Source organism: Lissotriton vulgaris, chromosome 3_1 (genome assembly GCF_964263255.1).
Source record: "Lissotriton vulgaris chromosome 3_1, aLisVul1.2, whole genome shotgun sequence".
In the NCBI taxonomy this organism is placed as follows: domain Eukaryota; kingdom Metazoa; phylum Chordata; class Amphibia; order Caudata; family Salamandridae; genus Lissotriton; species Lissotriton vulgaris.
Window position 1 is genome coordinate 1,555,429,953 of NC_141689.1, and position 144,179 is coordinate 1,555,574,131.

Sequence of the window (144,179 nt, forward strand, 5' to 3'; positions counted from 1 at the left end):
GCCCAAAGAATCACATAAATATAATGAATAGAGCGGAGGACAACTTCCAAGCCAGTATCACCGTACTATGTATTGAATCCAAAAAGTTATTATAGAAATTGATCAGGACCAAATCACTCCCTCCTTAATAGTAAGCCACATCAGCTGGGAATGTGGTCCGACCAATAGACGTCTATAAGCAATTACAGGGAGCCTATTAGAGATTAAAATCCGTAAACCTCCTTTGGCCCACTCAGCACAGGAGGGTAATGCTCCTAGGAAATGTGAGTAAAAACCCACAACATGTGTACACACTCCCTGTTTCCTGTAAGCAAAGGGCATCAAAGGCAGATATAATACGTACTTACTCAAGACTTCCTATTTTGTTTGATAACCCTTTCACATTTCATGATGCAAAATGATAATAACCTTCCCTGCCCTTATTGGTGGTCTTAATTGCTAGGACAGTACAGGACAAGCACCTAAGGCTAAGGTTATCAACATATTTAATATTAGTAACAGTGGTATTGCTATCAGTGGGCCTGTGGGTTCCACTAATATTGTGTTACCCCTTCACAAACAACCCAAGAATGGATTTATGGGCTCCAATGGCACTACAATGATCTCTCCCAGGCAGTTCAATGGTGGGCATATCTATCCCAGCATTAGTTACATTGCCTCGCTCAGGACCTTCCCTACCTGACATCACAGTAAACTACTTTCCATGAGTTAGTCATTATCATGAGAGAGCTCAGCACGTGGAACCCATAGGACATAGTCAAAGGGGAAAATAGACATGCACCTTGACCAGGCCCTCCTTATTTGTGTTCTATCGGAAGGCCTAAATGCCGATAAAAAATGCCCATTGGGGATAGAGCCATAGTTCTGACAAACAGGGAGGGCAAAGGCCATTTAGCCAAAATATCTCTGGCATAGCTGGGATGGCAAACATTAATCGTAATAATAATGGTCCACTGAAGCGTCGTCAGCCCCATTGAGTTGCCCACAGGAGATTACTGTCTCCTCTCGTGGAAGGCGCCTTAAGTGGAGCAAGATTATGTGTAACACTGACAAACTATCCACCATAGATGAAGTGGTCAAAGGCACACAAGACGAAATTGGCTCCATCGATTTAACTAAGGCAGCAGACAAGGTTACTACTATTTTTGAAGTAGCCATAAAAACTATAGGGGACCTTTTTTGGGCACAAGGGTCTGTAGGGAAACCCAAACGCTTATCCAAACCTAAAGGCAGGCATGACTGGTACTCGGCATCATGCAGAAAGGCCAAATCATGCTTAATTGAGGCAGTCAAAGGGAAGTCCCCCCTATCAATTCAAACAGCCAGAAGAGAACATAAAAAGGCCCTGCGGCTAGCTAAAAGGGAGTGGGAAGATGCCTACTGGCTAACCCTTAAAGAAGCAAGCATGAAAAAAGACTCCAAATGCTTTTGGGACACTATAAGGGCACGCAACAGACCAGATAGTGACCTGATAACTTGTAACATTCCGAGTCAGGCGTGGGAGGCTCACTTTTTCAAACTTTACTCCTGTCACAACGAACCAAATGGGAGAGGGCTTGTTTTATCCTCTCTTTACACTAACTATATGCTTTGCCCCAGCGACTCTGATTTCACACTAAAGGAAGTGGAATATGCAATAAACTCTATTATTCCACAAAAAGCTGCTGAACCAGATGGCATTCCCGGGGATCTGCTAAAATCTGATAGTGCTAAATGGGGTAAACTGATTCACTCCCTCCTTGTTGCCATCTGCAGGGGTGCCCCCATTCCTTCATCATGGAAGGGGGCGGAGGTGGTCCCCATCCATAAGAAAGGTCCAAGGGATGATCCATCTAACTATAGGCCGATCAGCTTGCTAGATATCGGCCAAAAAGTTGTCGGTAAAGTTCTCTTACTCAGAATCCTCAACTGGGTAGAAGAAAATAAAATTCTTACCGACTTCCAGGCTGGTTTCAGAGTAGGCACTGGAACGATTGAGCAAGCATTTAGGCTCATGATGGTTTATTGGAAGGTTGTAGTGATAGGCAAGGGCAGTCTTTATCTCGCATTCATCGATTTAAAGACTGCCTTTGACCTTGTCCCTAGGGACTTATTATGGAAAGTTCTGGCTGACATGGGGCTGCCACACTATCTACTATCCCTATTGGTCAGGCTACACCAGGACAGCTTTGCCCAAGTTAGGTGGGGCCCTGGAGGGGAGAAAACGGGCAGTATTCCGGTCGAGAGAGGGGTCCGCCAGGGATGTGTTCTGGCTCCCACCCTTTTCTCTCTGTACATCAATGGGGTGGTCGAGCATCTTCTCAAATTTCCATCTGACGAACCATCCCTGGCTGGTGAACGCATACCGACCCTCCTCTTCGCGGATGATACGCTTTTAATCTCCAAAACCCCAATGGGACTCCAGAGGCTCTTGGACAATTTCCAATCATTTTGTACTGACCGAGGCCTGGTAATAAATACCAACAAAACGAAGTACCTTGTCCTCAATCCTCCAAAACAGCATGTGCGTTCCCCCACCCTAAACACTGAGTTCCTAGAAAGGGTAAAAGTTTTTGATTACCTCGGGATACGCCTCTCAGACAAAATGGATTGGACGCCTCATTTAGATAAAATGCTGCTGAGCCATAAAAGGATCACAGGTGCCCTTCTGAGGGAGCAACGTTCCAGCTCAACAAAACCAATAGGAACAGTCCTGGAGATCTACGCAGCTAAAGGTGTCAGCTCTGCCCTTTATGGAGCAGAACTCTGGGGCTTTTCATCTACTGACGCTCTGCAAAGATCTGAGAACACATTTTGCAGACAATTAATGTCCCTTTCACAAAGCACCCCAATACTTCCTTTATCTATGGACCTTGGCTGTACCCAGATTGGCGAAATCGCGAAATTTCGTCCGTTGCTATTATGGGCCCGTATTTGGCGGGTAGAAGAACTCAGCGGATATGCCAGAGGCCTTAAAGAAATTATGTCATCACCGAACTGGGACAAAATCAAATGGTTGAAAGACATGAAAACTCTGCTAATCAAGTTGGGCCTACTAGAATCTTGGCTAAGTAGAACCTCTCCCCCAAAGCAAATACTTAAAAAGCTCTATCGGGACTGGATTTGCTCCCAAAGACATTCCAGCACGTCTCTTGGCAAGCTAACAGAGGAGTTCCTGATGTTTAAAGACTGCCCCAGGCGGGAACCTTATCTGGACACAATTGGGAAACCCTTTGCTCAGGCCCTGTACTTTAGATTTAGAACAGGTACTTTACCACTGAACACCTTTACCAAAAGATGGAAATCCTGTATAGGCAAATCCGATTTATGTCCATCGTGCCTTGTCAAACCAGAGACATTAGCGCATTTCCTGTTTGTCTGTGACGAATATGCTAATCCAAGAAGGGTGTGGCTGAAAAACCTATGCCGCCAGCTAGGAACTAGGAGCCATGATGTGGCAATCAGGATACTTGTTTCGGACAGTTATGTACCCTATGCTTGTGCCCTAGCCAAATTTTTATCCTGGGCTTGGGCTATCCGAGCCAAAAAGCTAAAACAATCTGTTTAATTCTTTTTTAGAAAAAATACTCTGGCAATGTCTTAATTGTTCACCTTTTTAAAACCAACTGGCTACGCAATACTGAGCAAATAATCCCTGAAACTATTGCTTGAACCAGAGATATAGAATTTCTCTTTTTAAAAAGTAAAACTCAAATTGTAATTTTTTATATACATATATTGTTCTGCTTTTATGATAATGAACTTTTATCGAAATAAAGCTTTTTGACTTTGACTTTGACTTCGTAATAATACAATCCCCTTTAAGACTTTTTCAGAGTGGTCCAACCCACCCCACTCTCCTAACTAGCAAAATTTGATATTCACGCTCCATAGAGAATTGAAGGTTCCTATTTAACAAGTGCAGAACTTTGTTATTCAAGGTTGCAGTAGATTCCCGTTGTTCTGGGTTCAGAGGGGGTACCTTGACCAAGACGGCCACATATGGGCGGCATGCAGGTGTCAAGTTAATTATTGTGTGGTCACAAGGGAATGATTTATCATTAGAGGCAACAGAGCTCACCCTTAAGTTAGGCAGGTTCAGCAAGTTCAGCTGCTGATGGTCTGAGCGGAGAGGATAATTCCCATGTTGATTAATTATGGCTGTTGACTGCACAAGTGTGGGGTCAGAAGTAGGGGGAATAGAAGTAGAAGAAGCTCCCAATACACACCCCACCCAGTTCCAGACACACTCACAGCAGACCAAGAAGAACCACCACCCCTAGAGGATACCCCAACAGGTTGCATGGTAGAGATAGAGTTAGTGTCAGAGCAGTTCTCGCCTAGGGTTGTAGGTTGGTATATATCTCTACATTAGTGCTGGACTGTTATCACGTTTCTCTTCCAGATGCTCCAATTTCTCTGTTAGTGGTAGAACCGAATTCCTAATGATGGTGACATAGTTACGCAGGGCAGGCCAACAGCAAGATTCATCCATAAAGGTGAAATGTCATTGGTCTTGACACAAGTGTGTAAAATCGAAACAGTAGTATTTGGACTGGCAACCACCAACATTTTAGTCTTTCTCTTTCATTTTGCTATCACCACTGGACCACAGAAACATGCGCCAATGGGGGAGAAAATAATTCTACCACTATAAGCGGCTCCTATAAAATAGTACATACCATTGCCTCATAACTAGCAAATGGTCCAGTTATGGATGGTACACCAATCAAATCAGGCTCTCAAGTAGTTTCTGCTTGGCCCTTGGCCCAGCTATACCCAAGGATAAACGGCGTTCAGCCAGGTCAATCTCTTTCGAAATAACTCCCACAGCTCAGTCTAAGGAGTCGATAGTGGTATGTTTTGTGTCCACTTCATCCTTGGACCCTCCAGCCTTGCGCTTCCCCATGTTGTCAATGGTAAATGCAGTTAAGTTCACTTGATTCCCTTGACACCCTTAATTAAAAGGACCTGCATTTGCTTCTAAGTAAAGAAAGCAAAACAAATGATTTTAACGCATACTTCAAAACCATTTGGTTTTCCATTTTTTACTTTGAAAGGCCCGGTAGTACGACCCTGACCAGGGCCCGTGGCTGCAGCAGCAAGCAAAGTTCCTCTGAGGGTCCCACGCTGCGGGACTCCTCTAGAAGATTTATGGCGCTCTGGCACTTTCAGTCACCACTGCAGCACCCGCAAACAGGCAACCAGGGTCCGAGGCTGCAGCAGCAGCAAGCAAAGTTCCTGTGAGGGTATATATATTACTAGATATCCTGAAAAGTATTTCCATATGCCCTCAACTAAGAGAGGTCTTTTAAAACAACTAAAAAAAGTCAATTGGTGATGATGATGTAACTAAATCCAAGAATTGAACTGAAAACGAAATGCCTACTTAAATACCGGCTACTTAGGACTTCTTTGTAATACATCTGCCAAACGCAAGTCTAAAAGAAGCGCGCCCTTAGGACCCGGCCCCCAGCCCCGCCCCCAGTCACGTGGTCAGTGGTGGCCGGTTTTCCCAATGGGCAATGGGGCGCCAATTACTTCCGGGTCGGGATGACGTATTTCCAGAGTGGCAGAGGGCGGAGACCTTTGGCCTATTTAGGGTCAAGTCCCCGTGGCCTTGGTCTCTTTTCCCTCTGCCACTCCAGCCGGCTGATCTCACGTCGTGTGCTCTCACCCCCCCCCCCCTCCTAGAGTCCTGTTTTAACTCCCACCCACCCGTCCCTTTGCTTAGTGGTTAGAGGGGGCGTGTTGCAGTAAAGAGGCCTGCGAACAGTGACATTGACTAACACAATGGACGGGAGTCCGCCTTGCGTACTCCCTAGGCCAGCACTGAGGGGGGTGACTGTAAGCTCTCTGCTGGGAAAAAGTGGCCACCGGCTGGGGAGGCTAGGGCGACAGATTAGGAGCCTCCTGGGTCCCTGGGCAGCCTGGTGGTCAGGGGGTGGGCCCTGGAAATGGCGGACAAGGATCAGAGGTTGGGGCCCACCACTCTAGGGCACAGGTGCGCGGCACCTTGCGTGGGATGCTCAGTTTGCGAGATGCGAGCCAGAGGGCCCCTTGGTGCTGGGGGGATGATAATAATCTTGCAATCATGAAGGTCAATATTAAAAGTGTGTTGTAGATATTAATGATGCATGTTATATGCTTTTGTCATGTTTATGAAATGTTGTGATTAAACGTGGCCATTTTTAACCCACTCAAACCTCTCTTGGTGATTTAAATGTGGGGTTGCATGCCAGCTTAGGGGGAGGCGGGGACTATGCTGGGGGATCCGGGTCCTAAAGAGAAAACCTTTTTACTCCGAAGTACCACTGAACATTCAATTCAATTCAATAATGACTTTATTCGGTAGTTTAAAAAGAAACACCATAAAAGTTCACAATAAGCAAATTACAAAGTTTACAAAGTTTAAAAACCGGTATAAAAATGCAATTGTTAAAAAGAGCAGTTAAAAAAAACGTCTCAGTTTATATATTTTGACCTTATCATAACGTACAATTTTCCTATTCCTAACATACTTTCATTTACACAAGGCTAATATATGTTCCATACTCAAAGGTTCGTCCGATGACGTATACAGAATTTAAGAAAACATACAATCGCTTTAGCAAAATTTTCATTTTCAAGATACTGGAGTGCCAGATATGCAGGGCGGCACTGTCGAAGTCCCCAGATTTTCAGAATAGGGAGTATCCAACGTTTGCGTGGTTCAGTAAAATATTTACAGAATAGCGTTGTATGTATTGTTGTTTGTAGAGACACTAAGTCACACGGACACATGTGGGGTGTGGATGTCCAGACATTTTGCTTTGGAAAAGCAACCAGTAAATGGAACAAATCAAATCTAAAACGGGTAAGCAGCATTTTTTCATATTGTGTTAGACTGGAGTTCAACTAGGGTTCAATGGTAAAAACAGTCTGCGCTAATAGCACTGAACATTCATATGTGATTGGATAAGGAGACATGATAATCGTGGTAGAAGCGTTGTTTATAGATATTTTGCTTGCTTCTATCACACGGATCACTCACATGCATCAAAATGTGTGCTAAAGCCATGTTAGTAATAGAATACGCCCTTCAGAAATCCACACGCATGTGTGAGATTTTAGCAAAATGTAGCAAAAGCATACTTTCCTCCCTACTAACAATGTAAGGGACATTACCTCGAATAAATCTGTCTTTAAAATGTTCATGCCAGAGAGTGATTAATGAATTTGCCATATCTGTAATACCCAACGCTAAGGGACAGCTAGCAAAAAAGTTTCCTTTCTCGCATATGAAGAACGGCTTCCAAGAATTCTCATGTGCCAATCAGAAAATCTGTCTGTCTAGACAGTGCTTTCAAAAATGCATTAAATCTGCTTTATCTCTGGTTCCTCTTGGGGGCATTCCTTTGTGTGTGACAGAATTCTGAAGGAAGGTCCCCTGGGATAGCACTGCCTTGTTAAGTTCTTCGACACAAGTGCCTGTTTTCTCCTGGGTGCTCTGTTTTATGGAAAGAAATGTAATGGCAACAGGCAGCCCACGTACTAATATTTATTCAAAGAAGAAATTGGAAAATACATATTTGGTTTGTCTTTTGGCTAAAAACTAAATGGAAATTCTGGTCAGTGTTAAAATGCTAGGCAAGATTGCAGGAATGATTATAACTGACATTTTAAAGGACACAAGTACAAACGTTAGTCTTAAAATGTTGAAGAATAAATCACTTTTTTTTTTAAAGTAGATGGACATTGTTTAAAGCTTCTCGAGGTTACTCCGTTTGAGCACAAACGAGGAGGCTCTATTGTCCTCCCCTTTAGGTCTGCGCCAGCACTTTAAAGCTGTCACTCACTTTATCTTAGAACCATCATTACTACGGCGTCAAGTTAGTACATAGTTGTAATGGGGCAAATTACAATAGTAGGGATGAAAACAAATTTGGTCAAGAAAATGGAGCTGGGCAAAATATGTAAAACTTAATGTTGCCCAAGAAAATTATTTTTAACAAATCAGCATCATGAAAGTAGCACCTAGACTCACTAACAGCTGTGGCTGCTGCAGATGCTATGCTAAGTGGGTTGGGAATACCAGTCTAGGTACCACTTCCTACTTAACTATTATACCTAAAAGGAACTCTCTCCAAGGCGTTAGATTAGTACATGCCAATCTGACAGAAGAACAGAATCTCAAGTGTTGGCAGACTGGGAAATCTGGCATCTGCTTTCCCATTGGAAATGTATAGTCAAGCACATCCTTGTTTCTGCATTGTGAGATGAAGATACTTTGAGCATGTCTATTGGTGAGGCAAGCCTGCGACTGAGAGAGCCACACTTTGTCCCAAAGTTTGTCTCGTGTTTCATCCCAAACCTTACCATAAGCTAGGATGTCAAATGGGTAGGAAAGGACTTACTAAACTTATAATGAATAACCTTTGATATGCCGGCTTTACCACTTGTGCTTCAAGTACGTCCAACATTGTAAAAGGTAGATTATATTCCTCATTTCATATCTCAAGCCGATTTTAGGATGATGGGAACGAAACTTTCAGCAAGCAATGGACCACCACAATCTCTAGCAGCAAAATTATGTAGGAGAGTGGCCATGGTTTCTGATAGTGCTGGTGCCAAGTGCCAATCATTAAAACTTACTCGTACTGAAAACTGCAAGGCCATTAAGGGCTTTCGAAAAACCAAGCGACAACAAAGCATGGGTATTAGCGTGCAAAATTCCTATAATATGCATTTGCTGAGTTATGCTAAATTTGGGGAAAATATGCATAATTACTTGAAATGTAAAACGGTCACTTGCCTCTGTTTTAGCGCAAAATGTGTCCTTGCCTCTGTATTGGACGGTTGAACAAGTCACACAAAAAAATCAAAGAGCAAACAGCACTTCATTCATTATGCCAGTTCACCCTGTTATGGTGAACAAAAACTTAGCCACATGCAGTGCATAATTTTAGGATGTGCTTTATTTTGGAAAAATTGCATAAGCGTAATAAGAAATTAGGACACATGATGCCGGCATAGCACTAATCTCACCGAGGCCCATTTCTAATCTAGCGGTGCACCAGCTGCCATGAAGCAGGCATTTGTACTTGATCACGCCATATGTGTAACATCAACCATCACACTGTCATGAAAACACAATATAAAACGTACATATGTGACGGCGAGGAAGGGAGGGAGTAATATATATCAAGAATTATTGCCAAAAGAGTGGTGACTTTGCGTAGGAAAGAACAAGGGCAATGAAATAAAAGTTGACATTGGGGGAAGGAGCAAGGTGACTTACAATCAAAGAGCTGATTAACCCACATAACACCTCTTAACCTCTAAGTGTTCTAAAACATGGGACTATTGTGTAGGAGAATAAGTGAATTATGCCAGATAGGAGCATCTAAGAAAGATTAACGGGTAATAGTAGAAGGGTGAACCAGTGGTGATAAAAGGTATTTCTGAATAAGGGAAGTGAAGTATAGGAAGTTTTGGTGGAGAAACGTATAACTTCATTGAAGGAGAAGGGTTACAATAGTTTTTGTTCGATGGAGAGCCAAAGGAGAGTAAGGGGAGAAGGTTCTGATGTAAGACACTTTGTAGCCTGACTTAATGAGAAAGATTTATGGTAGAGATGAAAATCTGGGAAATTGACTCCACCATTAGGTTTGGCCTTTCGAAGAGATGATAAAGCGATTCTGGATTTTTTGTTTTTCCAAAGAAATCTTGAGAGGGACGAAGCTTTACGTTTGAAGTGAATAGCAGGAATGTGAACAGGAAGCATGGAGAAGATATATATTGTTGTTGTTGTAATAATTTATTCGATAAATATATATCATAAAAGTACAGACATAAAAAATACATAGGACTATTTACCAAGTATTACTACAATTTCATTTAAAATCATCAGTACAAACAATTTAAAAGGGAAATAGAGGGGGGTTTACACAGAATTTAAAATACATTCTTAAAGTGGATCTTGTCAGACATTGGATAGCAGCCTTGACCGGATAAACCAAGCGCTAGCCAAATACTTAGCGACCCCACAAACAATGTACATAGAGGTAGTATTGGTTAAAATAATGCGCAGAGCTGATCTATAATCCCTAACTCCCTACTCCCTACACACTGGTTTCAACCATTTTGCTCTAACCTGCTTGTAGGCATTACATGCAAACAAAAAATGGCCAAGGGATTCTTCCGGACATGAACAACCTGGGCAATTTAAGTCTTGCACCCTCCTGATCTTCCACCCTTCCATACATTTTTTGAGGGGGAGGGTACCATATCTTAGTTTCAGGAACAATGTTCTGTCTCGAGGAGTCTGGATGAAGTCCAGGAATGGTTCTAACTTCCTAGTAGGTTTATGTTCAAGAAAGTTATTCGTCAAAGGTCCCCAGCTTGTGTTGTTGAGGTCCTTGGCCTCTACCCAATCCCAGTATAATTTTAAAACAATTTGTTTAGTGGGAGGGGACTGTGAAGCCCAAGACTCAGCCAAACCTATAGCTCTGCCAGCTTCTTTTGATTATTAAGCCACTTTGCTTTGTTGGATACATTTAAAATAATTAGCTCATCCAACACTAGAGCATATTTTGCTAGTTCAGGCGTCCTTCTAAGGCGCACCCAGAATAGCAAAGGGCGAAGTTGAACTATTTCTGAAATTGATCTTTTACCCATGTCTAGGAATAGTGGTTTCAGAGGGGTCGAGGGAGGAAGCGAGACTTAGGCCCAGATGTAGGTAAAATAGATTTACCGATTTTTAATTACCGAATTCTACCGATTCGGTAATTAAAAATCGGTAAATCTAAGGGGTGGATATGTAGGAACATCCAGATGTTCCTTTTACCGAATCGGTAAATATCTGTATTTACCGATTCGGTAAATACCGACCGGTAATGCCCCATTCATTCCTATGGGCTTTGAAGCCCATAGGAATGAATGGGGCATTACCGATCGGTATTTACCGAATCGGTAAATACCGATTTTGACAAGGGTGCAGGGGGTGTCACTTTGACACCCTCTAGCACCCCCAAAAAAGATTCGGGGGCCATGTGGCAGGCATACCTGCCCTAAGGGCAGGTCTGCCTGTCATATGGCACAGGTGTGCATGCACACATGTGCATGCACACCGGAATCGGTATTTTACCATGAAGTTGGATTTCATGGTAAAATACCGATTCTGTAAGGCTTGTGGGACTCAGAAGAGTCCCACCTACATCTCATTGTTACCGAATCGGTAAAAATACCGATTCGGTATTTTACAGATTCGGTAAATTTACCGATCGGTAAATTTACCGAATCTGTAAAATATGTGGCCCTACATCCCATTTTGTGAATCTCGGTCGGTAACGGCCGAAAATACCGATTTTCGGCCGTTACCGACCGACCTACATCCGGCCCTAAGTCTCTCACAAACTTGTTCTCTGCGGTTACTAATGCCTTGGTATTCTCGGCACCCCACAGTTCAGAGCCATAAACTGCTGAGGCTAAAGCTTTCCCCTCGGAAACTACCAGGGCAGGGGCTACCGGTCTACTGATAGAGAGACGCTGGTTCTTTAATATGGCTCCAGAGACCCTTTTAAGATTTGGGACCATTTTTGATATATGGGAGTCCCATCTCATGTTATTAGAGAGCCTCACCCCAAGGTAGTCAAATTCGTCCACCACCTCTAGGGAGGTCCCATTCAGGGAGAGATGGGCTTTCCTAAGATTTCATTTAGCGGATAATACCATCAGCTTCGTTTTCCTGGTGTTAAACGATAACCCACGGGCTTTAGAAAAAACGCTGAAGCGGTCGAGCAATTTTTGGAGACCCTTGGGGGTCTTGGACATCAGGAGGGTGTCATCCGCAAAGAGGAGTGTGGGGGTTTTCTCCCCGGCAAGGACAGGGGCATCCGAAGGGTCCACCCGCAAATGGTCCACCACCCCATTTATAAAGAGGGAGAACAATGTCAGAGCCATCACACATCCCTGCCGCATCCCTATATTTACTGGTACCCTCCATGTCAATTGGCCCTGGCTCCCCCACCGAATTTTAGCATAATTATCTTCGTGGAGCTTGATGAAAAAATGCAACAAATAACTAGGGAAACCCATGTCCAATAGGACCTCCCAGAGTTTGGCACGTGGGATAACATCAAATGCTGTTTTCAAGTCTATGAAAGCCAAGTACAGGCTACCCTTAATGATGGATACTGACTTCCAATAGACTGCACAAAACCGAAATACCTGATCCATCGTGCCAACATTACGCCTAAACCCCGCCTGGAAGTGAGTCAGAATGCTATCATCTTTTAGCCATGTCTCTATTCGATTAATAATGACCCTGCCAACTACCTTTTGAATGGTATTGATTAAACTTATTGGTCTGTAGTTGGCAGGGTCCTCTCTATCACCTTTCTTGTATATAGTGATAACCTCCGCACCCTTCCAGGATTCTGGAACAGGGTGGCCGTGCTGGATTAGGTTCATTAAACAGGCTATAAGATCTGCCCATATTTTGGGGTCATGCAGTAATAGATCCCCCGGCAGGCCATCTGGGCCAGCCGCCTTCCCTGGTAATATTTTTAAAATAGCATCTTGGACTTCCCGCGGGGAGAATGGCTCTTCCTTGCTTCCTATCTCCATACTAGGCTCGGTCTGAATTTCCATAGCTGGTGATATTAATTGACCTTGGACACTATCCTCGTAGTACAATTTTAAAAATGGGAATACCATTGGTGTTCATTTATGTGATTTAAAATCGGCTCTGCCCCCCTTCCATCAAGGGCATTGATCAATTTCCAAAATAAAATAGAGTTTTTCCCACAGGCTGCAGCCTTGAGCTGCTGCCAATGCTCCTCCTCCCAATCCTTCTTGGCTGAGATTATGCTTCTGTGAAACTCCTTTCTGCCTAATCTCACTGCTATGGGGTCCTTGCTTTTTATAGCTAACGTAATGGCCTTCCTCTTTCCTCTATAATTTGCCGTATACCAGGGGTTACCTTTAAGGGTTTTTTGATTTGACATGGAGATCCCCTGTGATCTCTTAAGGAAGCACTCTCCTATTTTGTCCGTTAGGTTCTTGTATAAGACTGGCACATTTGATACAGGAGGATTAGGCGCTGCTAAATCAACGGCTGCAAAGCTACAAGTTTCAGCTAAAACGAACTCTTTGATACTATTAAGTTTCCCCTCATCACACCTAATCACATTCCGTTTTAGCTTCCGATTACAATTGGAAGGATAGACCTCTTTAGTAATCATCTCTATACCTCCACTCTTGGCAATTCCATTTACCCAGAGGATTTCCATACATAATGGGTTGTGATCACTGTCCGAGGATTTCCTAACCTCCATGTCAACTAGACTTGCCCAAGATGGAATGTCCAGGAAAATATAAGCAATTCGAGACGGGCAACCTATCCTATTATAAGTCATTGCCCCGTCTCGATCTGAGACAGTCCGCCCATTAAGAGCCCGTAAATTATGTTCTAGGACCAGAGCATTCAGCTGGATGGCTCTGGCTGTCCATTTCTTAATAGGAGCAAGAGCTAAGGGAGGTATAGTCTGCCTCCAGTCCTCTGAACTACAACCTAATACCTCTTCATCGTCCAGGGGTTCAAATGTACAATTGAAATCCCCCCCCCACTAGTACTTTAGACCTAGTTGGAAGATCTGATAACCACACATCTAGCAGCTCTATTGTGGGCGAGATTAAGCCACCCTGCAAGCCTCTTGCATAGACACAAACGAGTTCGAAAATGATACCCCCAGAAGGGTTTTTAGGGAGATATGCAAAATGTCGTTGGAATGGGCTTTGTGAGTGATAACAACACAGTTCAGGTCCACCTTGACCCAAATATGCAGGCCACCTGAAGGGCGACCTTTGCCCACCGTAACGGCTGGAATAAAATAGGTGGAGTACCTATTTTTATATTGGGGGGTCAGGCACCAGGTTTCTTGGAACACACATATGTGGAATGTATTAATAAAGTCGTTCCAATCAGGGTTAGAAAGATTTTTTTTAGCCCTGCTATGTTCCAGGACAGAATGTTAATGGAGGTATGAGCTACTGGTAATTCCTTGATTGTAGCTGGAGTACTAGGTTCCTTTTCTCCTAGGCTAGGACTAATAATTCCCAAACTGGCTGTGCCGTCCCTGTCAATTTCAATTCTATCCCCTTGGGCAGCTGCCACCTCCCTCTTTCCAATTTGCCTGAGTGACTGATTTAAGAGTCAGTCGACTGTTTCCAATCCACTATAACGGTTGTAGCAGGGGATTATGGGATAATTGAGCTGTGGACCATGCCATTCCCTATTATACTGGTTGCCACCTGGAGTAAACCTCCCTGCTCTTCTACGTACTATGTTCCAACCTCCCTCATCGTCCCCACCCCAGTTGAGTGTATTCTGCACCCTCATAGCCTCACACCTCATCCCCCCCTCACATGATTGGAGGCCCTCAACCAACTCCACCTATTGTCATGGTGTTCAGTAGGCATGTAGAAATATGACAGGGGTTTAACCATAATCGTGGAGCTGTTGTCACATGGGGGCCCAGAGCAAATGTGCTCCACCAGTCGCGGGTCCTCAAATGTGACCACAACACAGTCCCCCTTTAGGCTTTTCTTACTCTCACCCACCCACGGTGCTCTCTCCACCATAAGTATTTTGCTGTTAATGTTAGGGGGAGGAAGAATAGTTCTGTTTAACCAATGACACACTTTGTTTTTGAGTGCCCAGAAGGATTCAAGTGTTGCAGGGGCAAGCTCAGGGACACCTGTTAAAACTAACACATAGGGACAGGCGTCAGGAGGTAGGCTGATGTTCCGACGTATCTTTGATTCCTCGGGATGGGGAAAAGAGGTTTTGGGGACTGGAGTAATAGGACCAGCTACATTCTGTGGTTTAATGTGCGCGTTAGTGGTTGGCTGGTTAGCGCAGATTTATTACCCTTAGGAGTAGGAATTTTAGGGGGGCGGGTCTTAGGGGAAGGGTTTATCCCTACAGATTGGTTCTTGGTCGTGGGCGGGAGGCTACGAGCAGGAGCCAATACATTAGATACCCTTTGGACGTGGTTACTATTTGGGGATTTTAATTCATGGTGAAGAGCCTGGAGCTCTGTTCTATGTCCTGGAGTCTAGTCTCCAAGGGCAAAAGTAGAGACTTGATGAGATCAGATAGAGTACTTATGAGTGAACTAGTCTTATCCTCTAGATCCTCTGAAGTTTCATCAAGGCTACTATCATCAAGAATACTAACCAAACTGCTAATAGAGGCTGTATCATCTGGAATACCCATTGGTAAAGGGTGGGATACATGCTGTGCCTCTTCTCTCCCTGTGTTGTCACCCAAGTGGTTCTTCCCCTCCTCAGTGCTACCACTGGCGCTAGCCACATCACTAGGGCATCCTACCGAATCTTGTTTGGCTGTATTGTCACCATTGACCTTAGTGATTATTCGTTTAGATTTGGGAATGGCACCTTCCAATATACCCCTTTGGGTATAGGTGTTATCATGATGAACAACAGCTTGTAGGGATGCTAAATTATTATTCGAGAAGGTCGATATTAAAGAGGTCGAGGGGGGTGGGTCCAAGAGAACTGTATGGGTACCGGAAGTAGTGTGAATCACAGCATTGATCTGCGTAGGATAGGATTCAGAAATGCTTGAAGTTTTAATTGGGGTGCGCGCAGAGGCTATATTACCCAATGACGACCTTTTAGCTTGCGCGAGGTCCTGAGACACCTTTCTCTCCATGAGTACTATTCCCTGGCCAATTAGGGAATTAGTACGGAGGATAAAATTATCCAGTGTACCTGTTAATTTTAAGGCACCCACCGCAGCCTTGCTTCGGGTCTCACGAGTAGACATGGCCTTTACCAGAAGCAGGCAAAATCCAGGGTTCCAAATCAGCAGGCTGAACACACCCACAAGGCGAGAGCAGCAACACCTCTCTGCTACAATGGCAAATCCATATATATTAGAATAGGGGCTATCATCATCTTGATCGAGTCCAGCCGACCCCACCAAGAAAAAAAAAGAGTATCCCACGTAGAGAACGACTTTTCAGTTCGAGATAGGAATGCAGACATATTTAATTTGATTGAGGAAGCAATGGAATTCGAGAACCAAATACCTATATAATACATTTTCAAGCTATTCCAAGCAAACCCAGTGGAGGAGAAGGAATGGGGAAGACAGAATTTAGTAAGAGGAAGAGTTTCAGTCTTATCTGAATTAATTTTGTATCCAGAAACCTGTGAAAAGTAATTAAATGCAGATAATAAAGGAGGAATAGATGATTCTGGATCGTAGATGAATTGAAGAATATCATCTGCATACGCAGAAAGCTTCAAATGATTATCACCATAAGGAAAACCGAAAATTGAGTCATTATTGGGGATAGAAGTAAAAAAAGGTTAAAGGGCCAAAACAAAAAGAAGAGGGGACAAGGGGCAACCTTGCCAAACTCCTCATTGAAGAGGAAAGTAAGAGGAAACATGACCATTGACTAAGACCGAAGCTTTAGGGGCAAAATACAGCAGGGATAGAAGAGATAAGAAATTAGGACCAAAACCATGCCACCGTAATGAAGCAAACAAAAAAGACCAATCAACTCTATCAAAAGCTTTCTCTGCATCAACAGAGATAGCAGCTAGTGGAATAGAAAGGGATGAAGCTTTATTTAGAACATTGAGGAAAAGAGGAGAGTTATCAAAGGTAAGCCTACCTTTAACAAAACCACATTGCTCTTTACCAATGAGATAGGGCGTAAAATAATCCAGACGTATATATTACACCCTCCCTTCCTCACCTTCACCTATTGCCCAAAATCCTCTTCTGAAAATACTTCTTGCCTTTCCTAAAGCTTCTCTCATCTATAAATTCTCCCAATCCAGATCGGGTTAAGTCTAAACTGGAACTCTCTTGGGAAGCGGATTTAGGATGTGTTTGGTCTGTCACTCTTTGGGATAAACTGTGGTCCAGATCTTTAAAAGTCTCTCGTTCTGCTTCTCTTACCCAATCATTATTCTTTCTATATCAAAGACGTTATCTTTCTCTGATTTCCTTATCACGTTTCTCTGTCTCCTCTGAATCTAACTGCTGGACTTACAGCTCTCCTAATGCTGATATTCTTCATCTCTTCTTTCTCTGTCCTTCAGTTTCTCAATGGGCTAAGACCTGGCTTTATAGCACTCGTATATTTTCAATTTCCATTCCTTCCTCTATACCTCTTCTGTTTTTAGGAAGTCTTTCGGATTCTTTAGACTTTTCCCCACACTCCCACGGCCTATTTGACCTCATGCTTGCCCTTGCATTCCAACACATCTCCTTTAACTGGAAATCTCTTACAAATATCTCCATACAATGTTGGTGGAAAACTCTCTGTCATTTTCATAGACTCAATGTTGCCTTTGCTTCCTCTTGCAAACCAGCTCATAACAGAGATCTGTTCTGTTCTGGTTGCCACTTACTACATACTTGGACCGGATGGCCCTTAAGAAACTTCCACATATCAATTTAGGAAATTTAAAACCCCTTTGAAGGATATAGACTCTGTCCTTCCTTTTTCTCTCTCTACATGCTTTTAATATTATATTACTCTCTATGCTGTACAATATGCATTGCTTTAGTTACAGTATTTGTTGGTATGCCATATTCGGTAGCTTGTGATATTGCAGTGTTAATGTAGCTTTGAAATTTGAGGTCAAATTGTATTGGGCTCAACATGTGCAACATTGTTTGCTGGGCAAGCCTGGGCATTGTGAAGCTGGATGGTTTTAAATGCGGTAGACATCTATGTGTCATTATACTGTTTTAATATTAACCTCCAAACATACTGGTAGAATAGAGCTTGGTACAGTGTGCTTGAAGGTATGTTAGGATGACTTCTAGAGCATTCCTGCACCCAAACGTCACTGGACATAATTCAAGAGCATAGGCTTGGGTACTGGGAATTTAGGTGCTGGGTGTAACAGCAAAAAAGAAAAACACAAAATCAATTACAAAACACATGGGTCTGTTACATTATATGAGTTCAACATTCTATAAAAGTCTGCTGCAGAATGCTTAGTGCCCTTTTACGAGTTTGGCGGTCCATAGGACTGCCAAACTTGTAGGAGAGGTGGGGTGGCGGTCCAGTGCTCTGACCTACGTGTTATGAGGATGGTGGCAGGATTGCAAGATGACCCCCACAACTGCCTGTGATCCGCGATCCCTGGCGGTGGTGGAGCGGTCTGATGGCCGCAATATGCTGGCATTGCTGCTGCAGCACCACCAAGCATATTTTAAGTTTCCTCACATCCAACCTTTCATGGTAGTGAGCCCGCCATGAAAAGGGTAGTGTTGAGGAAACCTAGGGGGCCCTTCTCGGGTCCAAGGAATGCATGCAGGGGGGACATGGTGTGACTCTCTATCTGCATGAAACCCCTTTCCTGCACAGCATGGACTTTATAGTCAATGCTGTGCAGGAAAGGGCTTTGGCACTCCTATTGCGGTGCCTTTTTAATAGGCACTGTCGTGGGAACACCAAAGAGCCGCCCGCCATAGCATGAGATAACTCATAATCTAATGGCTGGATGCTCAGCGGTGAGGTTTGGTGGTGTGGGAGCAGGACGGTGGCTTGGCACCCCTCTCCCACACCACCACCAAACTTATAATCAGACCAACATCCATTTCTGCCAAAGACAGCCTCTTATTGTAATGGCCATAACATTTTATTCACTGTTATGGGGTTAGGCTAGTGATTGTCTGGTTTTTGGTGTGAAAACGAATTTCCAAAAGAGGTACATTACTTGTCTTTCATGCAGCTTGGAGTTTCAGTCTTCAAATGTCTCCCCTCCAAGCTCCCATTTTCCCTGATGAAACTAGCCTACTCAGATTCTACTTTCCTTCTTGGAGGGTGAGTCATCAGCTTTAATGGTAAATCTCTTTAGCCCAGCGCCGGCTTCCATTGCCTATATTATCGCCCTCTCCAATTGATTTAATTTCCCATGATGATGGGCACAACAGCCACAGAGCTTTTTGTTTTCATGTGAACTGTGGCTGGCATTCCCTGCTCCTGCTCACTCTCTCCAACAGCTTGTAGACTCCCCTTGAAGGAGACTGTACCTAGTGGCAATCACTTTGCAAGTGGAGCATGCCACTGGCCCTGGAGGCACTGTGATCCTTCTGTGAGCAAACACTGCAACACCAGTCTGAGAGCAGAGGAACTTCTCTCCCCCAATTTGCTGCATAGCTCTATGCAGATCGTCCACAGTTTGGCAACATTTGTCATCCAACTCCCTTGTGGAGAAATGTTAACAAGCACCTCTTCATGGGGTGAGCTGCTTTGAAGGGAAACTGTTCTCGACCACATGACATGAAAGCAATTTTTCTGTCCTTCCATTTTCCTTTTCCCTCAACTGAGACATTGTGGCCAGTCAGACTTCCACCACTGGGCTTCTGAGGCTAGACTCAATAGATCTTAAAAGTAGGCCAGGCAAACATTTTTTGGTCTTAAGTTTACCAAAACGTAAGTTTAACTGAAACATAATCCTAACTTTACGACTTTCGGTACTCACAAAGGGCATTTAGGAGTAGTAAAGTTAGAATTCCTCACTTTACTACTCCTAAATACACTTTGTGAATACCAAAAGTGTTAAAGTTAGGATTTTGTCTCAGATTACTTTTTTGAATCGGGCCCATTAGGTCCTTCCTATTGTGGGGCTACCTTAAATAGCTATTATCTTAATAATTAATTGCATCAGGAATCTATAGGATGCATTACTGTGGAAACTTTGGCAAATTGTACTTTTGTGAATATCCTTGGCTTCAGCATCTCTGCGGCGTTTAGCGCTGATTGGCTGCCCAAGTGCCAATCAGACGCGACGGGAGGTGCCCGTTGTTGCCCACCGGCTATTTAAATTCCATCTAATGTGTATGTGCAGCCGGCGCGCCCAAGGCAAGCCCGTCTGCACCCATCCACGGCAGGCCGCTGCCAGCAGCCTTCTCAGAATCGAGACGAAAGGTTTGTCTATACTCGCTCGGAGCTGCTATCCTTTGATACTGTGTGTTTGAGTTGTTTAAACCATGCCTGGGTCTTGCCTCTGGAATCCTTTCAGTGTGATTATTGTGGCTTAGCGTTTAAAACGATTGGCAGTGAAATCTCTTCTCTTGAGTCAACCAGGGTCAGATTTTTTAGCTTAAACTGCCGGTCCCTTGTCAAACATCATGCCGAGATATGTGACCTTTTAATGGAGGAATGGCCGGATGGCCTGTTCTTAACTGAGACGTGGTTAACTCAGGACTCTGGTGCAGTGTCCTGGTTGGCGCTCCCGGCGGGCTACACTATGTTTCAACTTAATCGCCCTATGAATCGAGGTGGCGGCATTGCTATAATTCTTAAAGAGCCGTTTACATGTAGCTTCAGGAGGGAGGAGATTCCGGACTGTGAAAGTGCCTGTTTTAAAAATCACCCTGAGCTGTAAGTTTACAATTTACGGTTTGCTCATCTACCGCCCTCCAGGGCCATCAAAAACATGGAGGGAAGCCCTACTGAATAAGGTTTCCATACTTGCGTGTAAATCAGCAAACTTTACCATTTTGGCCAATCTAAACCTCCATTTAGAAGACAGCGATAAATCTGATATTGCCGCTTTTCTGGCTGATTTGGAGGTCTGTCTATTGACAAAACGGGTGGTAGACAGTACACATATCGCTGGGCATTTGCTGGACCCTATTTTTTCCAACTTGGACACCATAACTGTGTCTCCATCGGTCCCTTTGGTCTGGACAGACCATTTTCTGGGCTTCTTTTCCCTTTGTTGCCGGGGAAATTTGTCTCAATTCCTGCACGGACTATGAAGAAATGTCCATGGCATAAATGGGATGCCAGTTTATTCTCTGATATGTTGTTAAAATCCAAGCCACAATTTTCTTCGAATTTAGTAGCATCGGACTCCCTTTTCCGGGATTGGCTGCTACATGCCCTAGACACATGTATTCCAGAAAAATGTTCTAGGAAAAAACTGGGCCCTTCAAACCCATGTTTAATGAAACCCTGGTCAATGCAAAAAGGGCTTGTAAGCAATTAGAGCGATTGTGGAGGCGTACTTACGACACTGAGGCCAAAATCAAATATCGGGCCTCTATTAAATCATATCACTGATTGATCCAGAATGCCAGAGCATATTATATTGCGACTAAAATCTTGGAGAGTAACAACCCTCCCAAAATGATTTTCTCCCTGCTAAAAAAGATGCATCACTCCAACGAGAAAGCTGATTCCCCGATCTCTTCCAACAATCAGTGTGATGAGCTAGCTAATTTTTTTGTGCGGAAGGTCAAGATCATTTATAACAACTTGTCAACTGTCTCCCCTCCAGTAGTTGGCTCGCCTAGCAATCCCCCTGTTGAGTGTGAGAACAGGCCAAATGTCCCTATAACAACTTTGTGCTCCTTTGCCCTACTTTGGCTTCCTGAGATTGAAGTTCTGTGCCTTAAAATTAAATCGGGCTATCCAGCAGACCCGCTGAGACCAGATCAACGTCGTCAAGTTCTTAACTAAACCTCTCCAGCCATAAGGGAATGTGTTAATCCGTCTCTGTCCTCTGCGTTACTTCGGGCAACCTGGAAGCATAAAAAAGTGGTACCTCTTTTAAAGAAGCCATCCTTGGAGCAATTTTCGGCCAATCTCCCATCTCCCTTTCTTAGCGAAGGTTACTGAGCTATAAGTCAACACGGTTGTGGTGGAATTGATGGAGCACAATAATAAGCTGGATCCCTCGCAAAATGGGTTCCGTCCACGTCATTGTACGGGATCATTATTGTTGGCAGTGATGGAGGATATCCGTAGCTGGCTAGATGTCGGGAACTCGAAGGCCTTGATTCTGTTATGATTTAAGTGCCGCCTTCGACACTATCTTCCCCGCGACATTCTTCTAGGTCGGCTACACAATATCGGAGTCATGGGGCTGGCTTTGGCGTGGTGCCAGTCCTTCTTGGAAGGCAGAACTTTTCAAGTGGTGGCACCACCTTTCCACTCTCAGGAGCATGTCATCAAGCATGGTGTTCCCCAGGGCTCAATATTGAGCCCGGCGCTCTTTGACATCTACGTGCAACCCCCTAGCTTTGTTAGCAAAAAGTAGAGGGTTGTCATTGGTCTCTTATGCTGATGACACCCAGCTAGTTGTTGTTTTCTCTAAAGAGTGTCAACCCAATCTCTTGAAATTCGGGGAGAGGACCTTCTAGCTATTTCGGACTGGATGACGGCAAACTGCTTACAGCTGAATGCCGCCAAGTCTGAAATTTTGGTGATGGGTAGAGACAGGGCCCTCTGGCCGGAAAAGTGGTGGCCTGATAAATTAAAACCCACACCCTTGTTACAGAAGGCAGTAAAGAACTTGACGTACAATCAAAAGCCTTAGGGGGTTCATGTTTCGGTCTCTTGAGATGGCTGAAACCGCTTCTTGGTTACTTCTCCCCTAAGGTGCGTCAAACTATTCTTCAAGCTACAATTCTATTGAGACTGGATTATGGGAACTTGCTTTTTTTAGGTGCCAACAAATCCTGTATTTCTGTCCAAAAAGAAACCAGAATGTGGCAGCCCGTGCTCTGTTTCCTTTGCACAAATCTTGTTCAGTTACGAACCTCCTGCCTCAACTCCACTGGCTGCCGATAGCTAAAAGAATCCACTTTAAGACGGTGTGCGTAGCCCATAAAATCTTGACACATAAAGGTCCACCAATCCTAGCGGATCTTCTGGTCCGATATGTGCCAAATTGCCCTTTGCGCTCGGCCAACTCTGGCTCAGAGCGGGTGGCCGCTCGTTTAAGGTTGAGGCGGCGCATTTGTGGAATTCTCTTCCTATGTCTATCAGAAGCCTTCAGAACCATCTTGCATTTTGAAAGGTCATAAAGACCTGGCTTTTTTCTGCTTAGGCTGCTCTCTTGGGTTGGAGTGGTCCAGTGTCATTTGTTGGGGTAACGCTGGGACACCTCGTCACTGAGGCAGCTATGCGCTTTATAAAATTCAAAAATAAATAAAATAAATAACTGTAGTCACAGTTCAAAAAGATTGCTAGGGTGAAAGGATCCATTCCTGAATATGTAGGGAGTGGAGGAAAATACAGAAGCAGGAAGCAGCCGGTAAAATGGATATAGATGTGCATACCATGTTACCAATGAAAGGGGGGAAAGCATGTATTAAGAGACAGTTTTCAGATGGTGGGCCCACTATTCCCCTTTCTAGGTGCAGTAACTAGTAATCACCCAAATGTAGGTGGGGGGAGGGATACAGGCCGGAATCAGAGGCACTGCTCCCCCAATGTCATGGCACCTCAATTCGAGGAACTTGTACTAAGCACCACAAAGTGCACTAAAGGACATCATTTTCACTAAATGTGTTGATGGGGTAAAAAAATGTTTTTCTTGAAATAAAAAAAATATATAGAACACAAAGGATATATTTTTTTCAATATAACATTTTTCACTCATCCTTAGTGTTAGTACTGTAAACGTGACACTGCTTAAGTTCGGGCAGTCACAGGTTATTATTTACCAAACAAACAGTATCATACTGAATGAAACCAGGAGTCTTTGATATTAAATGTTGTTTTTTAATATGACCCAAACAGGAAGGGTAAAGCTGGATACTGTGTATATGTTTGTTGGGGGTTGTTCCTGAACAAGCATTGGTGAAGCCAATATGTGTGGGTTTTTGTTAGGATAGCATTTGGTAAAAGCTGGTCAACATTGTGTGTGATGCCGACAGCTGTACTAGAAACACAATCCTATAAGGAAGTAACATTTTTGGCTACAACACTATGAAAGCTGATCTACTGACCAAACTGCATTCAGTCCATCAATTGTTGTTGTTGTTGTTTTTGTTACCCCGAGTGGGACGGGTATGCCGAGGCGTGGGTCCCATGCTCTCCATGCCACTGGATGCATTCTGTCCATCAATTGTTGTTTTTGCATTTTTCACCCTGAGTGGGACAGAGATGCCCAGATGTGGGTCCTGGGCTCTCCATGCCACTGGAATGCATTCTGTCAATCAATTGTTGTTTTTGAAAACTGCCTGCATTAACAGAATTATTGCCTGCATTAACAGAATTACACTCTAGCTTCACAGAAGAGTGTTCTGAAAAGGAGTAAAAAAATAAAGCCTGCATTGTAAGTACAGCAATCAAAAGAGAGTCAGCTTTGGATCATGTGGTGAGAGCTCACTTGTTCCAGGAGAAAAAACATTTATCTTAAAAGGAACTCTCAATCGGACGGACCCCAGAACAATACGATTATGGGCACAGCCTAGGCAATTGACCATCACTCCATTTGGATCCCACACACTTTTCCTTAAAAAGTACTCCCTGATAAGGAAAAAGGTCATAGCATTTCCCGACCCTCAGCGGATCAGGTAGACCTCGATGATGAGGCATGTCACTGAATAGCTTTCAGTGAGAGAGAGTTCCTTTTAAGAAAAATATTTTTCTCCTAGAGCAAGTGGTCTCCCTTCACATAATCCAAGGTTGACTCTCTTGTGATTGCTACACTATATAGAGGAGGGTGAGTCTCAACCTCCTGTTACTCTCTTTCCTTTCTCGCTTAATCTTTATATGAACCTAAAAGACATACATATCAAAATAATCCACAGTAGATTTCATTTATACAATGCCAGTATTTTTTGATGGAATTATAAAAAAGCTTATGCGGGCATTTATTTACTTTCACATCACCAGCCACCTGAAGGACCTCCACTTACTCCTAGTCAACAAAAGAATCACCTTCAAGCTCCTCACGTATGCTTACAAAGCCCTACAAGACGTGGGACCAGCGTACCTCAACCACTGCCTCACATTCCACGTGCCCACCAGAGACCTACACTGCACACTACTCGCCCTGGTCACCATTCCACTTATCTGCAAGACCGCGGCTGGAGGAACATCCTTCTCCTTCCATGCAGCAAGGACCTGGAACACTCTGCCTCTCCAACTCAGGCAATCACAGTCACTGCATCAATTCAGTAATGCCCGCAAGACCTGGCTTTTCGGCTGAACCACAGTGAATCGACAGATCAGTAGTCCAACCCCCCCCCCCCAGTGCTTTGAAACCCTTATGTGTGAGTAGTCTCACTTTAATGAATGATTGATTGATTTTCTGAACAAAAGAGATGTAAATCCAGCATGTTATCTTGAGAGTACAGAAAAACAAAGTATTCTGCAAAGATGATCAGTAAATAGCACTATATCTTCATCACAGACTGAGGCATCCAAACAGCAAACACTTACTAAACAAACAAGTCATAATCTAGCAATTCAAATGTCAGTGTGACAGAAAAGTAAATATATCAAAAACACAAATTGGCTCTGGTTCAACAAAAGGTCTACTTGTGCCCCCATCACCAAAACCTAGTGGGAAGAGAATACAAAGGACACAAAGTAAAAACCCTTGGAATACCAAAACATGATGGACAGTCATTCCAAGCTGCATATTACCAAGGCAGGCGAAATGAAATTATCGCCGCTTTTGCGGCTGTTTTTAGCCGCAAAGCGGCGATAATTTCATCGCCCTATTAGCAAGCTGTTGCTAACATCAGTTAGCGACAGCTTTTAGGTGATAGCGAGCGGTTTGGGGCCCGCTTTCCATGTCAGCGATATTTATCGCTAATGACATGCAAAGTGGGCGTACCCAAACTGTCAGCGACTGAAAGCAGTCGCTAACATCGCTATCGCCTATTATCAATGCTGGCGTAGCGATTAAAATATTCTTGCTAAGCGCGAATATCGCCAAATCCTAACGCCTGCTCAGACCACTTCTTAGCCGGTATATCCAATGGGAGGTGGGTATTGAGGTAATATGAATTTTTATGGTCAATTGTGTCCCCTATCGTAGACCCCAACGGCTCCATGTACATGCTTTTAGTACATGTAAGTCCCTCCACAACCAGCTATGAAGACGCAAATACATTTGCGTCCAACGTTAACATGTCCTCTTTCAGATCTACCATGAATGGGTCCGATATTCAGTTCCTAAGTGTGCCTTGCCAACGTCTTTACATGGTGCACTTTCACGTTTTTCTGGCCCTGGCGAGTTGGGCCTTGTTTTCTGCCATTCAAGCTTTCTCCTGCCTTCTGTCTCTGGAAGCTGCAGCCTGGATCTGCATCTGTATCCATGACCTTTCACTCACTCCCTGCGCGGCTAGCGGTGCCTGGCTCAGCCTGCCGGCCTGCCAAGACTGTATTCAGCCTTCAAGTTATCTGCTCCGCTCCTCGAAAAATACATTCCTGTCTAATAGTTTAGGTAAACATCCTTTCCAGCTGCAGAGCAAAGGGCCCGGCTTTTCTGTCTCCATGCAAGTAATTCATAGCTTCCGTTACCATGGTAGGCCCATTGCCCCTCACATCTCTTGTAGACACGTAGTCGCATATGCGCGCCCTAGCAGTCAGTATAGAATAGCCTCTGCCCGAGAAACCTTTCCTTCTAGATAATACAGTTCCTCAAACACAAGATATTAGATATGATTTGGGATTAGGTTGTTCTGACACTCCAGACTTCTGTCTCCACATGTAGGGCTAAATGTCAAGTCCCCTTCACCCTCCAGTTCCATGTCATTCATACGTCATGCTGCTGCGCGCGCATCTCTGCCACATGTTTTTGCTGACTCTGCAGGATCCTTCTAGGGATCCACCCACTTATGACATCCTTATGTGACGTTTCTTGCACACACCTCCGTGTACGCCCTAGTGCACGCCTCTTGTTACGTATTTCTGCTCTTATCTCGTTTCTCTCAGCTGTTACGCCTTCTGCATTCAATGTTACTGTATGAAATGACTATATATATGATTACTTGTTAATAAATCATTGTACATGTCCATTGCAATTCCCACTCAGAACCCTCGTGGCGATGAGTCATGCTACCTGGTTCGAACCAATTCCTTTTTAAGGAATAAAACCCCTTTTAAACCTCAGATACCACGGATTCTGCCACTTCATTTTAATTGAGTTATTCTTATTGAACTTTACCGCATAAATTCCGTATAGGTAATTAAAATTTACCACATAATTTGGCACCCGAATAGGGACCCCTCCCCCACCCCACGCGCCGGCGGTGCGTTGCAGGCCCGGTCCCCTGCCACAGCGCTGACGGACAACTACGCGTACCCGCAGGATTTCCTGTATCTCCCTCAGGCCAACGGAGGTGACTGAGGCTGCGATCAACACCCAGACGAGGCGGTGAGGAGTGCGGAGGATCCCGACCAGAGCCTAGCTGAGAGAGCAAAGTCCGAGGTATCCGGAGGCCCACCAGTTCCGAAGTTCCGAAGTGCTTACGTCACGAGTCGAGTCCAGTCGAGTCCAGTCCAGTGTCGAGTTTCCGAGGCCTTCTGTTCCGTGCTTCCCGGTGAGTACCGTTGCTGGGGACGCATCTAGACGAGCGCATTAATTTGTGCCGGTCAAGACGGGTTTGGGTACGCAGACCCGGTCTGCACTGTTTAGCGGTGTATCTGTACTGTTTAGCAGTATATCCAGTATGAAATTAGCTAGTGTTATTCTAATCATTATTGTTCGCTCTGAAATGTTTTAGTATGTTTTAATGTCGTGGTATGAGTGATTGTTCGATCTGCATTATTGTGTTTACTGTATTAGTTGTGTCCAAGTTCGAGTAAATATCAAGCTCAGAATAGTACGATTGAAACATGCCACTGTCCTCCAAACTAAGACAGATAGGAACTAGAAAAGGGATTCTAGAAGAAGCAGTGCCTGTTCCACCTAGGGACACCCCAGGACACTTTATGTACCACAAACACGGCCTAGATGCTGTATTATATCTCGATTTGTGGGTAGACTATACTAAAGATTTAGCAGAGAATCAGAGATGGCCCGCTACTGGGACATGGGATGCCGAGTGCATCATGAGAGTAGAGGAAGCGTTACGGAAAAAGAAAGCCAGACAGTCACAGAAAGACGCCATTGAACTATGGCGTAAAGAATCACACAGACGGACAGAGAAAGCACTCAGAAAAGCAGAGAAACATAAAGAGGATTCAGACAAAGCCCAAGAAAAAGTATTAGTTGAGGAGGGGATACGAGTAAAAGCAGAACAAGTAGACCGACAACGAAACACTCTTATGAATGGTATGTATCCTTTACTGGCCGAGGGTTTACCTAAGGCCACTCCGGAAATACCGAAGGATCTGCCCCCTCCCTTGCTCCCGACTAAAGTACATCACAAGATCACAAAGGACATATTCCTTTCTTCCTATCTAGACGACGTAGCTCCTGCATATACAAATCCACATGCTCAACCACTACCCGCTGATGGTACTCCACCCCGAAATCATCTACTCCCACCTCCGCAACGAACTCCTTCTCCCGTTCCACCCCCTGCACCTGTTCCCCCAACCTTTCCTGCACCTATTCTTCCGATCATACACCCATCAAATCCTTTTGGTCCTGGCATCCCGGGAGGTGCGACAGGTTTTCAAACACCGCCACCAGCACACCGATTGACTTATAGGGATTTAGCACAAGAACGTACACCTAAATCGGCCGATTATGACATACTTAAAGAACGTCTCTCAGACTGTAGATATGATCCAGTGCCTGGTAAAGATGACAGAATGATGCTCGCATCAGTACGATTACGACGAGTTACAAACTTTTTATTGTTACTACCAGGAATGGTTGATCATCTAGACAGAATATATCATTTTGTTCAAACGGGGGAAGGCCCTGAAAGTATTGGCGAGGCCATGGCTTACCAGAAAGTTGACATTCAAGGCAAGATATTACGGTTTTTCATAAACTGCCTAATAAGAGAACAAGATAGGCCGGGTGTAGACCCGGAAGAAATGAAAGCACTTAACAAATGGGGTCAGAATATAGCAGACGGAAAACATGATAAACAGAGTTGTATAGAAAACATGTACCGAAGGATCAGAAATGCAGTAATAAAAATACATGAAAGAAGACAGCCAGAACCAGAAATAGATTCAGACAAGGTCGAATCCTCAGGGGAGGAGGAAACACCAGAAACGGCAACAGGACAATCACAATTACCAGTTAGAGAAATGATAGCATATGTAGGTAAGGGAAGACCTTATAATAATTCAATACGTCCGGTACGTCCGGAAAGTAAAAGAATTTTTCAAGCTGCCATGACAAATCCAAGGACCCCCGAACATCTATTCCAGACCACTGATAGAATACTACAAGAACGAATGGGGTACCATGTACTCAATTTCATGGATGAACAAGAACTGGCCAGGTCAGCCGTACAATGGACTGACGATTCTGATAAATATAGTGATGATGGTTTAGTGCAGACCTTTTTAAACCTTTCCCCTGATGAACAGAAATTAGCTGGTATATATATGGTTCAGCATCTCATTACATTATTCAAAGGCCAACATTCTGATCCAGGTCCCTTGCCTGATATATTAATAGAACTACTCTCGCCACAATGGAGAGGTCTAGGTACTGACTTGATTAAAGTAATTCTAGAACATCGACACAGGTATAATACTTTCCTGAATACACGGTTTGTTCCAGCTCCAGCCGTAGAAAGAAAAATGTATTACATAGACAGACAGAACCCCTTGCGAGAAGTGCATCCAGTTCAGAATGCTGATAATACCTTTAGACGCGTGTTTGTGTACACGCCCATAACGAAAATGGAACTGTTAGAAATGAAGAAATTAGTGCCCTGTCACGATAAAGACCCAGCAGGTTTCCACCGCAAAATCAAAGACATGTTACTCATGGGGGATTATACTTACCCCAACATTATGAAAATATTAAAAGTGTTAATGCCTACTGGTATTTACGAGAAACTCAAAGAAAAAGATTGGGAGGTAGGAGACCAAAAGATTGATTGGGCTGCATTAGAAGATGAAGAAAAGATTTGTACCCCAGGAACAGGGCTTGGGGACAAATCTAAAGCATTACCAGGATTGTTGGTGCAAGTATTGCCACGTTTATTAGCCACTAAAAAGGAGGACTGGGATGCAATCTCAGCCTGTAAACAGAAACCTGATGAAGACACTAGTGATTTTTATTCCCGATTTGAGAAATGTTTTGGTATTAATAGTGGCCTGAAAGCAAGTAGCGAGTCATATCCACATCTTTTCGTAACAAAGTTAGTCGAAAATTCCCTGCCCCAAGTTAAGAATCGTGTTCAGAAAGTCGAGAGCACATGGCAAGCAAATACACCTTCACAAATGTTACAAATGTTACAGTACCACCAGAACAGAATTAGAGAGGAACATGAACACGAACAGAGACGCATGAAAGACACGAAAATGAAAATGTTAGTTGCTCAGTCAGTTCCAGCTGACGGTCAGAAAAAGGGCACGACACAGTCAAATAATGCAACAGCTCCTGTTAAGGGGACATGCAACTATTGTAAACAGCCAGTTCACTATATAAACGATTGTGCAGTTTTGAAACATAATATACTTACTGGAAAAACTAAAGAGAGACCGCGTCCTCCTAGACAGGACCAGGTCCAACAACAAGTACCACAGAATATCCAGTCTATGCAAGCCTCACAACAGACAGCACAGACAGTAGCGGTACCACAACCCCAACCGATTGCTGCAACTCAACATGCATCACAGCAGATGTACCAGTATGCCCAGACTGATTATCCTGATTATCAGCGATACACATGAAACAGCCTAGAGAGGGAAGTTGGCTTGCCTCTTATTGAGGTTCCTGTAGATCAAGAGGGTCCTTATGTACACAGTCAAGTATTAGGGAAAGACAGGAAGTTTTTAATTGATACAGGGGCAAGCCGAACAACGATAAGTCATGACGAGGTCCCAGGGGCACCCCTCTCAGGCTCCCAGAATGTTTCCCTTGGTTTTTCAGGCAAGCCTATTATTAATGAAGTATCACAACCACTTCCCCTTGCAGTTGGTCCCTTAACACGTACTACAGATTTGCTGCTCACCAAGTCATGTCCAGAAAACTTGTTAGGTATCAAGACTCTGAAAGCTCTGGGAGCTGTTATTTGCTGTTCTCCGGAAGGAGTACGGTTGTTTCTACGTGACTTTAAAGGTCACTATGTGTTGAGAGATATTGATCCCCGATTACAGTATGTACCTGCACATTTATGGGCGCAAGGCCCCACTGATGTAGGTTGTATGCACATTACACCGTATCGAGTCACACTCAAGCCAGGTGTTGTTTTACCACGAATTCGACAATACAAGTTACCCCCCGATGCTGTAGTGGCTTTACTGAAAATCATTGAAGAGCTCATTGCACAAGGAGTGGTTGTAGAAACCAACTCGAATTTATGTAATTCTCCTATCATTCCAATTCTTAAACGTACAGATCCCAATGCACCACCAGTTTACCGATTGGTTATTGATTTGCGCGAATTGAATAAATGCATTGTACCGCAGTACCCTGTGGTCCCCGATATCTCATCTCTATTGACGGCTATTGATTCTGAAGCAACGTTCTTTACTGTTATCGATCTTAAGAACGCCTTCTTTAGTGTCCCAATTGATCCGGAAAGCCAATACCTTTTCGGATTTTGTTTAAATGGACGAAGCTTCAAATTTGCACGCGCACCTCAAGGATTCACAGAAAGCCCCAGCATCTATAGCCAAGCACTGAAAAGACAACTCGACAGTATACACATGCCTGAAAACACTGCCCTACTCCAGTATGTCGATGATCTACTGATCACCGCCCGAAGCGAGCCTGAATGTGAACTAGCGTCACTGACGGTTTTACATTTCTTGGCTGACAAGGGGCACAAGGTATCCCCTTCGAAGCTGCAATTCTGTGTTCAGCAAGTTGTGTACCTAGGTCACTTGCTGTCCAAATGGGGGAGACAGCTAACGCCCGATCGCATCCAGTTAATTGCCGGTATGTTACCACCCAGGACACAAAAGGAGGTGCGGGCTTTTATAGGCCTCACTTCTTACTGCAGACAATGGATCCCTCAGTATGCATTTCTAGCAAAGCCACTCATTCAGTTAACAACTCAGGAGGCAGCGTCTTCGACTGTCCTCCCTTGGACCCAGGAACATGCACAAGCTTTTGACGACTTAAAGAAAGCCTTATGTCAAGCACCAGTTTTAGCAACACCATGTTACAGTAAGCCTTTTACACTTTTTGTCACAGAACGTGAAGGTACTGCATTGTCGGTACTCACGCAGGATCAAGCAGGTTCACACAAACCGTGTGCTTACTTCTCTAGTACATTGGATCCAGTAGCCCAGGCTCTGCCTGCGTGCTTGAAATCAGTTGCAGCAACTGCTCTAGCAATCAGACAAAGCGATTCAATAGTGTTAGGACATCCATTGACAGTACAAGTTCCACACTCCGTGGAAGTTCTTTTAAATCGAACACAGACTCAACACTTGACTATAGCAAGATTGACAGGTTATGAATTGACATTATTTCAGCCCCACATAGAAATCAGACGCTGTAATACGTTGAATCCTGCTACACTTTTGCCATTAACTGAAACAGACCCATTGGCACATGATTGTATTGAAGTCATTACTATCACGACGAAACCCAGACAAGACTTGACAGACACTCCATTACCAGATCCAGACCTGACACTTTACGTGGATGGTTCATGCATGAGAACAAGTACAGGAGGATTAGTGGCCGCCTACGCAGTCACAACAGAAACTGAAGTCATAGAAACAAATTGTATTGACACCCTTTCAGCACAAGCAGCAGAGCTCATCGCTCTGACCCAAGCCTGTATTCAAGCCAAGAACAAGAGAGTTAACATATACACAGATTCCCGTTATGCATTCGGAGTTGTTCACGACTTCGGTGTCCTCTGGCGAGAGAGAGGTTTTTTGACTTCTCACGGTGCCAAAATTCAACATGGTCCCCTCATTCAAACTCTATTAGATGCAATACATCTGCCTACAGCAATATCCATCATGAAATGTAAGGCACATACAAAAGTTATAGATACTATTTCCCAGGGTAATGACCTGGCAGACCGAACCGCAAAACATACAGCTCAGAATCAGATTCACGCCACTGATCCGACAAAGACAATAGTCGCGACACAGACACATTGCATGACAGTTAAGGATCCCGCCCTAGATGTAATTGACATACAGACACATGCTACATCAGATGAAATCAAGAAATGGATTGAACTAGGAGGGACCCAGACAGATCAAGGATGGATGACGAAAGGGAAATCCACATGGTTTCTCCCCGACTCTATGGTTCAAGTCATCATTAATACCGTACACAGTCCAGCACATTTAGGAGAAAAAGCCATGTTGGACAGTATTCAACATCTCTGGTTCAATAAACACTTACGAGCAGCAGCCAAACAGAAAGTGCGTACTTGCATGATTTGTTGTCAGTTTAACCCAGGTAAAGGCGTTCCCGTAGAGCAAGGTGGTTTTCATCCTCCCGATCACCCTTTTGAAGTCCTCCAGATGGATTATATTCAGATGGAACGTTGTCGAGGATTCAAATATGTCCTTGTAGTTGTATGTGCACTCTCCCGTTGGACCGAAGCATATCCAGTCCCAGATTACACTGCTCCGACCACTGCCAAACAGCTGGTTCGTGAATTCTTTCCTCGATATGGTTTGCCCCGTGTCGTATACTCAGACAACGGTCAGCCATTCTCGTCCGAGCTTATGAAGCAGGTATCACTCCTGCTAGGCTACCAATGGAAGTTCCACTGTGTCCGACATCCTGAAGCAGCAGGTCTCGTAGAGAGACACAATCAGACCCTGAAAACTCGTCTTGCAAAAATCTGTAAGGAGAAGGGTGTCGACTGGATCGTAGCTTTGCCGGTCGCCCTTTTTTTCATGAGAATGGTCGCCCACTCCAGAACAGGGCTATCCCCGTATGAGGTGGTCTTTGGTAGACTGCCGAATATGTGGGGGACGCCTTTGCCTAGAAAAATTACTGATGTCGATTGTAACATGTTGACAGATTACCTTGCCTCCTTGATGTCTGCACTACAATCATGTCGTTCACAGGTCGCTGCAGCCTTTCCCGACAACACTGAGGCGAAGCAGCATGATGTTGTTCCAGGAGACATCGTACTTGTAAGAAATTTCGACAGGAAAAGTCCGCTGGAGCCGAGGTGGCAGGCGCCGAAGTTGGTACTTCTCACCACGAGGACTGCAATCAAGGTCGAGGGCCGAAAAGGGTGGCTGCACTCGAGTCACGTGAAGAAATTTCGTGCATTGCCAGAGACTGACTCACCCTCCCCCTCTAAGGACTGTCCAGATTCTAGTGACTCTAAACTTCCCCTGATAGAGAAAACTCCACAGCAGGAGTATAAAGAAAAATTGAGGTCTAGCAAGTCAGACAGTTTAATTGTTTAAGTCCTCCCCTAGGTGAATCGGTTAGACGTGTTTTCTGACATGTATCCCCTAGACCCCAACAGAGAGAGAGATAGACAGAACCAGCTCAAGAAACGTGAATATTGCAAATCTCTTTCGCAGCCACTGTATTGTGACTTTATTGATTATGTTTTTTCTGAGCCTTATGATTATTGCTGCAAGTGTGCTTCTACACATATACTATCCTATATTCAAGCGTGAAAATTCTCCCTTCAACGTCACTGCCGAGCATTCTTTTAGTGAACTGCCCCCACATGAACTGTCTTACAGACTTGCGCTGCGCAACAATACATTCATTAGTATGTTACATCATTCCCATCAGACCAGCAATGCTACTAATTGTTGTATCAGAAATACAAAGGAGTTCTGCCTCTTTTTCCGTACCCGTTCACACATAATGGGTCCTGTGGTGCATGGTTTAGTTTAATAAACTCCCTAGATTCCGATTCCGTAGTCTACCAGGGTAACTGGGTATGGGGAAACCTGAACATCGTTTGCATAAAGTCTGTTTCCCTGACAAGGAGGGTCTCCCCAAAAGGACAGGAACTGATCTCGAAAATGAAGTATATGGATTAGGTAACTTTACACTTAACCTCATGATCCTGAATGTTGAATCCGAAACCGAACCAGTCTTGCCCGCCATGTCCGTACTTCCAGTCAAGGGTGAATTATGTGTCAGAAAGAATGGTTCAGTACACCTGGGTCATAGTAGATGCACTACTGTAATCGAATTCAGTGATAAGGGCAAGTCTACCTTTAAAGCCTCACGTCATTCCCACTTCATTTGTGGTCATACCGCCTATATACGCTTACCTCTAGATTGGGATGGCACCTGTTACATTGCATTCCTTCTACCACCTGTTTTCCTAGCCCCTCCTGATTATCATAGAAACACCCATCTAGTACACAATAGGCCCCAGAGAGATCTCCCGATTGTCGACTATACTGAAACGGCATGGGAACAATACACAGATTTCAATAAAGGCTTCTTTCCCTACCTAGGTGCTGTCTTTAATAGTAAGCTGATACGAAAATTAACTAGAACCCGTGAAGCTGTAGTGAATGAAACTACTTCTGCTCTAGGTAACTTAACAGAGGAGCAGTCTGCTATGCGGATTGTTGTTCTTCAAAATCGTCTCGTCCTTGACGTCATCCTGGCCGATAGGGGCGGAGCCTGTAAGGTCATCGGGTCGAGCTGCTGTGTTTTCATTCCAGAAAACGCGCCATCAGTATATAGAGCCATAACTCGCCTTCATAAGATTGCAAGTCTGATACACCAGAATCCAGGCACCTGGACTTGGTCCGGTTGGTTCTGGACAACGTTGTCAGCCTGGGGATGGAAAATCCTATCCTTCCTAGGTGTTGGCCTTCTCATAGTATTCAGTTGTTGCCTATGTCTGCAATGTGGGCCAGCGATTTGCGGCTTGTGCGCCACATCATGTGTTCCTCACTCAAGTTCTCATTCAAAACGCCATAAGAAGAAAGAAGAGCAAATGATGTTACATGAACAGATTGATAGATTAATGAGAATTGATATATCATGAAGGGTCCGTAGGGGACAAGGAGGGAATGAGGTAATATGAATTTTTATGGTCAATTGTGTCCCCTATCGTAGACCCCAACGGCTCCATGTACATGCTTTTAGTACATGTAAGTTCCCTCCACAACCAGCTATGAAGACGCAAATACATTTGCGTCCAACGTTAACATGTCCTCTTTCAGATCTACCATGAATGGGTCCGATATTCAGTTCCTAAGTGTGCCTTGCCAACGTCTTTACATGGTGCACTTTCACGTTTTTCTGGCCCTGGCGAGTTGGGCCTTGTTTTCTGCCATTCAAGCTTTCTCCTGCCTTCTGTCTCTGGAAGCTGCAGCCTGGATCTGCATCTGTATCCATGACCTTTCACTCACTCCCTGCGCGGCTAGCGGTGCCTGGCTCAGCCTGCCGGCCTGCCAAGACTGTATTCAGCCTTCAAGTTATCTGCTCCGCTCATCGAAAAATACATTCCTGTCTAATAGTTTAGGTAAACATCCTTTCCAGCTGCAGAGCAAAGGGCCCGGCTTTTCTGTCTCCATGCAAGTAATTCATAGCTTCCGTTACCATGGTAGGCCCATTGCCCCTCACATCTCTTGTAGACACGTAGTCGCATATGCGCGCCCTAGCAGTCAGTATAGAATAGCCTCTGCCCGAGAAACCTTTCCTTCTAGATAATACAGTTCCTCAAACACAAGATATTAGATATGATTTGGGATTAGGTTGTTCTGACACTCCAGACTTCTGTCTCCACATGTAGGGCTAAATGTCAAGTCCCCTTCACCCTCCAGTTCCATGTCATTCATACGTCATGCTGCTGCGCGCGCATCTCTGCCACATGTTTTTGCTGACTCTGCAGGATCCTTCTAGGGATCCACCCACTTATGACATCCTTATGTGACGTTTTTTGCACACACCTCCGTGTACGCCCTAGTGCACGCCTCTTGTTACGTATTTCTGCTCTTATCTCGTTTCTCTCAGCTGTTACGCCTTCTGCATTCAATGTTACTGTATGAAATGACTATATATATGATTACTTGTTAATAAATCATTGTACATGTCCATTGCAATTCCCACTCAGAACCCTCGTGGCGATGAGTCATGCTACCTGGTTCGAACCAATTCCTTTTTAAGGAATAAAACCCCTTTTAAACCTCAGATACCACGGATTCTGCCTCTTCATTTTAATTGAGTTATTCTTATTGAACTTTACCGCATAAATTCCGTATAGGTAATTAACATTTACCACAGTATTCAGGTTAAGTCCCTATTAGCGATAATGCCTGAATATCGCTGAATTTTCAGCGACATTCACGCATTTCGCCGCTATCGCCGGATATTTTATCGCTTTGGAGATAAACGTTGCTAATAGCACGTTATCTCTGCGATAAAATCCGGCGATACGCGGCAATAAAAATTTTTTTGCTAAGCCTATTTAGCAATGAATATCGCTAGTTGTTGTTAATAGGCCCCCAAATCCCGCTCTTGCTCGCTCTCCTATTCTTATTGCACGTTTTACAATAATTAAGGACATGAGGTAAGCCAAAAGACTAAAGCTCTCTGTAGCTAGACTTAAAAATGATGACCTTTCATTGCTCTGTCTTTATAAAGTAAACATTTTGAATTAAGGAGGTCTTGAAAACTATTCATTCTTCTCCTATTCTGCATCCGTAGCTCAATGTTATGGAGGTGTTAAACTCTAGAAAAACAATTCTCAAGCACCTCTTAATTCTATTTTACCCAAGTTCAAAGATATGCAACAAGCAGCTTCCTCGAAGCATTGTTGCTTTAACCTCGGTTAGCAATTTATGTGCCTATTGATGAAATGCATTTATTAAATGGACATTCTTGAAATTACATTATATTATTGTAAATGTGCTTGAGCATCAATCAATAAGACATGCTAAAAATAATTACTTAAATCTTGAAGTGTACAATTAATTTGTGTTATATTCCATTTGTTTTTAAGTACTAATTGTTTCGATTCAAAGAGTTTCATTCATTACATTTGTCCATTGTAATGGATAAACTGCCGTTAAACTTATGCTCAGACATGTCTGAGCAAATGTTAATAACTAGGTCATGGTCTGTCAGTATTGCAGGTGCAATGACAGTGGGACCCAGGGACCTGAGAGACAAATTGAACCCTGCTTATGCTTTATTTACTATCCCAACAGCAGTCAAAGTGGCAAATGTCCTTACTTGCAACAGGGCCTATGAAATCATTGATCCACTACGGGTCAGTAAAACTCGCATTACAGTATGACTTGTTGCCATAATCACTGCATTGCAGATGAAATGTTATCCTTAACAATATGACTTTCTGTTTGGACTGTATGTACTAAAGCAGGCATGACAAATATTTTGGGGCTTATTTATGAGAGTCCTGCATCAGTTTTGTACCACATAAAGTGGTACATGCGTGGTGCAGGGCTGTCATGTATATTTATGAAGCCACGCAAAGCTACTCAGCGTGGCTTTGACTGGGCTCATAAATCGTGAGTAAGTCATGCAGTGAGATACTATGTGACTCATGCATAAAGGCATGCTATGTGTCTCTTTCGGTGGGAAGCACAAATATGTAGCTCCATAGTAATCTAAAGGAGGCACCCTCTCAGGAAGTACCTGTTTTGAGAGCAAACATTGAGAGTTTACTTGTAGTGACATTTGCCACTATTTGTTTCGGTTTTGTTTATTTTGTTACTCTGTTCACCAACAATAGTGCATATGGGGCCATACTGTCGATTCGATAGCACCTGAACTGGGCAACACAATTTCTTCTTTTCGATGTTCCTATTTTGTATGTATTATTGATTCTCTTGCATTGCAGAAAAGCAAGCCTGGATATTAAAAAATCAGGTGATTAATTTAAGTTGAGTTGATTTTAAGTTGGAAGTGGCTGTCTGCTGCTGTGGCAAAGGAGGCATGTCTACCGCTCTGGTTAATTGCGTCTGTTACATGCAGGATTTTCTGCAACTGTGTCAGCTTTTTTCACACAGGTAAACCCCATGGCTGACAGAAATTGCCTCTGGGTAATAACCTATAGCAGGTCAGCCATCCTGTTATCCGCGGGCCCGGATGTACATGCACAACATCCTCTGGCCAGGTGTGGCCAGAGGCTTTAAATAAATGGGAGTAGACTGCTCTGGGTATCACTCTAACACAAACACCACGAGTAAGTAGTGGCTCATTAAGGGACCTACGATCAGGGCCTGTAATGGGGGAGTAACAAGGGCCATCACATCCCACCACCACACTGGTGATGAGGATGGGATGAGCCCCTGCGTACACTCCACCACGAGTACCTGTACAGGCGGTGACCAGCACCTGCAACCGCATGGATCTTGCCAAGTGGCCTCCCACGTTGCAGCATGAAGCACTGTTGCAGCAAGGTGAAGTCTGAGGCCGTCACGAGGCCGAGGACATCACGCCTGCAGCCAGCACCCTCTCTGTTCCAGTCAAATTGAGGACAAGTGATGCAACCAGGTGGAATCCAGGCCAGCACGCGGAAGAGCTGGGACACAAAACTGAAGAGCTATATGGTAAGTAGAGAGCCGGTCCAGGCCTCGCCCACCGCAAATGGACATACACTCGATCAAGCTGCTCACTGTAAGCTAGCATTGCGCTCATCCGATGCTCCACACCTCCAAAACAAGCAGTGGGGGAAAGAAAAGAGAACTGTATTTTTAAATTAATTAGAAATAGTACAGAAAACAAGCAATAGCAACTGGAAGAGAAAAAGAAGAAATAATAAACAAAAGAATCACTGACAAAATATCGAAACTACAAATATCGACATACAAAATTATTGTGTACTAAATATCGATAACAAATACATCGACATTCTATATTAAACTAATAAACTAAAAAAATATCGATTACACATTATCGATTTTAAATATATCGACAATCATAAATAAAGATAGAACCTAACAAAAACATTGATAACACAAATATCTACATCAATATTATCGCTATAAAAAATTATCGACATCACAAAAACACCTAAAATTATTATTTTGTACACACTATGAGGTCCATTATGATATCGGGCGGATTGCCTCCGCCAGGCTGGCGGTAGCCACCCCCAGCCTGGCGGAGGCAATCCGCCTGATATCATAACCAGATTTCCCCCGCCATATTAGGATGGCAGGGGGGACCACGGCGGATGGAAAGACCGTCCGTCGCTTTTCCGCCCCGGTCGCCTTGCGGCCGGGGCGGGAAAGGAATAATATGGTGGCGGTGTCTAATAGACACTGCCAGCCATATCATGATGTCTGGTTTACAGTGCCTTTCCGCGGCGGCGATGCCGCCACGGAAAGGCATGCGGTCTTTACTCTGGGGGCCCCCTGCGGGCCCCCAGAGTGACGTACAGGTGGGGGGTGCACATGGGGTGTACCTGTGGTTGTCCTTTACATTGTCATTTACAAAGCGGCAGGCACCGCACGGTAAATGACAATGTGAAAGTGCATTTTCAGCATTGTGGCGGGCGGTGCAGAGAGCAGCGCCCACCACAATGCTGAAAATACAGGATGTGCCCACCACTGTGGCGGGCACATCCTAATAGCACCCCCGGGACCCCCCCCTTATGGCAGGCGGTCCCGATTTACGATGGGATGACGGGCGGGCAAAGTCCGCCCATCATCCTAATGAGGCCCTATAATTTTTAAATATAATAAATACACACATATAATACTTGAAATACTTACCTAACACTACTTTAAATTAAAATATGCCCACATTAATCATTTAAAAATTATATATCAAATTAAACATTATAAACAAACAGAATTCAAATATACACATTTCTGAAATTATATAACACATTTTTAAATGCAAAACAACTTACAAAAACGCTTCGAAATACACGAATATAAAAAATACCTCAACATTTGTAGTTCCCATACAACTAACACATTTATTTAACTGCAAAAAATTTCAAACTAACCAATAGAAACCCTTTGAAAGTGATCTAACCAATGAAAAACAAGAAACAATTAAATACACGCTATATAAACCAAAAAACTCTAACCACTAACACCTACAAAGAAAATTCAGAAAGAAGAGACTCTACTCAATTTTCGACAAGACCACATACTACACTGAAAATAAATCTACTCCAGATTACAAAAAGTAAGTAGACACAACTTGGTAAAATAACTAGATAACTGATACCAAACTACTATGCTTAAACAATTCTAAAATACTTAACATTTCTTTCTTTTTATATCTCCACAACAGATCCAACTTTACAAATAATCTTAACATTTAAAAGTAACGAAAACTACAAACTACAAAAGCAAGTATGCACATTTATTATTCTCTACACTTAAAAAAAGCAAAATGACATGCTCACATTTTAAAAGGAGCAAAATAAGTCCATGTTATATTTCAACAATGTATAAAAATGTACAAACTTTTTTAAATAAAGGTATTAGAAAAGCTGCCTTAAAAAATCTCCAACTTTGCATTAAAGATAATACATTAAATAAAACATTCTTTCATTTCTTTCCACAGACCACCTTAAAAATTAAAAAAGCAACTAAACATCTACATTCATCTTTAAATGCATAACACTTGGTAGGTATAAAATAAATAGAAATGTAATACATTTCTAGTGAAAAATAGCATATTGTAAAATTTCACTTAGACTAAATAAATTACTTACATTCATAAAACATGTTTAAAATATTTCCTAATTAATATCACATATCCATAATGAAATGTCTTATCCTGCTAAGTGTTAAAGCAACATACATATATAAACCTTGACTAAAACATATTTAACTTTATTTCACAGAGCACTAAAAGACAAAAAAGCATCAACTGAAGAAACAAATATCTACTTTCAAAGTCAACACATCGATAGTTGGTAAGTGCATAAGTAAAGTAGAAATAGAATAAATTAATCCTATTTTATAAAAACATTTTCTAATTATGTTTAATACATCTTTCCTAGATTAAAGAAATTCACTATGATGCACAATTTGTCACTTCTCAAAAAGGGAAATTTTTGTTATGCTATATGGGGTATACTTATACCCAAGAGAAACAAAAAGACCTTAAAGTAAACTGGAAATGTACAATGTATTACTCTAACAAATGTTATGGGCAAGCAACAACTAGAGAAACTAGTGTCATAAATACAACTTAACACAACATCCACCTAACATTTCTGAAATAGAGGTTAGATCTACTCTAGAAAACATTAAAGAATTAAGTAGCACCTCTGATTTACCAACAAGTTTAATCTTAAAAGACTTACTTCCTAAAGTACCTAGAGAAGCAAGAGGTCAACTGCCAACGATTGCTTCCATAAAAAGAACAATAGCTAGAACAAAAAAATCCACAAGGCCTACAATACCAACACCTAAAACCTTTGAAGAGGTAATAATTCCATAACCCACAATGATGAACCTTTAACCTTTAATCTTCTACGACAATAATAATAAAGATAAAAGGATAATAATGTTTGCAACAGTAAACAGTATTAGAAAATTAAAAGAAAGCTTAACATGGATGATGGATGGCACATTTAGCATATGCCCTAAACCATTCTATCAACTATATATACTATACATGGACAATACCATAATACTTGCATACCTTTTATTTATTGTTTATTACCAAACAAACAAGCTTCAACATATATGCAGAAATTTTAAATAAAAGAAAAGAAAAAAACACAGACTACTTTCCCCTAAAAATAATAATCGACTTCGAATAGGCCATGATACAGTCCATCCTGAAACTATACCCTCACACATCCATACAAGGATGTTACTTTCACTTCAACCAATGTCTCTGGAGACACTTACAAAAATCAACACTAAGGGGGTCATTAGGATGTGGGCGGATTGCCTCTGCCAGGCTGGCGGTAGCCACCGCCGGCCTAACGGAGGCAGTCTGCCCGACATCCACTGCCCAATTCCCCCCGCCATATTAGGATGGCTGGGAGGACCGCGGCGGTGAAAAACAGCGCCCACCTGATTTCCGCCCCGGTCGCCTTGCGGCCGGGGCGGAAATTGTTTGATATGGTGGCGGTGTCTGTTAGACACCGCCAGCCATATTACAATGGGCAAATTGACATGCCTTTCCGTGGCGGCAATGCCGCCACAGAAAGGCAGGCGGTCTTCACTCTGGGGGCCCCCTACAGGCCCCCAGAGTGAAGGAGAATGGGGGGTGCACACAGGGGGACCTGTGGATCCCCCCTACATTTACATAATCAAAGCGGCAGGCACCGCGCTGTGCCTGCCGCTTTGGTTATGCAAATGCTGCATGTAATTTTCAGTATTGTGGCGGGCTGTGCAGAGAGCACCGCGCGCCACAATACTGAAAATACAGGATTTCCCGCCTCTGTGGCGGGCACATCCTAATTCCCCCTACGGGACCCCCGCACTTATGGCGAGCGGTCCCGTTCTCCGTTAGGGTGGCAGGCGGACAAAGTCCGCCCGACATCCTATTGACCCCCTTAGTGTTGAATATGCAACCAATATAAGATTTGCATATCAAATCAAACACATAATAGCACTAGCATACGTGCCAATAACAGACGTGGCTGAGCACTAAAACATTATAATTGAAAGTGCATACTATACTGAAAACGAACAAAAACGAGCCCCCCTTCTAGATTATTTTGAGGACAACTGGGTGGGGAGATTACACAGGTCAGGCCACAGACGACAACCTAGATTCCACATACCTTGGCGGAATGTATGTCTCCCAACATTAAATCATGAAGCCAAAAAAAACAATTCAGTTGAGGGTTGGCATAATGCCTTCCTAGCTTCAACAGGCCGTACAACTCCTACACTGCACAAGTTGCTAATGGCAATACAAAAAGAACAACGTTTTCAAGAATTGAGAATGGAGCAATCAGTCTTGCAATTAAAACCAAAAGTATCAAGACAAACATCTCAAATGTATCAATATTTACAACAACAAGTACAACTTTATCCTACAACAAAAGGATTAGAATACTTGCAAATGATTGCCAAAACACTAATCTAACAATAGAAACTCTATCCAATTAAAATTAAATACAATTTTCCTACCATATCAACAAACACATTTCCGTTACAAAATACAAGTATTTATTTTGTCTACTTATTTTTGAAAATTAAATAAATAGACAAAAAAATATATAATAAGCAACATCAGCATATAAACAGTACATTCTCCACCAACAGGAAAAATAAGATAAAACCACTTACCTTGCACTGCAATTGAAATAACAAATCCAAGTGATGGAAAATAATCCACATCCAATTAAATGTTCAATTAAAATAAAAAGCCCAAGAAAATGTAAAAATACAACTGTGCCAAATCCATCGATATTCCGTAAAAAATCGGCAAACTTGAATCCATTAAAAACCCGAAAACATGTAAAAATGTAAAAACCGCTCCAGGAAACCCGAATAATAAAGGAAGTGTATAAAAAGTTTTACTTTAAACAAGTAAAATACACTTCCTTTAGTTAAAAAACATGGAATACTTACGTAAACAAAAACGCTGTAACCAAACACCTGTAAAAGAAAAATCAACCCTCCCACCCTCACAAAATATAAACATGTACATTAGTCACTAACAATAAATATATATTTAACACTAAAACTAACAAAATATACCCAAAACAAACAACACAAACTAGGCCTAATTACGTGCAAACAACGATAACACTTAAAACGTAAATAACTAACTACAAACATCAAAACTCCTAAAACCCTAGTCCACACACCACAAATAACAAACTACTACCTTCAAAACATACTTACAAGACCTAAATTTAAAAATTAGAACTCTTACCTTCTCAGACGCAAAGTAGCTGTCAACCGCGATCTTGAATCTTCCCAAATGACCCAAAAAGACCAAGAGCGGTTACAAAATAGAACACCCAAATAATAATGACAACATAAAAATAGTTAAATAAATGACTAAATAATTTATTTAACAAAACAGAAATTAGTTAAACATTACAAAACTTGTTTTTTTTATATGTTCATTTTATTGCTTATGTATTATCAACAATATTATAATGTGTAAAAATTGTAAAATTATAAAATTAAATATTAAAATATAATATTTATTATAATTATAAATATGTTTGTAAAAAATGTTAACAAATGTATACTTTGTATGTACTTTGTATATATATATATATATTTAAACATATTAATATTAATAATACAATATTAATAATAATATTACTAGAAATAAAAGTGACATTATAATGCAATTTTTTGGGGGGAAATATTGTATACAATATTAGTATCAATATATGATGTAAATGCGATAATTTAAAAATGGATCTACATTTATAACATATCTTCCACAATAAAATATTACATTAATAATATTATAAAATGGACATTACTAAATATTTTGAAATGTGAAATATAAAACTGTTTACAACAGTATGTACAAAATATATTATGTGAAATGTGTGTTTTTTGTACTGTGTTTTTTCAATATACCTAATATTTACTTTACTCAACAACTAAAAATATTTAAAAAAATTGTGTGTGAAAATAAAAAATTTCAAAAACTTATACATTTACACTTTCATTTTTAAAAATTATCTACTTACAATTATTTATTCTCTAAATAATAATAATAAAAAACAATATGGAAAACTGTGCAGGGTGTTTTTACTTACTGTAAATTTTAAAAGATTTACCTGTTTCTCTAAATGTATTTTTTCAGAAAATAATCCCACTACATCTCTCCCCCGGATGGTCAAACACCTGGTGGCCCCCTACGCACGGAACACCACCTACACCAGCCATCACCGTCAGAAATCTAGGGGTGATTTTTGACGATAAATTAAATTTCATGACCCACTCAAATAAAATAGCAGCAACAGCCCATCAGAAACTTAGGCTGATCAAGAAAATCATGCCGTTTCTACCAACCTCAGCAGGTAAGACGCTGGTAAGCGCCCTCGTGCTGTCATCTCTTGACTATTGTAACGGCTTATTCATCAATGCCCAAGCAAGAGTGACCAACAAAATGCAGATCATCCAGAATGCTGCATCCCGCCTCTTGTCTGGAATCCCAAAGTTCTCACCAATCTCTGAGACTATAAGAGACCTGCATTGGCTCAAGATTCGAAACAGGATCAAGTTTAAAGTGCTGTGCATACTCTATAAAGCACTGCACAACTGTGGTCCACATTTCCTGAAATCCCATCTCAGATACCAGTCCTCAATAAGATCGCTCCGATCTAACAACCTTAAAATCCTTCAAATACCACGAACAAAAACAGTTAACTGGGGCGATAGACGCTTGCTTGTGGCAGCTCCCAGGATATGGAATTCACTGCCAGCTTCCATCAAAGACAGCCCATCCCTGATGCATTTCCGCAGAAAGATAAAGACCTGGCTGTTTGATCAAGAATAGTTACCGGCCTAACCTCCGGAATACATTCAAAGTTTCTAGCGCCGAGACGCCTACGGGCAATTGTATAAATCTCAAAAATAAATAAATAAATAAATAAACTACACGGTACTATAAATTCTAGTAGATGCTGGACACTGAACCTATTTAATTTACTATTCCAATTCCAATCTACACTTAATGAAGGTAGGTGCTGGACACTGAACCTATTTTATTTACTATTCCAACTCCAATCTACATTTAATGAGAGTAGGTGCTGGACAAATAACCAAATTAATTTACTATTCCAACTCCAATCTACTTATAATTAGGGTAGGTGCTGGACACTGAAATTGTTTTAATTTACTATTCCAACTCCAATCTAGATTTAATTAGGGTAGGGGCTGGACACTTAACCTAATTAATTTTCTATTCCAACTCCAATCTACATTTAATTAGGGTAGATGCTGGACAATGAACCTAATTATTTACTATTCCAACTCCAATCGACATTTAATTGGGTAGGTGGTGGACACTATAACTACTTAATGTACTATTCCAACTCCAATCTACATTTAATTAGGGTAGGTGCTGGACACTGAAACTATTTAATTTACTATTCCAACCCCAATCTACATATAACTAGGGTAGGTGCTGGACACTGAACCTAATTAATTTACTATTCCAACTCCGATTTACATTTAATTAGGATAGGTGCTGGACACTAAAACTATTTAATTTACTATTCCAACTCCAATCTACATTTATTTATAGTAGGTGCTGGACACTGAAACTATTTAATTTACTATTCCAACTCCAATCTACATTTAATTAGGGTAGGGGCTAGACACTGAAACTATTTAATTCACTTTTCCAACTCCAATCTACATTTAATTAGGGTAGGTGCTAGACACTGAACCTAATTATTTACTATTCCAGCTCCATTTTACATGTAATTAAGATAGGTGCTGGACATTAAAACTATTTATTTACTATTCCAACTTCAATATACATTTCATTATGGTAGGTGCTGGACACTGAAACTATTTAATTTACTATTCCAAATCCAATCTACATTTAATTAGGGTAGGTGCTGGACACTGAACCTAATTATTTACTATTCCAGCTCCATTTTACATGTAATTAAGATAGGTGCTGGACATTAAAACTATTTATTTACTATTCCAACTTCAATATACATTTCATTATGGTAGGTGCTGGACACTGAAACTATTTAATTTACTATTCCAAATCCAATCTACATTTAATTAGGGTAGGTGCTGGACACTGAACCTATTTAATTTACTATTCCAACTCCAATCTACATTTAATTAGGGTAGGTGCTGGACACTGAACCTAATTAATTTACTATTCCAACTCCAATTTAAATTTAATTAAGATAGGTGCTGGGCACTAAAACTATTTATTTACTATTCCAACTCCAATCTTTATTGAATTATAGTAGGTGCTGCACACTGAAACTATTTAATTTACTATTCCAACTCCAATCTACATTTAATTAGGGTAGGTGCTGGACACTGAAACTATTTAATTTACTATTCCATCTCAATCTACATTTAATTAGGGTAGGTGCTGGACACTGAACCTAATTAATTTACCATTCCAACTCCAATTTACAATTATTTAAGATAGGTGCTGGACACTGAAACTATTTAATTTACTATTCCAACTCCAATCTACATTTATTTAGGGTAGGTGCTGGACACTGAAACTATTTAATTTACTATTCCAACTCAAATCTACATTTATTAGGGTAGGTGCTGGACACTGAACCTAATTAATTTACAAGTCCAACTCCAATCTACATTTATTTAGGGTAGATGCTGGACACTGGACTTAATTAATTTACTATTCCAACTCCAATCTACATTTAATTAGGGTAGGTGCAGGACACTAAAACTATTTAATTTACTATTCCAACTCCAATCTACATTTAATTATAGTAGGTGCTGGACACTGAAATTATTTAATTTACTATTCCAACTCCAATCTACTTTTAATTAGGGTAGGGGCTGGACAATGAAACTATTTCATTCACTATTCCAACTCCAATCTACATTTAATTAGGGTAGGTGCTAGACACTGAACCTAATTATTTACTATTTCAGCTCCATTTTACATGTAATTAAGATAGGTGCTGGACATTAAAACTATTGAATTTACTATTCCAACTCCAATATACATTTCATTATGGTAGGTGCTGGACACTGAAAATATTTAATTTACAATTCCAACTCCAATCTACATTTAATTAGGGTAGGTGCTGGACACTGAACCTATTTAATTTACTATTCCAACTCCACTCTACATTTAATTAGGGTAGGTGCTGGACACTGAACCTAATTAATTTACTATTCCAACTCCAATTTAAATTTAATTAAGATAGGTGCTGGGCACTAAAACTATTTAATGTACTATTCCAACTCCAATCTACATTGAATTATAGTAGGTGCTGCACACTGAAACTATTTAATTTACTATTCCAACTCCAATCTACATTTAATTAGGGTAGGTGCTGGACACTGAAACTATTTAATTTACTATTCCATCTCAATCTACATTTAATTAGGGTAGGTGCTGGACACTGGACTTAATTAATTTACTATTCCAACTGCAATCTACATTTAATTAGGGTAGGTGCTGGACGCTAAAACTATTTAATTTACTATTCCAACTCCAATCTACATTTAATTAGGGTAGGTGCTGGACACTGAAACTATTTAATTTACTATTCCAACTCCAATCTACATTTAATTAGGGTAGGTGCTGGACACTGAAACTATTTTATTTACTATTCCAACTCAAATATACATTTATTAGAGTAGGAGCTGGACACTGAACCTAATTAATTTACTAGTCCAACTCCAATCTACATTTAATTAGGGTAGATGCTGGACACTGGACTTAATTAATTTACTATCCAAACTCCAATCTACATTTAATTAGGGTAGGTGCTAGACACTGAACCTGATTAATTTACTATTCCAGCTCCATTTTACATGTAATTAAGATAGGGGCTGCACATTAAAACTATTGAATTTACTATTCCAACTCCAATATACATTTCATTATGGTAGGTGCTGGACACTGAAACTATTTAATTTACTATTCCAACTCTAATCTACATTTAATTAGGGTAGGTGCTGGACACTGAACCTATTTAATTTACTAATCCAACTCCAATCTACATTTAGTTAGGGTAGGTGCTGGACTCTGAACCTAATTAATTTACTATTCCAACTCAAATCTACATTTATTAGGGTAGGTGCTGGACACTGAACCTAATTAATTTACTAGTCCAACTCCAATCTACATTTATTTAGGGTAGATGCTTGACACTGGACTTAATTATTTACTATTCCAACTCCAATCTACATTTAATTAGGGTAGGTGCTGGACACTAAAACTATTTAATTTATTATTCCAACTCCAATCTACATTTAATTATAGTAGGTGCTGGACACTAAAACTATTTAATTTATTATTCCAACTCCAATCTACATTTATTTAGGGTAGATGCTGGACACTGGACTTAATTAATTTACTATTCCAACTTCAATCTACATTTAATTAGGGTAGGTGCAGGACACTAAAACTATTTAATTTACTATTCCAACTCCAATCTACATTTAATTATAGTAGGTGCTGGACACTGAAATTATTTAATTTACTATTCCAACTCCAATCTACATTTAATTAGGGTAGGGGCTGGACAATGAAACTATTTCATTCACTATTCCAACTCCAATCTACATTTAATTAGGGTAGGTGCTAGACACTGAACCTAATCATTCACTATTCCAGCTCCATTTTACATGTAATTAAGATTGGTGCTGGACATTAAAACTGTTGAATTTACTATTCCAACTCCAATATACATTTCATTATGGTAGGTGCTAGACACTGAAACTATTTAATTTACTATTCCAACTCCAATCTACATTTCATTAGGGTAGGTGCTGGGCACTGAACCTAATTAATTTACTATTTCAACTCCAATTTAAATTTAATTAAGATAGGTGCTGGACACTAAAACTATTTAATGTACTATTCCAACTCCAATCTACATTGAATTATAGTAGGTGCTGCACGCTGAAACTATTTAATTTACTATTCCAACTCCAATCTACATTTAATTAGGGTAGGTGCTGGACACTGAAACTATTTAATTTACTATTCCATCTCAATCTACATTTAATTAGGGTAGGTGCTGGACACTGAACCTAATTAATTTACTATTCCAACTCCAATTTACATTTAATTAAGATGGGTGCTGGACACTGAAACTATTTAATTTACTATTCCAACTCCAATCTACATTTAATTAGGGTAGGTGCTTGACACTGAAACTATTTAATTAACTATTCCAACTCAAATCTACCTTTATTATGGTAGGTGCTGGACACTTAACCTGATTAATTTACTAGTCCAACTCCAATCTACATTTAATTAGGGTAGATGCTGGACACTTGACTTAATTAATTTACTATCCCAACTCCAATCTACATTTAATTAGGGTAGGTGCTGGACACTAAAACTATTTAATGTACTATTCCAACTCCAATCTACATTTAATTAGGGTAGGTGCTAGACACTAAAACTATTTATTTTACTATTCCAACTCCAATCTACTTTTAATTAATGTAGGTGCTGGACACTAAAACTATTTAATTTACTATTCCAACTCCCATCTACATTTAATTAGGATAGGTGCTGGACACTGAACCTATTTAATTTCTTAACCACTACCCACCCTTATCCCCTATCAAAACAAAAACTCACTTCTAAAAATGTGTATAATTTTAATGAAATATATTTCTAATTTTCTATTTACATTACACAATATTTTTATTTTAAATATATGTTTTTTTTAAATGTCATAACACGTATCCACTTTAAACACAACATAACAATATAAAATGTATTTACAAATTTTAAAAATTAAACATTTCAATCTCATTTTTACATTTAAATTCAAAATTTCCTTGTAAAAATGTTTAAAATTGTGAAACACTTATCCTCTATAAAATATAAATAACACTATTAAAATTCCTACATTTTTAAATTTTAATAATACATTTTCAAATATATGATTTTTTTTAAAAAATGTTATTAAATATTTTAAAACACTCCCCGCCCTTATCCCCTAAAACCCAACATCCCACTCCTAAAATATAATTTTAAATTTCATATTTACATTTAAAATATTTGAAAATATATTTATAAATTTCACATTTACATTTAACATTTGTAATATATATTTTTTTATTTCAAATTTCAAATTTACATTTCTAAATAATTCATTACAACAAAATGTATATTTTAAAAAATACTCCTCACCCTTATCCCCTCTTAATCTAACATCCCACTCCTAAAATTATTTACAATTTTTCTATAAAATAATTGTAAGTTTCACATTTACTTTTAAAATTTTCTAGAAGATATTTTTAAATATCATATTCACATTTACATTTTATAATAAAATGTATTTTGAAATTAAAAGTAAAATTTTCAAATTTATATTCGACTAAAGAAAATTACTATTAAATTTCTATTTTTTAAAACACTCCCCACCCTTATCTCCTATTAACCCAACATCCTGCTCCTAAAATTAATTACTATTTATGAAATTAAAATTTCATTTTCAAATTTTAATTAATATTTTATTTTACAAATTTATATTTATTAAGACATTCACATTTTTTATCTGATATGTATATTTATATTACAAAAATTACATTACAATTTACATTTTTTAAAACACTCCCCACTCTTATCCCCTATAAACCCAGCATCCTGCTCCTAAAAAATATCTAACATTTTTAAATAATTAACATTTATTCCTATTATATAAACATTTATATCTATTAAAAATAACATAAATATAATACATCATTTAACAATATTTTAACATTTCGATATTTACAACATCGATATTTCTTACTTTGACATTATTTACATCGATATTACATACAATTACACAAAACGATATTTTTTACTTCAATATGTAAAACATCGATATTACTTACCTGCGATATTTAGAACTCAATATTTCTGTACCTGGACATTAAAAACTTGATATTTTGACTGTGTACCAAACAAAAGCAATACCACCAGTTGTGGCACCTCAAAGGGCAGAGCAACCACAGATCACATGACACTTTGAGGCACAGGATAAGGACTCAACAAACCTCCTTTAGGTCCCTACTACAAGCCAGCATGGCAGACAAAGCCCAACCTCAACAGCCTACCCTCACACAACATGCCCTCACAGGGGTGCTGCTGCCATTCAGCGAACTGGCAGATCCAGCAACCACATCCCCATGATGAAAAATATGGATTGGGTGGCTGGAGAATTACTTTGTTGCCACCAGGCAGCAGATGGCATCGTCAAGAGGTCGCTACTCCTTCTTCAGCAGGAGAAGAATTGTACAAACATTTCAAACATCTACTGATACTGGACCATTCACAGACTATAACGCTGCAGTCAAGGCACTCAATGCCCATTTCGACCACCAGTTAAACCTGGATTTTGAAAGATTCAAGCTATGCCAAGCCCCCCAACGAGAGGGGGAATCTATCAACACTTTTTCCGCAAGCTTGCAAGCATCTGTACAGAGGATGATCAGCTTAAAGAAATCCAGGCCCAGCTGATACAAGGATGCCAAAATAAAAAGTTGTGGAGATTTATCCTGCGCCAACCGAACATAAGTCTCAATGACATTTTTATCCTGGCACAATCTCATGACCTGTCTGTGGCCCAAGCTCACAAAATGGACCTGGCTATCATTCAGAACCCAGAAAAGCCAGCAAACATCAAGACCAAATGAGCCAATGCAGTTCAAATGAAAAGCTGTGGTGACACGACCAAAGGAAGAAGGCCCCAGCTGGGCAAACTGAGGTGCGCGTAATGTGGCCCATAAGAACATCAAATCAGTGACTGCCTGACACAAGGCCATACCTGCTGTGATTGCAGAATCCAGAATCACTTTACATCCGTCTGCGGAAAAAAACTCAGAAATAAGGGCCCCAAATACAACTGGTCAATGTCGAAGATGGTGCACGAACTGTCCCCCACTAATACAATACGCCCAAATGAGGTGAAAGCCCCGGTGAGACAAAGTTGCTGCCAAGAAGATTTGTCCCCAGAAGAAGAGGAAATGCTCTTCATCTCATTCACAAGGGAACTGAAGCACTGCAGGAGGCCGCAACCCAAGTGCACTGTCCAAGTGGCAGGATCAGAAGTCAAAGCAATCATTGGCACCTGAGCATCATTCAATGTAATGGGGCTATAACAATACAACCGTCTCTGGCCCAAGCCCCAACTAGTACCATCCTACACCACGATCTTCGCATATGGCAGCCGGACACCTTTTCCTCTCCAGAGACGGCTGTCAGTACCTATACGATCTGAAGATCAGGAAGTCACAACCACATTTCATATCATGACTAAGAGGCCGACACACTGATCGATAGCCACACAGCAGGGAACCTTGGCCTTGGTTCTTTCACCAAGAGAGTGAGGTCGTATCAAACCGATGATCTGTTAGACCAGTTTCCTGAACTGTTCAGAGGGCTGGGTTGTCTCAAATACCCCCCGGAGAATCTACACATCGACTCCTCAATTGCACCGGTTGCACTCCGGCAGCGCTGCGTTCCATTTCACCTACGACCATTGGTGGAACAGGAGCTTGAGAGACTGGAGAGCCAAGGTGTGATAAAAAAGGTAACAGACCCCGCTCCCTGGCTTTCCCCAATGGTGATTGGGGAAAAGCCCAAGCGACTGGGGAAGATCGGGCTATGTATTGATATGTGCCTCCACAACTGTGCCATCAAACAGGAGCGACATATCAACCCCACCATGGATGAGATAATAGCAGACGTAATGGTTCCCTCTACTTCTTAAAGCTTGACCTCTACGCCGGGTACCATCAGTCACTACTGGCAGAGGAAAGCTGGTACATCACTACATTCACCACCCACTTAGAACTGTGCCGATACCATTGCCTGAACTTTGGCATCTCATCGGGCACTAAAGTATTTCAGAATGAACTAAGGGAGACTCAGGGCCAGATGTAGCAAAATCAGAAATACCGACTCTTAATTACTGAATTTTACCGATTCGGTAATTAAGAGTAGGTATTTCTAATGTAGGTACCAATTCGGTAAATTTTACCGAATCGGTAAAAAATCTGTATTTACCGATTCGGTAAATACTGAATCGGTATTTGCTATTGAATCCTATGGGCCTTGAAGCCCATAGGATTCAATATCAAATACCAATTCGGTATTTACCGAATCGGTAAATACCGAATTTTGCAAGGGTGCAGTGGGTGTCACTTTGACACCCTCTGGCACCCCTGTTTTAGGCTTTTAGGCTTAGGGCATGTATGTGTGCCACATGGCACAGGTGTACATGCACAGATGTGCATGTTCACCTGAATCTGTATTTTACCATGCAATTGTATTGCATGGTAAAATACCGATTTTCAAAGCCCTGTGTCAATGTTAAAATTGGCACCTACATACCAAACATGCATTTTCGGTAATTTTACCGACCGGTATATTTACCGATTCGGTAAAATATACAGAATCGGTAATTTTATCGATTCCGTAATTTTACCGAATCGGTAAAATTACCGAAAATGCATGTTTTTTATCCCCCTACATCTCCATGGCCATTTACCGGTCGGTAACGGCCGCATTCGGCAGTTACCGGCCGGTAAATGGCCAAAATCTCCCACCTACATCTGGCCCTCAGTCCGGTCTGCCAAGCATCTTGAATGTCAGTGATGACATTCTGATCCACTCACCCACAGCTGCCGAACATCACAGACACCTGAAGGCCACCCTCAAGCACCTCAAAGAAAACAGAGTGACGATACACAAAGACAAGTTCTCTTTCTTACAGCCATCCATCAAATTCTTTGGAATGTCTATAAATAAGACAGGATACAAGTCGACTCTTGCAAGTCACAAACGATCAAGCAAGTGCCAGCATCCACCACCATTTTAGAAATAAGAAGCTTATTAGGAATGGCCATGTACTGCAGAGGTTCCTCCCGGACCTTCCGACCCTCGCTAAACCCTTGAGGTCCCTCATGAAGACAGACTCAAAGTGGACATGGGGTCACCGGGAAGAAGACGCATTCCAGAAGATGAAGGACAATCTCCTTGACAACACCACACTCATTTACTTTGACCCCAACAAGCAAACAAAGCTGCTGGTCAGCGTCAGCCCAGTAGGACTGGGAGCCATACTAGCTCAGGTACAAGAGCTGTGTCGTGTGCTGCATAGCCATTTGCTAGCAAGGCGTTGATGCCGACAGAGACACGCTATGCCCAAATTGAGCCGGAGGCCCTCGACATCAAGTGGCCTGACAGGCATTTCCACCTAAACGTAAGTGGCCAGCCCTTCAAAGTCATCATGGATCATCAGTCCTCTCGTTCCCCTATTCTGGGGGTCAGCGCCGTGTCCACCTCCCCGGATCGAGAGGTGGGCCATCCAACTGCAGTACTACCAGATGGAGGTCGTCCACCGGCCAGGGTCCAAGAACCCCGCTGACTTCCTATCTCGCCACCCGGTGATGTCTGCTATCTCGGGCGGCCACGAAGAAGTGGAGGACTATGTCAGGATGGTTTCAAATGCAGATTGCCCCATTGCTCTATGACTAGAGGACATCAAGGAAGCCACTAAGATGGACCCTGCCATCGTGCGAGTACGAACGGTAGGGCAGAGTGGTACTTGGCAAGATTTTCTTTGTAACACCGATGAAGAAAGAGAAAGCCTGACGAAGATGTGGCGGGTGCGGGACATATTAAGCACCACTCCAGATGGACTCCTCCTACTTGGGTCTCGCATCATGATCTTGAGGGCATTAAGGCACCACGTCACGCAGCTGGTGCACAGAGGACGTCAAGGAGCCATGAAGATGAAGACAAGGATGAGGTAGAAAATATAGTTCCTTGGGTTCTAAGAGGTTACTGAAGACCTTGTTCACAAATGCCCAGTGTGCCAACTGACAGGTGCACCGGAGAGGTCAGCATCAATAATCAATGATGAGCCATGTGTGACCATGCTAAGCATGGACTTTGGGAGTCCAGGATTGGACGAACCACATTTGTCCTGGTGGATGCCTATTCGAAATATTCTATCATCAAAGTAATTGACTCACCAGCCTTTGTCCATGTCGCCCCATTCCTTGAGTAGACCTTTGCCAGTTTCGGTCTACCCACTGAAATCAAGAGTGACAATGGACCGCATTTTAATGGGGCAGAATTTGGGGACTTCCTCAGTAGACTCGGGATACCTCACAAACGCGTCACTCCCCAATGGCCACAAGCCAACGGGGAGGTTGAAAGACTTATGCGCACGATGAATAAATCCTTTTGAATCGCTACCACTGAGCAAGCAAATTCCGAGCACTGTCTACAACAATTCCTTAGGAAATACCAGAGAACTCCCTATTACACAACTCAACAAACACCCTGGACTTTGATGTTCAAAGAACCCCGTTGAGATATGATTCCCGCAAGCCACGGAAGGACACCTCTACTTCAAGACGTTCAAAGGACCCACGCATGTTGCATGCAAGGTAACAACCTCTCCAGCTGAACCCGGAGAGATAGGGCTTTATCACTCCTATCATTAAGGACTGTAACCCTGGGTGAAAGTTCAGGATACCGTTTGAACCTGGAATCTGGACCGTCACGAGAAGTGATGGAACTGTGGTGATGGTCAGCAAAGGACAAGAAATAATATCAAGGAATATATCATGGCTCAAAACGGTTGAAACTAATCCCAAACACCCCCCTCAAGGCAGTAATGAACTGAACACTGACTGGTCTGAGTATGGAGAAGACGACACAGTAGGTAACAAGCCCCGGTGTAGGGGCCTGTGGACCCCACAGAAAGCCGGCACAACGACACGCAAGTTGGTCCTTCCATCTGCGATCTGCCCACTTGTAGTAAACAACATTGTTACAACCTTCGACCCAATCCTCAGCCCAGCCAGCAACTCAGTAGACCACTCGAGGTCTCACTCTGACATGTACTCCACGAGTTAGTAGTGGCTCATTAAGGGACCCAGGTCTGGCCTACACATGGGGAGGTTCGAGGGGCCATCTCACTCCAACACCACATAACCTATCACAGAAATGCCAGTGAGCTCAGGTGGAATTGTTGAATAGCTGTCGCTGTAGTGGGTATTGAAAATGTACCCCCCACTGTGGCAGCAAACGTTGCAGCAGATTGGCTAGCTCCATTAGACAGCTGGTCCAGTACTTTTTACAGCAGCATCACAATCACACGGTGTTGTTCTCAGAGGTTCAGTCTGTAGCTGTTCCACCGTCAGGAAGGCAGTCGTTCCCGCGCTCTAAATGAGGGAGTGGAATGTGGAAGTGATCAGACAGGACTGCGCTATATTTTGGCTGCCATCCCATATCTTCCACCTCCAAACCAATTTCAGTGTCTGGATGATGCAAAAGAATACAATTATTTTTATTTATGTAATTTAATTTTCACTTTTAAAATAACGGTAAAAAAGTGAAAACACCATTTTAGTACTTCTCGTGCATGCTTTTATCAGCAAGTTTTGCTGATGATAATGTAAATCGTAAAAAAAATGTTTATTGCTTCGTTAATAAAAAACTTAACAATTTAGACATATAAAAAAAAGGAGCATGTCCCCTCAAATAAAACAAATGACACTTCTTCTAACCTTGGTCTTGCTCAGGTATGATTAGGTAATGTTTAAAAATGTACTGAAATTCCTACGTAGAGGCTTTATAAACATTTCGTCTAGTAATCAGTACAATGTGGATATGATAAGTATTCAACGAGTCTGATGAGATGCAAAATGACTGCATTTCTTTCCATTTGCATTTCCATGATGAGATGCAAAAGGAACAAATTCCTCTCCATATGCAGAAATGGAGCACATATACAGTAGTACTAATACAGCCCACTTCTACCAGTGCTACAAAGTTCTAAATGACCACATGGAATTCTTCAGCTATTGTGTTTTTCATATGCAAAGCCCATAATCTGCTACTGTATTCTAATGTATATTTCTGTACTTTGAATTAAATAGAAAAATGCTATATTTAGTTAGCTTTTTCTTTGTTTTTTGCTCCCGTATCATACATATCACAATGCATTTTCATTCATGATTATTCGTTCACTCTTTGAATTACCTGTATAGCAATGCATGCATTTTCTATTCACGCCCGCTTCCCACACACTCTCTTATTAATGAATATTTAATATTCGATATTGCATGAGATAATCTCTATACGTGAGATCAGCACGTCTGAAATTGGATTAGCATTTCTAATTTGTACGAGTTGGAATTTTAGAACCAGTTTATCCAATACTTTTGCCGTTTTCCCCTAAAAAAGCATCAATACGTCAAAAATCTCTATAATGCATCCTTCTGTCAGAGACTTTTATTAAAAACTATAGGGAAGGAGCGGTGTTGTTGAGAATAGGATGTATTAAGAGGAGCGACACTAGGGGAATGCTAAGCAGCGGCCTGTCTATATTAATGAGGGGGAAAGGCCCAAAAATAAATGAAATGCATTCAGGGCCTCATGCCGTATTCATTGGAGGATTTAGATTTCCTTTACAACAGGTTTCTTATCTAGTTCGTGCACATAGGGTGACACTTCGATTTAGAACGCGTTGTAAAACTTGAAGCCAAGTGTGGAACTGAAGGAGCAAACAATCTGAACAAACTCGAATCTCTTCAATTTCGCAACCCAGCTGTCCGAAAGCTTTTGCAATGATATGAATAGGGCCAGTGGCGTAGTGACCGTGTTGGAGGTGCTCCTGCTAGCAGGGAAAATGGCCCCCTACCCTAGGCTGGTAATAAAAGGCAGTCATAATTAGGGTCCATAGGGCCTCTCACACTCCTTGGCCCTGGTGCCACCGCACATGCTTCACTATTTGGAAACATGACTATGAAATGGGTGTCATTTAGAAGTAGCTAGTTTTCCCTTTTTGTTTCCCTGGCACTACCCCTACCACCTTTGGTGTCAAGGTGGAGAAGTGTGGCTCAATGGTTAGAGAGGCAGACCCTGATGCAGAGGTCTGGCCCGGGACCAAGGTTCAATTCCCCGCCTCCGCGGGTCTTGGGCTCAAAATTCCACGGACCTGATAATTCTCTCCTCGGTGCCTATTCCAATCATGGAGTCCCACTCTGCAACTCTGGGCAATAGCTTTCTTAATCTCCACAACGGCCCCCACAACACTAAGGATGCCTGGCCTCCACCTTGGGGGTGCCCAGGAGTGGACGCCTTACAGGGAAAGCCAGGATGGGTTCCACAGCAGTACAAGCGCCTTGAGACCCTTGCGGGTGAGTAGTGCGCTATACAAGTATCAATTTACATTTTTTACATTTACAAGGTTCATGAAGGAGGCAACACAAACAAAGATAACATGTGTCACAGAGCCTTGGTCAGTGTATATTCCGGCCACTGTTCTCAGTCACAAATAGGAGGCTGGACAGGCCTTTCCTTTTCTTCCACCAGGCATTTCCCCGGTGGGCTGGAGTTCCTGGAGGTAACTTTGAAAGCCCAGGGAGGTTCCTGGTGCTTCTATCACTTTTCCCAGCTCCCTGATGTTACGTGCAGCAGGCATGGGGGAGGGGGCTTTGGTAGAGGTGGAAAGAAAGGAAGGGAGGGGTAAGGTAAAGAGAAAGCAATCAGAGAGGGTGAAGAGAGAGGAGAGAGGGAATGGATGGTTAGATACAAAGAGATAGATTGCTGGAGTAGATGAAAGGAGCAGGGCTGGTTTGAACATTTTGTGCTAGGGTTGCTTCTGGTGCAAGAGTCATGCCCCCAAGGAGTCAGATGAGAAGATAAGGTTAGGAAAGGGTATCAACCCTCTGGTGGAATCAGCTGGTCAAAGAGCTTGTGATGTCGCTTTCCCTCTCACAGGAATTATTCATGAATTACCATCCATGGTTATTGTGAAACTTCATAAACAATTGAGTACACCAGAAAAGAATCAAGTGGTCTGGTCGAAAAATCCTAAAAGGGAGGGCGGTAGGGGTGAGAGGGAGTTTGAATATCTTAACAGAGCTTGCTGTTCAGTTTCAAGTGGGAAAGCTTCACTGTAAGATGTCTAACTGACCTTCAAGGACGCAGATTTGCATGTTGATGAGGCTGTACAATTAAAAAATAGGGTGTCTAATAAGGCACATCGTTGCCTTACTGCCACCCTTTGGCATGCAGCAAATACACGCTGTACTAATACAGTATCAAAGCAAGGATCGCAGGCATCCTGGGGCGAGGAAGGCAATTGGCCACTTTGACTTCTGTTGGGATAGTAAAATATAGCACTGTGCAGGTCCCACAGGTCCCGGTGCCACTGCAACTGCTGCACCAACTGTAGTTGTGCCACTGGACAAATATGGGCAACACATTTAAGAGACTATGCCTCTGTAAAGCAGACAGGCCTGTAGATCACATGGATAATCTAGTACTTAGCATGGCAGATAGGCTGCTGAGAATCTGGCTTTGTGAGAATAAACCGAAATGTTTTTCAGGCAGCAGTCAAGCTTTCATGATGGCATTTGAGAAATAGAATTCTTATCATCACTTTGGGACTGCACTGCCAGAGTCAACAGACGCGCTGCTGTTATCGGTTCAGGGAGTGATTGGAAGGCGTAGTACATCTGGGATAGAAGCATAATTGCAATATACGTCACAAGACCAAGACTCCAGCAATGCCCCTACAACTGCAGGCATAATGCCATGCGATTGTGAGAAACTCATACATTCGCCTGTTCTTCTGAGAGGCAGCAGACTTGCATGTCGCGTCTTCATTCCAAGCCCACCCTGTCACAACTCCTGCTGCTCGTAAGATTGCGCAGCCCAGGCTTAATGAGCCACGAATGTGACAGATTATAGTCAGGTGTGCACTTTCCATAGTCACCCGATCAATGTACTGCAATCAGCGAACTGTGTCACATACCTGATAGGCATTCACAGAACAATCAAAATAATGAATTGCTGTTATAATACACCATCAAACTCTGCTTGAAACCCATCTACTCGACAAACTATGCAACTGCCATTGACGGCCCCCAAGGGAAGTGAAGGTCGCAGACCAGTCTTCCCCCGGGGCACATTGCGCAATGGCCGGAAGAACAAGGTGGGGAGAGATTTAAAATAGTAGAGGAAGGGGCGGGAGTTGGGAGGGTTTAAAGGTGTCAGGGGAGTTGGATCCGGCCCCTTCCTGACACCTAGCACCACCAGGAGGGCAGAAGGAAAGTTAGTGGGATTTTTTCCTGTGGGCCCAGCCTATGAGTTAAAAAGTTATATGCAATGGATAGTTAGCTGAGGATCTGTGTTAGTGCGGGGAATACACTGCGTAGCATGCTTAGGGTGACCAACTGGCATGGGTGCAAATTCAGGACGGTGAGTGTAAAAATTCAGGACAAAGGGTCAAAGTTCAGGACAAAAATTCAGGACAGGAGGTCAAAATTCAGGACAAAACTTCTGGACAAAAGGTAAGTTTTACAGACACAGAGGAGGTTGTGCAATAGTATGTAAGTAAGTAAATATACAACCATTTAAGCACTAGTCAAAATAAGTTTATATTAGGTTGAAACAATAATGTACTTCACGGTTTTTCAGTATGCACACAGCTTTGATCAACTGTGCAGGTCTTTTTGTGGTATTTCATATGATAATAATCTATATATATGGTTACAGCACTGGGTTGTCCAGTCTGATACTTTGTTTACAATTCATGGTCCTGCGCAGGCATGTTTGGTGAGAGAAATGGGTGGGAAGATCTGCTCGGATAGACATTGTGAAATGTAAAGTGGAAAGCATAAGATGCAGCTAATCCAGATCCACACATATTCAACCATTTGCAAACCTATACATCATGTATCCTTCCATCCATCATTTCACTCTTCCATCCCTCCACCCACCCTTTTACTCATCCATCCATTATCCATCCATCTACCCTTTCACCCTATCTAGCCGCACACTCATCCATCCACTCTTCTTTATCCAAACGTTTGCCCATGCACCCTTTTCTTCACTCACTCATCCATCCTTACATCCACCCTTTCACACATCTGTCCATCCATTCACCCTTTCACTTATCAATTCAGAAATCCATCCAATCAATTAATCAAGGAATTTGTAGAGCGCGCTACTCACCCGTTAGGGTCTCAAGGCGCTGGGGGGGTCGCTATTGCTTGAACAGCCAGGTCTTGAGTTGTTTCCTGAATGTAAATGTATGTGTCTTGTAAATGTATGTGTCTTGTAAAGCGCACTGCTGCCCTGAGGTGTCGTGGCGCTGTAGACCGCTGGAGAACCCGTCCTGGCTATCCCTGTGAGATGGTCCCTACTGGGTATCTCCAAGGTGAAACCAGGCATCCCCGACGAATGTGGGGGGCCGTTGTAGAGATGAGGCAAGCTAATGCCCAGAGTTGCCAAGTGTGATCCCTGGTTAGAGTAGGCACCGAGGCGAGAATTATCGAGTCCGCTAACCCTGGTCCACGACCCTACCACGTCGGGAATTGAACCTTGGTCCCGGGCCGTTCTCTGCTTCCGGGTCTGCCGCCTCTAACCAGTGAGCCACACCACTCCACTGAAGGCAAGATGGTCCTGGGTCAGCCGGAGGTGGGTGGGGAGGGAGTTCCATGTCTTGGCTGCCAGATAGGAGAAGGATCTTCCTCCCGCGGTGCCTTTGCGAATACGTGGGACGGTGGCGAGGGCGAGGCTGGCGGAGCGGAGTTGGCGGGTCGGTGTGTAGAATGCGAGGCGGTTGTTGAGGTACATGGGGCCCGCGTCGTGGAGAGCCTTGTGTGCGTGGGTGAGGAGTCGGAATGTGATTCTCTTGCTGATGGGGAGCCAGTGCAGGTCCTTCAGATGGGCAGAGATGTGGCTGTGGCGGGGGATGTCCAGGATGAGTCTTGCCGAGGCGTTCTGTATGCGCTGTAGTCTTTTCTGGAGCTTGGCTGTGGTTCCGGCGTAGAGGGTGTTTCCGTAGTCCAGGCGGCTGGTGACAAGGGCCTGGGTGACCGTCTTCCTGGTTGTGGTGGGAATCCATCGGAAGATTTTTCGGAGCATGCGCAGGGTGTTGAAATAGGATGATGAGATGGCGCTGACTTGTTTGGTCACCGTGAGGGAAAAAACGAAAGGAAAAAAAGCTGGCAACTCGCCGGAGGCCCTACCTCCGTTCTCCAACCACTCTGCAAATGCACCTCCTGGTGTGCTTTTGTTTGGGGTATAAAGTCTTCTTCTCTGCTGAGGGTCCTTAGGGGCCAACAAGACCTCCTGTTACCTCCAGTAAGCTCTGCACAGTGGTATTGCTGAGAACTGGTCAAAGGCCAAGCCCCATTTCTCTACCTCTCTACAAACGTGCCTCTCGGAACACTGTGGGTGAGGGAATGAGGTCCCGTTGCCTACTGAGGGCCTCAGGACTAAAGTGAATGCTCCCCCCAAAAAGCAGTGCACCAGTATTAGTGGAAATATCAGTGTCTGTATTAGTGACTGTATTAGTGAGTGAGTTGGTATATGAGTGGCTGTATTGGTGACTAAGTAGATGTGTGTGTGTAGACCTGTCAATCAGTGAGTGGGTGTGGAAGTACTGGTATGGGTGTGTAAATGGTTTTGAGAATGGTAGTGTGGAAGCTGGAAAGGATGAAAGGTTATTTTGGGGTATGAGTGTGTAATATGTTATGTCATTTTAGATGGCCTCAGTGATGTCACTGACCATGTCATGAGTGATGTAATATGTGATGCTGAATTTCTCTGGTTTTTCACAAGTGAAACCTGAGCCTAACTCTAATGTCTCTGTAACCTGTGTTTTTTTCAGTGATATCTATATATATATTCACTGAAAAAAACCATAGGTTTCAGGGACATTACATTTGTTGGAGATTTCACTCCTACAAAACCATAGACATTTGGCCGTTATAGTTAGTAGACCTAACTACAACTCGTGCCCCCGCAATGCATTGCTAATGACATCACATATTACATCACTCATGACGTGCTCAGTAACATCACTAATGACATCACTGATGACATCTCAAATGACATCCCTGATGACATCACTGATGACATCATCCGCTGAATGTGTGTTTCAGTAAAATTAAAAAATATGTTATATATATATAGATATATATATGCCAAGGTGTATTGAAGAATGAGTAGGTGTATGAGTGTCTGAATGGATGATTTAGTAGGTGTGACTGACTGTATAAGTGAGTGATTAAATGTGTCTTACTGAATGCATGGGTTAGTGACTAAACTGTGTGAATGTCTTTATTAGTCTGTTAGTTGGTATGTAAGAGGCTGCATGGCTCGGTGAGTAGCTACATGAGTGTCTATATGGGTCATTTATTGGTTTTCTGAGTATCTGTATGGGTGCCTGAGTGTCTTTGTGGGTGGGTGTGTGACTCTGTGCATAGATATGTGAGGCGTTTTTTTTCACTGGGTGTAGGGGTTCAAGAGTGCATATGGAAACAGCTGTATGGGTGGGTGAGTGTGTGCATAGGTGTGTTGGTCAATGAATGGATGTCTCAGTGGTGCATGTGTTAGTAACTCCATGTTTTAAAACAGTATATGTGAGAGTTGGAGTATATAAATGACTATATGTGAGAGTGAGTGATTGCAAGAATATCTGTATGGATGAGGGTGTGTTTCTATGAGTGACTGTTTAAGAGAGTAAGTATGTGTTAGTATCTGTATAAATAAATGAGGTGGTGTGTGTGATAGTTTATTTGCATGACTGATCAGGTGTATGAGTAACTCTTTGGGTGAGAGGCAGTGTGTGAGTGTCTATATGGGTGTATGAGTGGATATATCAGTGGCTGTATAGATAAATGACTGTGTGTATGAGTGACTCTATGGGTTAGTGGGTGGATGTGTGTGTAGACGTATGAATCACTGAGCAGATATATACTGTCTATGGTTTCAATATTGGTGCTGCAAGGCCATGCCCCTTTTTACACCTCTCTGCAACGCACCTCTGTGACACTTACTGGAGGTACCTGGTGGGCTACTTGGCCCCCAGGAACCCTAAGTATTCAACTTACTCCTCAACTTAAAACGTGCCACAGGGTGCGTTTGCACACTTGTCACATCAGGCCACACCCCCTCCCTGCAGCACTGTTCAAACGCACCCAGTGACATGTTTTAAGTTAGGGGATCACGTCCCCTTGAGTCCTGAGGGTCCCTGGGGGCCAACTAGCCCACAAGCTACCTCCAGTAAGCATCACAGAGCTGCATCACAGAGTGGTGTACAAAGGGGGCATGGCCTTGGACTACCTCTCTGCAACGCAGTACTCTGGCGCTTACTGGAGGTACCTGGTGGTTGGCCCCCAGAGACCCTCAGGAATTATTGGGACTCAATCCTCCAACTTAAAATGCGCCAAGCGGCATGTTTGCACATGTCACATCAGGCCCTGCCCCCTCCCTTCACCACTAAGCAAACGCGCCCGCTGGCATGTTTTAAGTTGGGGGATTAAGTCCCCTTTATTCCTGAGGGTCCCTGGGATCCAACTTGCCTACCAGGTATCTCCAGTAAGCGCCACAGAGCTGTGGTGCAGAGAGGAGTTAAAAGGGGTGGGGCCTCTGACCACCTCTCTGCAACACAGCTCTGTGGCGAATACTGGAGGTACCTGGTGGGCTAGTTGGCCCCCAGGGACACCTAGTATTTAAGGGGAATTAATTTCCCAACTTACAATGCACCACAGGGTATGTTTGCAGAGTGATGCAGGGAGAGGGTCAGGCCTCCAGCGCAATGCCGTTTTTTTTCTCTTCAGATTGGAGGCTGTGTGGCCCCCCCTTCTTTTCCCATTTTTTTAAAAATAAATGGGAAGGGGTTCGCGTTGCCCCCCTTCCGAGGCCAATTTGGGCCCCGGGGACCCTATCCCCCAGGGCATGGCCATAAATGAATTTGTTTTATATTAAAAAAAAATTAGGAGGTGTGATGCGTGGCCCCCCTCCTGAGGCCTCTATTAGCCTTGGTGACCCCATCCCTCAGGACTGTGCCTCTTTTATTTTTTGTTATTCAGGGAGGGGGCCTTGTGGCCCTCCTCCCAGGCCACTCATGGCCCTAGGGACCCCATCCCCCGGGGCCTGGACTTTCCGTTGGAGACCGTGGGGGGACCCCAATTCCCCCACGGTCCTGCCAGCTCCACGCCTCCTGCGGGAGACAACATTGCTTTTCCACAGGAAACCTGCTCTCGCTTACAAACTCCAAACCAGTGTTTGCTATGACAGGGCGGGAGGCGCACAGCTCCCACCCTGCCATAGCAAACAGTAGTGTCCCGGGTTGGGCATCCCAGGACAATGCAGGAGCCGGTCTTGGGGAGTGGCGGTCCCCAGGGTCATCAAGGGCTCCAGGAGGGGGGCCACCCTCCCTTCATTTAGAAAGCCCTGTGGAGGTGGGGGTTCGTAATGGACCCCCACATTTAAATATACAGTGGTAGTCCCTGGGGCAGTGTGGGGGGTATTGGGGCCCCTTCACACATTTTTTTAAAGTTATTATTAATTTGAGCTGCATGCCCCTCCAGACCTCATAAATCTTGCCCCGGGGTGGTGGTGGTACCCGGGGCAGCATGGGGGGATTGGGGCGCAGGCCTAGAGGGTCAGGGTGTTTCAGGGTGTTTCTACCCTGCCCCCTTTTCTTGTTTTTTATCTTTGTTTCACTGTTTTCTTGTGACTCGGTTCTACCGAGTCACAAGATGGTTGCCAGCACTTCCTGGTTTGGAGTGTTGGCAGCCAATCACAGTAAAGTTTGTGCTCGGGAGAGGTCGCGACTCCACCGCATCCCTAGATATTGAAACTTTTTCTTTTTCAAATTTCTCAGGAACTACTGAACGGATTTACATCATTTAACCTCTTTGTGATAGGTCTTCCCCCGTGCTAAGCCTTTTTTGGTTACTTGAGGTAGTTTGGGCTTAGAGCACTTTAACTTTTTGACGACATAAGGTATCCACGCCAAATTTGCGCCCTTTTTTTCCAACATCTTGGGGATTCAAAAGGTACCCAAAGTTTGTGGCTTCCCCTCGAGGGGACTCAGAAAGTAGCCAAAATACAGCTACATTTCTTTTTTTTTTTTTTAAATGGGAAAAAGGAAACCAGATGAAAGCATCTGTTTTTTTCCCTGCAAGTGGTATCAAACAAGGGTTTGTGGTGCTGAAATCACCAACTTACTAGCTTTCAGGGACAAGAAGACTTTTGTCAGAAAACCAAAACTGTTTACGCAGCTTTGGCATTTTTATGGGACATAGCCTATTTTTGCAATTTTTTGTTCTTTCAACCTCCTTCAAGTTATTGGTAGAAATAGATACAAAAGCAATAATGGATCCTGGAGAGCTATACATTTAAAAAAAGTAGACAACATTCTGAATTTAGCCAGGGGTCATTTGTGTAGATCCTTCAAGTTTTCATCATATAAACTAACAGTTAAATATAGGAAAAATTGAAAATTAGTTGAGAAAAACAGCCATTTGTGTCAACGTTTTCACCTGTAGCTTCTTCTTATTATGACAGCTGTATAAAAGCAATATACCGTTACATTTGCAGGACCATTCTGGTTCTGACAATATATAGGACTTGTAGGTTCACCAAGAACCCGACGAACCCAGAGCCAATAATTGAGCGGCATGTTGCAATGGTTTTATATTATGTACCGGGTATATAGCAATTATTTTGGGAAAATGTATACATGGAAAAATTGGTATGAAATATACCTATTTATTTATGAAATAGGAACAAAATATAAAGTTTAGAAACAGTAGATATTTGCACATTTCCAAAATCGGGAGCACCCATACTATCATGAGAATTTTAGGTCATTTTTCAAAATGACTTCTTTTTTACACATTGTCTTTCATTTGTAAGGCAGAAATGCATCAAAAGTCAATAGGTCATAACAGCTGCTTTACAATTCTCAGTTCCCCTATGTCTGTCCATAAAAATGGTACCTCACTTTTGTAGGCAGGTCTAGTGCCCACGACAGGAAACAGCCCAAAACGCAACTTAGACATACCACATTTTCACAGTAAAAAATGCCCTTTTTTCCCAAAATGCTTAGCTGTAGTTTTCTAACCCTAACTCTTCCGGCACCTAGAGAAACTTAGCAAACCTATACATTTTTAAAAACTAGACACCCAGGGGAATCTAGGATGGGGTGACTTGACTAGCTCTCACCAGTATCTGTTACCAAGAATCACTTGCAAACCTAAAACATTGTCAAAAAAACCAAATTTTCTTCATATTTCTGTGGTGGAAAGTTCTGAAATCTGCGTGGATCCACAAAATTCCACCCACCCCACGTTCCCCAAAGTGTCTGAGAAAAATGGTACTTCATTTGTGTGGGTAGGCCTAGTGCCCATGACAGGAAACGGCCTAAAATGCAAGGTGTACACACCACATTTTCAGAGTGAAAAATTAGCCTTTTTTTTGTAAAGTGCCTAGCTGTCGTTTTTGAACACTAGCTCTGCTGGCATCTAGGGAAACCTAGGGATTGGGGGCATTGGTATGCCCATTCTGGGCATCCCCCACCTCCACGGTCATTGGTTTGCCCATTCTAGGCACCCCATGAATAAAAAAAGCCATCGTAATCGCAGGTGCCTAGTGGGCTTTCTGCCCCCTCCCCGGAGGCAGATCCTGGTCTACTGCCCCCATCTGCCTCCTCTGGGGTCAGAAAGGCTGTGGCTTCTTTTTTGGGGGATGGTGCATTGGCATGTCCATTCTGGGCAACCCCCACCCGATCTTTGGAAAAATAAATCCCTGTTGGCTAGTGGGCTTTTTGTCCCACCCCATGGGGGCAGATAAGGGGCTATTGCCCCATCTACCTCTCAGGGGGGGAGGCAAAAAGACTATCTTTTTTGGGGGGTGCGGGCCTTGACATGCCCATTCTGGGCAACCCCCACCCCTACCTATATAAAAAACAAATCCCTGGTGCTTAGCGGGCCTTCTGCCCCCAGGGGGCAGATTAGGAGCTATTGCCACATCGTCCTCCTGGAGGGGCAGCAAGTCTTTAGTTTTCTTTGGAGGGATAAGGTGGGGGCATTTGCTAGCCCATTCTGGGCAGCCCCCACCCGGGTCTATAAAAAAGGATCCCTTGTGTCTAGGGTGCTTTCTGCCCCCACTGGGGCAGATTGGGGTCTACAGCTCCATCTGCTCCCCAGGGGGTCAGAAAGACTGGTATTTTGTGGGGGGAGGGGTGGGGACATTGGCACGGACATCTTTGGCAGCCCCCACTCCTAAATTAATCATAAAAAAACCCTGTCATCTAGGTGTGAGTATTTGATTGGTTCAGATGCTCCATCCATCACCACCCCCTTTTGTACCGCTTTGTTCGCCATAAGTTGGCAGGGTATGCTCAGACGTGATTCCCTTGCTCACTTTGCCACTGGATTGAAGCAAGCCTGGCTGAAGACGGCTGTAATGCCAGAAACCGGTCCTAGGAAGCTTGTTTCTGGTCCAGGGAAGGCATGGCTTGGCAGTTCGGGCTGGACTGTTCACATGAGGCACAGGGTCAGACTGATTTGCATATGGCCATGTCTGAACTGAGGTGGCAGAGTGGGCTAAAGAACAGTGATGGATTAAACCCAGATCTGTTGACTGGGTGCGAGTGTTTGATTGGTTCAGATGCTCCGTCCATCACCACCCCCTTTTGTACCGCTTTGTTTGCCATAAGTTGGCAGGGTATGCTCAGACGTGAGTCCCTTGCTCACTTTGCCACTGGATTCAAGCAAGCCTGGCTGAAGACGGCTGTAATGCCAGAAACCAGTCCTAGGAAGCTTGCTTCTGGTCCAGGGAAGGCATAGCTTGGCAGTTCGGGCTGTACTGTTCCCATGAGGCACAGGGTCAGACTGATTTGCATATGGCCATGTCTGAACTGGGGTGGCAGAGTGGGCTAAAGAACGGTGATGGATTAAACCCAGATCTGTTGACTAGGTGTGAGTGTTTGATTGGTTCAGATGCTCCATCCATCACCACCCCCTTTTGTACCGCTTTGTTCGCCATAAGTTGGCAGGGTATGCTCAGACGTGTGTCCCTTGCTCACTTTGCCACTGGATTCAAGCAAGCCTGGCTGAAGACGGCTGTAATGCCAGAAACCAGTCCTAGGAAGCTTGTTTCCGGTCCAGGGAAGGCGTGGCTTGGCAGTTCGGGCTGGACTGTTCCCATGAGGCACAGGGTCAGACTGATTTGCATATGGCCATGTCTGAACTGGGGTGGCAGAGTGGGCTAAAGAACGGTGATGGATTAAACCCAGATCTGTTGACTGGATGTGAGTGTTTGATTGGTTCAGATGCTCCGTCCATCACCACCCCCTTTTGTACCCAAGAGGGAGTGGCTGATAAAAATGTAGTAAATTCTAGAGTACTTCCGATGTACATGGGGGAAATGTGTATAGTCCTTGGTAGTAGGGTGCAAGAATCGCCAGGCATCGTTTAACCCCAGATCAGTAATTTTCTGTCGGACCCTGCTAGAAAAGGTGCTGATGGCTTCCCTATTAGTTATAGTGCTATCAAGGGACCCTTGCCACGTAAGATTAAAATCCCTCATGAGCACAATAGGACCTTCAGCAAACCCCCCTATTTGGTCAAGAGCATTGGAAAGGAAAACAGATTGCCCCGAGTTGGGAGCGTATAGTGAGACAAATGTGCATAACACGCCCCTCAGTCGGCCTTTAACTATCATCAATCTCCCCTCCCTGTCGGTTTTGACAGCCTCGGGTTGAAATTTCGGCGTGTTATGGAAAAGCAAAGTCACTCCATTGTGTGTAGTGGCGGCGGATGCATTCTTGATCAATGGGTAGGCCCTGTGGCAAAGCCTGGTGACCTCCGCCCTCTTAAGATATGTCTCAAAATGTTTTATTTTTGTTTTAACTGTTTGAGTGTGAATAGTAATTTTTGTCTCCACTATCCAACACTTTCCCTACTGTTGCACTCACCGTTGTTGGAATACACATGTTTACCCCTCTGCTATCCAACACTTAACCTACTGTTGCATACACTGGAGTGGGAATAGTAATTTTTACCCCGCCACTATCCAACACTTTCTCTACTGTTCACTCTTTAAAGTGGGAATAGTATTTTTTGCCCCGCTGCTATCCAACAATTTCCCTACTGTTGCTCTCATTGGAGTGGGAATAGTACATTTTACCACTTTGCTATCCAACAACTTCCCTACTGTTGCACTCACTGGAGTGGGAATAAAAATATTTACCCCACGGCTATCCAAGACTAATCCTACTGTTGCACTCACTGGAGTGTGTGTTGTAATATTTTCCCCTCCGCTAACCAACACTTTCCCTACTGTTGCTCTCACTGGAGTGGGAATAGTAATTTTTACCCATATGCTATCCAATACTTTCCCTACTGTTGCACTCACTGGAGTTGGATTACTAAATGTAATTTCTTCGCTATCCTACACTTACCCTACTTTTTCACTCAGTGGAGTGGGAATAGTTATGTTTACTCTTTTGCTATCCAGCACTCTCCCTACTGTTGCACTGATTGTATTGTAAAATTTAAGTTTAAATATTTTTTAATATTATAATGTTTTCATTTATTATAGATTTTTGTTCTTTTATATTTTAAATCATTAATATATATTATTATTTTTTATATTATTTAAACTTTTATTATAAATTAAAAATAATAGTTTATCCTTTGTTTTAAAGTAAATATATGTACAAATTATTGTTTGTTTGTTTTATTTTCATTTAGTTTATTTTTTACATGTTATTAAAATGTATATAAAATGTTTTGTATTTAGTTAAAATTATATTTAATATTTAATATGTATTATTGTATTTTATATTTATATACAAGTCGAGATTTTATACATCCATATTTTTTACATCAATATTTTTGGGCAATATTTTTGTACTTAAGTGTTTAAGTATCAGAGTCGATATTTTTGTGGTCTATGTTTTTTACTCAATATTTTTTGCATCGATGTGTCAGTGAACCGGTTTCTATGAAGTGCGTTAAAAATAATAATAATACTAGCATTTATAAAGCGTGCAGCTACCACAGGCGAAGTGTTTCAACTCTGGGGGCTGTCGGGAAGATTAAGCGAGCTGTTGCCCAGAGTCACAAGGTGCTGAGCTTGCCTGCCACCGGTGCCCAGATTCGAACCGTGATCCAATTGTTCCAGAGTCAACTGCCCTGGCCGCTGCACCACACCTCTTCTTGATGACTTTGTTGACGAAGTAGTGGAGAAGATGGGCCTGTAGTTTTTGAGGTCCATCGGGTCTGCAGAGGGCTTCTTGTGGAGGGGTTTGACGTGGGCATATTTCCAGTCATCGGGGAACGTGCCTGTTTCAAGGGCGCAGTTGATTGTCTGTCGTAGTTCTGGTGCCACGTCGGAGGTGGCCTTGTGGAAGATGTGCGGCGAGCAGGGGACAGAGGGTGCTCCAGAGTGGATGCTCTTCATATTCTTTACGGTGTCTTCTGTGGTGACAGGGGTCCCGGTGCAGTAAGTGTTTTCTATTTCCTAATGGGCTTTTCGGAGACATGATTAATTGGGTATGTTTTTGTTCAACATATAGTACTAAGACGAGAAATGATTTTATAAAAGGCATGCTGCACTTTAATTCTCTGGATAAACCATTTGCTTGTTTACCTATTCTAGGGTAGTTCCTAACTTTAGGTGCTATGGTATTGTACCATGAACAACAAGGTTAATGAAAAGCAAAACTAAAATCATGCTAGTTTCAAGGGGAATTGTTTTTCCCCCAAAATGTGGAAAGAAGGGACAGAGTTAGAATCAGTAACAGAATACAGATATTTGGCCATGAGATTTGATTCTAGAGTTTCATTTAAGAATTAGTGTGCTGCAATTTCAAGAAGGAAAAATTCACTGGTTGTTGCGTTTGCCTCACTATGGAATACCTTAAAATGTTTGTCCCTTTAACCACTTTTACAAGTAATGCCAGCCAAACATGCTCCTTCTTTGACATACAGTTTGGCCATATTACAAGGGAAAGCTGACAAAACCACAGAGGGAGGCTATAAATAATCCTAGAAATACTGAAGCACAACATATTTTAAACTGGTAATCTGTACTTTCAAGACAGAGGAACTCTGGGCTCGTTCCCTTTCACACATTGCATTCAACACAGTTATTAACGGTATCAGCAAAAAGGTCTAATCTTTGACGAACAGAGACGTCCTAGCAAAATGAGCCCATGCATGAATGGTTATTGCTACGTATGGCTCATTAAAATCTCATAATTATCTGGGTGACTTGAATGGATTAATAACAAACTAAAGCTTTTGTGATTCCGGCTTGGTAACTTCCAATTTCGTTGTAATTTACCGGCCTGGAAAAGGCTAAGCAATGAATTGTCATGCTGTCTTTGTATTTATTGTAGAGAAAATATCTGTCATATTGTCTGTTGTTGACAAGCCCTAGTGGACGAACAAAAAATATGTGTTGTGATAGCATTTTAATCAGAATACTATATGTTCATGTCGACAATCAGTTATACCTGGTCTCCAGGGAGAGGACCAAATTATTTCTGGGACATTTCTAAAATACATGCCCATAGCTGAGTGGAACATTGTAAAAAGTGAACAGTAATGCCCATAGAAAGTACAACTATATAGAGTGTTTTCTATTTTCTAATGGGCTTTTCTGAGACATGATTAATTGGGTATGTATTTAATCCACATATAGTACTACGATGAGAAATTATTTTTAAAATGCACTCTTCACTTTAATTCTCTGGATAAACCATTTCCTCGTTTACCTATTCTAGGGTAGTTCCAAACTTTGGGCCCGATTTACAGAACTAACTTAAGACAAAATCCTAAACTTACTACCATTTTGTTATTCACAGAAGGCACTTACTCATTTTGTCATTCACAGAAGGCATTTACTCATTGATGAGTAAGTGCCTTTTGTGAATACCAAAATGAGTAAATGGTAGTAAGTTTAGGATTTTGTCTTAAGTTAGTTCTGTGAATTGGGCCCAATAGGTGCTGTGGTAGTGTACCATGGGCAACACGGTTAATGAAATGTAACACTGCACAACTAGAATGAGAATGGGGTTTTCCAATATGTGAATAAATGGAACATTTTTTTTAATTTTTAAACAGCATTTGCCATTAAGATAAAAAATGATTTGACATTTGATCATCAAATAGCAGTCCGGACAATAGAGGGATTTAGCAGGGCATGTGGCACTTTATTGAAAATTTTGCATAAAAGGATGTATGGATTAACTAATAATAGTGTACATAGAGCACCTTAGGTGTAAGGGCCTATTAAGTGCAAAAATACTTCTGAGACAAAATTATTGTAGATTGTGTCTTTGAAGCAGTTTTTTACTCTGAAGCTTTGAATAGACCAAGGAGGTTTCAACTGTATTTTAAGGTGTGCTTTTAAAATGAAATGTATGTTCTAAGTGGGTCATTAGGAAAATGGGACCACCCGCCATAAATGTGGGGGTCCCGTGGGGGCCATTAGGATGCGCACACCACAGTGGCGGGCGCATCCTGCATACCTGACATTGTGGGGGGCGGTGCAGTTAGCACCGCCCGCCACAATGCCAGGAAGGCATGCCGTGCACTTCCATGCACAACATGGCAGGCACCGCGCGGTGCCTGCGATGTTGTGCATGGAACTGCAGGGGGGTACCATATGTACCCCCCATGTGCACCTCCCAGAATCCCTGGGGGCCCGCAACACGCCCCCACAAGCAATTCCCGCATGCCTTTCCGTGGTGGCAATGCATGTTTCCGCCCCCATGATAATATGGCTGACGGTGTCTGTTAGACACCGCCACCATATTAAACTCTCTTCCGCACGGTCGACTTGTTGACCGGAAGGAAAAGCGGCGGACGGTCTTTCCGTCCGCCGCAGTCCCCCCGCCATAGTAATATGGCGGGGAGAAATGGGTGGCGGGCGGTGACGGATCTCGGGCGGATTGCCACCGTCATGCAGGCGGTGGCGATCCGCCGGAGATCCTAATGAGCCCCTAAATGTTTTAACTATGTCAGGTTGCAAGTTTTATTTAACTGAATAATAAATATTCATTCACATGTCACATCATTCGTTTCCATGTCTCTGAGGGGCCATCTTCTATTGCATCTGAAAGGTAAATCACCGATCCCTTTGTCTTTTCAGACATTGTTTAGTTGGATGGGAGTCGCTTAGCTGACAAGCATATAAATAATATCATTATAGACCTTGACAATGTCAATAATGGCAGTAGATAGGTGAACGTGTATTAGTTAAGGAGCAATTAGGTCTTGGAATATGGTACGTGAGAGTATTCTGCTAGGTGTATTCAATTTTTCAAGACTGGGATATTGTTGATTTATAATGATGTGAAGACAATAACGTGGAAGGAGATTAGAAAGGGGTCTGACTAGTCAAAGGGGATAGAAGATAATCATTTGTGGGCGTATGAACAGTGGTGGACTGGTCTCGGGCAGTCTAGCAGCCTTGCACTGCCAGACAGCTTGCTTGACCTCTGTGTAGGCCTTTTTCAGTCCCCTGGGCCGCGATAGGATCAAAAATACCATAATTAAATAAATGCATAAATAATTACATTAATTATTTAACTAAATAAAAATAAAAAATACAATAGGTAGACAATCTTACTCAGTGAGAGAACTAGAAGTTAAAAATGTCATGTGCAAAATTTATACATTTAAAGATGATTTAGGCACGGTAAGTGCTTCATTAGGCAGCTGTTTTACACTTCCATCGCAAATTACTACATGAGACAAATTACCTTGTTGGAACACTCAGCATATCACTTGACCGTAGTTCAAGGGATCAGTATACTGAAGCTGGCTAGAGGATGACATAAATGTGATTTTTCTGGATACATTTTCTCATATCTTATCTATTGTTGCACTAGCTGTACTGGCAGGGTGTGGCTGCATTTTAAAGTCGGACATGCATAGTCCTTCCCAGGCCTGACAAAGAACACTGCATGATAATGCTTTGGTTAGGGGTAAAACAAATTACGTCATTAACCTTTCTTAGGGCATATTTTGATGATGTAAGCAACCGCACTCCCATTCCCCAAACTTCTCAGTCTAACAGAGCAGCTGAATTAGTGTTAGCATATGCCACCATGCTTTCAAGGATGTAATGTCTCCCGTTATATATTTTTATTATCTACATCAACATTTTAGATGTGTTATTTCAGTTGGGGAAAGTGGCTTGAATCAAGCTACAACATTCAGGATGCAGATGTAGTGTTAAACCAAAGCCTAGACTCGAGCATAATGCTTCCTGGTGACACTGAGACAAACAGAAAAGTAATTGGTGCAATGCTTTAGTTAATGTCAGGCATTTGTAATGTCTCTTTGTCATAATCCATTCCATTGCAGCTTTGTCCACTGTCCGTAACAGATTGTCATGGCTCTGCACCAATAGGAACAGTCCAGCTCGACTAACCAGGCCATCACCAGTGATTGGAATCAAAAACAATGCCACACAGGTTTCAAGTATTTGGGCCTCCACATTGAAACCCATCTTGATTCCTTTGGGACAGAGGAGTGGAATTATCTGGTCCAGTCCCCTTATTGCTTTTGGGACATATACTGCTACTTCTCTGAGCAGACCGAATGGAATCTTTCTTTGCTGACAGCATACCTTTCTACGCCCTATGCCTTATTCCCTTGGTTAATGAACTTGCTTGCTGAACTTTTTTGGAGTCGTCTGGTGAGAGACTAGACATGAACTTATCTGATTTTGTTCCATTTCACACATGCCCATGCCCATAGACACATCCCTAGTGGGCTTTAACTTGATCCGTTTATCCCTATTTAGAAGATTTTTTTGAACTAGAAAACCATCCTCCTGCTTTGCTGGTAGCAGGAAGCTGCACATTCTAACCATCTTTTTTAGAAATATGTGACTAAATGTGTGGTTGCATACTAAAAAATGTAGGACTCTTGACTGAAATGCTTAAAATGTTACTTATATGCATTCATTTTGGATCATTAATACAATGACCAATTTATCTAAAGTGCCAGAGTCACCTCATTGTGTCTTATGTTCTTTCCATAGATACTGTACTTATGAGATATTGATTCCTAAATGTATAGCAGGGAAAGTGATGGAATATTCTCAGAGCACCAGGTTCTGTTGCTCTAATTTTGTGTGACAACTCCAGAGCTTTTCATTTGTATAATTCCGGTGAGACTAAACTTCATTAGGATATTGGGTCTACCAATTTCAATACTTTATTTCTACGGCATGGTTCTGAGAGTAGTGCATTTGATCCTTATTTGCAACTTGTGAGTTGGCTACCAATTAGTGGTCAAAACACAGGTAGGGCCAGAAGAGGTTTAATGACCTGTAGGGATTGACTTCCCTACTCAGAAACCAACAACACGAAAGAAAACCCCCTGGGTCTACAAGATACCGAAGGGTGCAACTGTAGTGTCCCTTTTAAAGGATGTTTTCCCTCACCCACCTGAAGGTGGCATGCTTCATCATAGGTTAACCTCCTCACAATATGAACCTAGTCATAGTGAGGACTACAACCCCCCTCTTTGAGAAGGAGGAGTTCAGTGAAGTTTTTTTGTATAAAGAGGTATATTAAATACCTTAGGTGAGATGAGTGTGATGAGGGGTACAGAGCAAAGTGAGTGTGAAGTAAAACTAGCTCCAGGGTACCTTATAGACTATATTAGGGTTCCCATGGACCATAATGAAAAATCAAGCTATACCAAGAGGGAATTCAACCTGCCATGGAGTGAAAAGTAGGCTGACATGCTTCAACCTAATACCCTTAACAGACGTGTGGCTGCTTCTTCGTGACCTCATGGGAGCTACTGCATGTTGTGTGTCATCAAAGGTGATACCAAATGAAAAGCAAAAAGCTAATTTGCTATATACGAAACCAGTAGTTGTAGTGGAAGTCCACTTTGTCAAAGATGCACTGTTAAGTTTACCTGAAACAAACAACATGTTTCAAAATGACATGCACAGAAATTTGTACAAGAAACTATAGCACTCTTTTTTTATGCCTTTCCACCATGGGCTAATAATTAAATAATTAAATGCAACATTACATTCATACAGTAGGGGTACTAATGTGGTTTGCAACTTGAATCGCCTGTCTCACCATCCTTGTTGTCCCTTGACAAATTGATTTGCACATATCCATTGTAGGACTTGATGCCACCTTGATTTTTGTACCAAGGTAAAGTTGAGGCAGGTTACCTGACATCTGCAGGTAAGCTCATGCATTTCATTTGGCAGCATACATTGTGCTGATGTACTGGTTACTGACAATTGTGGTAGCCTTGAATCAGTTCCAGGACCTTTCCTGTAATCCAGAACTGCTGGAATGTGTGCTAGTTTGTTGCACAAATTTATGTGTATGGCATTTTGAAACATGTTGTTTCTTTCAGGTAAACTTACCACTGGTTTTGTATGTAGCATATTTGCTTTTTGTTTGTTATCCCCTTTAAATACACACAACTTGCAATAGCTTCCATAAGGTCCTGAAGAAGGCCACCACACCTCTGCTGAGTGTATTAGGCTGAAAAATGTCGACCGATGTTTAACTCAATGGCAGGATGAAATTCCAACTTGTATTAGCTTGGTTTTAATCTTGGTCCTGGGGCACCCTAATAAAGTATATTGCATTCCCTGGAGGTAATTTTACTTCACACTCACTTAGCTCGGCACCCCTCATCACCCTCAGCTCACCTAAGGTATTTAGTTTACCTCTTCCTACCAAAAAAACATCTCTGAGCTCCTTCCTCTCAGCAAAGGGGATGTAGCCTGCATTATGACTAGGTTCATAATACGGGGGGTTACCCTATGATGAACCATGCCACCTTCTGGTGGGTGAGGGAAACTATCCTTTAAAAGGGACACTCCTGTATCACTCTTCCATATCTTGTAGAACCAGATTTTTTTTTTTACTGTTGTTGGTTTGTGATTGTGTGTTTAGAGAAAGTGGAGTGCCTGGGAAAGGGCTCCTACTAATATTGGCTACCGTGTTTTCATTTTGTACAGAACTCGTTTTATGCACTAAGAGAGCACCAGGTAAAGGGCTCTAACGTTTTTTTAAAATTGTTGATTTTATTGGCATTTCAAAAGAAAAACAAAGACAAACCAAGGTAAACACATCATAAGCATTGGCGATATACTCTGGCATCAAATAATAGGCAAGGAAAACACAGCAACATTAATAGGAGCACATCTAACATAAATCAAAGCAGTACAGAGGAACGAGACCAGGCATAGCGCCCAGAAACATCCAAGGTCCCACACCTGAGCAATTGTAATAGGAGATGCGTCCTCATATCTACGGAAAAGCACTGTCTCACTCGAAACACAGAATCAGCATCATCACACTACCCAGGCACCTTACTCGCAGTGCTCGGTAATTCGTTCGGCAACTCCACACTACTATCCATTTGGCTATAAGGAAGGTCATGTCAATTAAACGCCTATGCGCAGGATGTAGGGGCTTCAAATAGCCCAATATGGCTAAGAGTGGATCCGGAACCAATGTCAATTGCACGATTCTGTTGATCTCCCGGTAGACCGCGTGCCAAAATGACAGGACTGTAGGGCAGGACCAGGCAACATGCAAAAAATCAGCGACCTGCTCATTGCACCTCCCACAATTAGAGGAATCCCGCAGCTTATACTGGTATAGTCTCTCCGGGATATAATAAGTTCTGTTCAAGAACTTAAAGTGCAGGAGCCTTTGTCGTCCATTTAGGGATATCTTTCTGGTGCTAGTGCAGCAATACTTTTGAAAGAGAGCAGGACGCACACCTTTCTTCTCGATTTTCAACCATTTTATCCATATTACTCCTTAGGTGCGTGCGATTTACTGTAGTGCCATGCCCATATGCACAGGGGTACTAACATCATTCAGAGTGGGACTGTCTCCAGTCCCCAGAAATGCACAGCATAGCGCCACTTTTGGCTGTACCTTTTAGAACCATTTTAACTCCACGAGGGTTGTTGGAGCCAGAAGCGAGACAATGTGACCTTTAACTTTGTATCGGCAGTGACCCCCGAAGAAGGGCGTGAAGCCCGAAATGCATTGGGTTATGTGATATGAATAAACACTGCTTGGACTGAATTTACGTCTCGATCATGTTCTTGGTAAAAGTCCTTAGTGACACCAGTTGAACAGCAGAAACTTGAAAATTACGTGTACACGGGGTGCGTGTTCCCGTCTTCAAAAGATTTGGAATACTAATGACAAAGGGTTATGGATTACTTTGTATAAAAGTGGAATTAAAATGGTTCTGAAAGGTACAGCCAAAAGTGGCGTTATGCTGTGCATTTCTGGGGACTGGAGACAGTTCCACTCTGAATGATATGAGTGCAGCAATACTGCCACATCTCCTCTCGAAGCTCAATTTGCAAATCAAGTTGCAACGCCAGTCTCGGCTTCGCATAGTCCGTCGTTCTCTCAGAGATGGTGATACGGTATAAGTTGGTTATTAATTTAACAGGGGACTTAGCGTTGACCACATAGTCATATGCCATGACCGTCGGAGGCTCCTCCATATCATCCCCCAGAAGGTCCCTTAGTGCATGTCTCACCCTATGGAACTGGAAGCAAGCAAGCATCGGAAATGGTGTGTCACAGGACACAATCCCCTCCCAAGTACGCACCATTCCCCCTACAAACAGATCTCCCATGGTGTGTATGTTCAACAGGTGCATCGCTGACAACACTCCCTTTTCCCTACACGGTGCGAGCCAGGAACACCACTCTATCACCGCCTTTGGAGCATATAACAAAGAGCACGCCTGAGCGTCCATCATATAATGCCAACGTGCGTGACAGAAGTCAAGGAGTCTATAATCCCCGTACGGCTCCACGCGACCCTAGGATGCTTACCCGCCCATGCAAGATGGACAATCAGCGCCCATAGCCGCCAGAAGAAATGAGACGATAAAACCATTGGGACATTGCAAAACAAGAATAAAAAACGCGGGAGAACTATAATTCTCATGAGCGAAGTGCGTCCCAAGAGCGACAACGGGAGAGCATTCCATTTCTTGACATCGTCCTCCAATTTGGACACAGCCCTGCCATAGTTTTCCCTCAGGACGATCTCCGAATCTGTGTGGAGACGGATCCCAAGATATCGCACCGCGTCCGTAGTCCACTGCAGTGGGTACTCTGGATCAAATCGCTCCGTAGCAGGCGTCAAAGGAAACATAATAGATTTATCCCAATTATCAGATATACCAGAGAGGGAACCGAATAGGACCACCTCGCGGAGGACTGGAGATAGATGCGTCTCTGGGTCCTGGACGTATGATAGAGTGTCATCCGCATAAGTGGAGACGATCAGATTATATGTAGGGAAACGGATGCCTCTACAGCTGTGGTATTCTCGTAAGGCACAGGCAAGGGGCTCAGCTGCTAGCGCATAGAGGATTGGGGAAAGGGGGCAGCCTTGCCTCGTTCCCTGACCAATCTCATTAGGGTCATTAATAATAATAATAATAATAATAGAGGCTTTTGTAGCGCGCTCTGTTACTAAGAAAATAGTATCCTGGCGCGAAAGGGATGAGAGGCAAGGCAGAGTAAACCGGCACGGTGGAGAGAAGGGGAGGACCCTATACAATGATGTTGAAAAGGTGGGTCTTCAGTCCCTTCTTGAACAGAGTGATGGAAGGGGCTGTTCTTAGCTGGAGCGGAAGGGTGTTCCATGCTCTCGACGCTCTGACTGAGATGGATTGGCCACCGAGCCTGCTGTATTTGAATTTTGGGACAGTCATTTGGTGCAGGTTAGTTGATCTGAGGGGGCGGTTGGGAACATATAGGGAGAATCTTTTCCTCAGGTAGACTGGGCCAGCATGGTGGACAGCTCGATAGGCGAGGACAAGGATTTTAAATAAAATCCTGTGGGCAACTGGGAGCCAGTGTAGGGTGCGGAGAGGTTGACAGACACTTGAACTTTTTGGAATATTAAACAAAAGCCGTACAGCGGCATTTTGTATAACTTGGAGGCGGTGGATCAGATAGGCAGGTAGGCCACAGAAGAGGCCATTTGCGTAATCCAATCTGGATAATATGAGGGCGCGGATGACGGTCTCCTTGGCCGCTCTCGGGAGGAGTGGGAAGAACCTGCGTAAAGTTTTAAGTGTAGAAAAGCAGATCCCGGTAAGTTTTTTTAAATGATCCTCAAATCTGAGGTCATTGTTGAACCAGACTCCAAGATTTTTGGCAGGGCCTCCGATGAATTTAGGGCATGGTAGATCGGCCGTCCAAAGAGAGTTGCCAAAGTTGTCTGGGAAGGAGCCATACAGCAGGATTTCGGATTTGCTTTCGTGGCATTTTAGTTGGGCGAGGGCAAGCCAGCGAAAGACAGATGACAAGCAGGCTTGGGCTCCAGATGTATCCAGGTTGTTTTTGGGCCACGTGAACAGGAGTTGAGTGTTGTCAGCGTAGGCCATTATTTTTGCTCCCAGTTGTTCAGCGAGGTAAATGAGAGGAGTTAGATATATATTAAAAAGCAGGGGGCTAAGGGTAGAGCCCTGAGGTACACCCGTTGCAAGTTTCTTGGGAGAGGAGGCAAAAGGCGGCATCCAGACTTGTTGGAATCTATTGTTCAAAAAAGTTGTTAGCCAGTCAAGGGCGGAGCCTGTGATGCCTATGGCCGCTAATCTGGTAAGCAGGAGGGAGTGAGGGACAGTATCGAAGGCGGCAGAGAGGTCTAATAAAATCAGAGCCGCTCTGCCACCTTCGTCCAGACACTCCCGGATGGCCTCAGATATTTCCACCAGCGCCGTCTCGGTACTGTAGGCTGCTCTAAAGCCTGACTGCGCTGGATGTAGAGCCTGGGAATTTTCGACAAATTTGTCTAGCTGAGTGAAAGCGACCTTTTCACATACTTTTGCCAGAGCCGGAAGCAGTGATATGGGCCAGAAGTTAGCGGGGATAGCAGGATCTAATCCATTTTTCTTTAGAAGTGGGAGCAGTTTAGCTTGCTTCCAGTAGGCCGGAACCGTGGCAGTGAGGAAAGAGCGGTTGATAATATGTGTTACCTCATTGCCGATTGTGTCTGCGAGACGTGCAAGCACTCTGGCAGGACAAGGGTCAGAAGGGGATCCTGATTTTAGGGAGGCGAGGATGCTGACAATGTCCGTGTTTTCTGCTGAGGTGAACTGGTGAAACCGTTCCGTGGGGATAGGTAACACGGGAGACGGAATGACCAGTGTGGGTGGAAAACTGTTGCACACAGTGAATAGATCGTCCTGGATTTTGGTGATTTTGTCAACGAAGAAAACAGAGAGTTCTTCGCACCATTTCTCCGAGGAGGCAAGTATGGGTTGGGCAGCGCAGGGTGAGGTGAAGCTTTTCACTATAGCAAAGATTTCTTTGCTATTGTTAATGGCATTAGTTATGCGCCCTTCGAAATATTGGCTTTTTGCGGATCTGATCGCCGCATAATATTTCTTTTGCGCCTTCCTTAGGTTCTTTTTAGCCTTGGGGAGATAGGCTTGTCTCCATGTCCGTTCAAGTTTTTTACAACCTGACTTAAGATCACGGAGGGTGGGAGTGAACCAGGGTTTAGAAGGGGTGGCACGCAGTCTGCAAACCCGACCTATTTTTATTGATGCGGCCGTACCACCTTCAATCCAGGAATTGAATGTGCTAACGGCTGACTCAATTTCAAAAGGGAGAGTGGGGCGGGAGGTGTCAAGATGTTCAGACATAATCGCTACATTGATTTTTTGTTTATGAGCAGTTGGGTCATTAGTCTTGGCCGGGCGGGTCAGGGTCCAAGAAAATCTAATCAGCATGTGGTCGGACCAGGGCACAATTTCTGGATTGGTTAGATTAATGTCGAAATTGGTGCAAACCAAGTCGAGGACATGTCCACCTGAGTGGGTGGGAGTCTTAACCCATTGTTTGAGCTGGGCCATGGCAAGAGCTTCATTTAAGTGGGACGTGTCAGGGAGGTCTAGATTATCCACATGTATATTGAAATCCCCCAGAAGAAGGTATCTGGAGTATCTCAACGCCCGTGGGACTACTATGTCCTCCAATGTGCCTATAAATCTACCAACATGGCCTGGGGGTCCGTAGACCAGGAAACCCCCTAGAGTGAAGTGCGCCCCAAGTGAAAGTGAAAAATGCAGTATCTCAGCATCAGCTGGGGGGCCCTGGGGTTCTAGAGAAAGAGTCCATTGTTCTCTGAATATGGCTGCTAGGCCACCACCTCTGCCTAATGAGCGGTCGTTCCTAGCAATTTTGAAGCCCCGTGGGATGGCAAATTCGACCACAGGTCCACATGTCTCATTTAGCCAGGTTTCAGTGACAAAGAGGAGATCGAACTGGTTGTCACTCAGTAATTCAAAAATGTCCTCAGTGTGCTTGATCAGTGATCTAGCATTGATCAGGCCTGCACGGATGAGTGACGGATCACCAGGGAGCTGAGTTGGGCATGAAAGAATGGGCTGATAGCGAAAGTTGCAGGCTTGACAGACCCGCGAGGGATCGCCGGCTGCTTCCCATGTGTTACTGCAGGGGCAGGAGGGCAATTTAAGTGCCATGAGGTACTCACGGGAGTAGCGAGTCCTGGTCCTGTGGGGTATTAGTGGGGCACCGACAGGGGGGCTAGCGCTGGCCGCGTCCGGGACACGGACGGGCACAGACGGGCCCTCCTTTGGCGCTCCTTCGGCGCGCAGACGGTGCGCCCTCTGCGCGTGGCCGCTGCGCGTCTTAAAGTGCATGACTATTTGTAGGCAAAACCCCACCCTCCGCTGGACCGCTAACTCGGGTCCCGCAGGGTACAGCCCACACTCAAGATGGCGACCGACCTAGCCCTCCACAACAATCAGCACTTGGAGCCGCGGTGGAACAGGGCACAGGGGGACCTAATTCAAGCAGTGCTAGTAGCGGTAAAAAAATTTAAAATACACACAGTAATAACACAGTAATTCTTAAAATCAATTAAAAGTGTTAAAAAGGAGTCAGAGTATATGCATCAGTGGGAAACAGGTAAGAGCAGAGGAGAGCCCTCGCAATCTGCTCGCCTTCTCAAGCGTCGTGATGAGGTGCTGCCACCGCCTCAAAATAAACGCACTGTCCCACAAGCAACAGATCTATTTGTAGGCAAAACCCCACCCTCCGCTGGACCGCTAACTCGGGTCCCGCAGGGTCCGGCCCACACTCAAGATGGCGGCCGAACTAGCCCTCCACAACAATCGGCACTTGGAGCCGCGGTGGAACAGGGCACAGGGGGACCTAATTCAAGCAGTGCTAGTAGCGGTAAATTTTTTAAAAATACACACAGTAATAACACAGTAATTCTTAAAATCAATTAAAAGTGTTAAAAAGGAGTCAGAGTATATGCATCAGTGGGAAACAGGTAAGAGCAGAGGAGAGCCCTCGCAATCTGCTCGCCTTCTCAAGCATCGTGATGAGGTGCTGCCACCGCCTCAAAATAAACGCACCGTCCCACGAGCAACAGATCTATTTGTAGGCAAAACCCCACCCTCCGCTGGACCGCTAACTCGGGTCCCGCAGGGTCCGGCCCACACTCAAGATGGCGGCCGACCTAGCCCTCCACAACAATTGGCACTTGGAGCCGCGGTGGAACAGGGCACAGGGGGACCTAATTCAAGCAGTGCTAGTAGCGGTAAATGCTTTTAAAATACACACAGTAATAACACAGTAATTCTTAAAATCAATTAAAAGTGTTAAAAAGGAGTCAGAGTATATGCATCAGTGGGAAACAGGTAAGAGCAGAGGAGAGCCCTCGCAATCTGCTCGCCTTCTCAAGCGTCGTGATGAGGTGCTGCCACCGCCTCAAAATAAACAAACCAATATGTGAACCAATACGAATTCGAGCTGTAGGGGATGTATATAGCACTGCCAAAAGCTGCAGAAACAACTGCCCCACCCCCATCCGGTCTAGGACCCGGCAGAGGAAAAGCCATTCAACAGAGTCGAAGGCCTTTTCCATGTCCCAAAAAACGGGCACTGCCGATACCTCCGGGCACGTATGTTGAAAAGCCGTAAAAACGGTTCTGATATTGTAGGTGAGATTACGAGTGGGGACAAATCCAGTCTGTTCCGATGCCACCAACGTGGTGACCAAAGGTTGGAGATGGTTGGAGAGGAGTTTTGCAAATAGCTTCGCGTCTACATTCATAAGAGACAAGGGGCGATATGACGCACACTCCCCCGGGTCCTTGCCGGGTTTAAGAATCGCTCTGATAATCGACTCTCTCATTGAGGGCGGCATTGTTCCCGAGTTAGCCATGTCATCAAACAGACCTTGTAGATGGAGAATCAAGAGGTCTGAAAATGCCTTATAAAAGGCTTCCATGAGGCCATCACTGCCAGGCGCGGTCCCCCCCTTCATAGCGGAAAGCGCAAGTACAACTTCCTCCCGGTCGAATGGACGAGCCCGAAATTTGCGGTGCAAATTAGAGAACCACTGCAAATTGATATGGGAAAGATAATCGGTAATGCTTTCCTCCCGAGCAGGGCCATGGGTAGCATATAGCTGTGAATAATATACTCGAAAGCGCTCCGCTACTTGGGTGTTCGTGAGGGGGTCGCCCGTCGTTTCAGATCTCAACACAGGGATTCCTGTCCTATCTCTGCTACGTTTGGCGAGGCGTGCAAGAACCAAGCCCGGACGCTCTCCCTCACAATATGTCCTAGCAGTAGCATATTTGCCCAGATGCTTGACCTCGGCATCCGCTTTCTCATTATATTCCTGCAGGGCCTCAGCTATAGCCCCGGTCAGTGTATCGTCACGCGACTGCAGCCGCTGGAGCTCCAGGTCCCTGAGCTTGGATTCTAAGGTTTGTACTTTGCCCCTAATCGATTTCAGCACTCCAGTATGCTTGGAGATAGTGACACCCCTGACAAAAAGTTTAAAGACCTCCCAGACAGATTGAAAATAGTCGACAGAGCCCACGTTGGCCTCAAAGAAGGTAACAATAGCCATCAACAGTTCCTCCTGAAAGAGGGCATCAAGCAGGGAAAACGGGGGAAGCGCAAAGCAAAGGGCGGAATCCTCCGTGTGGGAGTGGTGAAAGCCATCAGTATAGGAGAGTGGTCCGAATATGTGCGAGGCAAGATAGTGCAGGACTGTATGTTAGAAAGGAACTGGGATGTAACAAACCAGTAATCAATTCTCGTGTGAATATTATGTGGGTCCGAATAGTGTGTGAACCCTCCCAGAGTCGGGTGCCTGTGTCTCCAGACCTCAATCGTGTCCAGATTAGCTAGTTGCGCAGTCAACACCCGATCAGAGGCCGATGGTAATCGGGCCAGGCCGTCCAACCTGTCCAACCCCAGGTGTCGCGTCAAATTAAAGTCCCCACCCCAGCAAGTCAATTTCTCAGTGTGTGGCATGATTTTTGCAGTTAATGCAGTGTAAAAGTCCGGGTAGTCGAAGTTGGGACCGTAAGTATTCACTACGCACATGTCCATGCCCTTGCCATAGCATCTAGTGATCGTATACCTCCCATCACCATCCGTCAGTAGGGGACTTTGGGTTGAACCACGTTATCGTGTTTAGTGAACCCTGCCGCATGCACATTGCCCCCATGTCCGCTACAGCGAAGAATCGGGCTGTCCTGCAGCAGCGCTATGTCAACCCTGTGCCTAGCGAGGTATTTTAAAAACTTTTCGCACCTTGCGGTGGTCATTGAGGCCCCGGACGTTCCAGGTCATAAACCTTAAAGTATCAGGAGAATCGTCCTCTACTGATATCATGTTATCCAAAGTGTGTGCGTGTCACCTTCCAAAAGCATGCCAAGTCTACTCATACAAATATAATCTACCTTCATCGTACACATAAGCCTATGAGCCATATCCAAAGAACACAACACAAGATTTCTCCAATGCTCAAAAACTTCATTCCCTCTAAACGCCCCCCAGAAACCCTTCCACGCCTGCCCTACCCCAACCTGGCCACGCACCCCCTTCCTCATCCCAATCCCCACCCGACCCCCCATCCCGCCCCATCACAAAAAAGCTCAAAACTAAAACAACCAAATCTGCCATCCCAACCCCCCCTCCCCCATACACACATTAGTACTCAGTGATTATCACACGAGGGCAGAAGTAGGCCGCAGATACAATCTACAGTCAACAAGAAGGAATAGGTAACATCGCCCCCCGCCGCCCCCCGTCTCAAAAAAGTATTAGGTTAGTAGTTGAAAACACATTTCCAGTCATAACCAATTACCCCACATAGCGGAAATAGTAGGCCGTTGATCCTCCGGCATAGCAGAGAAGCACAAACCCCACAGCAAAGCCCCATACCCATTCAATTGTCCAGAATGATTGTCATTGTCAAATGAGCAGAAGGGCGGGGAATCGTGACACACAGTGCCTCTAAATCCTTGGTTTTATCAATTAAGGTCTGCAGAGCTCTGCTCATCTGCTTATTCTCAGTGTCTAGAGAGGACTGCGCCTCTTCAACCTCAGTGAGACAGCGCTCTGACATATCAATTTGCTGCGCATGATTGTCCAGTCATTCGGCCATGCGATCCATACGGTACGTGAGAGCGTCAAGTTTGGTTCCCAAGGTAGTCCTTCCCCCTGTAGATTCTTCTTCATGGCAATAAGCAAGCCGCGCAAGTCCTGCTGCTGGGTCTCCTCTGGCATGTCGCGTTCTGCGCTACTGCTGCCCCCGCGTCATCCAGCGGCTTGGATCCCCTGGGGCAAAAAGAGAGCTTAGGTTGAGCTCTGTCTGAGCGACCTATATCTGCAATAAAAAAGCACTCTGAAGACAGTAGGTAAACCAGGGGCCTCAAGCTATCTTAGAGCGGCCCACCAGACCCATGCGCCCACCACGAAGAAGCAAGTGCAGAAGACGTCCGATGAATGGGGTACAGGCATCGCTCCTCTAAGATTGCGCAATCTGCCTTAAGGGGCACCCCGGGCAGGTCCCACTCCAGGGGCCGAGAGGTGACAGGTCAAGGTAGGTCGTGGTAGCCCGTTTCCAGTGCCACCAGCACGCCCTCCGCAGGGCCAGACCCACCGTCAGCGCAAGGGCGTGGGTGCTCACCCGGCCAAGGGGTCAAATAGATAAGCAAACAGGGTAGGATCTTCTGCCCACACTCGTCAGTGACTCCAGTTCAGATCGCTAGGGCCGGCACTCACTGCGTCAGATATCCACCAGACCGTCTGTAGGCACTGCCAACAGGCAGCAACACCATGGAGGGGACCAAGCACAGGGAAGCGCGCAGCGACACCCGCAGTGCCGCGAGTCGTAGAGTGCCCACTGAACAGGCCACTACGCGGGTCAGAAGATCGGGTCGCTCCAGAGGCTATCCCGCACATGTAGAGCGTGAAGGTGGCAAAATGGCGGCCAAAGCACATCAAGGCCTCCAGCGCCTCAGGCCGGGTGCTTCAGGGATGCAGGGAGGGCGCAACAGCAGGCAAAGAGTTCTCATCCCCTCCCACTGGCCGTCGAGGGGAGCAGCACGTCAAATCCTCCCAGGGGGGCACCACGAGACAGGTAGCTAGGTTCCATGGTCGTCCCCTCGTGCAATGCTCCCGGGGCAGACCAGAGGAGAGGGCACATGGGGTGTCGCACTGCCCGGTTCAATAAGAGCACCAGACGCCCCCGCCAGGAGCTGCAGCAGGCCTCCCGCTCCACTCCACACGCGTGGCTCCAGCGCGATGCTGAGGCGCGTAGGTCTCTCCGAAGGGGGGGACAGGAGGGGGAAGACTCAAGGCTGCAGGCCCCTTCCGCCATGATCTCGCACCACCCCCAGGCTATCGCCACCGCTCACCGCCTGTTTCAGGTAGCGCCGCCAGGGTCACTCCAGAGCCAGGGGCACCTGTGGGAGACGCAGGAGGAGGAGCCACGTCCCACGCTCCGGGGCTCGCAGTAATTGAGGCCGCTGCTCTGCTAGGTCTCTGCACAGCGCCGGCCGCAACAGGATTCACAATCCCCACCGGATAGACAAGCAGGGCAATCGGCAGGATTTCGTGCCCGCAGCCGCTCCACACCTCGATGAACCACTGTGTAGTGTAAGCAGGGCTCAACTCTCCAGGATAACGGCAGGATAGGTGAAAGAGACGGGGGAGCTCAGATTAAGGCGGCCATCTCCGTTGCAGGCTAGCTCCGCCCCCCGGCTCTAACGTTTTTAATGTCTGTGCTAATTGGCTTTTAAACTTGCCTCTTTTGCACACATTGTATTAAATAACCAGCCTACTGTATATTAAATAATTTTTCCTACCCTGCAATTGGTGTCCTCCCCGGTCCAGCACGGATTGTTCCGGTTGTCTGGAGGGAAGCTCCACAGATCGGAAGTGAGACTTGACCACTTCCCTCCTTTTTCTGACGGGAGGTTAGCAGTCTAGCTCTCCGTAGTATATTAATCACATGTCTGGCAAGACGCGTGCAGCGGTCGTGCTTAAGGCAAGCGCTTCTGCGATCATCCACGTCTGGACGTTGTCAGGAGCAGGAATCCCTGCCAGTTTTGCCCAAACTCAGATTACGAAGGTGAGGTCTCTTCACACCTATACTAGCAGAGAGCTGGTAGAGATCAAGAACTGCAATACTAACATATTAGCAGCTAATAGGGCTTGCCCCACTTCCATTGAAGTAATGTGTCCATTTTCTTACAACAACTGTCAATACCAAAGCACATTAGCCCATTCACAGAGAACCAATACAGAAACAAAGCAGTGCATTGGATCTGATCACGATTGCACAGAAAGTATGTTGCCTTCCAGACCAGATAGTAGCAAAGGCTGGAACTGCTTTCTGGCTAATGTAAGGTCTCTGCCTAAGCATGCAGCTCATATATGGGACCTGCTGTCCTCCACTAACCCCCATATAGGGTTCCTAACAGAAACTTGGACAAAACCACACTCCAACCAAGACATATCAGTAGCACTCCCTAATTTCTACCACATACAAAAACTAGATGGACCACACAGGTCTGGTGGAGGAATAGCCATAATCTACAAAAACACTGTCACGCTTTCCATTCTAGATCAAGTAAGCAAAGACCAGTTGGAAATACTGTTTTTTAGTATGAACTTACACCATAATCTTAGCTGGAAAGGAGCAGTAGTGTACCGTCCACCGGGACCACTTACCAACACCACTACACAGCTTATGGAACTCATTGCTCCACACGTCATATCTTCCAGGAATTTCCTACAACTTGGAGATTTCAATATACACAGCGAAATCCAAGACAACCTAGACGAGTCACTTCTTTAGACTGAAATGCCTACACTTAATCTTACCATAGTAAAAAAAGCCCCAACCCATCAAGCTGGACATACTTTAGGCATAATATTAACTAACTCCCCCAACATATCATACGTAGCTACACTCCCCCTGACATGGTCGGACCATTCTATGATCGAGTTCCACATTAACAGCCCCAAAGCACGGACTATTCCCTCATGCTATCAAAATACAAGCTACAGACAATGGCATACAATCACACCTGCACTTTTTGAAGTTGCATTCCGCCCACCTCAGCACTCTGAGTTGGTAAATGTGGAAAAATGCCTAGCCTCCTTCAATGCCAGCCTACTTACAAATGCCCTACGAACACAAAACGCCGCCATGCACTGTGGTACTCAGCCTCCCTGCAGCTAGAAAAAGGTTGATGCAAAAAAATGTGAACGCTGTTGGCGGAGCTCACACAACCTAACAGATAAAGAAAAGTTTAAACATGCTTTATCTCATTACCACCGCAATTTAAAAAATGCAAGGAAAACTCACATAGCAACAACTCTTGAACAAGATGGGAGCGCTCTAAAAAGCCTGTGACACTGCATCGGCTCCATTCCAAACATTGTCCGACAACATTGCTTGCCATCTTATTTAGAAAATTGACATGAGCAACAATAAAATCACTACCTCAATAGATCCTCAAACAAATCTTGAATTTGAACTCCCACCCATACCACCTTTATCCCGCTCGTTAGAGAACTTCCCATTACTCACAACAGAAGGTACAGAAGCCCTTTTAAAGTGAGCCAAATCAGGATCCCCACTTGACCTCATACCTTCAAAAATAGCCGCCACTTTATCCAAGCAACTAGCTAACCCCATCTGCAATATTTTAAATAGCTCTTTAAAGGAAGGAGCCCTCCCTCTTGATTGGAAAGCTGCACAGATTCTTCTGATCAGAAGAAAATCCCCAAATTTTGACGGAAGACATAACCAATTATCGACCCATCTCTCTTCATCCCCTCCACACTAAAATTTTTGAAAAACACATTAATATACACTTCTCAGACTTCATCGAATCCACCCATGCCTAGACTCCTCACAATCAGGATTCCGCCCCAGTTACAGCACAGATTCCACACTAATGGCAGTCACGAACAGCATCAGGATGCTGCTGGATAAGGTTCAAGTGGTGCTTCTGGTGCAGTTTGACCTTTCTGCAGCATTCAACACCCTCTCCCACCAAATTCTACTCAGAAGACTGAGCGACATAGGTATTACAGGAAAGGCTCTGAAATGGCTATCTAGCTTCCAGTCTGACAAAACACAGACCATTACCTTAGGCCCATACAATTCTAAGACCACTAAGGTGACCAAGGGAGTATCGCAGGGCTCATATCTGAGCCCAACCCTATTCAACATTTATGTTACTCCCTTGGCGAGACTGTTGAGGAAATTTGGTTTCATACCCATATCTTACGCGAATGACACCCAATTACTCCTCTCGTTTGACAAATCTAACCTCAACATTCAAATCACCTTTGGTGAAGGAATGAAGACCATAGCAGAGTGGATCAAAATTTATTTTCTCCAACTCAACGCTGCTAAGACAGAGATAATGTTGTTTGGCGACGTCACTATGAGATGGTCCCCTAACTGGTGGCCAGAGGAATAGGGCCCTACCCCATGTCCAAAACAGGTGAAAAAAAACCTTGGAGTCCATTTGGACCATAAACGTATGCTGGGAGACCATGCCTCTTCCACCGTCGGAGCTTGCTTCCATAGCCTCAGCATGCTCAGAAGAGTCTTCCCCTTCCTGCCTCTATATTCCAGGAAAACCCTGATCAAGGCACTAATCTTAAGCCGCCTAGATTACTGCAACGCACTGCTTATTTCAGCCAACGAAGTGCCATGAACCGACTCTAGGTAGTCCAAAACACAGAGGCCCGACTAGTGACCAATACCCCCCCAAGAACTGCTTCCCTCCCTTTACTTCATAAACTACATTGGTTACCCATATGAAAAAGGTTCAAATTTAAAACATGTTGTATGCATACAATGCCATAAACAGATCAGGCCCCAGCTACTTAAATGATAAATGTGTCAATTATGTTCCCTCCAGACCCCTCCGCTCCGGAGCCAAAGCCCTGCTACAAGTTCTGCGCTTTAAAAAAGAACGCCAAGGAGGTAAGGCCTTCTACCATCTTGCCCCACACTACTGGAACAAACTCCTTTACTCCTATGTCAATGCATGGATTACCTTGCTTTCAGGAAAGTGTTGAAAACATTGCTGTTCGAATCATCTCTCATCAACACACCTAGGCGGTCCTAGCGCAGAGGTACCCTTATGGGGTGATTCGAGCTCTCTATAATCACATATAACATAACATAACATTGGTTACCAATTAGTGGTCCACATTAGGTGGCCAACAGATTTTGGACATACTAATTTCTCACCCAACACTACGACAAAGAAAGATCTATTGGAGGACCATGGTCTCTGTGGTAAAGAGCAGTGATGCAAATTGTCTAATTGTAAAGTGCCCAGTACAGTCAGAGGTGGTAGAGCGAAAAATAGTGTTTCTGCTGCAACAGTGGAAAGAAACTGATAAAAAGGTTGTAGGGTGGCCCAGCTAAAACAGTGGGTTAAGGCTCCCACCCATTCAGGGGGTCACGTCCTTGACCTAGTATGCACTAACTTCGATATAAATATGTCCGACTCTGAAATAGTAACCTGGTCTGACCATATGCTGATCAGATTCACCTGGTCCCTGTCCCGCCCCGCCGAGACTAATCACTCTGCTGCTCACACACAGAAAATTAATATAGCTACGCTCTGTGATCAACTAGATACCTCTCGCCCTACACTTCCCTCTGAAATTGAGTCAGCCGTTAGCTCTTTCAACTCATGGATTGAATGTGGTGCTGCTTCATCTACTAAAACAGGTCGTGTTTGTAGAGTGCGCTCCACCCCCTCTAAACCTTGGTTCTCCAATACTCTCCGCGATCTGAAATCAGGTTGCAAAAAACTTGAAAGACGTTGGAGACAAGCCTATCTCCCTGAGGCTAAGAAAGAATTGAGAACGGCACAAAAGAGGTACTACGCAGCAATTAAATCGGCAAAAAGTCTATATTACGACGGGCGTATAACCAAGGCTAATAACAATAGCAGGGAAATCTTTGCTGTTGTTAAAAGCTTTATTTCTCCCCGTGCCGCTGAACCTCTTTTAACCTCTTCGGTAAAATGGTGTGAAGAACTCTCTGTGTTTTTCGTGGACAAAATTGAAAAAATCCAAGACGATTTGCTCACTGTCTGCAATAATTTCCCATCCTCAATGACTATCCCTTCCCCCATTATGCCTGTCCCTACGGATCAATTTGCCCTTTTCACTCCAGTGGATAAAACAGATATTGTCAAAATTCTTGCTACTTTACAGTCAGGATCCCCCGCTGACCCTTGCCCTGCCAGAGTCCTTGCGGGCCTGGCTAATACAGTTGGCCAAGAGGTGACACATATTGTCAACCTCTCCTTTTCCACTGCCACTGTCCCGGCATGTTGGAAGCAGGCCAAACTGCTACCACTCCTTAAAAAAAATGGCTTAGACCCGAAGGCCCCCGCTAATTTCCGGCCCATATCATTGCTGCCGGCCCTGGCAAAGATATGTGAAAAAGTCGCATTCACACAGCTGGATAAATTTGTTGAAAGCTCTCAGGCTCTCCATCCAGCGCAATCAGGCTTCAGAGCTGCCTACAGCACAGAGACGGCTTTAGTTGAGGTTTCTGAGGATATTCGGGAATGTCTGGACGGAGGTGGCAGAGCGGCTCTGATTTTATTGGACCTCTCTGCCGCCTTCGATACGGTTCCTCACTCCCTCTTACTTACCAGACTAGCGGCCATAGGCATAACTGGCTCCGCTCTTGGCTGGCTGACATCCTTTTTAGACAACAGGTCCCAGCAAGTGTGGATGCCGCCTTTTTCCTCTTCTCCCAAAAAACTTTCAACTGGTGTCCCACAGGGCTCTACCCTCAGCCCCCTGCTTTTTAATATATATATGACCCCCCTCATTTATCTTGCAGAACAGCTAGGAGCCAAAATTATGGCCTATGCCGATGATACACAGCTTTTGTTCACATGGTCCAAAAACAACTCGGACACGTCGAGAGCTCAATTCTGTTTATCATCGGTTTTTCGCTGGCTGGCTTGTGCCCAACTTAAATGCAATGAGAGTAAATCTGAAATCTTGCTGTATGGTTCCTTTCCTGATAACTTTAGTGACTCTCTCTGGCCCACCGACCTTCCATGCCCCAAATCCATCGGTGGACCTGCAAAAAATCTAGGAGTCTGGTTTAGTAACAACCTCAGATTTGAGGACCATCTGAAAAAACTTACTGGAATTTTTTTTTCCACACTTAAAACCCTGCGCAGATTTCTCCCTTTGCTTCCGAGAGAGGCCAAGGAGATGGTAATTCGCGCTCTTATATTATCCAGACTGGATTATGCGAATGCCCTTTTCTGTGGACTCCCGGCCTATCTGATCCATCGCCTCCAAGTTATCCAAAATGCTGCGGTCTGGCTGTTGTTTAATATACCCAGAAGTTCTAGTGTTCGCAAACCTCTTAGAACTCTTCATTGGCTCCCAGTTGCTCAAAGGATTCTATTCAAGGTCCTCGTGCTAGCATACCGAGCAGTCCATCAAACGGGTCCAACCTATTTGAGGAAGAGACTCTCCCTTTATGTCCCCAACCGCCATCTCAGGTCAACCAATCTCCACCAAATGAATGTGCCAAGGTTTAAATATAGCAGGCTCGGCGGCCAATCCATCTCTGTCAGAACGGCAAGAGCTTGGAATACTCTTCCTCTCCATTTGAGAACATCCTCATCCATTATGGCGTTTAGGAAAGGCCTAAAAACCCACTTCTTTAATATCACTGCCTAACGGATGTTTCTCCAATCTGGATATATGTGATCTGCTCCCCCTCTCCCTCGCGCCAGGATACTATTTTTTAGTAACAGAGCGCGCTACAAAAGCCTCTATAATAATAATAATAAAGGGTGCGGATGGAAGATGGTGTGATGTAACTGTAACTGCTTTGAAAAGCAGAAAGTTAAATACTGTGCGATGACAAAGGAAGAAAAAAAGTATGATTATATATATGTTGCTTAAGTGGGAACGGAAGTGAACCTGTTTGTATTTCATGGTGGGGTGTTCAGCGATGGCTTTCTCCAAACTGAAAGCTTTTTCCCAAGCGAAAGAAAATGCTCTCAAAGAAGACAGGAAAATTCGGCATAAACCCGTTTCCAAAACTGGTTAGGGTAGGGTGAAATTAGGAGGAGTAGAGGTTTTGGGAATTTGCGAAACCGAAGTAAATATTGGTTTGTATTTTATAGTCCACTTTCTCCACTCTCGCTTGTTGCTACCAGAGCCAACGTAATGACTGTTTTTAACGCATATATTCAACTATTTAAATGACGCAATCATCAGTTACAGTTTGCTCTCCACATTGAGTATAAAGGCTACAGCAACAACTGGCCTACCTCCCTCCTGGCGCATTTCTTTTTCGTTCTGTGGGTATTATTACCAAGTACCACCGATAGAAGTTACACCATATATTCCTTATCGTTAATTCGTCTCTGGTGGTATATGAATTTATTCCACTCAGAGGTTTGTTTGTTCTGTGTCCCCATTTGTCATTGTTCTGGCGCTGTCCATTAGTTCTGCTTTAGTGAAGATAACTTGGTGCAATTCGTGCCGCCTAACCCCGTAGGGGCTTAGACCGGCCGATGAGAAGCAAACTCTTTTAATTGCTTTGTCTGAGTCTGTGGTTACTGCAAGAGAACAAATTGTACTTTACAATAGTTGGATATGTAAAAACAATATCTACTTTCATATTTTTGGGTATTTCGCAACAAAATATATTCAACTGCAGACACATTAATTAATGAAAATTATGACTAAAAAAGAGAAATCAAAAGAGAGGGTGTCCAATTGTTGAACAAAATCTGCACGAGTTGAAGTGGGTTGAAAATGACTTGCTATATAGATAGACATGATTAAGGGAAGAAATACAATATCAGAATATCTTATCGTATATGAGACCAAGGAGTATGTGGAGGCCTCAACAGGTGGTATAAGCCTCGGACAATCCACTGAAATCAACATAATGGTAAGGATATAAACTGCCAGGACAACATTTATGAATTAATCGTGCATATCATTTCTTTGTTGTTCTGAGTAACTATGACAACGTCAAGAAAAGTATCCAAATATAAGTGCACAATGGAAGACGCAAAATGCAAACTACCGAATCTTTATCATAACGTAATCCGAAATCTCCACAGCTTCATGACAGATATTACAACAGGCCTATTATCAAGTTGCCAATGTAAGCAATGCAATAGAAGGCTGTAAGCAATGTTAGAGGCATACAACCGGAACATTCACATGTTTGTCCGGCTGTTGTCACCGAATGCTGGTAGCACCTAATCTGCTGTGATTGAGGGGTGAGTGATTGGCCACATTGTTTCATGGTTATAGTTTGCACCTGTAGGTGGTGGGACTGATTTCCCTTTATTTAGAGTTTGGGAAGGAGTTGCTCTTGCTGCTGTGCTCAGTGCCTGTCAACAATGTCAGGTTTGTGGCAGTGTGAGCTGGGAAAAGGAAAGTAAATTCTGCCCACGCTCAGAAAATACTGACCACCAAACCCCGTCTACCTTGTTCCGATAACGCCAATAACTTGGGGACAGGTATACCAACACAATCTACTCTGGGTCTCTTTCTAGCACGTAAGTCAACCTCCTGCAGAAAAGACTAGGAAGACCAACATTACATGTTTTATTTCAACAATCCAGTGGTAAATCAACACTTAGATTGAATGTACAAAAGGACAAAACAACTAAGAGTTTCTGTTCATGTTGTGTATTCTCGTATACATATGCAAATGACACTGCATCTTAAAATCGTAAAAGGGCAGACGACGCAGTGCTCAAGTGAGTGAATAAATACATACACTAATACAAAAAGACACTGTGAAAGCTCCCTGGTTCTATACAATGCTGCTCTATATCAAACATGTGTATTCAATATTGCATAATGTGGGTCGTAAATGATCTGAGAACCAAGAGAGATAGTAGTCGACGTTTCGACCCTATGTTAGTGATAGGGACGCTTCGAGACCAAGTTGCCTGTCTCAGTACCTGCAATATAGGGAGGCAGAAACCCAGGCTGCTTGTCAGTACTAAGAGAACCATATCTTAGAGTAATTCACTGCTCACAAGTCTCAGAGGCTATGGTATCATAACTCACCATCAAGGAGTACACTCTTTCGTGTATCACAGAAATCATTCCATACCCATATCAATTCTAGTTACAGTACAAAAAAAGTGGTCCGAGTTTACGCAGTTGCTTCTAAATATTCTGTCTTATTACATGAAAAAACGTTCACCACATATATGTATCATTATGCATTATTAAACAAAGTGAACAATAAAGCTTGCAATATTCAAAATATGATTGTATTTATTCTTACAATCGTGTCGATTGTGAATTGCTGCATCACAAAAGTAACGTTTTGTCTTCAAAATATATAAGCGTAATTTTCAAAACATCACAGCGATAGTTCTCTCAGTGAAGGAAGGAAGGGATGTGATCGGGTTTGTGAGGGACAGGGTAAAGGTGGTGTGACATTGGTAGCATCACATTAAAATCAGTAGGCCTTTACACTTAAGCTAGTACACATGTTCCCTAATCACATCACACATAGGCTAGGCAAATCCATTGTATTTAGTCCTATGGTGTGCTGGGTTGGTGTAGTCTACGTTTCGACCCCTATGGATATGGAAGGGTTACTCTTGCCTCTTGTTGTTCTTCATCAGGATATAAACGTGAGCACCTAAAATATAAAGTCGGCATTAAATGCTTATGGTGGACTTTGGTCATAGTGAAAGCTATGAGTAGGGGAATACCTACATTAATGTAACGGTCGGCGTCTGAACCGTCACTGCGTGGGCCAGCGTGGGCTTCTAAAGGTTCTAAAGAAGAAAGGACAAATCTCAATATAATTCACTGGCTCATGGGCCATGTACCCGAAAAAATGGGTAACAAGGGGGGGGGGGGGGTGAACTTACTTGGGCAATGCTCAAGTGGTTGAGCATACTCTTGCACCTATTTTGCGTATTTGGGCCAGTGGAGGACGATTTCTTAATTCAGTGCTTGCCTGGCACCATTCTGAAAGGCATAAAAAGGAATTATTAATCGTTAATGCTCGTATCGTTATCAGGTGTTGAGAGCTAGTAGTGAGAGCAGTTTCGTTATTTTAAAACGAACTGTAGCGGTTTTTTGACGTTAAGAAAGGCTCAGTGAGTATAATCGAGCAGTTCAGGAATCAAATGAACTATTTAACAGTCGTGATGCCGCATTGCATTCAGGCACTATTGGAAGTTATTTGGGCAAGACCACAGTGGTGATATTAAGAGAGTCATAGTATGCCACCATTACATTTGCGCACCTGATAGGGAGATTAATCGAATGCGCAAATGAAATTAATGCCGCATTATGTCAAACACTGTCGGCGGTTTTGGCGGCAATAACAATGGGGAGGTATTATTTGTTAGGAATAGTGAGGGGAAACGACAACATCGTTCCATTGGAATTTTGAAATAGTTAAATCTGTATAGGTGAGGCATGGAATCACTTGTGATGATTCTACATCGTAGGGCTCGGTATGGCATTCTGATTCGAAAGGTTCAGGCGCCTCTGCGGGGACTCGGGGCAGAGCGGGTGGAAGAGTTCCTACCTGATCCATGGTCAGCGTTTTCTCAGTCGTCAGGGCGAGACACTGACAGGATGAGTCATAAGTATCTCGTGGTGCCGCCGCTGAATGCTAGTCTTGGAGGCTTGGTGGCTCTAGGCCAATCAACAGCGAATATCGCAGGGGGCCGTGTCAAAGCCTACTATGTGATCAAGGGGGCGTCTGAAAAGAGGCTCGTTTTGGTAACCACCCTGTTCGGTACTGAGGCATAGTCTACCCTTGTTTTGTATCGTTACTGTCCGGTGTTTCTATGTGGGTATTGTGAAGAATTGTTCTCGCTGTGTAAATACATCACAGTAGGTACCCAAAATAAAGGGCTGTGCCATTGGATGACTCTAAATTGTTCACAGTGCAACATCACATGGATTCACCAATATAGACACATTGTTATGAATATGGGTTACATCCTAGTGTGGTCAAAGTAATACCATAATACATTTTGAGCAGGAAATCAATCATAGTATGCAGACAAAAGATTGTATGATCGCATGTTAAGCAAAACAAGCCAGAGAGTAGGCAATCAATCCTCTTATAATCTAGGCATTACTGTGTTTAGGCTAGTATACATGTACATTCACAATGAGAACCCTTACAGTAGATCATTACATTAACGGTTAGTTACACAGAGGTGTGATTGAGTCCATCTTTGGATAATTCCTATGTATGTAATACCCAGCCCATAGGTTTCATATAGACAGGTTGTAGGCTAGTTTGTGTTACTATGGCACTAAATATCTGTGGGGTGCATTGGGTATGTTTCTACTAGGGTGTGTTTACTCAGGATCTAGTCCTGCCAATTGTGCAAATTTTGCATCAAGTTCGTTCAGTCCTTTTGCTATGGTGTTGAAAGTATGCATCCATTTACACTCCCTAGTGTTTAGAATGGAATTCAAGTTTCCCCCTCTGGGGCCCAAGGTAATCTTCTCAAGTATCACCCATCTCATCGATTCTGGGGTGTGTTTCTTGTCCACATAGTGTTCTACTAGTGGTGCCCCTGTCGTTTGACAACGGATCCTGCTGCAATGTTGGAAGATCCGGTTCTTTATCTTTTGTCTGGTTTGTCCAATGTACATAAGCTCGCATGGACACAGAATGGCATAGATAGCTACACTGGTATTGCAGTTTGTGAGGGCCTTGAGATCTATGGTGAGGTTGTTATGGGTCACTTTCTTTGTTTCCCAACGAGTGGGACATGCTCTGCAGGTTGTACATCTGAAGTGTCCTACCACTTCCGGTAGGTTGCAGAGTCCTTGGATGGTCTAGGATATGTCTAGGCTCAGCATCTGTACTGAAAGGTATCCTTTGAGTGTAAAACCTATGTTTAAAATCTCACACACATCTTTTTATTAGGGTACAAAGGTGTGTGCATGGCCCTAGGCAGGATCTGAGAGCAACAGTGATGAGGAAGATTTGCAGTGCCAAGGAGCGTAACACAGACCCCGGCAGCCCTTAGAGAGAAGAAGGACCCTGTTGTTTAGGGCACCCTCAATCAGCACAAAGCCTATGAATATGTGTTACATATGAGAGCCTTGGGGGCTGCCCCTAACACTCTGCAGGAAATCCCATAAATATGTGTAACGCCAGTGTCAGCACCATAAATTTGACTGTAGGGCTCTGTGATGCTCTGCCCCCTTGATCAGGCCACTGAAGCAGCTTTGGTTGCTGTGCTGCGTATCGCTACAAATTAGTAAATCCCTTAGATGTGCACTCATTTTATCAATGAAGATGGTAAAAGGTTGGGCAGCAGGAAGCATCCCTGCCATAGTACTTTAGCAACCAGATAAGAAGTTACTCCACCATCAAATTCTTCGGTATGTTTGTGACACTGCACAGTTTCAGAAGTGCAAATTCCAACCACTTCTTATTTATTGACACTTAAAGGGGAGTTCTTTCAACAAAGTTGAACACATCTTTAAGGTCTATCTAACTAAGAAACATTTAGCACTTTTCAGACGGGGCATACTTTGCAGTTAAGATGACTAAACCATCTGACTGCTTCGTTGCCATTGCCTCTAGGTAGCGTTCTTGGCAAGCGGCTAAACTATTGTTACTGTTAAGGAAAGAAGATATTTTATCAAACGTTAGCTTCTCCATTTGATTAACTATAGAGACCGTGAGGATATAGAGGCATATTATCAAGGGGGTTTATCACCGCTTTTTTGGCTTTAAAAGCCAAGAAAGCGGAGATAAAATTATCTCCCTATTACCTAGCTGTCGATAACACCAGTTAGCGACAGCTAGTAGGAGATAGTGACCATCTTGGGCCCCGCTTTGCATGTCAGTGAAATTTATCACTAATGACATGCAAAGTGGGCGTGCCAAGATGTTAGCGACTGGAAACAGTCGCTAACATCGCTATCTCCTATTACCAACTTTTGGAGATATTTATTTGCGCTAAGCGCGAATATCTCCAAAAGCTAACACCTGCCCCTGAGCAGTTCTTAGCCATGTTATCCAATGGTAGGTGGATAACATGGTTAAGAGCATTAGCTCGGTAATGCATGAATATCGCTGACTTTCCAGCGATATTCATGCATTTCGGCCGATTTTTATAGCTTAGGAGATAAACCTTGATAATAGCAAGGCTCCTAAGCGATAAAAATTGCCGCAGTTCGGCGATAAAAATATTGCCGCTACGCCAACATAGCGATAATTATCACTAGTTGTTGGTAATATGCCCCATAGTTTTTAATTTCTTGGTCGGACTCTGTTGCTTTTAAATCAGAGAGAGGTTATCTCAGTCACCACCAATGATGATATGAATTGTGTTTTGACTTTCACAATAGAGTGCTGGCACATATGGCGGTCCCTTGACTTCTAAGATGCTTGGTTCAGTCATGGTCAATGTGGTATGATAGTATTTATACGGTATTGCAAGCACAAATGAGCCACCAGAGATGCTCTTTACCCTAAGAAGACCATATTAAAGATGAATTATGTCTGAACCTCAGATATTTCTGGAAGACCCCTGACGCTCTTATTAAGGTTGGTATCAAAAAAGGGGGAATGGGGGTGGACGATTTTTGAATGGGGTCCAATGTACTCGTCCTGAGAAACAGCTATCAATAGAGTTGTACAGAGTTCCCCAAGGGGAGCTAAAGAATTTTAGCTCAGCCTTTCCTCTCTCTCACTCACTAAAAAAGTGGGGGTTAAGTGCATGGTGTAGACCCTTGTCAGAATGTAAGGATACCTCACACAGGCTATCGGCAGGACCACAACTGTTGCCCCAGCCGATGACCGTCCAGCGTCATCATCGGTATCCTGCTCCTACGGCAGGCTGGCGGTGCAATGCCCGTCGGGCAGCTAGAAAAGCTGCACTTTGGCGGAGATCTTCTATTCCGTGCCAACGGGTGTGTGGGTGTGAGGGGCCTGTAAAAAAGTGCAATAGTGAGCGTGGTGGTGTGTTAAAAAAAGTCAGTAGAGTCCTAAAATAGAGAGAATTTTATTGGTCAGGCTCACTGCTTTATTAAAAAAGTGAAGGGGTATTAAGGAGTGGTGAACAATGAGACCAAACCTTTATTCAACCCTTGTTGTGGAAACGGTCAACATGTTTCTCGCCCTAAGGGCGATTCATCAGGACCTTGTGCTCATATAATTGCTCGCATCCCCCGGGATTTGGGAGGACACTGGTATACGACCTGTATGGTGTCGCTCGCGGATGTTTCCTTATAACAGAACTCCTGGAAAAATGAAGAAAAACAAGCAAGCAAACAATGATATTAAAGGTAAATCATTATTGTGCCTATGTCCAGGGTGTCGGCGGATACGTGCCCAGTGGTTAACGTTCTATTAGGCAGTGGTAGGGTCAGGTAGTGCTGTGAGTGAGAATTGTTTTAGAGAATTTATAAACATATATGTGCAGTGCGCCTAGGTGAGCCGCTCTGCATGGTGCTGCCATGCTGCATCGCTATAGCATGCATCTAGGTGAAGGCGTCATATTTTCGCCTGTGCATTTGTACAAGGAAGTGGTGCATCCTCATATAGTCGAGTGGTGGATTGCACCAGAGGTATATTATTACACAAGCATATACAGGCTGAGATTTGAGCCGAAAACGCTTAAAAACACTGAAAAAGCTGAAAAAACCGCACAGTTAGAACCAAGAGGTAGTGTGATGTAATTTGACACTCTGTAGCTAAGTAAGTTCGATGCTGGGGAGAGGTTCGTGTATCCCAGCAAGGAAAAAAATGATTATTTAATTAACGTGAGTCAACATGCCATGCTGGATCCATGCGTCTGAAGTGACGCGTACGTCTATGCAAACGCCAGTTAAAGAGTCACTATTCAACTTACCCAGAGGAATTCCTGTATAAGGCCTCACAAGCTGTCCAGGTGGGGCCAGCAGCGATTAGGGAATTCCTATGAGGAAAGTAACGTGTTATAGCGGGAACGTAAGGGCAAGTAGCCGGCTGGTGACCCAATAGCATGAAAGGGGCTGCGTGTGAAAGCCAGGGGCTGCCCGTCAAACCCCAGATCCCCACCTTACCTCGAACGTCGCTGGTGGCAGGCTGCTCTACACCTACCCAACCCACAGGAACTCCGGTGACTGGACAGCCGGTCGCGTAGTACGGCGGAGTCCAGTGTTGATAACGGTGAGTGAAGCGCGCGCAGGGGGTGTGTCAATCCAGTCGCCGGATTAAGGCGCGCGGCAGTAGAAACCAACGAGGGGTTGGTAGGCGATAGCGCGGACCAGGTCCAGAATAAACCGGCGCCATCTTTGAATGGGTTTGAAAAGCTCGCAAAGCATGTGTGGGGCACAACGGAGTGGATCTCGGGTCTAGAGTGGAAATAATGATAATGTTCCAGCGGGTTTCCCCTAGCATGCGCAAGTGTGGAGCGCCAAAGGCTTGGCCAGAGTAGGTGTCAAGGGCATCCCAGACTGGATTATGCAAAGACTGATTTATGTATATAAATAAATATATATCCAGTGGGGCATGTATTGATAACAACATTCTAGCGGGAATCCCCCTAGCATGCGCAAGTGTGGAGCGCCAAAGGCATGACCATAGTAGGTATTCAAGACATCCCAGAATGGATTTGTAAAGAAGATATATAAATCAAAATATCCAGTTGGGCATGTATTGAAGCGCTTGGGAAGGGATAACTAGGCTAGTTGTAACTAGGTACTGGGTCTCCCCTTGGCATACACAAGTAATATGCAAGGGATGAACTAGAGATGGCACTGCACAAGTTATGCAACACGGAGGCCAACTATAATTCGGTATGGGAGTGCAGCCAGGCATGTTGAGACATTAGTAATTGGACAACTGGTCCGGAATGTTCCCTATCTGGCGAGTGTCGCCCAGGGCACCCCATCGTTCAATCCCAGATCGTCGCTCTGAAGCCGATGTATCCATCTCTGTTCATATCTGAACAGGGCTTGTTGGTTCAGGTTCGGTAAAGACTCGATGACAGTCCATCGGATGTTCTCTGGAGAGTGATTGTTGTCCTTGCAGTGTTCGTACAGTTTAGTATGTGTTTTATGACATCGGATGTTGCTATTGTGTTCCATTATACGTTGCTTCACAGGACGCATTGTCATCCCGATGTACAATAGATCGCAAGGGCAGATCAAAGCATAAATGCATTTGGAACTGTTGCAGTTGGTATGTCTGCTCATTGTCCAAGTGAAGTTTTTATTCAGTACAACGGTCTTACCCTGGATAGTCTGGGGGCAGACAACACAGGATCCACAGCGATAGTGTCCAGTCACTGGGGGGAGGTCCCAGAGTGTATTAACAGACTGAGTGCTGGTTTTCTTGGGACGGGTATGGATGAGAGTGTCCTTAAGGTTAGCTGTCCTTTTAAATGCAAACCGTGGGTGCGGTAACTCCATACCTGCGGAGTTGAGAATACCCCAGTGGGTACTGACAGTCTTTTTAATGAATGAGGAGTTTCTTGTGAATGAAGTAACACAGGTGATCTTGTCGTCCGGCTCCTTGGGGTGTGTCTCAAGAAGGGCCTCTCTATTATTGTTGAGGGCCCGTTTGGTGGAGTTTTTTAGCAGACGTGTGGGGTAACCCCGGTCGAGGAGTTTAGTTTGCAGGGTTTGTGCCTGTCGTTTGTAGTCGGCGGTTGAACTGCAATTTCTCCGAAGACGGAGGAATTGTCCAAAGGGGAGGTTATCCCTAAGGGATTTCGTGTGGTGACTGGAGTAAGGCAGGAGACTGTTCCTATCGGTCTCCTTCGTGTAGAGACTGGTGCTGATTGTAGTTGGCTCCAGGATTATGCTGAGGTCCAAATAGGGTATGGATTGATCCGAGATGGTGCCCGTGAACTTAAGAAAGGGGTCTTGTTGATTTATCCATGTGCAAAAGGCCTCACATGTCGTCCGATCCCCCTTCCAGAACACCAGGATGTCGTCTATGTACCGACGCCAACACGTGAGGTTTTCACGGAATGGGTTGTATTCAGGGGGGTAGATGCATTTTTTCTCGAACGATGCCATGTAGAGGCATGCCAGGCTCGGCGCAAAGGTCGAGCCCATCGATGTCCCGCGGATCTGGTGGTACAGGTTGGACTCGTATTTGAAAAAGTTTTCGGTCAATGCAATATGTGCCAATTCCATTATAAATGAAACAGGGGTAGGGGACGACCACTCTTCTTGTCGTAGAAGGGCGTCCACAACTTCCAGCGTTGCCTGTTGGGGTATATTTGTATACAACGCTTCCACGTCGAGAGTTAAGAGAAGGTCAATGTCCTCCCTGCCATCCATGTCGTCGATGAGCCGAAGCACATCTCTCGTGTCCTGCAAATATGACGGGATGGATTTGACCAGAGGTTGCAGGAAGGCATCGCAGAACTGAGAAAGAGGTTCTAAAATTGATCCGATGCCAGACACAATGGGTCTACCCGGGACTGGAGTGGTACCCTTATGTATTTTAGGCAGGGTGTAAAAGTATGGTATGACCGGGTCGGTGGTCACCAGAAATTCTGCCTCTTTTTTACTTATCCATTCGTTGGTCTCTGCTTCGATGACCAGGGACATCACGGTGGTGGTCAGTCGGTTGTTTGGATCCTCTGTCAATAATCTATAATGGGACGTGTTAGCTAGTTGGCGTCTACACTCCTGATCGTAGTCGTCGTAGTTTTGTATGACGGTGGCTCCCCCCTTGTCAGCTTGCTTGATGACAATTGAAGTGTCCTTGCCGAGGGAGGAAGCTGCCTGTCTTTCAACATTGGAAAGGTTGTTAAACGGTTTGGTAGAGGGTTTGTTCTTCATGGTCTGCAGAACAGCTCTTTCAAACGTCAGGACCTCTGGTGGAACCATCCCATCGGTGGGGGTGAAGGAGGAAGGCTTCCTGAGACCCGTGTCCTCACAGGGTAAGTCAGGCCGATTGTTGAAGAAGGCCCGGAGACGTATCTTTCTGAAGAACTGCTTAAGCTCGATCATTTCCTGAAATGAGTCAGGGATCGGTGTAGGGACAAAGCCCAGTCCTTTTTCCAGGACACTCTCCTCTGTGGTGGTCAGATTTCTGTTGGAAAGGTTCACGATCAAACTCTTCTCCCTCTGGTTGTCGCGCTCCTGGTTTCCACTCCCGTTGGCTCTGGCATCTGGTCTTGCCACTGTACACCCTTGTTCCCGCCTCGCTTTCGCCCTCTTCCTCTGCCCCAACCTCTGCCTTGAAAAGAAGGCGGATTAAGGGGGTAGAATTGCGGGGGGCCCTGAGGGTAGAATGGGTATTGCCATGGTGGTGGTACATGGGGTGGGCCATGGAACACTGGTCCTTGGTGGTATCCTTGTTGCCATGGACGTGTGGGTCGTGCATTTCTCACTGGATAGCCTCCACTGGAATCACTACTCGTGGAGCCCCTCCTGGTGTCTGTGCTTGAATTATCGTCTGAAGAGTAGGTGTTCTTCTTTCCCTTGTAGTCATCCTTGAGGTAGGGATAGACCTTCTCCTTTGCAAATTTGGCTATATCTTTCTCCAGTTTGGTGGTTTTCTGTTTGAGCAGGAAGTCATAGTGGTCAGCCATCTCTTGGTTGATTTCAGCGAGTTTAGTTGTAAAAGCTGGTTTGTTGTTTTTGGAAGTGGCATTTTTCATAGTTGCTTCTATGGCAGGGATTTTCTCTTGGAGCGCTTCAGACAATCGTTTGGCCGTCTGGCTGATCAGAAACAGTAGGTCCTTGGTGCATTTCCAGGAGACCTGGCACCAGTCTACTTTGAACCGTTTGTCGTCTAAGAACAACCTGGGGACGATGTTTACAATTAGGCCCTGCGGTGCTATATTGCTCCTCAGGTATTCTGTCATCATTAACCCGTGAATCGTTATCCTGATCAGTTCTTTTTTCATCTCACATAGAGTGGACCACTCATCAGAAGAAGTACCTGGCACCGCTGCTGGAGGATTGGTGAGGAGTGAAGGAGTGTTCCTGAGTGTTTCAGCAATAGTATCTTCATTGAAGCTGAGACCAGGGACATCCTCCATATTGGTGTGGGATGTGGCAGGGGTCGGGGTGCCCTGTGCTACGTGGCCAGGGCAGAGTGTCAAAGAAGCACTCCACAGAGTGTACTCAAGGTTTTCTGTGCGGCTTGGTCCAAGGGGCGGAAATTCTTGCCCCTGGTAACCTAGAACAAAGCAATTCCCGTGCAGGGAGCACGCTGAAGCTGGTATCAAAAAAGGGGGAATGGGGGTGGACGATTTTTGAATGGGGTCCAATGTACTCGTCCTGAGAAACAGCTATCAATAGAGTTGTACAGAGTTCCCCAAGGGGAGCTAAAGAATTTTAGCTCAGCCTTTCCTCTCTCTCACTCACTAAAAAAGTGGGGGTTAAGTGCATGGTGTAGACCCTTGTCAGAATGTAAGGATACCTCACACAGGCTATCGGCAGGACCACAACTGTTGCCCCAGCCGATGACCGTCCAGCGTCATCATCGGTATCCTGCTCCTACGGCAGGCTGGCGGTGCAATGCCCGTCGGGCAGCTAGAAAAGCTGCACTTTGGCGGAGATCTTCTATTCCGTGCCAACGGGTGTGTGGGTGTGAGGGGCCTGTAAAAAAGTGCAATAGTGAGCGTGGTGGTGTGTTAAAAAAAGTCAGTAGAGTCCTAAAATAGAGAGAATTTTATTGGTCAGGCTCACTGCTTTATTAAAAAAGTGAAGGGGTATTAAGGAGTGGTGAACAATGAGACCAAACCTTTATTCAACCCTTGTTGTGGAAACGGTCAACATGTTTCTCGCCCTAAGGGCGATTCATCAGGACCTTGTGCTCATATAATTGCTCGCATCCCCCGGGATTTGGGAGGACACTGGTATACGACCTGTATGGTGTCGCTCGCGGATGTTTCCTTATAACAGAACTCCTGGAAAAATGAAGAAAAACAAGCAAGCAAACAATGATATTAAAGGTAAATCATTATTGTGCCTATGTCCAGGGTGTCGGCGGATACGTGCCCAGTGGTTAACGTTCTATTAGGCAGTGGTAGGGTCAGGTAGTGCTGTGAGTGAGAATTGTTTTAGAGAATTTATAAACATATATGTGCAGTGCGCCTAGGTGAGCCGCTCTGCATGGTGCTGCCATGCTGCATCGCTATAGCATGCATCTAGGTGAAGGCGTCATATTTTCGCCTGTGCATTTGTACAAGGAAGTGATGCATCCTCATATAGTCGAGTGGTGGATTGCACCAGAGGTATATTATTACACAAGCATATACAGGCTGAGATTTGAGCCGAAAACGCTTAAAAACACTGAAAAAGCTGAAAAAACCGCACAGTTAGAACCAAGAGGTAGTGTGATGTAATTTGACACTCTGTAGCTAAGTAAGTTCGATGCTGGGGAGAGGTTCATGTATCCCAGCAAGGAAAAAAATGATTATTTAATTAACGTGAGTCAACATGCCATGCTGGATCCATGCGTCTGAAGTGACGCGTACGTCTATGCAAACGCCAGTTAAAGAGTCACTATTCAACTTACCCAGAGGAATTCCTGTATAAGGCCTCACAAGCTGTCCAGGTGGGGCCAGCAGCGATTAGGGAATTCCTATGAGGAAAGTAACGTGTTATAGCGGGAACGTAAGGGCAAGTAGCCGGCTGGTGACCCAATAGCATGAAAGGGGCTGCGTGTGAAAGCCAGGGGCTGCCCGTCAAACCCCAGATCCCCACCTTACCTCGAACGTCGCTGGTGGCAGGCTGCTCTACACCTACCCAACCCACAGGAACTCCGGTGACTGGACAGCCGGTCGCGTAGTACGGCGGAGTCCAGTGTTGATAACGGTGAGTGAAGCGCGCGCAGGGGGTGTGTCAATCCAGTCGCCGGATTAAGGCGCGCGGCAGTAGAAACCAACGAGGGGTTGGTAGGCGATAGCGCGGACCAGGTCCAGAATAAACCGGCGCCATCTTTGAATGGGTTTGAAAAGCTCGCAAAGCATGTGTGGGGCACAACGGAGTGGATCTCGGGTCCAGAGTGGAAATAATGATAATGTTCCAGCGGGTTTCCCCTAGCATGCGCAAGTGTGGAGCGCCAAAGGCTTGGCCAGAGTAGGTGTCAAGGGCATCCCAGACTGGATTATGCAAAGACTGATTTATGTATATAAATAAATATATATCCAGTGGGGCATGTATTGATAACAACATTCTAGCGGGAATCCCCCTAGCATGCGCAAGTGTGGAGCGCCAAAGGCATGACCATAGTAGGTATTCAAGACATCCCAGAATGGATTTGTAAAGAAGATATATAAATCAAAATATCCAGTTGGGCATGTATTGAAGCGCTTGGGAAGGGATAACTAGGCTAGTTGTAACTAGGTACTGGGTCTCCCCTTGGCATACACAAGTAATATGCAAGGGATGAACTAGAGATGGCACTGCACAAGTTATGCAACACGGAGGCCAACTATAATTCGGTATGGGAGTGCAGCCAGGCATGTTGAGACATTAGTAATTGGACAACTGGTCCGGAATGTTCCCTATCTGGCGAGTGTCGCCCAGGGCACCCCATCGTTCAAGCACAGACACCAGGAGGGGCTCCACGAGTAGTGATTCCAGTGGAGGCTATCCAGTGAGAAATGCACGACCCACACGTCCATGGCAACAAGGATACCACCAAGGACCAGTGTTCCATGGCCCACCCCATGTACCACCACCATGGCAATACCCATTCTACCCTCAGGGCCCCCCGCAATTCTACCCCCTTAATCCGCCTCCTTTTCAAGGCAGAGGTTGGGGCAGAGGAAGAGGGCGAAAGCGAGGCGGGAACAAGGGTGTACAGTGGCAAGACCAGATGCCAGAGCCAACGGGAGTGGAAACCAGGAGCGCGACAACCAGAGGGAGAAGAGTTTGATCGTGAACCTTTCCAACAGAAATCTGACCACCACAGAGGAGAGTGTCCTGGAAAAAGGACTGGGCTTTGTCCCTACACCGATCCCTGACTCATTTCAGGAAATGATCGAGCTTAAGCAGTTCTTCAGAAAGATACGTCTCCGGGCCTTCTTCAACAATCGGCCTGACTTACCCTGTGAGGACACGGGTCTCAGGAAGCCTTCCTCCTTCACCCCCACCGATGGGATGGTTCCACCAGAGGTCCTGACGTTTGAAAGAGCTGTTCTGCAGACCATGAAGAACAAACCCTCTACCAAACCGTTTAACAACCTTTCCAATGTTGAAAGACAGGCAGCTTCCTCCCTCGGCAAGGACACTTCAATTGTCATCAAGCAAGCTGACAAGGGGGGAGCCACCGTCATACAAAACTACGACGACTACGATCAGGAGTGTAGACGCCAACTAGCTAACACGTCCCATTATAGATTATTGACAGAGGATCCAACCAACTGACTGACCACCACCGTGATGTCCCTGGTCATCGAAGCAGAGACCAACGAATGGATAAGTAAAAAAGAGGCAGAATTTCTGGTGACCACCGACCCGGTCATACCATACTTTTACACCCTGCCTAAAATACATAAGGGTACCACTCCAGTCCCGGGTAGACCCATTGTGTCTGGCATCGGATCAATTTTAGAACCTCTTTCTCAGTTCTGCGATGCCTTCCTGCAACCTCTGGTCAAATCCATCCCGTCATATTTGCAGGACACGAGAGATGTGCTTCGGCTCATCGACGACATGGATGGCAGGGAGGACATTGACCTTCTCTTAACTCTCGACGTGGAAGCGTTGTATACAAATATACCCCAACAGGCAACGCTGGAAGTTGTGGACGCCCTTCTACGACAAGAAGAGTGGTCGTCCCCTACCCCTGTTTCATTTATAATGGAATTGGCACATATTGCATTGACCGAAAACTTTTTCAAATACGAGTCCAACCTGTACCACCAGATCCGCGGGACATCGATGGGCTCGACCTTTGCGCCGAGCCTGGCATGCCTCTACATGGCATCGTTCGAGAAAAAATGCATCTACCCCCCTGAATACAACCCATTCCGTGAAAACCTCACGTGTTGGCGTCGGTACATAGACGACATCCTGGTGTTCTGGAAGGGGGATCGGACGACATGTGAGGCCTTTTGCACATGGATAAATCAACAAGACCCCTTTCTTAAGTTCACGGGCACCATCTCGGATCAATCCATACCCTATTTGGACCTCAGCATAATCCTGGAGCCAACTACAATCAGCACCAGTCTCTACATGAAGGAGACCGATAGGAACAGTCTCCTGCCTTACTCCAGTCACCACACGAAATCCCTTAGGGATAACCTCCCCTTTGGACAATTCCTCCGTCTTCGGAGAAATTGCAGTTCAACCGCCGACTACAAACGACAGGCACAAACCCTGCAAACTAAACTCCTCGACCGGGGTTACCCCACACGTCTGCTAAAAAACTCCACCAAACGGGCCCTCAACAATAATAGAGAGGCCCTTCTTGAGACACACCCCAAGGAGCCGGACGACAAGATCACCTGTGTTACTTCATTCACAAGAAACTCCTCATTCATTAAAAAGACTGTCAGTACCCACTGGGGTATTCTCAACTCCGCAGGTATGGAGTTACCGCACCCACGGTTTGCATTTAAAAGGACAGCTAACCTTAAGGACACTCTCATCCATACCCGTCCCAAGAAAACCAGCACTCAGTCTGTTAATACACTCTGGGACCTCCCCCCAGTGACTGGACACTATCGCTGTGGATCCTGTGTTGTCTGCCCCCAGACTATCCAGGGTAAGACCGTTGTACTGAATAAAAACTTCACTTGGACAATGAGCAGACATACCAACTGCAACAGTTCCAAATGCATTTATGCTTTGATCTGCCCTTGCGATCTATTGTACATCGGGATGACAATGCGTCCTGTGAAGCAACGTATAATGGAACACAATAGCAACATCCGATGTCATAAAACACATACTAAACTGTACGAACACTGCAAGGACAACAATCACTCTCCAGAGAACATCCGATGGACTGTCATCGAGTCTTTACCGAACCTGAACCAACAAGCCCTGTTCAGATATGAACAGAGATGGATACATCGGCTTCAGAGCGACGATCTGGGATTGAACGATGGGGTGCCCTGGGCGACACTCGCCAGATAGGGAACATTCCGGACCAGTTGTCCAATTACTAATGTCTCAACATGCCTGGCTGCACTCCCATACCGAATTATAGTTGGCCTCCGTGTTGCATAACTTGTGCAGTGCCATCTCTAGTTCATCCCTTGCATATTACTTGTGTATGCCAAGGGGAGACCCAGTACCTAGTTACAACTAGCCTAGTTATCCCTTCCCAAGCGCTTCAATACATGCCCAACTGGATATTTTGATTTATATATCTTCTTTACAAATCCATTCTGGGATGTCTTGAATACCTACTATGGTCATGCCTTTGGCGCTCCACACTTGCGCATGCTAGGGGGATTCCCGCTAGAATGTTGTTATCAATACATGCCCCACTGGATATATATTTATTTATATACATAAATCAGTCTTTGCATAATCCAGTCTGGGATGCCCTTGACACCTACTCTGGCCAAGCCTTTGGCGCTCCACACTTGCGCATGCTAGGGGAAACCCGCTGGAACATTATCATTATTTCCACTCTGGACCCGAGATCCACTCCGTTGTGCCCCACACATGCTTTGCGAGCTTTTCAAACCCATTCAAAGATGGCGCCGGTTTATTCTGGACCTGGTCCGCGCTATCGCCTACCAACCCCTCGTTGGTTTCTACTGCCGCGCGCCTTAATCCGGCGACTGGATTGACACACCCCCTGCGCGCGCTTCACTCACCGTTATCAACACTGGACTCCGCCGTACTACGCGACCGGCTGTCCAGTCACCGGAGTTCCTGTGGGTTGGGTAGGTGTAGAGCAGCCTGCCACCAGCGACGTTCGAGGTAAGGTGGGGATCTGGGGTTTGACGGGCAGCCCCTGGCTTTCACACGCAGCCCCTTTCATGCTATTGGGTCACCAGCCGGCTACTTGCCCTTACGTTCCCGCTATAACACGTTACTTTCCTCATAGGAATTCCCTAATCGCTGCTGGCCCCACCTGGACAGCTTGTGAGGCCTTATACAGGAATTCCTCTGGGTAAGTTGAATAGTGACTCTTTAACTGGCGTTTGCATAGACGTACGCGTCACTTCAGACGCATGGATCCAGCATGGCATGTTGACTCACGTTAATTAAATAATCATTTTTTTCCTTGCTGGGATACACAAACCTCTCCCCAGCATCGAACTTACTTAGCTACAGAGTGTCAAATTACATCACACTACCTCTTGGTTCTAACTGTGCGGTTTTTTCAGCTTTTTCAGTGTTTTTAAGCGTTTTCGGCTCAAATCTCAGCCTGTATATGCTTGTGTAATAATATACCTCTGGTGCAATCCACCACTCGACTATATGAGGATGCACCACTTCCTTGTACAAATGCACAGGCGAAAATATGACGCCTTCACCTAGATGCATGCTATAGCGATGCAGCATGGCAGCACCATGCAGAGCGGCTCACCTAGGCGCACTGCACATATATGTTTATAAATTCTCTAAAACAATTCTCACTCACAGCACTACCTGACCCTACCACTGCCTAATAGAACGTTAACCACTGGGCACGTATCCGCCGACACCCTGGACATAGGCACAATAATGATTTACCTTTAATATCATTGTTTGCTTGCTTGTTTTTCTTCATTTTTCCAGGAGTTCTGTTATAAGGAAACATCCGCGAGCGACACCATACAGGTCGTATACCAGTGTCCTCCCAAATCCCGGGGGATGCGAGCAATTATATGAGCACAAGGTCCTGATGAATCGCCCTTAGGGCGAGAAACATGTTGACCGTTTCCACAACAAGGGTTGAATAAAGGTTTGGTCTCATTGTTCACCACTCCTTAATACCCCTTCACTTTTTTAATAAAGCAGTGAGCCTGACCAATAAAATTCTCTCTATTTTAGGACTCTACTGACTTTTTTTAACACACCACCACGCTCACTATTGCACTTTTTTACAGGCCCCTCACACCCACACACCCGTTGGCACGGAATAGAAGATCTCCGCCAAAGTGCAGCTTTTCTAGCTGCCCGACGGGCATTGCACCGCCAGCCTGCCGTAGGAGCAGGATACCGATGATGACGCTGGACGGTCATCGGCTGGGGCAACAGTTGTGGTCCTGCCGATAGCCTGTGTGAGGTATCCTTACATTCTGACAAGGGTCTACACCATGCACTTAACCCCCACTTTTTTAGTAAGTGAGAGAGAGGAAAGGCTGAGCTAAAATTCTTTAGCTCCCCTTGGGGAACTCTGTACAACTCTATTGATAGCTCTTATTAAGGTTCACAGTTGCGGAGGACAGAGAAATGCATACGAACCTGACATGTGTGAGAACTCTTTAGACCCATTTCAGATTGGGCACTCATTACTGGTGAGTACATTATTTTTTACACCACCAACATTTTGAGAAGTCCCGATTTTTTCCTTTTGCTAAGTTTGCAAAGTTTGTTTCGGTTTGCCTTCTCACATGCAAAATGTTTTCGTGCATTGAGAAGTAACTTTCTCGGCATTGCGCAAAAGGGTTTCATTCTAGTCAAAGTCATCTGAAGAGTTTTTCTACATGCAGTGGCTGATGTATGCTGCATTTTTCTCTGAAACTTTAACTTTTGCACTTAAATTGTTGCAAAAGTGTTGATTGTCATGTAAATGTTGGGAACGTATAATACAGCCTATTGCGATTTTCAATGCGCACCCCCCTACAGTTCGGCTTCTAGAACAAAACACTTAGGGGCCGATTATGATGAGTGTCAGAAAGCCTCCGACCTGAAGTCAGAGGCTTTATGACACTCATCGTCGGTTTCACTTCCGACCGCCTACTTGTAATCTAGGCAGTCGGAATTGAAACCGTCCGGTCATTCCGGCTGGATTCTGATGGGCTCAAGGAGCCCTTCGGGCAGTCAGAAACCAGTGCATAATCCCAATGGATGGTGTTTGCGCCGTTGGGATTAGGATGCTCAGTTTCTGACAGACTTTCATGCTGGGCTTTTGGACATGGAAATACTGTCAGAAAGCGAGTTTGGGCTAGCAGGGCGCCCTTCTCCTTGTGACCTCCGGTTGGGGGCCGAAGGGGCATCAATGGTGCCCTCTGTTGATCCCTGCACTGTTTGGCAGGCACCATGAGGTGACTGCCATGCAGTGCAGGGATGAACACTATGGGCCCCATTAGGAAGGCGGGCGGGCTTTGCCCGCCCCCCATCCTATCGGAAATCGGGACCGCCCGCCCTAAGGGCGGGGGTCCCGCACGCAGCATTAGGATGTGCCTGCCACTGTGGCGGGCACATCCTGTATTTTTAGTATTGTGGCGGGCGGAGCTCTGTGCTCCGCCCGCCACAATACTAAAAATGCTGTGCCGCTCGAGGCTAAGGATCACCGGCAGCAACTACTCTCCCATTACCTTTCCGAGGAGGCTGCAGTGGGGCTACTACTTCGCGTGGAGAAGAGGACAGAGTCACCAACAGCGGCGCAGCGGGACTGCGAGTCCCAGGTTCCCCAGCGGCTGCTGAGACGCCGCACCTGGAGACTTTTCCCGGCTGGCTGCGCCTCCCTCTCCTGTGCAGTTAAAATCACGCCTCGCGGCCCCCGCTTCGCGGGAGCTGCTCGAGGCTAAGGATCACCGGCAGCAACTACTCTCCCATTACCTTTCCGAGGAGGCTGCAGTGGGGCTACTACTTCGCGTGGAGAAGAGGACAGAGTCACCAACAGCGGCGCAGCGGGACTGTGAGTCCCAGGTTCCTCAGCGGCTGCTGAGGCGCTGCACCTGGAGACTCTTCCCGGCTGGCCACGCCTCCTACCCCATACCAACTATATCTTCTTACCACGGACGCGCGTCGCGGGACGCACGCGGGCGGACGCCGGGCGAAGACCGGGCAAAGAGCGGGCCGTTTTAGGCCGTTAGAGGCCGGCAGAGACCGGACCGGGCCATCCCTCTTACGCCGTGCTCCTTCCAAGCACATTTTGCCTCCTTAGGTTTGCGACCCCTGTTTACTCCAATTTAATATGGACACCAGGGTATCCAGGAGCAAGGCTGCCCAACAGTGCTCTAGCACTTTGGAAACATTTTTCCCCAAGGCCAGTGCTATGGCCAACAGAGGACTAACAGTGCTAGACAACCAACCTGAGGAGGGTATAGATAATTTGTCACTGGACTCCCCGGAATCTTCAATTGATACTAGCACACCACTACTTCTTGATGCCACTCACCTGTCGCTCATGGATAGTATTGACCAGACTATCGAGTCAGTCCTACAACAACTGAGGACTCTGTCAACTCTCCAGAGGGATAGAGAGTCATTACGCCTCTCTGGGGTTGTAGATCCCTCTCCTAATGTGGATTGTACGGAAACTGAGTTGCAGGAGGTGGGCCAGGTTGCAGTTCCAACAGAACCCGCAAGTAGCAGAGGGGATCAACCATCTAAAAGAAAGTGGTCAAGGAAGCTAAAAGGTGCAAAGAGGGCTAAAGTTGATTCAACTAAGCAAAACCTGGATGCCAACACAGACATTTCGGCCTCGCCTGGGGTTATTTCCCCGGGAAACAGGTCGGAACACTCTAGCCCCCCACCAGCTACATCCCTACCAGTGTGTACAGGGCCATTCATATTTGGTGGGGCCCCCCTAATACCACAGACTTGCTCATCAGTTCACTCACGGACATTTTTAGAAACTTACTGAATCCTCTGTCTGAAAAATTGGACTCTATAGAGGCTAGACTGATGGCTATAGAAAATATTCACAAGAAAAACGGTCTTGGTTCAGGGGCGGGTTCAAACGTACAGCGGGTCCCCAGGGAGATTGCTGGGAACAGTCTTCCGACCTCTGTAACTATTACCCAGGCCCCAAATGTGGCATCAGTCCAGCCAGGGGATTTGTCTAGCAACAATATTGTTTCTGCCCCCAATTGCTTCCATCGACATCCCAAATGACGATGCCCCCGTTCCTGCTCCTAGAAGGTCTAAGCAACCCGCACCTTCCCAACAAACGAGAGAGGAGAGTTCTACCAACGGCCACATTGGCCGCCCCATCAGCCCCAACGCTAGGCGCAGGATGGTCAATCTGCCCCCTGAGGCAGTGGCATACACTGCGATTATGGTGGGAGTGCCTGAGCTCACTGGTGGTGCAAGGGAGCCGCAGGACTCGCTACGCAATAAGGTAATTAGTTGGCTTAATATCAACAGGCCCCTTCCACCTAACCTAAAAGGAGATGTTTTGATGGTCAGAAGGGTTCCATGGATTGGATCTACTCCTAAGAATAGAGTGGGGGACTGTATCATTGTTAGTTTTAAAAGCCCACAGGTTGCCCCATATATTTGCAATTGGCTTGTAAGGCCTGATAACACCTCCATTGAATTAGTGTCTCTTTCACATTTCTATCCAAATGCTTGTAACCCAGCTGTGGGGAGGGAACAGGGCTGGACTAGAGTGGGCTTTGCAGTAGATGGCTCACGATACAGGCCCAAGCACAGTGTATTTTCCACTCATGGTAATTTTATCCACCCGAACAGATTTTCCTGCCTTGATCAGGTGGACTGACCACAAAAGGGTGATATTCAACAGCCCCCAGAAAGATCTGCTATCGGGTCGGCAGGCAGGGGGGAAGTGAGAGATATTCATGTAACTGATAATCGGGCGCAGGATCTCGCTAAAGAGGAAAGGGCTCCTCCTAGAAGCATCAGGGGCCAAGCACAGTCACCACTTAATACCCCGATTGACATTAATTCGTCACCAGTAGATGTGGCTGTATCGCCTACCACTCTGGCTACCACAATCGTCCCGCGAGATCCTGACCCTCCCTCAGTCACCGCACCAACTCCACCCGGTGGGCCAGAACCACCACCACAAGGTCCAGGGTTGAGAATTCTCTCCTGGAATGTGGCGGGGATCACAAATAAGGTAGACACACCAGACTGGGATCTCCTGATAAACGGTAGTGATATCTTCCTTTTTCAGGAGACATGGGCGAGGGAACCCCAGAGTAGAAGGGGGTTCGAAATTTTTGAAATCCCAGCAAAGTGGAATGGGAGGGGGAGGCCCCCGGGTGGCTTGGCGATCTGGGTAGCGAGTCACATTGGGTGCCAGGCGGGAAAGATGGACACACTTTCGCAGGACATCCAGTGTGTGTTGCTTAGATGGCCTGGTAGAACATCATGGGCCATTGTCAACGTTTACTCGCGCCCAGTCTCTGCGTCCAATGAATCCCCCACTCTAGATGAATTGTCATCCTTTCTAGGTCAATTGTCAGGCGACCACAAGATAGTGATGGGAGGGGACTTCAACTGTCACTTCGAACCCCTAGAAGGACTAAAGGAGGGTGCTCTCACCGCTGAGGACGACTATTGGGGAGTCCCACCCTCGTCTTCACCCCACCCTAAAGCCTGGTCCCCGCTGGCAGTACAGCTTATGTCCCTTACCTTGAACTTCGCAATGAGGGCTTGCAATGGGCGTAGTGTAGTGAAGTAGTGTGGCTCACTGGTTAGAGGCGGCAGACCCGAGAGCAGAGGACGGCCCGGGACCAGGGTTCGATTCCCGGCGCGGCAGGTTTCTGGACCAGGGTCAGCGGACTTGATAATTCTCTCGCCTCGGTGCCCACTCTGATCAGCGATCCCACTCGGCAACTCTGGGCATTAGCTTGCCTCATCTTCACTAACGGCCCCACCAGACCGCCGGGGATGCCTGGTCTCACCCTGGAGATACCCATTAAGGGACCATCTCTCAGGGAAGCCAGGAAGGGTTTCGCAGCGGTCGAAGCGCCTTGGGACCCTCCGGGTAAGTAGTGCGCTATATAAATGCCTATACATTTACATTTACATTTACATTACATTTACTCCATCCGATACCCCCTCATTGTGTACTTTCAATAGAAAGGACCATGAGTCAAGGCTGGATTATATATTATTAGATATTACCATGTGGCCTAAAGTTCACGACTTCAGGGTGCTAGCAAGGACAGATAGCGACCACAATGCCCTTCAACTGGAGATTTAGCATCCTGTTCCTCTAGAAGGGTCGCCCACTACTCCCTGCGGCGACGACCAGGGGGACTTGCTTCTCTCCACAAACAGGTGCCGCGTTAAATGGGGAAAGTTGCTTAACACAGAAGATGCTATAAACAAGTTATATGGTTTAGCACTCCCCAGGTTCAAGGAAGTGGATGATCTCATAAACCAACCGAGACCCACTGATTACAATGAGAGACTAGCTAACATTCATGAGGAACTAGTGAGGGCCCTTGCCGAGGTTTTCCATCCGGTGGTACCGTCACGAAGGAAAAAGACTCGTACCCCGGCCTGGTACAACTCTTCCTGTAGGAAAATCAAGTCTGAGTTAATTGCTACCATTAAAGAGGGCTCTAACAAGGCCAAGGTTGCAGATCTCAGGAGGGAGTATAAAGCAGCAATGGCCAACGCAAGGGCGGAGTGGGATTGGAACCATTGGCATGATCTGTCTGAAGCCTTAAATGCTAAAGACTCCAGGAAATTTTGGGCCCTGGTAAATACCGGGACGGGGGAACTCAAACCCGCAGTGGAGCCTAACATCGCCCCCTCTGTCTGGGAGACCCATTTTGGGACACTTTACCAAGATACTATCCTATTGCCCGATGGAGTGGCGGTTGAGCCCCCCGTCTCCCCGGAAGTGGCCCTGGAATTTTCTCTAGGTGAGGTGGTGATTGTAATGGAGCGCTTAGCGCTGGGAAAGGCTCCGGGGTTGGATAAGTTACCGGGGGACCTCTTTAGACATCACCCTGAAATTTGGGGCCCGTACCTTCTTATTCTTTTTAATGCCATCTTAGGAGGTATGGCGGTCCCCTGCTCTTGGCTGGGGGCAGAGATCGTGCCAATATACAAGAAGGGGTCTCCTCTGCTCCCGGCCAATTACAGGCCGATTGGCCTTATAGATGTCCCCCAAAAGCCTTTTGCGCGCCTCATCCTGAACCACCTGCTAGACTGGGTGGAGGCCAATGATATCATGAGCCCCCTACAGGCTGGCTTCAGAAAAAACACGTCGACCATGGATCAGATTTTCCGCCTCGTCCTCCTTTACTGGAAGACGGCGAGGTTAGAGGGGGGAAGGCTGTACATGGTCTTCGTGGATCTGAGGTCAGCCTTTGACCTAGCCCCGCGCAAGAAACTCTGGGAGGTCCTGGAAAAGTTAGGAGTACCCCCCCAGTTACTCAGTATCATAACCAGGCTGCACGAGAATAATTATGCGCAGGTTAGGTGCGGGAGGGATGGCAATCTCTCGTCCAGGTTCCCTGTCCGTAGAGGGGTGAGGCAGGGTTGTGTCCTGGCACCGACCCTGTTCTGTCTCTTCATCAACAACGTTATATCCCATCTAGAAAACGTCAAGGACAATGATGCCCCATATTTGGCAGGCAGGAGGGTTCCGGCAATCATGTTTCCCGATGACACCCTCCTGCTCTCCAAATCCCCCATGGGGATCCAGAGGATTCTGGATGGATTTGGTCTCTTCTGTAGACAACACGGTCTAGAGGTGAATACGGAAAAGACCAAATTCATGATATTCAATCCACCAAATAAAGCCAGGCCCAATCCCACCCTGGGTACTGCCAGCCTTGAGAGGGTTACTACCTTTACATACTTGGGGGTAACACTACAGGAAAATCTATCATGGGACCGACAGATAGCAAGATCAAGGGTTAAATTGTCCCAGTTGTCGGGCGCAATCTTGAAGGTGGCCAACACTTCCACTTTTAAGCCCATAAGCCCGGCTCTCGAAACCTATCGGACTCAAGTCAAGGCAGCGGCTATGTATGGGAGTGAGCTATGGGGGTACAAGGCAGGCCAAGATTTGGCGAGAGTGGAAAACAACTTTCTCAGATGCCTATTAGCTCTTCCACGAGGCACACCACTCCTGCCATTGAGATTAGACATGGGTCTCCCCCCTATTGCTGAGGAGCTTGTGTCCAAGCCAGTGAAGTTTTGGCACAGGCTTTGGTCCACAAACGAATTACATCATTATAGGCAGGACCTTATCCATGTCATGAGCCTGAACCGAAATAGTAAAATCCCCTGGCTTGCTTTCGTAAAAAATTAACTGCTCACTATGAACCTATCTGAGCTATGGGAGGATCCCGTGCAAGGCTGCCAAAGGATCTCACGTAAAGCCCTGACCCAAATCTACAAAGACAAGAGTCTCTCACTTCTGATGAATGCTCAAAATAGCGGCACCCTTACTGCACGATTTCTGGAATCCAAAAATTCTTATGTATTTGAATCTTTTATGGACTTTATCTTCCCTATCCATGCAAGGAAATTGTTTGTACAATGGAGGTTAGGCACACTCCCCACCAAAAAATTTACCCACAAATGGTCCAAGGGGGGTGATAAAATGTGTCCATGTTGTAACACCCACGAGGAAGACAACCTCCACATCATGTTTGTGTGCCCTGCCTATCACAGACCTAGAAAATACTGGATAGCGCCGCTCTGCAGAAACTTGGGGTTCAGAAACTACTCACAGGCATTTAGAGTATTGAAAACTAGCACTCTGGGCCACATTGTGTTCACCATATCCAAATTTCTAATGGCAGTATGGCTAATCAGGAAGAAAAAAGCCCCTTAAACTATGGACACTGTTATGACACTCTTTTTATTTCCTCGCTGGACAAGAAGGGAACTTTTATATACTGTATTTTTAAAAATGTATTTTAAAATGTATGTTATTGTGTTTTGTATTGTATCTTTTATGGTCTATATGGCCGAAATAAAGAATTTTTGGATTGGATTTGCATAATCAAAGCGGCAGGCACCGCGCGGTGCCTACCACTTTGATTATGTAAATGCTGGGGGGTACCACAGGTACCCCTGTGTGCCACCCCCCTTTGGCCTTCACTCTGAGGGCCCACAGGGGGCCCCTAGAGTGAACACCGCATGCCTTTCCGTGGCGGCAATGCCGCCACGGAAAGGCATTGTAAAATGCCCATTGTAATAATGCGGGCGGTGTCTGACAGACACCGCCTGCATGTTACTCGTTTTCCGCCCCGGCCGCAAGGCGACTGGGGCGGAAAAGTGGCGGGCGGTGTTTTGCTCCGCCGTGGTCCCCCCCGCCATTCTAATATGGCGGGGGGGAATACTGGGGATGATGGCGGCAGATTTCCCCCGCCAGGCTGGCGGTGGCTACCGCCAGCCTGGCGGGGGCAATCCGCCCGCCATCCTAATGGGGCCCTATGTTCCATTTCTCTATGAGAGCTTGGGCTACAGCCAGTTTACAGCCATAGCACAAGCTCCCATTGAGAAATGGGAGGAATGGGCTGAACCATGTGTGGTCACATTGTAATTGCGATGTCGGGACAGCCGACCAGAGGTCGGCCGGTCCCAAGTCCACGACGGTCCGACATCGTATTAAGGCCCTAACAATCTGGAAGCCTCTGTATTATTTGTGTAAGAACAACAGGAGAAAACCCATAGACCTCGTTGGGATGGGAGATATCGTGTAAGCAAGAACAATTCCCAACAGGTTTTATTCGAAGACAGTTTTAGTAGTGTATGCAATATGCATTACTGGAAGGGAAAGAACCAAGGAGTCAATAGATTTTCAACAGAAGTGGTATTATTTACCAAGAAGCAACAGGAAAATCTCACATGACAATACAGTTAAGACAGCACTGTACAGAGTGGATCATGTGACAACCCAGTGACACTTGGTGCAAGGTGCTATGTACAATTGATGATAGTGAATGTGCAAGTGCTAAAAAACAGCAGCGGGGACGGTGCATGAAACAAATTATTTACATCAAGTAATGGCTTCTCAAAACAAGTTGTAATTACTTAAAATACAATTATTTAAATAGAAGCACAAAACGTGATATGCGTCGTATCATTCAAGCTGTATAGTCGACGGCGTTTCGATCCCCTTTAACTCGGGATCGTCATCAGGACAGGGTTGTCGATGGGAACAGTGCTGTGGGCAAGAAGGGGCAGATTAAGCGGGAGAACCTGGTTCGAAACAGAGGGAGGGGAGAGGGAAAAAGGGGGGGGGGGGGAAGGGGAGTGAGGCAAGTGGATTGGTGATTGGGTTACCTGCAGGATAGTGAAAGTCAAGGTGTGTATGAGGTGCAATGGCAGTGGTGGCCGGACCGGGATTAGTCAGGTGTAAATAGGGGTTGACTAAAGTATGGTACAAGTATTAAAAGGGCGGATAAAGTTCCAAAGGCTAATTTACATGTGACCAAGTGCTATAGTGTGACAATTGGGTAACTGCGGTGAGACAGGTGCTTGAAAGTGACGGGTGTAAAGATAGGTAAACACTTACAATAATACCCAGGATATTGAGTATGGGTATAAGAAGTCCAGGTGGTCGCTCAAAGTCAAGGACTGTGGGGAGGCAAGGATATGCAGAGGTCAATTACAAGTTAGGAAGAATGGATACAGACCTAGTTATCTGGAGCGGTCAAATTACCTGATCGAAGAGTTATATTTGATCAGCGGCGGGACTTGCTATGCCTGAGGGGAAAAAGGGGAGTGGGAATGAGTGTGCGCCGATAGCGTAAGTAGACGAGAAAAGGTCTACAGTTGGAACGCTATGATCGTTAGGCACAGGGTCTTACCTGACTTAAGCAGGGCGGCAGACGGCAATCAAGGCTCATCCGGAGGTTCGATTTCCAAGCAGTGAATGCTACAGCTACCTGTGTCTGGGAGAGACCGGCAACTAAATCAGGAAGTGAAGGGCTGGGGGCGGTGACCCGGGATCGCGAGAGGCCGGGAGGGGGCGTGTCACGGCGTTGTCCGGGTAACACTGTGAAGCGGGAAGTGGTCGGCGAAAGGAAAGCCCTGACAGGTCTAGAGCTATGGGGGCGTGTCGCGGCGTTACCAGGGTTGCACTGACAGGCAGGAAGGCGAGAGGAAAGTTTAGCGGGACAGATCACATAAGTCTGACACTTTGGAGGGCGTGTCAGGTGGACATAAGCTGGGAATACGGGGGAGGCGGGGTAGTTCATGCCATGATCGACGTTGCGAGCACAAAGTTAAAGGTACAGGGTTACATTACATTTTGGTATAGCAAATCACGCAAAGGAAATCACAATATCATATGGGGGGTTACATATGGTCAGATATGGTTTAAAACCGGATGATTAAGTACATATCACGGGACTAGAGAAAGAGGGGCACAAAACGTTCACAGTGTAACAATTATTTGATTATAAGAAAAGCAAGAGTAGTTCATCCTAACATGGAAGTCAAATACAGTTCATGGGGCTCCAAGGTATAAAACCAGCCGGTTAAATACAAGGCAATAGTTTAATTAGGGCGGTGATGTACTAAGAATGAATTGGAGAAGTACAAGGCAGGGGGCTATTTAGAGCAGTGTTGTGCTTAAATTGAGATAGTGTTTGTCCACTCATCAAGAGTATTTAGCCCGTGGTTGACCGAGTCAACTCGTGCAATCCATTTACATTCTGCTCTATTGAGTAGAGTTGACATGTTCCCCCCTCTGATGGGTAATGTCGGTTTTTCAATAACCATCCATCTCAAATCCATGTCCGTGTGTGATTTTTCCAGAAAATGAGTGACAAGTGGAGCAGTGAGTACTTTGCAGTTAATTCTGCTCTTATGTTGTATTATCCGTTGTTTGACCATTTGGGTGGTCTGGCCAATGTAGATAAGGTCGCATGGACAACGGATAGCGTAGATGACATTTTGGGTCTTGCAGTTTGAGTGGTGGGATAGTTGGTGGGTGTGGCCATTATAGACAAACTCCTTGGTGTTAAAGGTTAATTCGCAAACGCTGCATGATTGACATTTAAAGTGTCCAATGACCGGACTTAATCCCCATGCAGCCGTGATGGTATGTTTTTCTGTTGTGGTGGTGGGCCAAGTAATTGCCCGTACGAGATGGTTGGCAATGTTGTTGCCCCTCTTGTAGGAAAAGAGAGGTGGTGCGTGAAAATGTTCATCAAAACGTAACACTGGCCAGTTCTTTTTGATTATTTTCGCCACCTGGTTGCTGTCTGGGCTAAAGACAGAGACAAAGGGGATTCTATCCATGGATTTTTTGTTTTGATTCGGCGTCAGCAGGTCCTCGCGGTGGTTGTACCATGCTCGTTTCTTAGCTTGTTTAACCAGTCGTCGCGGGTAGCCTCTGTTGATGAGTTTCAAGGCCAGGATGTCTGCTTCCCGGAAGTAATCTTTGCGCCATTTGCAGTTACGTCGAATTCTTAGGAATTGGCCAAAAGGGAGCCCATCACGTAGTCCTCTGGGATGATTGCTAGAATAGTGTAGCAAAGTGTTGCGTTCGGTAGGTTTGCGGAAGAGTGATGTTCCCAGTATTCCATCTTCTGCATGTATAATGACATCAAGGAATGGTAGGTCATTTAACTTGGTCTCACTCGTGAATCTGAGATGTTCCTGTGCGGAATTTAGCCAGACCATGAAGGGTTGTAAGGAATCGGCCGTTCCATTCCAAATTAGTAAAATGTCATCTATGTATCGACGCCACAGATGGATTTGGGGTCGATACGGGTTGATGGAGTTGAGTATCAGTGATTTTTCCAGGTCATGGACATAAAGGATGGCAAAGTTAGGGGCGAAGCAAGCGCCCATTGATACTCCTTTGATTTGAAGGTAGTATGTATTTTTGTACATGAAGTAGTTGTTTTGTAAGGCTACTCGTAGGAGGTTCATGACAAAGTCGGTGGGGATCCTGGTAGGTTGAGGTCTGGAGGTCAGTAGATTTTTTATTACTTCGAGCCCTTCATAGTGAGGAATATTTGTGTAAAGGGACTCGATGTCCAGGCTTGCCATCACTTGAGTGTCCAGATTGAATGGTTGGTCTTCTATGGTGTTAATCAAGTCCATGGTGTCACGTATGTAGGTGTCTGTGATGGGCACAAATTCCTTGATGACTGAGTCCAAATATTTTCCCAGTGGCTCTAGGATGGAGCCTCACCCTGATACGATGGGACGTCCCGGTGGATTCCTGGCGTCTTTATGTATTTTGGGGAGGACGTATAGGACCGGTGTTCTGGGATGAGGATTATTCAGGTACTCGATTTCCTTTTTGGTAATGATATTGTTGTCCCTGGCTGTGGTAGTGATAGAGAGAATCTTTTCTCTAATGTCTGCCAAAGGGTCTTTAGAGAGAACACGATAATGTTCATTGTTAGTGAGTTGTCGTTCAACCTCTTTATCATATTGTGTATTATTTAGAACGACAATTCCTCCGCCCTTGTCCGCGGGTTTGATGACAATCTCCGAATTATTTTGGAGAGTATTGAGGGCTTCCTTTTCCATCAAGGGTAGGTTGTAGGGGATGAAACAGGGTATGGTTTTGAGATCCATAACTTCCTTTAGGACTAGTCGTTCAAAAGCTAGGATTTCGGGTGTCATTTGGTTAGATGGAGGGTTAAAGGTCGAAGGAGGCCGAAAAGGAGAGACTTGGTTCATTCCGGCATCTGATTTATCTGCAAAGAAATATTTAAGCCGAATCCTTCTGAAGAATTTTAAAAGATTAGACTGCAGTTCCAGAAAGTTGGTTCTGACTGTTGGCACAAATGAAAGACCACGTGAGAGAAGTCTGGTTTCTTCAGGGGTCAGAATGTGGTCTGATAAATTGAAAATGGGGATAGGCATCGCAGTGATGGTTGCGTCCTGGTTGTCAATTACTGGGGTTGTCCCCATTGGTAGTATCGGTTGCGGGTTTGGCGGTAGCCTGGGACTGGAGGTTGATATTGTTTGGCCCTGGTTTGGCGGTTCTGTGGTGGCAGTTGTTGGCCGCGTCCTCGGCCTCGTCCTAAAAAACCAGGTGGTAAAAGTGGCTGTGGTCCGGATGATGTTGCGTCTGTTTCGTCTGCAGAGCTATTAGAGGAGACAGAGAACGTGACGCGTTGGTTGTTTCTATATCGACCCCAGTTCTGTGTCCTTGGGGGGTTCTGTTGGGTGTTGTAGAATTCCTCGTTTAGATAAGGGTACGTGTTCTCAACTTTATAGTTTTTAATGTCTCTTTCTATTTTGTTAACCTTCTTATTGACTTCAAAGTTGTTAAAAGTGGCGATAGTGTTGTTGATTTTATCTAGTAGGCCTTTGGCATCAGTGAGGGTGGTGTCAGCTTGGATCAGTTTTTCCAATTCTTCTATTTCTTTCAGTTCCAAGCGGCTATGTTCCACAGCTGTATCGATACCAAGCACCATCCAATGGCGGGAGCAGGTGGTAGCTAGATGACTAAAGCTGGTTCTAAGTTTCAAGCACCTGTCTCACCGCAGTTACCCAATTGTCACACTATAGCACTTGGTCACATGTAAATTAGCCTTTGGAACTTTATCCGCCCTTTTAATACTTGTACCATACTTTAGTCACCCCCTATTTACACCTGACTAATCCCGGTCCGGCCACCACTGCCATTGCACCTCATACACACCTTGACTTTCACTATCCTGCAGGTAACCCAATCACCAATCCACTTGCCTCACTCCCCTTTCCCCCCCCCCTTTTTCCCTCTCCCCTCCCTCCGTTTCGAACCAGGTTCTCCCGCTTAATCTGCCCCTTCTTGCCCACAGCACTGTTCCCATCGACAACCCTGTCCTGATGACGATCCCGAGTTAAAGGGGATCGAAACGCCGTCGACTATACAGCTTGAATGATACGACGCATATCACGTTTTGTGCTTCTATTTAAATAATTGTATTTTAAGTAATTACAACTTGTTTCGAGAAGCCATTACTTGATGTAAATAATTTGTTTCATGCGCCGTCCACGCTGCTGTTTTTTAGCACTTGCACATTCACTATCACCAATTGTACATAGCACCTTGCACCAAGTGTCACTGGGTTGTCACATGATCCACTCTGTACAATGCTGTCTTAACTGTATTGTCATGTGAGATTTTCCTGTTGCTTCTTGGTAAATAATACCACTTCTGTTGAAAATCTATTGACTCCTTGGTTCTTTCCCTTCCAGTAATGCATATTGCATACACTACTAAAACTGTCTTCGAATAAAACCTGTTGGGAATTGTTCTTGCTTATCCGTATTATTTGTGGCAGGTATGTGTGTGAAGAAATTCTAGTGCACCTTCTAGAGCTGAACTATTGTTGTCACAAAATTGTTTAAGATATGTACTGTCAAGGATGCTTTATGGTTTTGCAGATTAGCATGCATTACTCTTCAATTTATAGGCAATAGATATATCGATAATGTTTTGATGAAACACATTTTGTGACCTACATTTAGTTCTGAGGTTTGGCAGCACAACTGTTAAACAGGCCTAATCTCCAGAATATACTTTCAATTAAGAGCTTTTTCGACCCGCCTTTTTCAGGGTTTGCTTAAGCCTTTTGAATCATATGGCGGTTCAACAAAAGGAGTAATCTCTTGCCAAATCCCAATTGCTCTTATTGTGCATCTTTGTACCTCCTATGGAGTGCTTGCTTTAAAGCCATGATGGAGTATTTAACAACTAAAGGCTTCTCTGTCAGCCCTGATACTTTTTCCTGTCCTCTCTGTTTCACAATTTAAATCTGCTCCTGCATTCTCCGTTCTGCCCCTTCTTTCCACTGACTGCTTGGAGCTCCTTGTTCCTCCAACCTACAACTCCCTCTGGTTCTTCCATGCTGTCCCTTCCTCTTTCTTATGTATCTTTCGCTTTGCTTCTCCTGCCCACCACCCCTTTTCAATCTTTCCTCTCTGTATAGCGGGCCAGATGTACAAAGCTTCGGGCTGTTTGCGACCGCAAAAAAGCTTTTTACTATGTACAAAAGGTAAATTGTGATTCAGTAACTTATCAAATCACAATTTGCATTTACTACCAAACACTGATTCGGTATTGGGGATGGGCATTCCTTCCAAATGCTGAATCAGAATGGTATGCATTAATGTTTAGCAACCAAATTCAGGTTGCAAAACAGTAACACTTAACCAACAGTTTAAAAGGGGTTGTAATCTATTCGCCAAGGGAAAGGGAGTGGTCTCACTAACCACTAACCACTCTTAAAAAATTAAATTGCAACGTTTATTTTTTTCTTTTTAACCACATCCTGTTTTCCTTTAAGGAAAATGGGCTGCAATAAACAAAAAAAAAAGATTGCTTTATTAAAAAGCAATCACAGACATGGTGGTCTGCTACCCTCAGCAGGCCATGATCCCTGTGACGGCTGCAATTTCCAATGAGTCACAAGCTGCAAACGACCTCATTAATATGCATGAGGTAGGTCTATTTGCGACCCAAGAGGAATTGCTAATGAAACTCAAAAGAGTTTCATATGTTAGGAAGAGCGAATTGTAATTAGGAAATCGGTATAATGTTTGTACATCTGGCTCGTAGTTCCTTTCCAATTTACAATTCCCATGCAGCTGCTTGTCCTAAGTGTCTCTGGACTCAGTATTTCTTCTCTGTGTGTTTTTTTAAGTGGATGGCAAGTGAGCCTTTATTAGTGAAGGGTCCCTTGCCATCTCATCATGTTTTTCATAGAAATTAAATGCAATCTGTATTGCAAGCTCCCTTGTCTCAGGGTGAGAAAGCAAAAGACACACAATTGATGGACGACTGAATGCAGAATAAATCAAAACATTCTCCCCCATTCAAGAGATCTGGGTTAAATCCATCATTATTTTGCTCACCATGCCACCCCAATTTAGACCTGGCCATATGCAAATCAGTCTTGACCCTGTGCCTCATGGGAACAGTCCAGCCTGAACTGCCAAGCCAGGTCCACCCTGGACCGGAAACAAGCTTCCTAGGACCAGTTTAGGGGTTTCACCCCTCATCAGCCAGGATAGCTTGAATCCAGTGGCACATTGAGCCCGGGACCCACGTCTGGGCATACCCGGCGCACTTAGGGCAAGAAAGTAAAAGACACACAATTTATGGCCGGCATTGGTGTTACTACTGTGCTGTCACTTTCACGCCTCCCTCCTGCAGAAAGATCCAGTTGATGCTCTGGTGATGTCCATCAGACTAAAGATAGAAACAGATATTATTACACCCTACAGTAAGCACTGCCATCATGTAAGAAACAAGCATTGACAAAAGCAATCAATCTAGCTTTGCCAATGCTTGTTTTGATGTGCCAGGGTTTTATAAAACATTGTTCGGGGAGCTGCTGGGTCCCTTGCACTCAATGCACTAATGGTTCTTGTGACACTGCAACGCGGGACTTTTATAACTTTCCTGTTCTCTCAGGCTGACAGAGATGGTAACATTTTGGCATTTACTCTAGAATTTGTTTGGGCATTGATGGACTGACCAGTTTAGCTCATTGTTACTATGAGCCTTAATAGTAGGGATTGGTGCTATGAGTTATGGATTGCTAGGTTTATTTTGATGTGACAGTATATTCTGCATGATTTATTTCATGTTCCAATATGACGGCTGTTCACTATGATTGCATGTGGTACCTGTCATTTTCATGTCTTTCAATGGAGTCTGTTTTCACTGTTTATTAATAGTATGTAAAATGGCGTTTGTCAGCTTTACGCTTGAACCATCACCAAGACTATGCTGAAACACGTGGGGGAAGCTATGAATTAAATTATTAGTGTCTGAGTTTTCCTTTGGATTTGGTGGATTTACTGTTGCGAGCCTCGGAGCTCTGGGATTGTTGGTTGAGATATATATGTATATATATATATATATATATATATATATCGAAAAGTATCTTCTCCCGAAAGAAAAGAGCAGGCACCCAAAGAGGAACGTGAAGAAATGCTTTATTGAGGGTTCTTGTTGGGCGGATGCATTTCGGCGTGTCGTGCCTTCTTCAGCGCTTCCCTCACACAGTGTTTCCTCTGCCGTTGTGACGAGTGCAATCCTGTCTCGTTTAAATTCACCCTGCTCCGCCTCCTGATGCTGATGCGGCTCACCTGTGCAGTTCTCCAGTAGCGGACTACACCGACCAGAATGCGGCTGTAAGGTGCATTTTGATCCAGTGAAGCCGGGGGAGGGAAGGCACTCGGAGAACAGGGAAACTTGACAGGCACAGCGCTGGAGGAAACCACGGAGGTAACAGGAGTCCCGCAATCAGCGCTTTCCTCGGGTCCTCTTCGTAACCGCCGCCACCCTTCTGCCAAGTGTCCATCACGGGGGCTAACATGACGGTGCATGTCGTCCAAAATTGCAGGTGAAATACCTACAAACCGCAGTCTCATCCTGGCGTAGTGGTGGATCTGGACTTAAGTGCAACCACACTGGAAAGTTCAAAGCCCCGTAGAGCAGCCAGGAAGTCCAGACCTCTATATATATCTTCACCACTCCACTCCCACGAGCAAGCTGCTTGCGCTCTCTCCCTTAGAAAAGAAACGTGGAGCACAGACCCAAGGTAGATACAAAATTTGCTGGTTTATTTAGCTGCTGTTCCGTCGGCCATTACGCGTTTCGGTACTGACGTACCTTGATCACATGACACAGCGAAAGGTCACCTGGTTTCTTAAATACCAACATTTCACATTTTTTTCTTTTTCTGTGATGCAAATTTAAAGTGACAGTGCTTATTTTAACTGTGCAAATAACGCTACTATGTGACATTTTTCTCTTAATCTCGGTGAAATACCAGATTTGAATTCATTTGTTTGTACATTTCTTACTGTTAGGTAAACAAATACATTTCCGTGCAAATTTACATGTGCTAATGTGCAAATTACGCAATACAGTACATTTTATCTCGGTATAAATACCATTGGAGCTTTTTGTCTCATGTAAAAATATGTACAGTTCTTGTAATTCATACAATACAGATAAATAAATAAATAGGAATTTGTTTAAAACCATATTTTTTCTCAAGCTCCACATAGTATATACTTTGTGCGGTATAAATACCGACCCTGAGAAGTGCAAAGTTAGATGTGCAAAAGTACGCAATACACCTAATGTATAAATATAGTGCAAATTCAAATCTTTCAATAAATAAGAATTTTTTATAAAACCATATACTATATACTTTAAAAATTATTATAAACACTTCAGAGCATGATATTTCATTTTTCTTGTGTTTGCCTGATTTAGAATTTTAGTACTTTTATATAGTTTTTCCTTATCCCAGATATAGAGTATTGGTGTCACTATTCCCTTTAGAATTAGTAGCGGAATTCATTACCCTGCTCAGAAGCCTCTGGTAGGGATATGTGTTTGGTGTAAAAAAGAAAAGTGAAGTCGAATTATTTCTGTGCAAAACCTAAATGGTGAAAAAAGGAAACTTATTTTCTAAAAAAGCAACCAACAACCAAAGTATCATAAACCATGATTATATACATAGATTAAAAGGTTGCGCCTCATGTTTATAAAAACTTCTTCCATTTTTGTGAGACTATTTTGATTCTTAAACTTTGATTTAACGAGTCTTCACCAATGTTTTTTACTAAGTGGGAGTATGTCAGTAGTTCTTATCTATTACTCCAGGTTATCTATTTTGTATGGTTTTACCAAACTATTTGATATTTGTCAGTTTTTACAACCCGGTATACAAGTCTTCCGTCAAGTTTAATCCATAGGGATGTTTGGAATCTAACTCCAGGATATACCTGGTTTCCAATTTTCTAAGTTTTTCATCCCTAACCCCCCCTCTCTTGCTTGAGGGTATAGTATCTATTAGGAAGTACTTGAGCAATCTGACATCTCCTTGGTGTTTCTCGTTAAAATGCCGGGCAACCGGATAAGTTGGGTCTCGATTCTTGATCGGACGTATATGTTGCAAAATTCTTTTATGCCCCTGCAGCTTTGTGCTCCCCACATATTTTAGTCTGCAGGGGCATTCGAGGATATAGATTACATATTCCGTTTTGCAAGTTAGCATTTGTTTGATCTGTTGTTCTCCTTTTCCAAATGCTAAGGCAAAACTTTTTGTGTTCACTCCGTTTAAACATGCCTTGCAAGTTTGGCATTTATAAAATCCTTTCCTCTGGTTAAACCAGTTCTTTTTGGGGATTTCCACGGGGTTATTTACTACCAGACGATCCCTCATATTTGGTGTTCTCCTATGGGTAACAGTTGGTTTGTTAGGTAAATGTGGACCCAATATTGGGTCGTTCTTTACTAGGGTCCATGTTCTTTTGAATTATGCGTCGGATTTCCCTGTGCTGTCTGTTGTACCTCACAATCATTCTAAAATCTTCTTCTGTTTGTGACGATTTTTCCGGTACTTCTATGTTTACATTTGTTTTTGCTAGGGCTGTTTTTAAGAGTGAGGTTCTATATACCTCGTTGCTTTTCTTTATCGCTGTTTCAATACACGATCTCGTATCCCCCATTGTAGGAATCTAATTTTACTTGATTCTTGGGCTTGCGTTAGTTCTTGTGATGTGCTGCATATACGTTTCAATCTTAGCATTTCCCCATACGGGATGCTTTGTATTAAATGTTTGGGGTGATGACTATTAGCATGTAAAATGGAGTTTACCGCTGTCGGTTTCCTGTGTATTTTTGTCTCCAAATTACCCTCTTCTATATACACCTCAACATCTAAAAATGTTACATTAGTAGGGCTGATGTCTGCAGTAAAATGTAGGTTGATTTCATTTTGGTTAAGTTTGTTGATGAATATTTCAGCATCTGTTTTTGTGCCCCTCCATATAATAAACAAATCATCAATATACCTCCACCAGCATTTAACGTGGTCATTCAGTGTGTTTTTAAAATCTCTATGGAGGACCAGTTCCTCCCACCACCCCATATGAAGACAGGCGTAGCTTGGGGAGAAACTGGCCCCCATAGCTACACCTCGTATTTGTTGGTATAACATATGCTGGAAAAGAAACATATTATTATACAAACAAAAATCCATCATGTCTAGAAGCATTCTGCTATGCTGTTTATAAATTTCCTCTCTTTGTCTTAGGTAAAATTCTGTTGCCCGCATACCATCTCTGTGGCTAATGTTCGGGTATACCAAGGTAATGTCCATTGTGATTAATAAATAATCAGATTGCCATTTTAGATCACTTATTTTAGCCAAAAAGTCCCCTGTATCTCTTAGGTATGAGGGCAACCTCTGGACAAAGTCTTGTAAAAAGTGGTCAATATACTGGGACATATGTTCTGTAAGTCTGTTAATTGCTGAGATGATTGGACGCCCCGGGGGATTTTGTGGATTTTTGTGGAGCTTAGGTATGAAGTAAAACACTGGTGTAGTTGGTGTGTTGTTTTTCAAAAATAGAAATTCTTCTTTATTTATAAGCCCCTTGCTCTTCCAGGCTAACAATTTTGCATATAGTTTCTCATTTGTCTTTTTCAATATGCTCTGATCACATCTGCAATAACAGTCTTTGTCCATTAATTGTTGTTGGGCCTCTAGCAAATATTCAGATTTTTTCCAGATTACCAAATTGCCTCCCTTATCAGCATTGCGTATCACCACTTGTCTGTTTTTGGATAATTTGCTCATTAGTTGATTGTATCTAAGTTCCAATTTTCTTTTCTTTCTGTTTTTGGGTTTATTTATAGCGATGTTTAACTCTTTGAGTTCCTTCATGATTTGTTCATGGTAGATATCTATTCCGACTCTTGGCATAATTGGGACAAATTTTGACCGAGGTTTGAATTTCGTGGTACATATTCCAATGTTTTCATCTCTTGGCATCATTTCACTCACAGGTTGTGTTCCACTGCTCTTTGTTTGTGTAGATGCCATTACCGCCAGCTCATCAATGAATATTCTTTCCTGAGTATTGAATATTTGTTCCGTTTGTTCTTGGCTATTTGCCATTGGCATTTCTGATATTGATCTCTCTGTATCACCCTTGAGCAAATGGTGTTTCCGCAATTATAATTTTCTAATTCCTTTGTAAATATCAATTCGCGTTGATGCATAATCAAAGGTGCTTTCTGGGGCAAAGGATAGTCCTAGGGATAACAACTGCAACTCTGCTGTATTTAATATTATATCCGAAAGATTAGTTACAGTTATATTGTTTATCTTTTCCACTACGGTTGCATTGATTAATTTCACTTCCGATTCCACCTGCGAGTTTGATATCTCCTGGCCGGCTCTCCTTTTCCTTGCCCGTCTCCTTTCTCTGCGTTTTCGGGTGCGGTTTTTAATTTGGCCGGAGCTTTTGTTGTTTGGCGCTTTGGTTCGAAGAGTTTGTTTCTGTTCCTCTACTAAAAAATCCAGCTCCTCAACCAAGGAGATGGGTGTTGGTACTCGCCCTGCTCTTGTATCTTCAGATTCGCTCTCTATTGCAGAGCTTAGACTTGAGGTGGATGATCCTCCCTGAATATTTTGTCGACTGTCCTTATTTACATTTTTTATGCCACTAAATTTTGAGATTTTCATGTTTTCATATTTTTTGGCGAAGGTGAAAAATTTACCACATTCATAGTCATTTTTATCTCGGTGGTACTTGTATGTTTTACGTTCTCGAATTTTTTCTTCTTCTTTTTGAAGTCGACTTATCATTTCTTTCCTTAATTTTGTTTCTTCTTCTGCATGTTCCATGGTTTTTATTTCCTCATTTATTTCATCAATCTTCACTTGTAATTTTTCGCGGTCCGTTTCCGCGTACTTTACCAAAATTACCATCAACCTCCGTGATGACTCCAGATTTGTCTCCGCCCATTCTTTGAGCATATTTGAGTCGGGTGTCTCGTAGCTTGGTGCCAGCAGAAACCCCTCGGCACCCGATTCACGTCTAAATATCTCTGCAACGATCTCCCCTCCCACCATTTGCCTTGTTCTTGTTTGCACAACTTTTCCAATGCCCGGAATTTCTCTTTAAGTGTTTCGCATCTTGTACTTGATGCCCCAGATGCATTCTAGAATTTGTTGTTCACTCGCGGTGTTGCTGCCTCGTCGAACATCTCAACCGCTTTTGCCTCACGATCTTTCAACGTGTCTGCCGACATTCCAGCAGCTCTTAATTTCCCAGTTATTTGGCGATTCGTCACTACTGTCCCCGGTTGTTTTTTACACTATGTTTAAACACTACCGGTCGCGTGACCTCGCTTTAACATACTCGTCACCCAACTTTTCAATGCCGTGCAGTTTGTTCTTACCTTCGGCTTTTCGACGGCACGCCTCGCGTCCTCCGACCCGTGACCTCCGCTACTCTGCTTACTCTGTAAGAACTTGTGCACTCATAGCACTGTTGGGGGGCTCTTCGTAAATTTTCAATCCTCCAGGATAACTCGTTGGTTTTTAGTCCGATGCCAGACGCCTCCTCTTTACTACGAAATAGAGCCCTTTTCTTCCAGACGAGGGGTCTGTGTATTACCGGAGAAGGAAGCTCACCGGTCAACAATATCTTCGCCACTCCACTCCCACGAGCAAGCTGCTTGCGCTCTCTCCCTTAGAAAAGAAACGTGGAGCACAGACCCAAGGTAGTTACAAAATTTGCTGGTTTATTTAGCTGCTGATCCGTCGGCCATTACGCGTTTCGGTACTGACGTACCTTGATCACATGACACAGCGAAAGGTCACCTGGTTTCTTACATACCAACATTTCAAATTTTTTTCTTTTTCTGTGATGCAAATTTAAAGTGACAGTGCTTATTTTAACTGTGCAAATAACGCTACTATGTGACATTTTTCTCTTAATCTCGGTGAAATACCAGATTTGAATTCATTTGTTTGTACATTTCTTACTATTAGGCAAACAAATACATTTCCGTGCAAATTTACATGTGCTAATGTGCAAATTACGCAATACAGTACATTTTATCTCGGTATAAATACCATTGGAGCTTTTTAAAAATATGTACAGTTCTTGTAATTCATACAGTTGGATTTTTAATGTCAGGACAGATGGTTAAATATATGCCCCAGACAGCAGCCACAAAACGCAAGGCCTCCAAGAAGATGAGGCAAAGGAGCAAGAGGCGGACAGGTGCTAAACAAAGGATAGCCGCCATACAACAGAACACAGAAGAGGAGCAGAAAAGAAATTGACCAGGAAATTATGGAGACAGGAACTGACATTGACAATACTATTGTCAACCTAACAGACATAAATTTAACAGAGAAAGATATAAGAACATTGAGATTGGGGCTTTCGTATTGTTCAGGGCAAGATTTGAACTATGTGAAACAAGAATTGATTTCCTCCGGTTTATAAGAACAATGAAATTTAGAAAATATTTCTTGCTCCAACCACAATTCAGTTGATGACATGGACTTAATAGTGGAATTAAGGGAATTGGAATATGCCACTATAGGAATAGACATATCATATAATGAAGAAATGTGGCCTGGAGCACTCCTACCCAGCACTGACTGCCGCCATTGCTGGACACCGTGGCCGGATCAGAGTGCCTGCAGAGGGGAGACCTACCTGACCCTGAGTCACCCCGCGAACACAGGCAGTGAGAGAGGCCCCGTCTGCGCCCAGGGTATCTGAACTAAAAGTGGTAGAACCGCTGCCACTGGCTGAAACAGGGCATCCTATCAGCTGTTGCCCCCAGCGGGCCGAAATATAAGTGGCGGCAACTGTGGCCTAAAACTACACAGCATGAGGGGATCAGAGCGGCACCCCTACCTGGAGCTGACTGATACCTCTAACAGGGTCTGAGACTGACCTGGAGCACCTGCGGAGGAGGGGCTGTCCCATACTTGCAGATACCTGCGCTCATCGGGGTGAGGAGGATCCCGTCTGAGCCTGACACAAGAACTAAGGGGGGTTCCGCAGCAGAAAAAGGTGCCAACAAGATTTAAAGAACAGTAGTAGACCCAACATCCTTTAAAAGGCACGAAATGATGCATCAACAGCCACCTGTGTTGGGACTGTGTTGGAGACGATAGTGATCGTTGACCTTAGCTGGACCCTGCACAGGGCAGGAAACTACTCTCCTGCCTGGGGATTACTGATCTCACAGTTGATAGCTCCATTAAAAATACCAGTGATGAGGAAGCACAGCTGCATTTATGCCACCCCGAGTAGACCGGTAGGAGGGGGGCCCAACCACACCAGCAACATGGGTGAACACTGGGGGGAGAACAGCCACTATAGAAGAGGTTGGCCCTGAATGGGGAGATGGAGGGGGTTGCTGAACCATAGGGACAACTCAGTCGCAAGAATAAGAGAGAGAGGGCTGACCAGAGATAACGGACGCCCTGAGAACATGCCCGGAGGACGCAAACAGGGGTCTAAAAAAAGAGACCCCAACTCCCTGTGAGCAAAAGTGGGGGGCCAGAGGAGAATACACTGATCCCAGAACTGGACAACCAGCTCTTGGAACTGTGGGAAGAACAAGGTACAACCACAAATCCCTGGTGCAGGGAAAGAGACCATACAACAGAACGCAGAAGCAGAGCAGACTATTGCAACTGGCTCAAGAGCAGAAGAACACTGACACCCAAACGAAGTGTCCCCTGAGAGAGAGAGGAACACAGCAGTGAGCAGCACAAAGCTGAGCGAATTATTGATGTCGGGAAGAAAACTGCCTACTCCAAATGCCAACAACACTGATGCCACTCGCTGCATGGAAGCGGATGTGGACCCTGCTAACTGGGCCCAAATGAACAGATATGAGCTGAGGCACACAGAGGTAGCCTAAGATGCAGGAATATTAGCTCATCAAAAACAATGGGCAAGTCTACCAAAAAGAAAGAACCTGAGCAGGAGGATGCAAATAGGCCAAATGCGACCACGGAAGCGCCTCCATAAATGGCGCTTTCAACAGAGGGCCCCACCCTACAAGATATACTGCACGCTATTACAACAATTAGCGCAGCCTTAGAGCATAAAATAGATACAATTGGCACACAGCTTAGCCTGCTCAAAGATGATCAAAAGAAACTGGCAGAGAAAGTTGCCTCTAATGAACGCACGCTAACTGAAGTGACTCCGAATGTAGCAGCGATGCAGAAACACCTACATGACCTGGACTCAAAAGTTAGAACACTAGAAAGCAGTTAGAAGATGCTGAAAACAGGTTGTGCCGCAACAATTTTCGCATTGTGGGTATGTCAGAGAAAATTGAGGGAACAAATACAGTGAAATATGTTGAGGACTGGCTACAAATGAACGTTGCCCCAGAGGGCCTATCTCCATTTTTTGCCCTTGAAAGGGTGAACAGAGTTCCCACCAGACCTCCCCCACCGGGAGCCACCCTTCAGCCGATAGTCATGCGTCTTCTCCACTACTACTAGGACTGGGACTTTGTTCCAGTACAAGCGCACAAAAGCGGAGAGCTGAAGATTAACAACGTAATTGTGAGAATATTCCCAGACTTCTACAGAAAGGTCCAGCGACAATGGGCGTCTGACCAGGCGATCAAAAAAGCCCTCCAACAGAAGGGAATTCAATATGCAATGATCTTTCCAGCTAAACTGAAAGTAGTGACCCCTGGCGGAACAAGGTTTGTCCCAACTCCACAAGAGGCATGGGATTGGTTTGACACCCAGAACGGACCAAAGCCGACTGCAGAAGAAGGAAAACAGAGGCACTGACGAAGGAACTCGAGGGGAACGCGGCCCGAACAGAGCTCAGCTATGCCCTCCCAAGATAAGGCTCAACTAGGACGCCGCAGAGTGGTAGAGGCAGTGATCCTCCTGAATGGGAGCCAATCGGACCACAAAACTATGGACCAGACGTCCCTTCATATGGACACGGAATCAGATCGGGACTCCAATGTATCTGAGAGAAATAGCTTGGAACTGCCGGTGGTCACTTTGGCCACAGCAGACGAGATAATATAGGACCACGGGAGTCATCTGCCAAAGACATATGAGATGAAAATCTTAGCATCGACACCTGAACAGAACTAAAGAGCGAAGGAAGTGCCCCGAACATTCCCCTGAGCACTACAGCATGCCACAACTACGAAAGCCGGGGAAGTGCCCGGCCGAGTACACCATTGCGAGGCACCCCCCTATACTATAGACTATTGTGGGATTATCCCACACACTTTTTGGACCATTACCATCGTTTGGGCAATTAGCACATTGCTACTTGTCCTGGGGAGTGGAAGTTGGGGCTGTTGGTTGTTGTGCTTAAGTGTGGGGTCTAGAGAGTCACACCAGCAGATTACAGGAATACCCAGAAAAAGCGTTGGGAGAGGAAGATGGGAGTGCAGGATGGGCGAGAAGGGTAAACATTCTTTTCGTGCTGTATACAGATGGGTAGTAACCTGGCATACACATGTATGACGTGGAATGTCAGAGGTATGCATGCGATGACTAAACGATACAAGGTGTACTCTTACCTGCACAGGAGAGGAGTGCAAATAGCGCTCCTACAAGTGACTCTCTGCACAGCATCAGAAGTTCAAGCACTCACGAGGCGATGGAGAAGTCAGGCTTACTTCACCAGGTACTCGGCATATGCCAGGGGAGCACTTATATGGGTACAAGCAGGGGTCCCATTCCAACTCACAGATACTAACATTGATATGGAAGGGAAATATGTGGCTAAAAGAGGCCAACCAGAAGGGAAAGACATAACGCTGATCAGCTTATATTTACCTAACAATGACCAGTGTGTCAATATTGCGATACTGGGCTCCATGGCTCACGGCATCTGCAATAATTGGGGGGATTTCAACTATGTGTCTGACACCCAGTTGGACCACTCACATCCCCCTCTTAGGGACTCCCAGATGACTCGGACGGCTAGGATGTTCTCTGACTGGCAACAACTGTGGAACCTGGCAGACTCCTGGAGACATAAGAACTCGCAGGATAGGGACTATTCCTTCTTCTCGGGCCTTCATGAGGTTCATGTATGACTATATATATACCTTACCAGCCCTGACATACACAATCTCATTGGGATGATTAAGTACCGACCCCGCACTATCTCAGACCACAATCCTGTTCTACAGCACTTACGATGGGACCCTCAATACCCACCTGGAGACTAAAGATAGAACTACTGGAGGACCAGGTCTTCAGAGAAATGATCAGAGCCAAAATTACCCAATAGCATCTACCCCCAAATAGAACGGGATGCCTTTAAGGGTGTAACACATGGCCACTGCATTGCTTAATCCAAAGGGATCCAGCAGACAATACTAACTGAGGTTGAGAGGGCAGAAGACCAACTAAGAGACATTGAGTGCAGGCAGCCAGGGCACCCAGAGCTCCCACTGGAGATGTAAGAGGCCAGGGAGGCAGTAGCGACCCAAGTAGAAAGATCAAGATGCTTTGACTATAAGGCTATATGGACAAAACCCATGCTGAAAGAGACAAATCGGGGTCACTCTTAGTGTGGTTGGATAATCCCAGCAAACAAGGCTCCCATATCTTTGAACTGGAGACTGCGGGAGGAACAAGGGCCTACACGCCAGCAGAGGTTGATGACATCTTTGCAGACTACTATTCCACTCTCTATACCAGCACAACCACATGTGGGCTACTTAAGATGAACACATTACTAGCTGACCTACAGATACCACAGATGATGAAGCAGATGACCTAGGGGGGAACATAACAATCCACAAGATTGTCACGGCTATTAATCATATGGCACGCAATAAAACACCTTGCGCAGACGGGCTCCGGGTGGAGTTCTACTCCACAGACTCAGCTGAATTAATACCCCATCTCCTGGCACTTTACGAAGCAGCTAATGACATAGGCTCCTTACCACACACTATGAGGGAAGCAGTAATAGTTCCCATTTTGAAACCAAATAAAGCCCCCCATGATAGGACAGCCTACCGCCCACTATTGATGCTTAATATTGATCCTAAGCTGGATCCTCGCAACACGACTATTGCCCCTCATGACCACACTTGTATACAAAGCCCAAGCAAGGTTCTTCCCAACACGCTGCACAGCAAGAAATACTAAGCGTTTGCTAACCATTCTAGAGGCACACAGGGACAGCCAGGAGCACAACACAACTTTTGGCTTTGATATTGAGAAAGCTTTTGATAGCTTAGAATGGCCCTACGTATACGAAGTGATAAGACACATGGGACTGGGAGACAGGTTTATAAAGTGGACTAGGTTGCTCTATATTGGACCCATTGCCAGAGTACGCACAGGATAAAGAGTATCACGAAGCTGACTGATAGGGCGCGGCACTAGACAGGAATGCCAGATCTCTCCACTATTATTTGCGCTGGCTATGCAGCTACTTGCTATAGCAGCCAGGGCAGGGCAATCATATGAGGGCCTGAGAGTCAAACAAGACTGTCATCATATAGCATTATATGCGGATGATCTGTTGTTGTTTCTAAGAGGAGGGGATGGGAATTTAGCGGGAGCCTGAGATTTGATGGAGATTTGGCTCCATATCTGGACTCAGGGTGAGATGGATGAAATCCTGCCTCTTTCCAGGGACATGAACGGGCCAACCCTCGCGGGACCTGGCCTGCTTGCAGTGGGAAACTAATTGTTTGCTATATCTGAGGGCCCACATCTACCATGACTGGTCAGACTTCTACGAGGGGAATATAGGAAGGGCATACTGCAGCCTACGAGCAGCTATGGACTTCTGGCGGACTCTGCCACTATTGTTATCTAGTTATATTGAAAGTGGGTGACCCAATAAACCCTTGCGAGCTTGGGCTGAAATATGATATGGAAAAAAATTCATTACAAGGGAATTTTCTTTGTAAATTATTAGTATAACAGGAGGTTGATCAATCTTAACTGGGAGAAACTTAAGACCAACTTAAATCAATTAAAACCTGTTTTTCATCTGATTAAACACTTGATTATTCAACAAAGTGGTAACAACTCTCAATAGAAAAAGC